General features: G+C 44.5%; 4 protein-coding genes, 1 long non-coding RNA gene, 1 other non-coding gene and 1 pseudogene across 6 annotated transcripts; 6 read left to right on the forward strand and 1 right to left on the reverse strand.

Moving 5' to 3' along the window:
* The first annotated feature begins 20,231 nt into the window (after positions 1–20,231).
* On the forward strand, positions 20,232–21,474 carry LOC124671571 (annotated as a pseudogene).
* A 355-nt stretch (positions 21,475–21,829) lies between these two features.
* Positions 21,830–21,903, forward strand: TRNAI-AAU. Its single transcript has one exon. It is a non-coding gene; the product is annotated as a tRNA-Ile (tRNA).
* A 1,681-nt stretch (positions 21,904–23,584) lies between these two features.
* Positions 23,585–26,242, forward strand: LOC124679108. The gene is made up of 4 exons (XM_047214931.1): positions 23,585–23,818; positions 24,376–24,604; positions 24,897–25,049; positions 25,426–26,242. Exons 1-4 carry the CDS (start codon positions 23,585–23,587, stop codon positions 26,094–26,096), a joined length of 1,287 nt encoding a protein of 428 aa, XP_047070887.1. The 3' UTR covers positions 26,097–26,242.
* A 930-nt stretch (positions 26,243–27,172) lies between these two features.
* LOC124678028 lies at positions 27,173–28,899 on the forward strand. Its single transcript, XM_047213966.1, has 3 exons — positions 27,173–27,752; positions 28,266–28,438; positions 28,532–28,899. Exons 1-3 carry the CDS (start codon positions 27,252–27,254, stop codon positions 28,665–28,667), a joined length of 810 nt encoding a protein of 269 aa, XP_047069922.1. The 5' UTR covers positions 27,173–27,251; the 3' UTR covers positions 28,668–28,899.
* Positions 28,900–32,683: 3,784 nt separating this feature from the next.
* Positions 32,684–37,989, reverse strand: LOC124674952 (nuclear transport factor 2-like). Its single transcript, XM_047211004.1, has 9 exons — positions 37,933–37,989; positions 37,693–37,833; positions 36,459–36,771; positions 35,656–35,948; positions 35,419–35,575; positions 34,353–34,474; positions 34,213–34,278; positions 33,669–33,750; positions 32,684–33,080 (listed from the first exon to the last, which is right to left on the reverse strand). Exons 1-9 carry the CDS (start codon positions 37,987–37,989, stop codon positions 32,947–32,949), a joined length of 1,365 nt encoding a protein of 454 aa, XP_047066960.1. The 3' UTR covers positions 32,684–32,946.
* Positions 37,990–44,967: 6,978 nt separating this feature from the next.
* On the forward strand, positions 44,968–47,313 carry LOC124669232. The gene is made up of 4 exons (XR_006992078.1): positions 44,968–45,224; positions 45,310–45,429; positions 46,173–46,258; positions 46,961–47,313. It is a non-coding gene; the product is annotated as an uncharacterized LOC124669232 (long non-coding RNA).
* A 4,995-nt stretch (positions 47,314–52,308) lies between these two features.
* Positions 52,309–58,559, forward strand: LOC124677206 (DEAD-box ATP-dependent RNA helicase 13-like). Its single transcript, XM_047213205.1, has 15 exons — positions 52,309–52,510; positions 52,590–53,081; positions 53,246–53,436; positions 53,773–53,967; positions 54,221–54,397; positions 54,924–55,312; positions 55,430–55,610; positions 56,126–56,248; positions 56,343–56,459; positions 56,628–56,732; positions 57,081–57,221; positions 57,366–57,431; positions 57,530–57,685; positions 57,822–57,903; positions 58,224–58,559. The coding sequence occupies exons 1-15, from the start codon at positions 52,309–52,311 to the stop codon at positions 58,274–58,276; spliced, it is 2,670 nt and encodes an 889-aa protein (XP_047069161.1). The 3' UTR covers positions 58,277–58,559.
* The last annotated feature ends 45,382 nt before the right edge of the window (positions 58,560–103,941 follow it).

Consider the following 103,941-nt stretch of genomic DNA (forward strand, 5'->3'; position numbering starts at 1 on the left):
GGGGGGTGTGTGTGTGTGCAGGTAACATATAAATGTTGCCAGGCTCAAACCCCCCCCCCCCCCCTAATACACACCATGGGGGGGCCCCCCCCCCCCCCCCCCCCCCCCCCCCCGAATAATAATAATGGGAACCACACATGGTAATAATAATGGTGGTGGCAAGAAAAAAAAATTGTTTTAATATAAATGAAGAGAAACAATACTTTCTTTAGATTTATTCAACTAGACATCCAAAATGGATAAAATATAGACAACAGAGTAGCGGACTCCCTCTTTGGACAAGCTTAAAGCATTCAACAGTCATAATATTCTCATAAGAGATTGAGGATTTGTGTCCAACCTGAAACTTCCACCATGATTCATGGCTTTAGTTAGCGGCCCAATGTTCTTCTCTAACAATATGCATACTCAAACCATTTGATCATGAAAATCGCCCTTACTTCAGACAAGACGAACATGCATAGCAACCCACATGATATCCAACAAAGGTGTAAAAGTTGATGGCGTCCCCAGAAACATGGTTACCGCTCAACAAGCAACTTATAAGAAATAAGGTACATAGCAACATATTCAATACCACAATAGTTTTTAAGGCTATTTCTCATGAGCTATATATTGCAAAGACAAAGAATAGAATTTTAAAGGTAGCACTCAAGTAATGTACTTTGGAATGGCGGAGAAATACCATGTAGTAGGTAGGTATGGTGGACACAAATGGCATAGTTTTTGGCTCAAGGATTTGGATGCACGAGAAGTAATCCCTCTCAATACAAGGCTTAGGCTAGCAAGGTTGTTTGAAGCAAACTCAAGTATAAACCGGCACATCAAAACTTACATAAAAACATACTGCAAGCATTATAAGACTCTACACTGTCTTCCTTGTTGTTCAAACACCTTAACCAGAAAATATCTAGACTTAGAGAGACCAATCATGCAAACCAGATTTTAACAAGCTCTATGTAATTCTTCATTAATAGGTGCAAAGTACATGATGCAAGAGCTTAAACATGATATATATGAGCACAACAATTGCCAAGTATCAAATTATTCAAGACATTATACCAATTACCACATGAAGCATTTTCCGTTTCCAACCATATAACAATGAATGAAGCAGTTTTCAACCTTCGCCATGAACATTAAAAGTAGCACTAAGAACACATGTGTTCATATGCAACAGCGGAGCGTGTCTCTCTCCCATACAAAGAATGCTAAGATCCGATTTTATTCAAACAAAAACAAAAACAAAAGCAAACAGACGCTCCAAGTAAAGCACATAAGATGTGACTGAATAAAAATATAGTTTCACTAGAGGTGACCTGATAAGTTATCGATGAAGAAGGGTATGCCTTGGGCATCCCCAAGCTTAGATGCTTGAGTCTTCTTGAAATATGCAGGGATGAACCACGGGGGCATCCCAAGCTCAGACTTTTCACTCTTCTTGATCATATTGTATCATCCTCCTCTCTTGACCCTTGAAAACTTCCTCCACACCAAACTCGAAACAAACTCATTAGAGGGTTAGTGCATAATTGAAAATTCATATATTCAGAGGTGACATAATCATTCTTAACACTTCTGGACATTGCACAAAGCTACTGAAAGTTAATGGAACAAAGAAATCCAACAAACATAGCAAAACAGGCAATGCGAAATAAAAGGCAGAATCTGTCAAAACAGAACAGTCCGTAAAGACGAATTTTTCTGGGGCACTTAAGTTGCTCAGATGAAAAAGCTCAAATTGAATGAAAGTTGCGTACATATCTGTGGATCACGCACGTAAATTGGCAGAATTTTCTAAGTTACCTACAGACGAGGCTGCTAAATTTCGTGACAGTAAGAAATCTGTTTCTGCGCAGTAATCCAAATCTAGTATCAACATTACTATCAAAGACTTTACTTGGCACAACAATGCAATAAAATAAAGATAAGGAGAGGTTGCTACAGTAGTAACAACTTCCAAGACTCAAATATAAAACAAAAGTGTTGTAGTAAAATAATGGGTTGTCTCCCATAAGCGCTTTTCTTTAACGCCTTTCAGCTAGGCGCAGAAAGTGTGAATCAAGTAACATCAAGAGATGAAGCATTGACATCATAATTTGTTCTAATAATAGAATCATAAGGTAACTTCATTCTCTTTCTAGGGAAGTGTTCCATACCTTTCTTGAGAGGAAATTGATACTTAATATTACCTTCCTTCATATCAATAATAGCACCAACGGTTCGAAGAAAAGGTCTTCCCAATATAATGGGACAAGATGCATTGCATTCAATATCCAAGACAACAAAATCAACGGGGACAAGGTTATTGTTAACCATAATTCGAACATTATCAATCCTCCCCAAAGGTTTCTTTATAGCATTATCATCAAGATTAACATCCAAATAACAATTTTTCAATGGTGGCAAGTCAAGCATATCATAGATTTTCTTAGGCATAACAGAAATACTTGCACCAAGATCACATAAAGCATTACAATCAAAATCATTGACCCTCATTTTAATGATGGGCTCCCAACCATCTTCTAACTTCCTAGGAATAGAAGTTTCAAGTTTTAGTTTATCTTCTCTAGCTTTTATGAGAGCATTTGTAATATGTTTTGTGAAGGCCAAATTTATAGCACTAGCATTAGGACTTCTAGCAAGCTTTTGTAAGAACTTTATAACTTCAGAGATGTGACAATCATCAAAATCTAAACCATTATGATCTACAGCAATGGGATCATTGTCCCCAATATTTTGAAAAATTTCAGCAGTTTTATCACAAATGGTTTCGAGCAGCTTTCAAGCGGTTTTGTACGCTTTGCACTAGGAGTAGAAACATTGCCAACACCAATTATTTTACCATTGATAGTAGGAGGTTTAGCAACATGTGAAGCATCAACATTACTAGTGGTGGTAATAGTCCAAACTTTAGCTACATTACTCTCTTTAGCAAGTTTTTCGTTTTCTTCTCTTTCCCACCTAGCATGCAGTTCAGCCATAAATCTAATATTTTCATCAATACGAAATTGTATGGCGTTTGATGTAGCAAATGACTTAGTATCTTTATCTTCATTAGGCATAACTTTCAATTTTAAAAGATCAACATCAGCAGCAAGACTATCAACCTTAGAAGCAAGAATATCAATTTTACCAAGCTTTTCCTCAACGGATTTGTTAAAAGCAGTTTGTGTACTAATAAATTCTTTAAGCATGGCTTCAAGACCAGAGGGTATACTCCTATTATTGTTGTAAGAATTACCATAAGAATTACCATAACCATTACCATTATTAGAAGAATATGACCTATAGTTGTTACCAGAATTATTCCTATAAGCGTTGTTGTTGAAATTATTATTTTTAGTGAAGTTCACATCAACATGTTCTTCTTGGGCAATCAATGAATCTAAAGGAACATTATTAGGATCAACATTAGATCTACCATTCACAAGCATAGACATAATCACATTAATCTTATCACTCAAGGAGGAGGTTTCTTCAACAGAATTTACCTTCTTACCTTGCGGAGCCCTTTCAGTGTGCCATTCAGAGTAGTTGATCATCATATTATCAAGAAGATTTGTTGCCGCCCCCAAAGTGATGGACATAAAAGTACCTCCAGCAGCTGAATCCAATAGGTTTCGCGAAGAAAATTTTAATCCTGCATAGAAGGTTTGGATGATCATCCAAGTAGTTAGTCCATGGGTTGGGCAATTCTTTACCAAAGATTTCATTCTTTCCCATGCTTGGGCAACATGTTCATTATCCAATTGCTTAAAATTCATTATGCTACTTCTCAAAGATATAATTTTAGCAGGAGGATAATATCTACCAATGAAAGCATCTTTACATTTAGTCAATGAATCAATACTATTCTTAGGCAAAGATAGCAACCAATCTTTAGCTCTTCCTCTTAAGGAGAAAGGAAACAATTTCAATTTTATAATGTCACCATATACATCCATATACTTTTGCATTTCACAAAGTTCAACAAAATTATTAAGATGGGCAGCAGCATCATCAGAACTAACACCGTAAAATTGCTCTCTCATAACAAGATTTAGTAAAGCAGGTTTAATTTCAAAAAATTCTGTTGTAGTAGCAGGTGGAGCAATAGGTGTGCATGGGAAATCATTATTATTTGTGCTAGTGAAGTCACACAACTTAGTGTTTTCAGGAGTATTCATTTTAACAGTACTAAATAAAGTAAATGCAAGTAACTAATTTTTTTGTGTTTTTAATATTGAGAACGCAAACAAGACAGTAAATAAAGTAAAACTAGTAACTAATTTTTTTTTGTATTTTTGATATAGAGAACAAACAAAGCAGTAAATAAAGTAAAGTAAAGCAAGACAAAAACAAAGTAAAGAGATTGGATGTGGGAGACTCCCCTGCAGCCGTGTCTTGATCTCCCGGCAACAGCGCCTTAAAAAATCCTTGATGCGTGCGGTTAACACACGTTCGTTGGGAACCCCAAGAGGAAGGTGTGATGCGTACAACGGAAAGTTTTCCCTCGCATGAAACCAAGGTTATCGAACCAGTAGGGAGTCAAGGAACACGTGAAGGTTGTTGGTGACGAAGTGTAGTGCGGCGCAACACCAGGGATTCCGGCACCAACGTGGAACCTGCACAACACAATCAAAGTACTTTGCCCCAACGAAACAGTGAGGTTGTCAATCTCACCGGCTTGCTGTAAACAAAGGATTAACCGTATGGTGTGGAAAATGATGTTTGTTTGCGAAGAACAAGTAAAGAACAAGTATTGCAGTAGATTGTATTTCAGATGTAAAAGAATGGACCGGGGTCCACAGTTCACTAGTGGTGTCTCTCCCATAAGATAAATAGCATGTTGGGTGAACAAATTACGGTTAGGCAATTGACAAATAGAGAGGGCATAACAATGCACATACATGTCACGATGAATACTATGAGATTTAATCGTGGCATTACGACAAAGAACATAGACCGCTATCCAGCATGCATCTATGCCTAAAAAGTCCACCTTCGGGTTAGCATCCGCACCCCTTCCAGTATTAAGTTGCAAACAACAGACAATTGCATTAACTATGGTGCGTAATGTAATCAACACAAATATCCTTAGACAAAGCATTGATGTTTTATCCCTAGTGGCAACAGCACATCCACAACCTTAGAACTTTCTGGTCACTATCCCGCATTCAATGGAGGCATGAACCCACTATCGAGCATAAATACTCCCTCTTGGAGTTACAAGTATCAACTTGGCCAGAGCCTCTACTAGCAACGGAGAGCATGCAAGAACATAAACAACATACATGATAGATTGATAATCAACTTGACATAGTATTCCATATTCATCGGATCCCAACAAACACAACATGTAGCATTACAAATAGATGATCTTGATCATGATAGGCAGCTCACAATCTAACATGATAGCACAATGAGGAGAAGACAACCATCTAGCTACTGCTATGGACACATAGTCCAGGGGTGAACTACTCACACATCAATCCGGAGGCGATCATGGCGATGAAGAGTCCTCCGGGAGATGATTCCCCTCTCCGGCAGGGTGCCGGAGGCGATCTCCTGAATCCCCCGAGATGGGATTGACGGCGGCTGCGTCTCTGGAAGGTTTTCCGTAACATGGCTCTCGGTACAGGGGGTTTCGTGACAAAGGCTTTAAGTAGGCGGAAGGGTAGGGTTGGAGGCGGCGCGAGGGGCCCACACCATAGGGCGGCGCGGGCCCCCCTCTGGCCGCGCGGCCCTATGGTGGCGGCGCCTCGTCGCCCCACTTCGTAACCCTTTCGGTCTTCTGGAAGCTTCGTGGAAAAATAAGACCCTGGGTGTTGATTTCGTCCAATTCCGAGAATATTTTCTTTGTAGGATTTCTGATACCAAAAATAGCAGAAAACAACAACTGGCTCTTCGGCATCTCGTCAATAGGTTAGTGCCGGAAAATGCATAATAATGATATAAAGTGTGTATAAAACATGTGAGTATCATCATAAAAGTAGCATGGAACATAAGAAATTATAGATACGTTTGAGACATATCAGTCTACCACCTAATGACGAGATAGAACTCCGCTTGGAGATGTTGCATGATGACATGCCATTCAACACGCTGAAGGGCTGCCGTCCATTTCCCCTAAGCATACAACCTGATCCTACGATGGGAACTCTTTTGCTTAAGCTTGAACGATATGTCCATGAACTTCTGTACTGTAATTGCTATATATTCCGGCCCGATCGATTTGTCACTTTTATTTAGTTTGTATGGATGTGCATGTGAACCTGCGTCTATAATTCCATTTACTTTGCTATATATTTCTATATTATGGCATGTTTACCTTAATCATTTGCATTTACTCGACCCTTACTTGGCTCGTATTTGGAGTTCGCCGATGATTAGAATGTTCGGTCACTCATACACTCAGGGGTGGAGCCAGTGAGCCTTGGTGTGATGGCCACAAATATCAATCTATTGTGCATCCTACCTAGCCTCACTGACTACATCCCTGGATGTTAATATTTGTTTCGGAGAGGGGATTTGGTGACTAGGTGTATACGTGAGCACCCTCTAGATGCCACACGATCTGCGCTGAGATCCAGTTCTCGTCAATTGGATCTATTGCCTTGACGTTGTCTTATCCATCGCTAAGCGCACTTGCCGTGAGTCCTACGTGATTTGAAAGTGCATCTGGCCCACTATTTGAATTCGAAAAGGTGGGTCCTACGTGATTTGGAAGTGTTGTTAGTGATGATGTGGTTTGCTAACCCAACAATGATGGTAACAGTGGGTTGCTAGATGTGACACGTGTCAACCAATGGATGTGTGCTCACGTATACACCCGGACACCAGGCTTCTTTCGATTTGTTTCGACCAACAAAGTATGAGGCACACTATTTATTTCATACTACTTATCTTTTATTTGAGTTGACACTTCTTAATTACATTGGCTGATGATTAGAATGTTCGGTCACTACACTCTGGGTTGGGGTGAGTGAACCTAGTGTGCTGGCACTCATATCAATCTATTGTGCATCCTACTTGGCTTCACTTGCCCCATTCCTGAATGTTAATATTTGTTTCGACCGATAAAGTATGAGGCACATGCTATTTAGTTCATACTACTTGTCTCTTATTTGAGTTGGCACTTGTTAATTGCATTCGTACTCACGTTTTATTTGTCTTGTGCATGGAGATGACGAAGACATATGTCGTGTACAAGGGGAGGGTTCTTGGAGTCTACGACGACTGTGAGGACTGTTGGAGACAGGTGCACCGCTTCAGCGGCAACAGCTACAAGGGATACCTCACTAGGGTGGAGGAGGAAGGAAGATACGCGCGTTATCTAGTGGGAGAGATGAGGGACATGAGGAGGAACCGAATGAATACCATGGCCTTCGTGATGATGCTCATCGTGACCATGCTCATGTTTTATGTGATTGTAGTTTAGGTTAGTAGCTATATTGTGAGGTGTATGACGACACTTGTGACGACTATGTACCGAGACTTCTAACTTTGTGAAACTTCATCGTTCGGTGTTGCATGTGTGTTGTATGAATCAACATTTTGAAACGAGACTTGCCTATTTGTGTATTGATACCGAAATGAGACTTGGCTCTCTATGTGCTTTTCATATTGCATGTACTGCTTTATAAATATGTACTGTATTGGATGATATATATATATAGTGTTGTACAAATATATATTGTTGTATAAATATGCATTGTAATACGCTGGAAAAAGCTGTAAAAATTGGATTTTCGAATGGTACCACCGGCGCACATCCATGCCCTACTGCCGGCGCACATAACATGCGCCACTGCTGGCAGCCCTACTGCCGGCGTAGCACCACGTGCGCCATCGGTAAACAACTATCGTCGGCGAAGCTGGCTCGGTGCACCGGCAGTAAATGAACTACCGCCGGAGCATTGGTCGGTGCGCCGGCAGTAGCCAGTTACCACCGGCCCGTTTGCACCTGCGGGCTCTGGTGCGACGGCAGTAGCCCAAAATGGTGCGCCGGCAGTAGTGCTTTTCCTAGTAGTGTTACCATGTAATCTAAATTATTGACTCTAGTGCAAGTGGGAGACCATTGGAGATATGCCCAAGAGGCAATAATAAAGTGGTTATTATTATATCTTTGTGTTTATGATAAATATTTGCATACCATGCTATAATTGTATTAACCGGAAACATTAATACTTGTGTGTTATGTAAACATAAAAGAGTCCCTAGTAAGCCTCTTGTTAAGCTAGCTTGTTGATTAATAGATGATCATGGTTTCCTGATCATGAACATTGGATGTTGTTAATAACAAGGTTATGTCATTGGGAGAATGATATAATCGACACACACCCATAATAAGTTTATCATAAGATCAAGTCATTAAGTTCGTCTTGCTATAAGCTTTCGATACATACTAACCTAATCATTCGACCATGAGATCATGTAAATCACTTACACCGGATGGGTACTTTGATTACATCAAACTCCACTTCGTAAATGGGTGGTTATAAAGATGGGATTAAGTATTCGGAAAGTATGAGTTGAGGCATATGGATCAATAGTGGGATTTTTCCATCCTAATGACGGATAGATATGCTCTGGGCCTTCTCGGTGGAATGTCATTCAATTAGCCTGCAAGCATGTGACTAGGTCACAAGGGATGACATACTACGGTACGAGTAAAGAGTACTTATCAATAACGGGGTTGAACTAGGTATAGAGATACCGATGATCGAACCTCACATAAGTAAAGTATCACGCAACAAAGGGAATCGGTATCGTATGTTAATGGTTCATTCGATCACAAAGTCGTCGTTGAATATGTGGGAGCCATTATGGATCTCCAGGTCCCGCTATTGGTTATTGATCGGAGAGGGGTATCGATCATCTCTGCATAGTTCACGAACCGTTGGGTGACACGCTTAACGTTCAATGTTGTTTAGTAGATACAGAATATGAGTTGGAGACCGAATATTGTTCGGAGTCTCGGATGGGATCCATGACATCACGAGGAGGTCCGGAATGGTCCAGAGGCAAGTTGTGTTTTGGAATTGTTCTGGATGTATGGTGGACACAATTGGCACTTTCGTTTTTAGTAGTTGGATGCACAAGTAGAGCTCATACTCAGTACAAGTGAAGGCTAGCAATAGACTGAGAAGCGACAATCAAGAAAGCAGTAACTGTCATAATCATGCTTGCGATAGATAAAATTAACGGAAGCATAAAAGTAATACAAGTACTCTGAGGCAAGATAAATCATCAAGTCTTAAATGACTTTTGTTTAGTCTTATGCATGCATGCATGTGCCAAATTGATTCAAATGAAACATTCATAGGAGGATACCAAAATATCATACCGTTATATGAACATATCAATGCAAGCAAACATCTATATGACATGTTACCTAATATTAGTAAATTGGAACTAATCATGAGAGAGCATAATCTACTAAGAATCATTAAGTAGCATACACCTTACACAAGCAAACTAAGCATCTATACATAAATGAGCATATGTACAAAAACGAAAACAAGAAGAGTTCATACCAGCCTCTCACCACATCTCGAATTGTCGTGACCGTCATTATTGCTCTTTACTTGTGTGGACTGAATAATATGAAATGATAACCAAGCTCCAATAAAGTCACGGAAGACCGTTGAACCCTGCATCAACTTTACAAAATCAAAGAAGAAGAACAAATATTTTTGGGTTTTCGATTTTTAATCAACACACAAAGTAATATCTTTTTGGATTTTCGAGTGGCAAATCATAAAGAGAAAATGGAACAAACTAAGAAGCAAATGAAGAGAAACAACAGAAATATTTTTGGTCTTTTTATGTTTACGAAAGTAGAAACAAAAGTAAGAACAACAAAAAGAAAGAAAACTAACATAGCACGCAAATACAATTAGTGGCAGAAATCTGCCAACTCAGAACAGCAGGCAAAGATCGACTTTTTTGAAAATGTTCTGTACCTCAGGTCGAAAAGTGCTAAACTAACGAAAGTTAGATAACAACCTGGGGCATATGCTCAAAATTTGGCAGATCAAAACTCCGTTCTGGCTAGGAGTACGAATTTCTTTGGTGACAACACAAAATCTGTTTTTGGACAGCAACTTCTCCAATTCTTACCTCCTTCCTATTAGAGGCTATCCTTGGTATAATAACAAAATAAATAGAATAAGCAGAGGCTATTACAGTAGTAACAACTTCCAAGATTCAATAAAAGAGAAACTACATAAATAAACTAAACAAGAACAAAAAGAAGGCGAAACATGGATATACAAATTAAGTTCCGACAGAATATGATATATAGATGAGCGAGATATCGGTATACCTTCCCCCAAGATTTGGAGATCAATCCCAGGCATGCCAAGAAGTGGTACCTCCATAATACGACGAAGAAGCACCTTCGTCCCAGTATGAACTTGAGGACGCCCCGGCGTAATGCACGGCGTAGTCATCAGTGGCCGCCAACTCCTCCTGGTACTGCCCGTGGAATTCAAGCAGTTGCACCTGCTCGTCCAACTCCTCCTTTGAGCTAGACCACGGCATCTTGTAAACACTAAATAAACCGATTGTGGCAGGGAAACCTCCCTTTCATCTCCATCAGTAAATAACATTCTATAGACTAAACCTCCGGAGAGCAAATGCTTCGAATTTCAGCATGAAACATGGGCTGAGCAAGGAGATCGAAAATCCGCGAGCAAGAATAGCAAGAACACGGGTTTGAGCAGTGCTGAGGTGTTTTTTCGGGAGAGAGTGGAATGTCATAGAGAGAGCAAGTGGAGGGCCAGGGGCCACACCTGGCCTTGGCGCGGCCAGGGTGCCACCCGCGCCACCACATGGTGTGGTCGGCTGGTGGGTCCCCCTGCGCTGCCCCAGGTGCCTCTCTGCCCCTTTTCATGCGTAATTTTTTTGTAGATGTTTTCTAGAATTTTTCGAGAAACTTTATTTTTGGGAAATTTTCATAATTTGAATAATGATTCTAATACAGGAAAATAATTATGGAATGATGAATAAAAAATTGAAAACCAAATCTACAGCAACTCTAAGACATTCTAATATAAATTCAATCAATGGTACATAGGTGAAAACATAGTTTCATTCATTGCAAATTACTTTGTTAACAATGTTGATCAAGTCTTGTTATCAAAACAATTGTATATGAATCAAAACTTTGTATTTCACTATAATGATTATGTTACCTCAATCTTGACGAGAATAGTTCCAATCATGACAATATCATTCTCTTTCTTTAGCTTGGACAAAGGCAAATGAAATTTCCCAATTTGGATGGTATCAATATTAATAATCGAATTTAGACCATATTTCCTATAAATCTACTTGGGAAAAGAAACTGTGTGCTCTTTGTCATCAACATTGAAAGTTACTTTTCCTTGGTTGCAATCAATAACAGCCTCTGCAGTGTTAAGAAAATGTCTCCCAACAATAATAGACATATTATCATCTTCAGGCATTTCCAGCACAACAAAGTCAGTTAATATCATACAATTATGAGCAACTTGAACAGGGACATCCTCACATATACCAACAGGAATAGTAGTAGATTTATCAGCCATTTGCAAGGATATATCAGTATTATTTTTTCTAGATCAAGTCTTCTATAGAGAGAATAGGGCATAACACTTACTCCTGCTCCCAAGTCACATAGAGCAGTTCTAACATAATTATTTTTGATGGAGCACGGAATAGTGGGTATACCTGGATCATTAAACTTCTTTGGAACCCTGCCATTAAAAGAATAGTTAGCGAGCATAGTGGAGATTTCCTCATTTGGAATCTTCCTTTTATTAGAGATAATATATTTCATATACTTCGAATAAGGAGGCAATTTAATAGCATTAGTCAAAGGAATTTGCAAAAATAAAGGTTTCATCCATTCACAGAACTTGTTATAATGTTCTTCTTCCTTCGATTTGTGTTTCTTATCAGGAAAAGACATTTGTTTTTGCACCCAAGGTTATCTCTCATTACCATGTTTAGTAGCAATGAAATCTTCCTTAGTGTATTTTATATTCTTAGTATGCTTTTCAGGTTCATTTTCAATTTCTTATTTATCAGAAGCATCATTTTTATCATTACCACTTTCAGTTTCAGCATTAGAAATAGATATACTATTAGGATCCTTAACAGGTTCAGAGGATTCAACACTTTTATGTTTCTTCTTCTTTTTCTTAGACTTAATCCTAGCATCATTAGCTTTCAATTCTCTTTGGATGTCCTTCAGGATATAAAGGATCCTGAGTAGAAACACAACTTCTAGTTCTTATTTCATAAGCATGTTTTTTCCTACAAGCATTAACTAGCAAATCTTTTTGCACTTTAGTGAGCTGAGCAATTTGAGTTTGAACCATATGGAAATGTTTAACAAGCATTTTAACATCATTAGAGGTTCTTTCCACAATATCATGCAAATTATTGATAGCTCTAGAGTTTTCCATTAGGTGATGTTCCACTCTCTTATTAAAGTTATCTTGCTTAACATGTAATTATCAAATTTATCTAAGCATTGATCAGGAGGTTTGGAGTAGGGAATATCTCTACTATCAAAGCATTGGAGAGAGTGTACCTCAATAGTGGAAGAACGAGGGATTTGCTTACATAATTCTTCTATAGGTGGTAGATTCTTCACATCTTTAGATTTAATACCCTTCTCCTTAAGAGATTTCTTGGCTTCCCTCATCACTTCATCATTTAATTCAATCATTCCCCTTTTCTTCGGTGTTGGTGTCGGCTCAGGTGTAGTCCAATCATCATAATTTTTGCTTATCTTGGCCAATAATTCCTCAGCTTTAGCAGGAGTTCTTTTCCTGAAAACACAACCAGCATAACTACCCAGGTATGTCCTAGATTCAATGGTTAGTCCATTATAGATTATATCAAGGAGTTCATTTTTAGCTAATGGATGTTTAGGTAGTGCTCTAATTAAAGAACAAACTCTTGCCCAAGATTCGGGCAATTTCTCTCCTTCTACCTGCACAAAGTCAAAGATTTTCAGCAAAGCAGCATGTTGAGCACTAGCAGAGAAATATTTCTGAAAGAAGGCATTAACCAAATCAATAGGATTATCAATAGATCCAGGAAACAAATTATCATACCAAATTTTAGTTGCACCTTCCAGAGAGAAAGGGAAAATTTTAGTGACAAAGTAAGTGTGTATCTTAATATCATCGGAGAATAAATTGCTCAAAGTAGAGAGTTCATTCATATGTTTCATAGCACTTTTATTTTCAGTACCACAGAAAGGTTCTTTCTCAATAATAGATATGTAAGATAAATCCAGAGAGAAATCATAATCCTTATCTCTAATATTTATGGGAGATGTGGCAAACTTAGAATCAGGAGACAGATTATATCTAATAGCTCGTCTTGCAAGAATACTTTTCATAGCACTTGCATCTCTAGTAGCATGACATTCTTCAATGAAGTCATCATCAAGTTCAATATAATTTTCATCAAGATCATCACTAGGATTCCCCCTACCTTGAGGTGAACTAACAGGTGTAATAGTATTTTCAGCATTTTCAATTTGCTTAGCTCTAGCAATTGTAGTATCTAGGAAAGGACCTAACGAACCACTCTTATCAAGCACAGTAGAAGCATCATCAAAATCATCAAGAGCATTATCAGATTCAGCAGAAATAGCAGCATGTGGTGGAGTAATAAGCTTACTCATAACAGACGACGAATCAAGAGCGACAGAGGTGTTCAGAGTTGTACCTCTAGTGGATGGCAATATAGGGAACTACGATTCAGGAGCTTTCCCTATAATGAATAAATTGCAGTGAACAATATCACCTTCAAGTGGGCTTGTAAATAAAGCTATGCTCCCTGGCAACGGCGCCAGAAAATAGTCTTGATGACCCACAAGTATAAGGGATCGCAACAGTCTCGAGGGAAGTAAAACACAAATTTATTGATTCGACACAAGGGGAGCCAAAGAATATTTATAAGCTTTGACAGATGAGTTATCAATTCACGTGCACCTGGAAATAGACTTGCTCGCAACAGTTTATCAGTAGTAACAATTTTATAGCAGTGGCAGTAGTGAAGTAATAGAAGTAATAAAATGAAAACAAGAGTAGCGATGATTGCAGTAGATAACAGGATTAAAATACTGTAGGCACAAGGATGGATGAACGGGCATTGCACGAATGAGGCAGTTCATATAATAGCAAGACTTAGGAATTTGCAGGTATAATTATAAAAGCATCCTAGTATAAGATAACCATAGGCGTGTGTTCCTATTTAGTCGTGCGTGCTCGCAATGAGAAACTTACACGACATCTTTTGTCCTACCAGCCCGTTGCAGCGGGGACTCAAGGGAACTACTGGTAATTAAGGTACTCCTTTTAATAGAGTACTGGAGCAAAGCATTAACACTCTGTGAACACACGTGATCCTCACATCATAGCCATCCCCTCCGGTTATCCCAATTTCTGTCACTTCGGGGCCTCGGGTTCCAGAAAACAATATGTGTACACAATTTGCAGGTATGATCAAAAACAATAATTATTATCATGAATCAATAACATGTTCAGATATGAGATAATGGCACTCGGGCCCAAAGTGACAAGCATTACGCATAGCAAGTTGCAACAATGTCAAAAATACTAACAACGGATACTAGGCACTATGCCCATAACAATCTTATAGCTATTACATGACCAATCTCATCCAATCCCTACCATCCCCTATAGTCTACAACGGGGAATTACTCACACATGGTTGGGGGTCATGGATGGTTGATGGAGAGGCGTCGGTGATGGCGATGGCGGTGATCTCCTCAAAATCCCTATCCCTGCAGGGTGCCAGAACGGAGTTTCTGGTCCCGGATTGGAGTTTATCGTGGCGGCGGAGCAGCGGAACTCTTTCTTGAAAAACGTCGAACCCCCGGTGTTTTTAGGTCAGGGGCTTCTTATAGTGTGAAGGAGAGGTCGAGGGGGTGGCTGAGGCGACCAGACCACCCCTAGGCGCGGCCAAGCCTGGCCTACGCCTAGCACAGGTGTGGGCCCCTCGTGGCCCCTCCGTCTCGTATTCTGGCTCTGTGAGTCTTCGGGTGGAATATGGATTTTGCGATATTTTCCGGGAATTTTCCTAAAACTTGGATTTCTGCACAAAAACGAGACACCAGAGCAATTCTGCTGAAAATAGTCCGCGTTAGTTGTATTTAAAATACAGAAGATAGAGGGCAAACAACAGCAAAAGTGTTTGGGAAAGTAGATATATTTTGGACGTATCAACTACCAACGTCGTGGATGGCGGTACTCGATGTGTTTCTGCGAACCGAAAACAAACGCCTCCATAAGACCTAGTGTGGGTCGATACCCAAGAAACACTCGCATAGAGTTATAAAAAGTGATATGAAGGATAGAATTGGGCGTTAGCTGATGCAGCTGCATGCCATAGATAAAGAGAATCCCACGAAGAATTCCGTGGGCAGGAAGAAAAAGACCGTGAAGCATGAAGGCAAAAACATTACCCACCAGCCTTCCTCGGTTCGAGGCACGGGCTCGTCGCGGGAAAGCTTGACCTCCGTCTTCGCGGAGAGTAGCCCATACTTGTGGAGCTTTCAAAGGTCGTTGTTGGTTGCCTTCGATCTGCCCCATCCGGACACACCCGTGTCTTCCCCGAGGTGGTGGCGCCGGCAGTGGCACGCGCCCTTAGCCTTTTTGCCCATGGCGATGGCGGAAGAACTTGGTTGTGTAAAAGCAAGAAGGAGACATTGATTGAGCTCTAGAGCGCAGGAGTGATGTCGTGAGGAAGAAGATGAAGGTGGCGGCGCAAGGGGAGAATGAGAAGGAAAAATAGCACATCAACCTTTTATCCACCGAGTTGACAAACGAGAGTTGTCAGATGCAATGTGACTGTTCCTGCGGTGTTGATCTAAAGAAACCACGTGGCACGCGGGAGGTGAAACCGCTCGGCCATTTACTTCACTTTGCGGGAATAAAGGAAGTTACCACACACCAGACTGATGGTCGCTTATGTTTTCATGCGATCGTGCGGTCAAATCAATCATCGTGGGAAATAGCACGCGTTCTTCACACTGCGCATGTGGCCCATGTCTGATGCATCAAATCAGTATTTTCAGCCGAACTGCAGCACGCCACCGTTGGCGTCATTGGCGTCATGAGCAAAGGAAGAAGTCTTCGGGTTCATAAAATTAAACTCGATGAAAATAAGCTGGAGTTGAGAAAATCATTATAAAGATACTTGATCTTATGATCAGATGAAGGCACCCGACCATTGCCTCGGGGTTACTCCCATCGAGAGCGCTGGTCGGGCACCTGATAGAAAGGGTCAATTTTTTCTTCAAGGGTAAGTATTTCAAGGTAAATATATGGTTTTCACCTCTAGCCTACCCCAATTTGTTTGGGAATAAAGGCTTTGTTATTGTTGTTGTAAGTATATCAAGGTAAATATATTTATTTTTAATGATTATTCGAGTCACATGGACATTCGAATGCATAAGGGTTTTTTAGCCTATACTTGGCTACAAGTACCTAAACATAGCCTCGGGGCTACTCCCATCGGAAGCGCTGGTCGCGCATCCAAAGGAAACAAAGAAAGAAGAATTTAACAAAGATGAATGGGAAATTTTTCGAGTCTATTTTCGGTGGTAAACAGCATAAGCATAGATTCTTCATTAATCCCATCAGGACCGTTGACTCCGCACCCGAAGAAAAAAAGTAAGCTTTGGGTAAGAAAGCAACTCCACAGTTTCAGCCAGTGCATCAGCCAAATAACGCAGTCGATAAAAACTTCATATCCTCATACCGCGTTCGCCGCGATAAAATGTCTATATCTCGTGTTTGCAAATAAAAATGTGACGATAAGACCCTAGGATCCGTCCTATGTGGTCTGGCACTCGCACAAGCTGCATTTTGCTAGATAATTTCCATATCGATGATATGATGAAAAATCTCAATGGACGTGTTGGGTACCCATAACACAAAACCTGGAATTCATACTTCGATAAGACCTCCAAGGCCCAAGTTGAATTACGCCAGTATACCGGATTCGAGTCCGGGGACTCGACTTCGAAGTAGGTTCATGTTTTTTTTCAAAGGCAATTAATTGGTTGCTGATCCATCCTAAGCGCCAGACTCATTTACCAAAATCCCCATGATAAAGTATAAATTGAAAACATAAAGCACTCGAATATTCAAGTTCACTTATAAACAAATGTGTCATGATTTGGAGATTCGACTCGAGTCTACGACTCGAATAGAATCTCGGTGGCTACTGACAAGGTTATGCATTATTGGGCATGCGGCTTGTGTAACCCTGGTACGTATTCGAGAGAATCCTATGGGACCAGAAGATGAAGATAGCTAAAGCCCAGAAGCCGAACAGTGTCAAATAGGGAAGAGCCCATTGGAGGAGCCGGCATAAGTATAGTTCTGTATGAAATAATTGTAAACCGACCTGGACTTGACTCTGAGACCTAGCCTCCTATATAAAGGCAGCAGGAGCTAGCGGGAAGACACTCGAACAATCTTTATGGTAACCCTAGATAGATCTACTCCAGTTTTACGGTGACTTTGCCTCATAATCAATATACTGTCGGATAGCCTTGTTTATCTGACCAGTCAACGAACCACTAGCGCACCTCTTTTCCTCGAAACCCTAAATCCATCATCCATGGATATTGCCGAGGTTTCCCCTTGTCACATACGCCATAGCCTACCCCTTCAGAATACCAGAGAACACCTTTATGACTACCATGTTACGGTGTGATGGTTGATGCAGTCAAGGCAGCCTCCGGTGACAGTGATTAGATAGGATCTCACAGTTTAAGGATTAGGTTACTACGTTTTCGTAATTATGGCAACGATAAACTTTGTGATTTCATCGTGTTGCAATACTAATATTGGGTATGTCCATCATATCATTCACCTAATGATATGATCCCATTGTCAATTGACATAAATGTCCATGATCGGGAAACCTCGACCATTGTCAATTTACATACCACATGTGTATCAGTATTTCTGATTAATACAATTATAACATGGCATAAAATTTATTATGAACTATTGAGATTTAATAATAATAATAATAATAATAGTAATAAATACTCTTTATTATTTGCCTTTAGGGCACTATCTTCACCATTCTCTCACTAGCATTAGAGTACAAATAATGTTGATTTAAAAGCCGGTGCGTCCAATGCAACTTCCATGTCTAACCGACTTAAGGATTTTATTAGTGCGAGATTTCTAAACTTCTAGGTTAGCATCACAACTTGTACCATAATAACATCGTACGGTCAAGTTTACTATCCTTTACATATCAGAAGCGTATTCTCATTCCTCACTAGATACTAAAGAATAAAGTTACCTCAGGTTCAGTGATTAATTCAGAAATTATTTTGGAACCTGTTCTTCTAAATAAGAACTTGGATCAAATGATATCGTAGCATTTTGCAGCACTAATACAATAATGATTTTCAAATAATATGATTACGTGGTAGATTACCATGTTCTTCTCCTCTCCATTGTTCGAACTCTGAACAATTTTATTAACAAAAAAACAAAAAAAAACTTGGTCAACCATTCAATTTATCATGGGTTGCCTCCTAAGAAGTGCTTCGTTTTAGGTCGTCGAGCTTAACCTAAATGAAGATCAACTCTTCTTGCTAAGGAGAATTCCAACCCCGAAGTAGTTCGCTTTTAAGGTGATAATTTTATCTCAGTTAGCCTTCTTGCTCTTTTTTCTAGAAAAATGGACAATAAAAGATGCACGCGTGGGTAATTTAAATATCACAGTCTCTCCATGAATATTAATCAAGGCTTTGACGGTTCTCAAGAACGGTCTACCAAGAATGCTATGAGCAATAGGGTATTCAGTCATATCAACTATGACAAGATCAATAAGTGTGGGGCAATTTTTTTACTTGAAGAACCATAGTTTCTTTAATTTCCACATCTTGTTTGTAGGCGGAATCAGATAAATGTAACTTCAGTTTAGGAAACACTAAGTCACCGTTGTTGAAGAGACACTTGCTTTATCACTTTATGCGTGATGTTCTAACAAATTGGTATCCCAATAACTCTGCTAGGATCAGCGGGCAGGATGGCGAGTGAGGCGGCATGCGGCTCCTGGCACCACCGGGCGAGTAGCTGAGAAGATCTCGCATTCTATGTGAATTTAGAGCTTCTTTGATTCATAGAATATGTATAAAAATTGTGTAGGATTTAGATTTTAAGAAAAAAAATCTATATTTATTATTTGATTCATATGAACATATGCTATAGGAATTAATCCTATATACATATAGAAAGAAAATATTAGATCATACCTCATGAAAAAAATAGTACAGTCAAACATAACTCATCTAGCTCTGAAAACTAATCATGATGTCAGAATCTATGCTTTTTTCTATTCGTGCTTTTCCTATTCCTACGATTTTTCTATTTTATAAATTAAAACGATTGATTTTTCTTTATAATGAAATCCTTTTTCGTCCGAAAAGTGTATTTGGCACATGAGCACCAGTGCTCCTGATTTCGAAAAATCATATTTTTTGGATTTCAAAAAATATGAAATTAAATACCCACATACATACAAACATTCTGAAGCTACGGTAAAAAATTTGGAGAAAAATATATTATATTTTAAGCTATACAAAAAAGATAAATTTCTGACAAATATATACCTCTATACGTAGCCACAAATTTGTTTTTTTTCTGTAGCTCAAAATACAATGTAATTTTTACCGAAACTTTGCTTGAATATTCAGAGCATGTGTATGTATTCATGGAATAAATGTGATAATTTTTTGGAAAGTAGAAATACAATTTTTAAATATTTTTTTGTCCACCTACTCTTCTTCTTTTCGGTGCCCATGCCAGCAGAGCCCAAAGCAACTGGCTGGCCGAGCACACAACAAAGCGAACGAGCGAGAGAGAAGAAACAATTGCTGCAATCGCAGTACTCACTCGAACCTCCGGACACGACGAGACGGAGTGTGTAGCAGTGCAGGTGCAGGGCGTCCAGTGACACGTTACGGGCGAGCAGGGCTGAGCCCCATGCACGCACACACGTCATGCTGATGTGCCCTCCGCCGCCGCCACGTCCCCACGGCTCCTTGCCGGCTTTATATATATGCCTGACCGGCGCTCCCTACACTGCAACTCTGCGGAAGGAGTAGTACCCAGTTACCGCCTCTACGAGGGATTACATCGACATCAGCCCTCACAGTGCTAGACCGCGGTAGCAGTGAGATGGACACCACCAGGACGGAAGGCAAGGGCGACGCCGGCGGCAGGACGGAGGGGGCGGGCGACGTCGCCGGCAGCAAGGACTCCCTGAAGATGGTGGCGCTGCAGGCGCCGGTCACCGTCGAGCGCCCCGTCCGCGGCGACCTCGAGGAGCACGTCCCCAAGCCATGTGAGTATAGACGCTGCTTCAGTCGGGCTAGCTGGCTAGCTAAAACGTGTTCACCATTTGGCTGAGCAGATTTGGCGAGAGCTCTGGCGGCTCCGGACCTCTACCATCCGGAGGGGACGACGGACGATCACCGCCACCACCACAACATGAGCGTGCTGCAGCCTGCAGCAGCACGCCGCCTTCTTCGACCGCGACGACGACGGCATCATCTATCCATGGGAGACTTACAGCGGTATGTGTATATGTCGTGAGCGGTTCCTCTTCATCTGCATATTCCAGCTCCCCTCGCGCCCGTAATGCTGACGAACGTTTAACATATTAATTTGCCTGGTGTGCCAAATAAACATCTAGGATGCCGCGCGGTTGGGTTCAACGTGCTCATGGCTGCCATCATCGCGCTGCTCGTGAACCTGGTCATGAGCTATCCCACCCTGCCTGTGAGTGAACCACCCGACATTTTTCCACTTCAGCAATCGCATGTCTTTGTATGCACGTACCTGGCTGCAATCGAGCTCTGATTTCAGGGTTGGCTGCCGTCCCCGCTGTTGCCAATTTACGTCCGCAACATCCACAAGTGCAAGCGCGCGAGTGACACGGGGACCTACGACAAAGAGGGCCGGTAACTAGCTGACCTTCTCTTGTCAGTCATGTTCGTCGCATCGCATGTGAAGCCTCTGCGTGGTTCAGGTTCATGCCGGTGAATTTCGAGAACATCTTCAGCAAGTACGCCCGCACGTACCCCGACAGGCTCAGCTACGGGGAGCTGTGGCGGATGACCGAGGGGTGCTGGGAGGCATTCGACTTCTTCGGCTGGTAAATTAACCAGGCACCGATCGATTCAGCATGAAGCTTCGAATTTTTGCTTGAGTCGGCTATATTACAACTAGTTTGAGCTCGATGTGTTCAATTATTATCAGGGTTGCGATGAAGCTGGAGTGGTCGATCCTGTACGTGCTGGCGAGGGACGAGGAAGGGTACCTGTCGAGGGAGGCCATCCGGCGCATGTACGACGGCAGCCTCTTCGAGTACCTGGAGAAGCAGCGCCATGCCCAGCAGGAGCACGTCAAGATGTCCTAGATCATCATCATATCGCCGTTCATGGACATGGTGGTGTCAGTGTTAAACTGCTGTGGACTGTAATGAGACCGTGGGTATCGGAGGATCAGTGCTAGGCTTGCGACCCTGTGTATATAGAACGGACCCTGATCCGTGTGGAGCATAAATAATGTGATGTGCCGCTGGTTGTACACAGACGGGGCTTTGTGTGTGATGATGGGGATCGTGATACTGTCCGCCTCCGACCCGCCGGTGTGCCTCGGCTTGATTCGGTCGACAGGGAGGCTGCGTTGTCCAGTCGTGTGTGCGCCGTGGAGAGCAGGCTACCGATCGCACATTTAAATAATATGTATAGGCTGAATATATAAACATACAAGGCCTATTAGCTCAGCTGGTTAGAGCGTCGTGCTAATAACGCGAAGGTCACAGGTTCGAGACCTGTATGGGCCAATCTTTTTTTCTTTATTTTTATGTTTTACGTGGTGCAATGTATAGTCGCTAAAACCATGAGTTTTTTTTCAACGGGAGATTGGACTTACAGGTTCTCACTTTTTGCACAATAGACCCTAGATTAAAGTAGAAAACGTCGGTAGAAGAATCAGTGCTGTTGTAGATGCACCTCCCATAGAGCTCCATGTCTCCCCTACTCCAGACTAGCGTTGGTCATAGGTTTGAGACCTATATAAGCTATTCTTTTTGTGTTTATCCAATGTATTGTACTAGCTAAATCATGAGATTTTTTTTCAAATCAGTGGACGTACAAAGTACATATAGGACAAAAAGAACGTGAATAACTATTAAACAGTTCCTCACATTTTGCGCAACAGATTCTAGAATTGAACTGGAAAATGCAATCACATCTAGCTCCACGAGAGCCTCCTTGGTTTGTTGATGACCATCCGCCGTCGGCTACGGTGCGTAGTGGTCGCCCTCGGTCATCAAGAACGGTAGTAGAACCAACACGGTCGTGGATGCACTTCCCAGAGAAGCTCCACGGCTCCCGTACTGCAAGCTGGCGCCAACATCATCACCTCAACATCACAATGATGAGAGGGAGGGAGCCGCATATCGTGACCACCACCAGTGGCTTGCAGAAGACAGGCTTTATTAACAGAGGCGCCAACAAGACCTTTAACCATTGCCTTCGACTCCAACCATAGGAGCACCGTGCCGAGTAGAAGCATCCACTACTACAAAAATCATTGCCACAGGTTATCTCTGACGGGCCCCAATTCGTGAGAGATGACTTTTTTGGCCACCCAAAAATTGCCCGGAGGTGTTATCCTGATTTGGTGGGGCCAGTGGGACTACAAGTACCCGTCAGATAAGAGGCCAGTCGGGGTGGGGGAGTTGTATGTCCTCTCTGATGGGCATATTATCTTGACTTGTCACCTTGTGTGGGTCATCTCCGATGAGTCTTTGTACTGATGGGCGATTATTAATAACTCCTAGAGACTCCCGACTCCCATCAGAGGTGACTCGGCTCTCTGACTCTTTGTTTTTCTGATGTTTATTTTATCTGTCAGAGGCGTTCGGACCCGTATTATGTATGCCGGAGGTGCCGGACCTTTCGACCGAGTACGACGACAGTGTTATCACCTTGGTCAAAAATTCATGCAGATCCACCATTTTCCCAGTCCTAGGTCTTAGTTGCTTGTAACTTTCGCCCTCCTTTCCCCACTCCGCCGTCGCTATTGCAGTCTTGATTCCTGATGCTTTCCAAACCGACTGCGGTCGTTGGCTCCCTCGACCGTCGTCGTTAGCACCATTGATGCTAGGGGGCGGGATGTGTGGCAGATTCTTTTGTGAACCTGGTCCAATTGTCTAACTCCTTTGGCTCTGATTTTTCTTTTGCGGGATGGAATGTGGTCGCCGCCTGCAACCGTAGCGAGGTGGTTGGGGTGCATGAGCCAATGTACTTTTTTTTTCTTGAGAATTACCTGAGCCAATGTACCCTATCGCCAAAACAAACACACCCTAAACTGCTATTTGGGCCGAAATAATATAACTACGAGTGTGTTCTGGCCTTCTGGGCTTATGCCCTTGGCATCTTGTAGGCTTTTCGTCCTGCTCACCGCCGCCACCCAAAGCCCACGAAACACACCTGCGGACTCAGCGGTAACGAGGGACCATGTTGCGGGCGGCGGCGTCAAAGTGCGCCGGCGGCGCCATCCGGCGACTGTCGGCAGCAGCCTCAGTAGGCGCGAGGAGGAAGCCTCCCCAGGACGAGGGGGACTGGTCCTACTACAAGGAGTGGTGGGGCGACGACGACGGCCCCGGCGACGGGGCACAAACCGTCTTCCGCCGCCACTCCGAGCACGGCAATGGCGTCGTCTCCGTCGTGGCGTACCCAGCCTCCCAGCCGGTAGCTTCCGCTTCCTTTCTCCCTAGTTCACATCTTGGTCTATTTCTGGCTTGAAGAAATGGAGATTCGGAGCTCCTCGTCTGCTGCCTATGCTAGAGAAGCTAACGAACTGAACACCTTTTTCCTCATAGATCACTACGAGTGCGGTCCTCCAAATGTTAGACCTTAAACATCAAATTTCTGTATGAATTGATTGATTCATGCTGGTTGCTGACAAAAAAAAAAGTTTTCATTGTGGTTGAAGAACATGGGGGTAAAATGGTACTACCTCCGGCCCAAATTAATTGTTGCAGGCCATTACTATGTCCAGTTTTGATTCTAGTACCATGTGCATCAATTAACCTGTGCTGGAGGGGGTACCTTTTGTTTTGTCTAACTTGAATATTTCATATGCTACTTATCATGATGAATTGATGACAACTTTGGTTATGCGTTATTACAATCATTTTGAATCTACTCATGTATCCATACTGTACAATATACTATTGATTTTTTAAGAGCTTAGACCAATCTGTTCTGGATTCATACAGAAATGCATTTTCTTTTTTTCATGGCAGGCCAGCGATCAGTGGCCGGTAATGGAGAGATGGCTTCAAGAGAGAAATTCAGCACTATACCCAGAATCAACTGTAGCTGACCAGTTTAAGATACTAGGCTACCAGTGGAGAGTAATGCGCTTTAATGACCATACACGGCAAACTGCTGCAAAAGTAATGGCGTGTTACAGGTCCGGCGGTGATAGAGCATTTTACTCGATGCAACAACCAAATTGTGTAGCTGTTCCTTGTGAGTTCACTTGTACTATGTTTAACCAATCGTAATGATGAATTGAGGATAATATGTCCATGCTGGTTTGTTGTATATCTTCTAGGTCAACAGACATCAGTAACATTATTCCCCTGATTGTTTCTTAGCTGCAAGTGTTATGTGTCGTCAAGATACGATGCAGGTTTTCTGTAGATGAGCATGTAGGTGTTAAATTATATGCAAAACTAAAACATTTTCATTTTTCACATGTTTTTAAGTTTTGATTCTATACCTCATACACATCTGAGTATCTGACAGCCGTTATTTACAGATGCCAAGAGTATGGTATCAGCTGGATTGACAGCACTATCTTGCTGTTCTTTTGATGTCCCTCGAGCAGTTTCTGAGCACGGCACTATGAAAATTCTTTGTATAGGCCATGGTGGCGGCAGCATACCATTATTTTTGGCTAGTAAATTCAAAGGTATGCTACCACTGACTTCACTAATGTTTATTACCCCATATAAATTGTTACTAGATTTTTGTTTGGGTAATTTTGTTTCCTGCACAGCACAAACTGAATTGAAGTTATTACCTTCAGGTCTTTGTTGGCTGGTTAGAAACGATACACCCGGCTTGTGTAACTGCAAAAGTGCACCAGTAATGTGTATAATAACTAGCATCTGAATGCATAAAAAAGTGTAGAAGGATAGGGCCAGCCGGCCAGCTCCGTGCACTAAACTGCTGAAGGCAAATCATTTGATTGATTTTTGGGCTAACACAGCCCTACTGTAGTTGTACCTGTAATTCCTTGGTTCTGCAGTTCTCCACTTAATAGAAACACTTATCATCTGTTTCAGGTGCTGCCGTCCACATTGTGGAAATCGATCCAGTTGTCGTTTCAGCCTCGGTTGAATCCATGGGTTTCCCTGCATCACCTGCGAAAGGGTTATCATCTCACTCCATGCAGCCTGCTGACGCAGACAAGCTGCTGTGGGGAGGCATCCATGACCGTATCTTCCTCCACATAACAGATGCAGAAGATTTCATTGCTACCGATAACAACGTTTACGACTTGGTCTTCATCGACGCTTATGATGGAAACGACATATTTCCCCGCAAGCTCTGGGACATCGACGGGGCATTCCTGAAGAACCTAGATGAGAAAGTACACCCTGTCCATGGCACTGTAGTTGTGAACTTGCATTCTGATTCAGAGCTATGCCCAGATGTTGAAGACGAAGCCCCTTTCGAGAGCACGCTTTCTATGGGCAAGTACGTTTCCCAGGTCTGCAGCGCGTACAAGCAGCACTTCGGGCTGGCCTTCATGGCGGCCGCCCCATGGCTCTGCAACGTCACCCTGGTCGCCTGCCGCGATAAGACGATACTGCGTGGTGCGCCTGTAGGACGTAGTGGTAGAGACTTTGTTCTTAGCAAGCTCCTGTCGAGGTCGAGCATGGTCGAGCAGGCGTTGGACCTGCCGTTTCCTTGCCTGCAGTACGTCAAGAATGGTTTCACGCTGGTTGAATGATCTTTTGATCTTTTATGAACACAAAATCGTCTCTTTTCTTTTTGCGCCATTTGTTCTTGCGGATTGATGAGTTATCTTGAACTCGTGACGTGGTTTCCTGCAACCTTTTCGCCGGCAGTTTGCACGAGGTTGGCGAGATTTCTGTGAAGAAATTGATCACAGAAATTGATTGACTGCTCCGCTTAATTCATGAATGATGGCTGTTTGATTCTCGCTTTTTTTCAGTCCGGAGAGTGTAATTGGTTGGTTAGCGATTTCCCTAAGCACTAGGGCCGGGAGCTCGAGAGTGCATGGCGCATTGTTTGGCGAGAGGCTCGGTGTCTAGAGGTTTGGGCTGGCATGTCTGGTTTATGGGACCGCTAGAGGGTCTTAGGAGTAATATTCTTGCTGATTGTAATGAACCTGTTATCACTGAGCAGCGAGTTTCTGACGCACTATTTTCTTTATCAGGGTATCGAAGGAGACTGGAAGGTTTTTAATGAGGCGGCTCGCGTGCTTTAATGAAGTGTTGTTTTATTGCTAAAAAAATGAACGTTGAATTTGACTTGTGAGGACATATTGCCACAAAGTCAGAGGACGGACACGTGAGATACATGAAACCGGACGCGGATGGCTTAGTTTAGCTGGGTGGATGCATGAATGCCCAAGAGCTTCCTGCGCTTCAGCGCTTGGGAAGTGACCCGCGATCGTCTTGAAGCAAAGTTCAGCTGGCAGATGGCTTAATCTAGCATCCTCTTGTCCTAGAAAAGGGAGAAGTTTGAACTTTGAACTCTGAGCAGGCCTTGTTTTTCCTTCATGAATTGCACTTGCACTAGAGTACAGATGCACACGCATGTAGCATTCCAAGTAAGCTTGGGATCAAACCCCATGACACGTCCTCACTGCCGGTGAAAAGTCAGGAGTCTGCCGGTTGATACATGTAGAATCCAGAGCTCGTTTCTTGTAAACTGGATAATGATTCACGTGCATGCACCCACCGCCATCACCATGAACAGACGCTTTAGATAGAAAAAAAAAGTATATATTAAACTGCCGACATGGACGCAAGTACAAAACACGCCGCGGTTCATGTGATACAAATCAAGCCACGGGAGGCGAGATCTCGAGGAAACCTCACCTTTCCTGCCAGCAAGAAGACGCCCATAGAGAGCACCGATGCTGCTACGGAGCTCCTCCACGCCATACCTGCACGCCTTCCTCTCCTCCTCCTCCCCATCCTCCCATTCCTCTCTCCACCTCCGGCGAGCCTTCTCCGACAGCCACCTCCCGTCCCTCAACCCCAACGACGACAACAAGACCACCGGCCTCCACACCGAGCTCTCCTTCTCCATCTACAACACCTTCAGCACCAAGGCACCGCCCGTCCAGATGGAACCGCACCACGAGCAAGAGCTGGAGGACGATCAGGAGGACCAGGCGGTGGTGCAGCCGGAACTGCCGGAGCTGCCGCTGTTCCTGGCGAGAGGCGTGGGGATCGACCGCATCGCCTCCGGCCTCTTCACCGCCGGCATGGACTCCCAGGCCGCCGCGGCCAGGATGATGAGCGGCGTGGACGAGCAGGTCGTGATGGCGCTGGACGCCCAGTACAAGGAGATGGTGGACGAGCAGCCCGGCAACGCGCTGTTCCTCCGCAACTACGCGCAGTTCCTCCACGAGGTACTGTATGATCTTTCTCACTGCTATATCTTGTCATGATTCATGAACTGTTTAGTCTGAAACCGTGTGCATGACCTTTTCCGATCAAGAGTTGGATGCCTAACAGTCTACTAGCTAGTTCAGTTCGCATAGATGTTCTTGGCATTAGTTCAGCTCCGCAAAAACAAGGGATCGGTTGGTGGTACGTGTAATCTACGGTCAGCACAAATTTAAGCGAGCTTTGGATCTATATGCATCTGCCATTCTGCCAACCACTCGAACCGTGTTAAATAGAACAAATTAAACTTGAAAAGATTCATTTGTTTTTGTGCTTTGGCACTGTGAACATTGTAACTTACTCAAAAAAGCACAGCTGGGAGCCTAGGACCTGAATTCAGCATGGTGGAAAAAGGATGTCAGACAGACTCCTACACTGTTTCTCAGTGATCAAGGCCATTGTCTTCAGAATTCTTATTGACCATTTTAGATCAAGTAGTTGTCCTTGATCTGCTGTGCTGCCAACTGATGAATCAGGTGAAGGGCGACCCCAGGAGGGCCGAGGAGTACTACTCGCGCGCCATGCTCGCCGACCCGAGCGACGGCGAGATCATGTCGCAGTACGCCAAGCTGGTGTGGGCGGTGCACCGTGACCACGAGAGGTCCCTCGCCTATTTCCAGAAGTCGGTGCAGGCAGCCCCGCGCGACAGGTACGCACGTTGCCGTCCACCATACAAAAGTACACTGAATCTAAGCTCCCTCAAGCTGGCCGGTAGCTAACCGTGGTTTGGCCGTCATGGCAGCCACGTCCTCGCGGCGTACGCCAGCTTCCTGTGGGAGCAGGACGACGACGACGATCTCGATGTCGGAGAAGGCGAGCAAGGAGCGCCGGAGCCTCCCGCTGCGCAGCCGATGCAGCTGGCTTCTGCGGCTGTTTGACCATGGTGGCCAGGACAGCCCGAGGCGTGCGTGCTAACGACGTACTTGTACTAATGGTCATGGTCATGCTAGCTTGTATGGTGTTTCTGTGTGATCCGCGAATGATCTAGGTGTGTGTCAAGAATAAATCCCGGAATTGTTGGAGGGGCAAAGGGCTTGGTGACTTCATCTGCAAATGCCAGCAACGTTTTTTTAACAATGCAAAAAATGCAGCCTAATGTTTCTTGGTTCAGAATAAGATCCTGCAGGTTATGCATTGTATTACCCCGTAGTAACTTCCCCATGCTGGCGCGCCTTGATGGCTGGCACATGCCTTCATGCTTCCCTGCAACTGCATCAGGAAGGTAGGCTGAACTCTAGTCGCAGAGAGATTCATACTAATAATGACAGCAGACACTACTACGTCCCAGTAGCAACGCTCAGCTCCTCGATCAAGCCGGCACTTCCTCAATGCATTTCATGATTAAACACCCATTGATCCTCGAGTCGGTGATCCCTTGTATGTGTCAGCTACCACACGAGCATCTCACCGTGCCTTCTGAGTTGTGCAACGGTCTTCACCTACGATGTTTTTTTTTCAAACGAGGGCAAAAGCTTTGCCCATTTCATTGATTAAGATAGGAGTTTTACAAGAAAGTAAAAGGATTGTTACAAATTACAACATTACTCTCCCGGCATCCAATGGCCCAAATTTTTCGCATCGGCTAAGACCCATAGCTAGCCTCCTTTCGAACCCTATCGAAGACGATTTGCAAAGGGCTTGCTTGTTCTTGAAAATCCTATCGTTTCTCTCATTCCATATCTCCCAAATGATGAGCATGGAGAGCGAGGCCAACCCTTTGCGGTTTTGGCCCGTGGTCATCGAATTCCACCACTCCGGGAAAGAGAGCACCGCCCAATTGTTTGTGTGTAGAGGAAGGAGACCCAACCAATCTTTAGCCTTGTCCCAAAGTCTCAAGGTGAAACGGCAATGCACAAAAATATGGTCGATGGACTCCGTGCAACGCTTGCAAAGAGGGCAAAGATCACAATTTGGCCATCCCCGCTTAGCCAACTGGTCGGCGGTCCGTATCCTATTTTGATTAACAAGCCAAGCGAAGAACTTGATCTTCGGTGGAGCCCAAACCTTCCAAACCGACTTGTAAAGTGTTGACATAGTAGACCCTAAGAATTGCACCTCATAAGCGGACTTTGTAGTGTATTGCCCATTATCCGTGAGCCTCCAAGAGATATCATCCTCAATGTTGTCGTTAAGTTGGAAGTTGTCTATGTGGCTCCAAAGGTCAACAAATTGGGAAAGGTGCTCCAAGGAGAAATCTTGGTCGCAGTCAATTTTTTGCACCCATGCATTGTCATGCAAAGCTCGCGCCACCTTCCAATTTTTCCGCTTGGAGGAGGCAAAGATCAACGGTGCAATGTCGATAGGTCTTTTCCCCTCAATCCATGGGGCATGCCGAAAAGGGGTCTTCCTTCCATTTCCAACCGTGATGATGGTGGTGGTATAGAATAACTCCATGTCTTGCTCCGTGCAAGGGTTCCCGGATCCCACCCAAATTTTATTAGGGTCCTTCCACTCCAACCAAGGCCAACGAAGGCGTAGAGCCGTCGCAAATTTATCAATATGTAAGATGCCAAGGCCCCCAAGCTTCTTCGGTCGACAAACCAAATCCCAATTTACTTTGCACTTTGCACCGTAGTATGTTCCTTTGCGGACAAAAGGAAAGCACGTTCGATCTTGTTAATGAAGGTGATGGTGCTCGCGGGGATAGAGAGCGCGGTTAGATAGTAGATCGCTTGGGAGGCAATGACGGACTTCACATGAGCGGCACGGCCGGTCGTCGTGATGTATTTCCCATTCCAAGTGGGTAGCTTTCCGGCGCATTTGTCCTCAAGATGTTGAATGTCTCTCCTCTTAAGGCACCTAACCGTAAGCGGAAGTCCAAGGTAGCGAAGCGGGAAAGATTCCCTCATCACCGGGATCCCTTGTAGGATGTTATCAAGGTCAAGGTTGCCGCATCCAATAGGCACAACGGAGGTTTTGAGGAAGTTCGTGGAGAGCCCAGTGACCTTCCCGAAGTCATGGAGAATGCAAGCGAGGTTTTGAATATCCTCTTTGATCGGAGCCACAAAGATCGCCGCATCATCCGCATAAAGCGAGGTGCGAAGAATATTTTCCCTCCCCTTCAATTTGTGGAGCATATTATGGCTAGTCGCTCTCACAAGGATTTGGGCAAGCGTGTCAATGGCCAAGACAAAAAGAAGTGGCGAGAGAGGGTCCCCTTGCCAAAGCTCGCGGCCGTGTCTAATGGGGAGGCTGGCCACACCATTAAGGAGCACCCACGAGGAGGCGGTGACGAGGAGCGAGACAATCCAATTCCGGAAACGAGCCGGGAAGCCCCTTTTTCAAGAAGGTCAACAAGGTATCCTCAACGAACGGAGTCGAACGCTTTACAGATGTCAAGCTTGAAGAGGAGAGTCGGGGTCTTATTTTTATGGTATCTTGTAGCAAGGTTCTTGACATAGAGGAAATTGTCGTGAATGCTTTGTTTTTTTATGAAAGCACTTTGGGCATTGGAGACAAGCTCATCCATGAACGGTCCCAATCGGTTTGCAAGCGTCTTGGAGAAAATCTTGGCGATGGCATGTATTAAGCTAATGGGTCGATAGTCGGAGATTTCCTCGGCACCCTCCTTCTTTGGCAACAACGCAATATTTGCAGAGTTGAGCCAATGAAAGTTCTCCACATGAAGGTTCCCAAATAATTGGACCACGGCCATGACATCCACTTTTATAATCTCCCAACACCGCTTGAAGAAGAGGCCGGTGAAACCATCCGCCCCCGGTGCCTTATCCCCGGGCATTTGAGCAATAGCCACTTTGACCTCCTCCGTGAAGGGCTCCCCAAGTGAATGCAAGTCCGGTGAAGAAAAATTTAGCTCGGCCGAATTGAAGTCATGGGAGCTAGGATCTCCTCTCCCCATAACCGATTTGAAGTGATCAAAGATGATTTTCTCTTTTTCCTCATGTCCGGTGATCCACCCATTGTTATGCTTTAAGCGGTGTATGTGGTTCTTTCTCCTTCTAGCATTTACCCTCAAATGGAAAAAAAATTGTATTAGCATCCCCCTCCTTTATATTGGTAAACCTCGAAGATTGCTTCTTTCTAGCCCTCTTTACCACGGCAAGAGCGATGACTTTCCTCTTTAACCGAGCACGGAACTCCAACTCCGTGGGAAAAAGTTGCCTCACATCTTGTGCCATGTCAAAATGGAGAATGACGAGAAGGGCCGCGTGCAACAACACCTTCGTGTTGGAGTAGATACTCTTTCCCCACTTTTGAAGGCATTTGCCCATTTCTTGCATCTTATGGTAGAGGATTTGACAAGGCTCGGTATGGATGGAAGGTGTGTTCCAAGCCCTCATCACCACATCATTGAATCCCGGAAGCTTGAGCCAAAAAAAAAAAATCAAACTTGAAAGATCTAGGCCTCCTAGGGCCACTATCATCGACAAGGAGAAGACGGCAATGGTCCGAGAGCGATGAGGAAAGGGCGTAAAGGACATGCGTGCCAAAGCAAAGGTCCCACTCCTCATTGCAATAGAAAGCATTAAGCTTGCATAAAGTTGGGCTCGTCCTCTCATTTGACCACATGAACCAACGGTTTTGCAAGTGGATCTCATTGAGTTCGCAACTTTGGAGGGCATCCCGAAAGCGAAGCATGCGGCTCCGATTGACAAGGACTAGCCACCGAATCCCTTGCGGAGGTTCGAGGGATATGAGCTCGGAAAAGAATCACCTACGATGTTATGCTTCATAGAAACTAAAGGGTTTCGCAGGCTAGCGTCTACAAATTATAAGCTCTGAAGCATGACCTTCGCAAACATGAATAGCTTCAACGGCTGTAATGCCGTACGCTACATGTGCCTGCGGCACAGCTCAGGCAAACATTGCAGCTGTACACATTGCGACATGCTAGGAAGATAAAATTATTACTAAAACTATTGATGGACACAGATCAAATGATAACACTGACCCTTCTTTTTCATGTCTCGGCAGCAGCTCAGGTTTCATTCATACCAGATATGCAGCAGAAATTACTATCATGCAGCAATTGATATATAACTCCCATCTAGAGACGAGGCATGAAATAACGGCTAAGCGATACTCAAAGTTTCCCCAGATAACCGCCCTTTGTTGTGACAAAATTGTGGCCAGGGCCGCACCAGGTAGAGAGCACCAAATAGGATACGACCATTCGCCAGCAGAGAAAATGTGAAACTACTCGTAATCGTCATATTGACGTCCACCCCTCCTTTGGTACCCATTTCCCTTTGACCGAGTAGAGTAATCCGTTTCATAGCGCCCACCATATTGACCCCTTGAGAAATCTGAAGTTCTTCCCCGTCCTCGTCCTGCAAATTGGGAAGCAATAGTTAACACTTAACAGTCCTAAGAAAGGACATGAATTCAAAAACCACAGCCATGTTCTATTGAACTCAAATTGGATAAAAATACATTCTAGGGGAAGCAATAGTTAACACTTAACAGTCCTAAGAAAGGGCATGAATTCAAAACCCACAGCCCTGTTCTATTGAACTCAAATTGGATAAAAATACATTCTAGGGGAAGCAATAGTAGGACATGAATTCAAGAACCACAGCCCTGTTCTATTGAACTCAAATTGGATAAAGATGCATTCAGGGGGAAGCAATAGTTAAAACTTAACGGTCCTAAGAAAGGACATGAATTCAAAAACCACAGCCCTGTTCTATTGAACTCAAATTGGATAAAGATGCTTTCAGGTGGAAGCAAATAGTTAACACTTAACAGTCCTAAGAAAGGACATGAATTCAAAAACCACAGCCCTGTTCTATTTAAGTAAAATTGGATTAAAATACATTCTAGGGGTATTTTTCTCGTCCTTTGAAAGTAGGGATTTCTAATTATGATGAAATTTTATCATGGGGCCATGCTCTATAGGGTACGTGACAGATACTTACTTCCGCCACCACGGAAGATTATACTGCTAGGCCTCCTCTCCTCAACAAATACTTGACGCCCATTCAGCTCAATTGGAGATGCCTGATGTACAAAAGATCACCATAAAAAGTTAAATTCAGGTATAATGACATCATATAGTGGGCATTCAGCCATTCACGGACCACTCTGTCTCGTACATTTCTATGGACATCAACTACTGACTAACACCTGAATACAAAAAATCTAGATGTAACAGTGAAGTCTACTGCTAGTAGTTTGATGTGGTGGATAAAAGATCTTCAACATGTTTTTTGATCATGCATAAAACAGAAGTCCGTGGGCTATGTCCTGTGTACTAGCCTTCAAGAAAAATATTTGCTTTTTTTCTTTCATTTGTTACAGCAGAATTTGCAAAAACATGTTAAGCACTTGGGCATGGCTACTGGGGATAGGAAGAGGATGCAGAAAACAAGTTCGCAATGTAGATGATGTACAAATAATGCAGGAGCATGCCAGACTAAGAAAACTCAAATCAATGACAGCCTAAGAAATTCAAAAACACACCTCCAACGCATTCTGGATGCCCCTCATGCTTTCATACTCAACAAAGCCAAAGAAAACTCCAGCCTCCTGCATATTAGTAAATGAATCAGGAAAGCCAACAGCAAGAACAAAATCTAGATAGAATCACAGAAGAAACAAACCTTGCGACTCCGTATAGCAACTCCATCGGGTTTAATTCTTCCAAAAGCCTGAAAGGCCTTTTCAAGATCAAAGACTGAAGTCGCCGGAGAAAGATTACCAACATACACCGATAGGAACTCTTCTGCCAGAAAATAAAATCCATCATTTAGTCAATAGATAACCAAAAAGATTATGTCCACAGAAATTTTTAGACATACACAAATACCATACACAATGGCACATAAAAGTTAGTGTTTTTCTTTTGCAAGGATGACAAAACAGGATCAAATGGCTGTGGATAAGAGACCAAAAGTAAACTCAAATGTATACGGTTCAGTTTTCTGCACTTCACATGCACATACATCCAAACACAACTTCAATTAACGACCAGGTCAGAAAATTTACACTTGAAGGTCACATACATAAATCATTAGCATACTCATGAATCTAAAATAATGTGCAGCTCTCCCTCGAAAAGAAATTTGAATGTGCAGCTTTTAAGTACCCAATAAGCTATTCCAGCAAGAAAACACAGCATGACCGGTTTTCGTATTCTTAAACGCGTCAGTTAATCAGTGGCAGAAAGACAACTAGCATGCATGAGTAACGATGATTGCAGGGAAAATATCGTCAAGCAAATCAACAAGCTAGAGATAGCATTAACTGCCATAATTCAGGATAATGTAGCATCTCTTGAAATATTGAAATAAATAACATAGGAGTGACTACAATCCAAAAGTAACAAAAAAGACAGTGGTGTGTGTGTGTGTGTGTCAAACGAGAGCTTCCCCACTTAGGATTTCACCTAACCGATGAATTGGGCAATAAAAGGGAGATTTGGTGACATGCAATAATATGACTTCAAACCACCTAACACAGAGGATGGGCTTAAAACAGGAAAGTTTGAAACAAAAAACAAGTTGAAATCCATTCTCGGTGCTAAAGGGCAAAGGGTGTCAACATAGAACAGTCAATCATTAATGGATAACTGAAATTTGCCAAATGTTAGAAAATGGCAAAACATTCACAAGGTAGATCCGAAAAGATTGAGAAGCGGGAGAAGGTGAGTATACAACAGAAAGAAACCTTCATCCTCGGGGACACTGGCATCCCGACGAGTGTCCAAGTTGGATTTCTCTTGCACTGCCTGTCGAACTAGCTGTGACTCTGCAGTCCCCACCATAGCCTTGTTGACAGGATTGGAGTGGATAACCTGATGGCCAGCGGGTCCTTTTGTTCGCAGCTGACAAATTTGCAACCAATCACCATAAAGTTGAAACTAAGAATTTGGCATGATTAAAAATGCACTACATGTTTGCTTACCACTGAAGCATATGTTTGCTTAGGTGGTTCTCCCACAGGTTCTTCTTCAGGGGCAGGTGGGGAAGGAGAGTGGGGAGGAGCAAGAGATGCATCCTGTTTAATGTCTGCTGTACTGGGGAAAGAGGGAGTAGGATATTCAATATGAGTTTCTTCGTTGATTGGAGCCTCATACTCCAAAGGATCTTGCTGCTGCATTTCATAGTTCTCATATATAATACCACTCTCCCTTTCCTCAACATCAACAGGAGCTTCAAACCCATTTGCTTCAAGTTCTTCAGCCACATAATCAGATGCTGAGAATCAACCATAAAAGAAACTCTTATCACTACAACTATGGCTACAACTGAAGATACTATTCCTCAAGAAGAATGCAGAAGAATACACAAATGATATGTAAAAATAACAGAAGCTGGGAATTTGTCTAGAACGGAGTACTACCTAAAACTAGGACCATAGTTATATTACTTAGAATGGGAAGGGGTAAATTAATCACTAAAGTTGGCAAAATGAAACATGATAAGGGGATTCAACAGTCTTCAGGGGGGAAATCAAAAGAGATGCTCCAGGCGAGAATTTGTGATGACTATATCTAAATAACACATAACAATAAAACCTATATGCGAAATAGAACTAGCATCAAGATGTACTTGATACATAGACAATATATGTCATAGAACAGCTATCATCAGCTATGATGTAATTCAAATTATAAAAGCACTAAACAGAAGTAGCTCAACCACAGGCAACAGCGAGTGACAGTTATTTCGATGCACAATTCACTTGAACACTGTCAGGAGCAATACCTGTTTCAGTCAAGGTATTAGGAGCAGCCATATGGGGTATACTGTCAGCAAAACCGTAATCAGCAACTTGGTAATGAGTATCGTACTCATCACAGATGAACTTAAAGATGTCACTGTACACAAAAAATCCATCTGGTTCGACCTGAGGAGCAAGAACGAAACTCTGGGAGAATCTCTTGCGTGAAGGGTAGCCCTTGAGTTGCACTAGACCAGTGACCAACCCAGAGATGGATCCACCCCATGACTCCAAGAAATTAGCCGTTCTAACCTCAACCTTGTGAACATTCATGCACATCAATATATCATTGATTTCCTGCATAATTTAAGAAGAACAAAGGTAAGGCAAATATACTAGATAATGAAACTGGGACAGTAGGTTGCCATACTACAAGTTTGCAAGCTGAAACGAACAACAAAAAAGCTATCTATAAAATAATGATTCCGCTAGTTCAATGACAGGGTTTTCGATATTTGAAATATGAAGCATGAAAAATCACAACAAGAACAAAGAAGTATAGTCATCAGGCATTTAGCATTAACCAGGTGTTCAGAGAAAGCCTTGTAACCATACCAACCAACTTATCATGAAGCATAGGTAACAAAATATAAAGGGTGCCCGGTAAAAACTAAGGTAATAAAACGATACTTGTGCATTTCAATTGCACAGAATGAGAGACCAACTTTAAATAAGAGATCAAACCACAACCCGCGAACTCTGCCCTGTTTACTCTTGAACACTAATCTTTTACTTCCAGTGATCTAATATAACAGCAGGAAATGGATGGAAACAAAATGGAGAATACGAAAGTTCACATCAACTGATATACACATCCACACCACTAGGAGACTGTTTGAGCACCAGATCCTGAATCATAAAAACTTGTGAACCTGGTAATTCTAGTGTTTTTCCTAATACAAATTACATGAAACCACTTGCATAATAATCGTTCCAAAAGGCCCTAAGTTTCTTCATCCCCAGCAACACAGAAAATCCCATCACAAAACAAGGCACTGAAAACTAAGACAGTAGGCACATTCAGTCGGGTGCATACTCACCAGCCATCTATCAGAACAGAACAGAAGAGAACAGGACAGGACAGGCATGAGGATGCATTGCACACCACCCACATGTACTTGGTAATTAACACGGCATGGGTCACGACTATCGGCATCAGTGGGAGTAAACACAGCAGAAACATGACTACTACTAGATTGGGTGTAGAACTTTAGATACCTCGACCGTCTCCCCAAAGGCGGAGTCGAGGGTCTGGCAGTCGAGCCTGACGACGGTGCTCCCGGCCGTGTAGAACTGCCTGGCCAGCTCCGGGGTGTTGGCGAGGACGCTGTAGTAGCCGCGCAGGAAGAAGGACCCCACCTGCCAGAACCCAAAACCAAAACCCTACGCGTCAGCCCAAAAACCTCCGCCCGCCCAAAGGGGTGTAGCGTTTTGGCCCGGCGGGCGGGCGGCGCTCACCTCGAAGGCGTAGGGGTGGCCGGCGATGCGGTGCTGCTCCCGCCGCAGCTCGTCCATGGCCGCCACCGAAAAACCCTAGCGCGGGGTGCGAGGGTACGGGGGAGGGGGACGAACCGGGTCCACGGCGCGCGCGCGCGCGCGGCGAGAGGAAGGGCGCGGCGGCGGAGGCGGCTAGGGTTTCCGGGGCTCGCCGCGTCGGGCTGTACGGGGAACGGAGGCGGAATGGGGAGGATGGAACGGGGAGGGAGAGGAGGAAGGTTTTAAAATGGACTCGCTGCTGGTCGCCGCTGCCTGGCTGGCCTTTATTACTGCCTGCCTTCCTTTCGCCGTCCCGTTTCCTTTGCGGGAGCCGCGTGGTCGGTCGGTCAAACCGATGGAGGGCTTCGGTGGCGCGCCTAGCGCCCGATGGAGGGCTCGTGGAGTTCTGTGTCCGGAGGATCTTCTCGGATCCAACCTGTCTTCGTGTTCGTATGTGTAGTTATAGGTTTGGATATTCTAATCTACGGTTCTCATATTTTGTGTTGGTTGATGCTCTATTGCGTTGGTATTTTGCGGTCTTAGCATGACGACTTCCCGTCCGTCTACTGCAACAAACTAAACTTCGACAAGCTTGTAGTCTTCGGCTTCGGTGATGGAAGGGTGAGGACGACGGCGTGCCTTCGGCTCGCTCCAGCGCTCGTAGTCTTCACTATGGGGTCCAAACACCTATTTGTAATTTTTATTAACTTTGGTGTTCTTTATACTGTTGTTGATGATCGGTGGTCCTTTTCGCAAAAGAAAACCCAACATAGAAAAATTTACATAAGAATCCTAATACTACAAAAAAAAAATCCTAGGAAGTTCTTTTCGTCAAATAAGCACTTGTGGTTAGAATATGTACTTCCTCCGTCCCAAAATATCCAAAATATAAAGTGTATAAGCTAAGTTAAAAGTTAAACCCTACTAAATTTTACCAAATATGTACGAAAAATATAAACATCTACAATATAGAATATACATATTGAGGAAATATACTTTATGGTGAATCTATTAATACTGATTTAGTATTTTAGATGTTCATATTTTTTTTGTATAAACTTGGGCAAACTTAGAAGATATTGACTTAACTTTTGACTGAACTTATATGTCTTAGGCTGGTGCCAATGCATAGCCTCACTCTCACCCGCCACGTCAGCTTTTTCCCTCACTCTCACCCCACTCTCACCCCACCTTGCCAATGCATGGGCTATAGTGAGAGCTCTCACTTCTCTCTCCTCCACATCAGCTTTTCTCTCTCCTCGACATTAGCTTTTCTTTTTCAGATTACAACATTAAAAATAATGGAAGGAATTTATTTTATTGAACTAAAATTGTTACCGATTACATCATAAAAAGAAATTACATAAAAATTTGAAAAAATTACATAATCTAGGCATTATGAGCCCACACATGCTCAATCAAATCTTGCTGGAGCTGTGTATACACCGGTGAGTCCCTCATTTCGTTGTCCATCCGAATCTCGGCCGCTAGGCTTGGTGGTGCATGGTGGTGTATTGCGGGGCCGACATTGGACTCAACGGTCTCATAGTCGTGCTCCAAATTTGTACCACGCTCATCGTCGATGATCATGTTGTGCAGAATGACACATGCACGCATGATCAACCCAAGAGTACGCCTCGAGTAGGAGCGTCCCGGAACTGCTAGAATGTTGAACCTAGCCTTCAACACTCCAGGCACACTCGACATCTTTGCGCCAAGCTGCTTGAGCAGCAGTGAACATTCGCTGCTTTTCACTTTGTGGAAGAGTAACACCTTTCATGAACACCGGCCAGGAGGGGTAGATGCTTTTCGCTTGCACCCAGACGATCACGTCTGATGAACTCTCGGCGCCGTCGCGGCCGTCTTGGCTCCTCCTCCTCGTTCAGCATCTCCTCCTCGTACTCCGCCTGGAATGCATCGATCAGATCACCCTCTATTCCGTTGCTCGAACTGCTGGACGAAGACATGGCGTTGAGAGGAGTGGAAATGGAGAGTGGAGGAGATGAAATGGGTGTGGAGTGAGTGAAACCATATGGTGGTATTTATAGGGGGGGGGATGAAATTTTAGGGTTTTTTTGAAGTACCAACGGCTACCCCAACGGCTAGCTGAGGTGGACGAATCAGATCGCGCCACCTCAGCTACTACCGCCCCACTCCCGCCCCTCTCTCGCCCGCTCTCGCCCGCCTATCGCCCGCCTACCGCCCGCTCTCGCCCGCCCCTCTCTCGCCCCGCCCCGCCACCGCGCCGCCCCGCCTATCGCCCCGCTGTCGCCTCGCTGTCCTCTGCGTGGTTTTGTACCGTAAGCCATTGAACGGTATATGGGTCAATGAACCCAGTGTCACAAATTTTCCATCTTTTGCATTCTTGAATCTTCATTCTGCATAATAGCGTACAAAAAAATATAGTGAGGATAATTACACGCAATGAACGAGCTGGGCTACAGACTCACTTACAGAGATAAATCACATACAGAAAATAGCGGGGTGAACGATTGTATGTCCTTGTATTTTTCTGCTAGTATCTTATTGTAAAACACGTTGAGCGGGGGCAATGATTGGTTTTTATGTTCTTCCCGCTTGCATTACTTTTCGTCCGGTGCCTTTCGATATATGACTTCTTAAGAGAGCGATCATAGTCTGATGGCGCATTAGCCACATGTGCTGGTAGTCGCTCAAGCAAGTCCACAACGTGCTTTCTGACTTTCGGATCTACTATCTCCTTTGGCTGCGGATTTTTTCGGTGCTAATTGTCTTTTCATGTCGGCCTCCACGGCGTTTATGGTTTCATCATCGGTCAGATCATAAGGTAACTTGGCAGGAGCCTCCTTGGCTTTCTTCCGAGTAGTACTACTAGTCGACGAAGCTATGATCTTCCGCTTTTTGCACCCGGGCTTAGTGCGCGGATCAGTCGGTTGAGGCGACAGAGTTAGCTGACGTGCTAGAGTCGGCTGAAGCACCGAAGTAGGATGAGGTGGTGGATTTCGAACCGTGTTCCCCCTCCTAGCTCTCGTTGCGCTACAGTTCTTGAGCCTTCCTCTCCTTGCTCCCTCCGCCGGCCTCTCTCCCCCTCGCCGCCGCCGGCCATGGTGGCCGACGGTGGGTGGGAGAGAGGTTTGGCTTCTTCTAGTTTTAGTTCTTTTAGTTCTTAGCCTTCCCCCGGCGAATAAGGAGGTGGTTAGATCCGGATCTGCTGATGCTTCTCCTCTTGTTCTTCGATCTGTTCTTGGAACGAAGAAGAGCATCGGTGGATCTCATGCTACCACCTTGATGCCGCATCCATGGTGGGATCCTGCCTCGGCTGATCTTGCCCCTTCCATACTGTAATAAAGTGGAGGCTCTTGATGCTGCTCTAGCGAGTGCTCAGATCCGTCGACATCGACCTCATCTCTGCTTACCTCCCAGATCCGTGGCAGTAATCTTGGGTCTGATGGTTGGCTGCCTTCCCTGCAGTCGTGGTGCCGTGTTTCGAGTGCTTTTCTGAAGCAGCGATGGGGTTCAAGATCCTTTTCTTCATGGAGCTTTTCTGCAATGTCTATGATCTGGGCGCTGATTTCATTGACCAAGATGGTCTCTTCAACACCGGTATGCTCCGGCAAGTCTTCAACCTCCTTTTGGAGGCCCTTCATCAACGCAGTCGCTGGGAGCTTTGCCAGGCCAAAGGCAAGTGGTCCTATCCCCGCCGCCGTCTATGGATGTAGCGAGCTGCGTTTGTTGCTCCGCAGTGGAGAAGAGGAGGAACTAGATTGTGATCTCAGATCTTTTAGCAAGGTCTTTCCTACAAAAGCTAGGGACCTATGTGTGTTTTTCTCATTCTCTGGGGTCCTTTGTAATATATATGTACCTCCTCTGTTGTTTTAATGAAAGGTTCGAGGCCCTTCTAGGGCGCTCCTCTGTTCAAAAAAGAGAGGATGCGGTGGTGGAGTTGGCTGAGGCACCGGAGTCGGGTGACTGCTACTATGAGGAGTCGGTGAGGTAGAAACATGATGTTTTCTTTTGATAGTACGAATGACTTCTCCCAGTGTCATCCCCCCTTCGCCTGCAGGGAAGTCAAGCTCCATGCCCTCGTATCCCTTAAGAACTTCATCCGCCCCTACTCAATGCAGGACAAGATGTACACCCATAGTATATGTACCACTTGCATCTATGCATGCATTCCATATATACTTTGCAAATGACACATGTATCATATGGTTAAAAGGTCTCACTTTGGTCCTAAACTAAATGAACCAATGATTGACACCTGCTTATATCTCCGTTAATTGCACATAAATAAAGAGCACCTGAAGCATAAAAAAATAGTTGGTACTAAAATAATAATGAATCTATACTTGAAAAATCCAGATAATGATATGGTTTTTAAAAAATGATTTCTTCCAAACTCAAGTACTGGTGGAGAAGGGAAGCCTGACTCATTTTCACTTCTAAACCAATTGTAGCAATATTTCGAATTGCAATTAAGAATTGATTAGACGTCGAATGGGCCAGGCAGCTGAAACTATCATTTGTACTGTAGCAAACATTAATATGCAATTCAGATAATTATCCTACAAGCTGGAGCATTATATCACTTTGGTCCTGCATATACTAGGATTTTCTTCTCGTGACATTTTCTTCGGCAAGCTGCAAACAGTAACCCTAGGCTCCTATCTTTAGAGCATCTCCAACAGGCGCGCTAAATCGCGGCGCGCTAAACCACCGATTCTGTGCGCTGTAAACAGCTACCGCGCGCTGGGCCGTATTTCCCCCCGCCGGACGCGCTACTATGCAGCGCGTGCGCGGGCGGAAAAAATCGTCCTCCGCCGGGCGCGCCAAAATACAGCGCGCGCGGGCGCGGAAAACAGTTTTGTGGACTATTTTGCAATCACAAAGATCAAATAATCACACATAATTCATGAAACAAATGATGTACCATAATTTAAATAGACACAAAGTGCAACATACATCACATAGTTCAAGAACGACACACAAAATGACGTAGTTCAACAATGACACACGACATATGGTTCAAATGGACAAAGTGGAACACATATCACAAATGCATATCACACTTCCGCATTTTCCAAGTCAACACCTTCTTCTTCTTCTTCCTCGTCATCTTGGGTTGAAGGAGGAATAGTAGCATTCATGGAAGACACGAAGCCTCCCGGTGGTGCTCCCATACTCCCATACACACCACTCACCGAGCCTCCCATGGTCCCTCCAAAGACTCCTCCATAGCTTGGTCCTCCCATGCCGGCCATGCCCATGCTTCCCATGCCTCCCATGGTGGGCATGGGCATGCTTCCCATGCCGGCCATGCCTCCCATGCCTCCTCCAAACGTCGGCATGGCTCCTCCAAACATGCCTCCTCCAAACATGCCGGTAGTGGAAGTGTTCATGTTGGCTACCAACAATCTCTTTTTGGCCAACACTTCATCGCGAAGAAGGTTGATGTACTCCTTTTGCCTCTCATCCATATGGGAAGTATCCATCAAGAAAAGCTTCCTCTCCTCCTCCGCTAGGCGTGCATGCTCCTCGGTGGCTTGCCTCTTCTCCTCCAAAGCCAACTTCCTCTCCTCGTTGGCGGCAATCCTCTCCTCCAAAGCGGCTCTCCTAGCTTCAATAGCATCCATAGCCTCTTTCTCCAAGTTTCGTTGCATCTTTCTATCTTCATTTGCTTGCAACCTTGCATTTGCAATCCTTTCCATAGCCATGGCAATGTCATCATCTCCGGCCTTCTTTTCCTTCATTTCCTTGGCGGTCTTCCTACCATGCACATTCCTCCGCTCATTGTTGACGGAGTGAGGAGTGGAGCTTCTCTTCTTCCCTTCATCACTTGAATCATCATCATCGATGATTGTTGCATCACCGGTAGCATGGGCCGCCATAGTTGCCGCGCGTCTTCCACTTCTCTTCATTCCCTAGCACGTCATAGCAATGATGCAAGGTGAATGGCTTGCCAAGAATCTTGTTGCCTTTCTTGTTCTTCTTTCCCACATCCCTAAACAATCCTTGAGCCATGGAGTTCTACACATATGCGGAAAAGAAAATTGATGAGCTATATGAAGTAGAACCGTATTCTTCTCATATGAGCCATATGGTGAACATAGTAGAATTACTTACCCTATCATTCTCATTAGTGCCACTTGGATTGAGAACATCGATGTTGGCTTGCACGCCCGCCCATTTTTTGCAATCGGTGTTGATGCCGGACCAACGGGACCGAAGTGACACTACTAGGAAAAGGCTTATAGCCGCACTTCTTACCGCCGGCGAGTCCAATTTAAAGATGCCGGCGGTAAGTTACCACCGGCGAGTTGAAATGGGGTTGCCAGGGGTAGTGCAGTTACCGCTGGCGAATTGGAGTTGAAAATGCCGGCGGTAAGGTGGTCCGAGAGCCCCTGGATGGATCTTGCTTTACCGCCGGCGAGTTTGGTCCGAAAGTGCCGGGGGTAAAATTCGTACCACCGGCGAAATAGATTGGATCGCGCTGGGATTAAAGTGAGTTGGAATGGACCAACCAGGCCGAATTTACCGCCGGCCTCCCAGAATCCTTTTCGCCAGCGATGGAGAAAATAGCCCCGCCGCCCGCCAGCAAATTCGCCAGCGTTATTTGGCCCTATACCACGCACCCAGTCCTATCCTCTCAAGCCCCTCTCCCATCTTATCCGCTCGGCCACCAAATTCCCCACTCATCCCCTTTTCTTCCACGTTGAAATCAAGCACCGCCGCTCCGCTCCATGGTGGTTCTCGCCGGCCGCCCCTGCCACCAGATTCCCTCGACGACGCCCCCTTCCCCCACCACTCAATCCCTTCTCCCCCAATCCCCGAAACCCTAGATGAGTCCGACGACCTCCGCCTACTGCAGGCCCTCCTCCGTTGAGTCCGTTCAACCCCGCCGCCCCTCCTCCGCCTTCCTGGCTCGATGCGCCAGCCATTGGCTTCGCCGCTCACAAGCGGCGCTCCTGGCCGTCCGCTGTCACCATCTCCTTCAAGGCCCATCGCCGGACTGCGTCGCGCGCATGGACGAAGGCGTTGGGTGCGGCTGCTGCTTCACGACGCATCGCGCCATCGCGCCATCTCGCCGTCGCCCATCCTTGCCCTGCGCCACCATTATACTTGGCGTCGGACGCGTCCTCGCGATGCTTCTGCTCGATCCCGGCGAGTGGGAGCCCTTCTTCCCCGTACTGTCCGTGAGGCCGCTCCGCAACTGCAGGCCCGCGCAGCGCCTGGGCTCCATCCTGGCCGTCTCCTAAGACGAGCTCAGCGGGGACAAGGCCGTCGCCGCACAGACGGTGAGATGTACCATCTCTCCCGAATCTTGGAGTGTGCTGCGCTGGATTCTGCTGCCCTGGGTCTTAAAAAGGTTTGATCTTGCAGGGCCACTGATCTTGGCAAAGTCTTTGTTCGTGGGGAACCTAGACTATGACACCAGCCACTCTTAGCTCGACCTCCTCTTCCAGCATGACGGCCTGATCAATCGCATCGACATCAAGTCAGGTTGCCCTCTACTCTCTTCCTTACGCCTGATCTGTGTGCATGCTTATCTGATAATCACATGGAGCAGAACAGCTCAAGGTTTATTGGGTACAAGGTGGAGGGACGATTTGGGCTGGACATGTAATGTTTTTGGATATGCTATTGTCTTGCGCTAGATTTTGTACTTAGGCTTTTATAGTTTGGAGAATAATCCTGGAAGTAACTTGACTCCTAAGATTCTTATTTGTCCGTGTATCTCACTACCTCGCATCAGGCATAGTAATCTCTATAGCTGGTCATTTGTGTTAACCTGTGATGCAAATAATGCTAGTGTTTTGCACTTCTCCTTGAAGCAATGCCTCAAGAGCTTGTCATTTTTCTGGATGCTATCCACCGTCTGTGCCTAGAGTTTTTAATGAGTTTTCATTCATTGGAGAATATAATCATTGAAATAGCTTAACCTTTTTTACGTGCATGTTTCCTGGCACATCAAACCACCAAGTATAATAATACCTATAGAGGATCTGATTGTATGGCATATTAATATGTCATGAAGTACTTGTTTTTTACTGTAATTTTTTTACTGCCTTATGTATTTACCCACAAAGTTCTTTGTTGGCTTTATAGGATACAGGGATACTTGCTGTGGCAAGTGGAATTGCAGTATACAGATGCTTGTCTACTAGTATACTTGCTTTGCCTGCTGTTCTGTAGATTGATATGAACTAGTAACTGCTAGTATACATAATTGTGAACCAATGCAGTGCTTGATGCTGTGGAGGACTAGATGATAGGCACCATGCCTCCGTCTCGCCATCTACTGAACTGCTTCTCCCTTTTTGCTGCAATGGTAAGCTTCGTGTAGCTTATGAAAAGTTTCAGGTACCCTCTGTTCTTAATAAATGTAAAACACTCAAAGGATCTAAAATATAACATTGATGCAGAGTAACACTAAATACCACTCATATGTACCAAGTGTTTCAGAAAGTTAATGGGGTAATGGCAGAGGTTCTCACAAATTTCAGAAGTAGAAATAATGTAGCTGATTGGTGTCAAGGATTCATCTGTATCCCTAGTATCCTATAAGAAAGTTCACAATAATTTATGCCTATTGATCTGTAATATAAAAATGAAGGTGCTTTTGCATCGTTGTTTGATACAAGCATATTGTTGGCTATGGTAAACTGCACTAGATGCCATAACTCATTTTTTGTAAAGTTGTTTCACTGTTCCAAATAAACTACATGACTTACGTATTACTAGCTGATTAGTCAAGTACCGATTTTATCATTTTCTGTTTTGAGAGATGTTCACTGAATCCTAGAGTGCCAATTCTATCATTTTCTGTTTTGAGAGATGTTCACTGAATCCTAAAGTACCAATTCTATCATTTTCTTGCATTATTTCAGTCACTGATAATTGAAATGAAATTGCCCATTTCATACTGCTCATGTTTTTCTCATTAACACTAGTTCTAACTCATGGATTTTCTTTCATGTTATTTTTTTCTTCGGTTGAACTAAACAAACAATAATGATACTTCCATGTGTAGGGAGCTCGGCTTCGGAGTCCGAGCACGCAGGAGGTGGAGCTGGCCGGCGGCGTTTCAGCGAGTAGGCTGGCCGGCGTCGATTGAGCGAGTAGGCTGCCCGGCAGCCAGCGGAGGTGCGAGAAGCCTGGTGGGCAGCTAGAAGCTAGCTAGCCGCTGGATGGAGATTTTGTATTCACATGTGCAAGCCACCCTAATAAGCTGAGATTGCCGGGAAAACTAGGAGAACTTGTATCTATTTGTGTAATATTTGCTATTTGGAGACTTTCTATATCTGTTGTGTCATTGATGCATGCACGTTATGAATATTTGGATACTTTCTATATCTGTTGTGTTATTAATGTATATCTTGCTGTCATTCTGGTATTTCCCTCTATATTATGTGTATATACTATGTATTCTGGTGTATATACAGTGTAATTTGAGATTTTTTTGGCTCCTGTTATTATTACCCCTGGCGAATTTTTAGCTTTACCACTGGCAAGAACGTAAGTGCCGGCGATGCACACGGTTACCCCGGCGAATAGGCTAGGTGCCGGCGGTAACCAATACCGCTGGCGAATTGGAGAAGGTGCCGGCGGTAAGTTGGAGTTACCACCGGCGAATCCGAGGATGCCGGCGGTAAGCGCTTACCACCGGCGAGGTGATTGCCGGCGAATCCAAAAACGCCGGCGGTAAGCCTTTTTCAGGTCGCCGGCGGTAAGCCTTTTCCTAGTAGTGTGAGCGCATGGTTCGCTCGTTCCCACTTGTGGTGTGTGTGTTGAAGTAGTTCGTCATCCTCATCCAATATGTTTCTCTTGTTTGATCGGTACCGGTTGTTGGATCCATTCCAATTGTCAACCATGTCTTGCAAAGCAACTTGTCCTCCGCTATTGTGTAGTTGGCGGACCGACCGGGAGGGCGAGGTTCAATCAACCCTTCTCCTTCCTCATCTACATCCTCGTATTCCTCCTCTCCATCAGCGGCTTCATGATGCATGAACGAGGATCCAACATTCATTGTCTCCATGAATGCCGCATCATCGACTCTACATTGCAATGAAATTCATCACTTCCCGGCTAGGTATGCATCTAAACTACAATTTGGACGAAAAGTAGAGTTTTTTTACCCCTCGGGCATTTCATCATGCACCATATGTGCGCCCGCGCGGTTGCCGAACGGAGGCGCCGGCTGGTTCGACGTCGGAGGAGGAGGAGGAGGCGCCTGGTTCGTCGGAGGAGGAGGAGCCTGCGGCCGGCGGGGGACGGGCGCCTTCGCTTTCTTCGGCGGCACGACGGAGGCGGGACCGATGTGCGGCCGTTTGTTCGACGGCGCCTTTCCCCTCCTCGGCGCGGGCCGCGCGGTGCCGGCGCCTCGCGCGGCCATCTGCGCGGCGGCAGCGCCTGCGTGCAGTGCCCCGCGCGGCGGGATGAAGAGCGCGCGCGCAGCAACCGTTGCGTTGCCGCCGTCGGCGCCGCCGCTAGGGTTTGGCGGTGGTGCGGCGGAAGTGGCGGCGGCGGAGGGTGGGACAGAGTAGGGATGGGTCGTCGGGTTGCCGAAGGTGTCGTCCATCGTCGGGATTTCACCGGCGGCGCGCGAAGACGACGGATTGGACGCTCGGGCGGCGACGCGGAGGAGGAAGTTTCAGCGTGGGGGATTTTTCGCTCTTGGACGAGCTTTGCCGCGCGCTGTAGCCGACGCGCCAGATATGCCGCTCCGGTTTGTGCAAAACGCCGCGCGCACTAAATTTTTTACAGCGCCGCGCCGTATACCGCGCCTGCTGGAGCGCCACAATCCCTCCTGCGCGCGCTATATCGGACGTTTTTATGCCGCGTGGTCTATATAGCGCGACTGATGCTCTTAGAACAATATCTTCCCAATCTCTCCCTCCTCCACGCACGCGAGCATCACGGCCGCCTCCCTCTGCCCCGAGCGTTTCCTCGCATCCCCCGACTTCCACTTCGTCGGCGTGCAGGAGGACGCCCGCCTCAGGGACGACCACGACCTCGAGGTGGCCAGAGAAGCCCCCCGCCTCCTCCCAGTCCCAGGTGCGCCGCCCTCTCCCCTTTCCAGGCGCGCCGCCCCCTGTCTCCTCCTGCGCCAGCGTACAGGCAACCTCTCGGGATTTTTTGAGAACGTTTCACCCAAATTTGGTTTAGACAACCGTATACACGATCCAATAGAGATCTCAAACCCGGCCCATTTCATCAGACAAGCCGCCAAGCCGTCGGTAGTTATTACCACAAAGCCCAAGCCCAAGTCCAAAACCAAAACCCTTCCATTGTCTCATCTTTCTCCCCCCTCCCCTCCCCTCCCGGCGGGTGCGCCTATTCAGCGCTTTAAGCGGGAGCGAGCATCAGCTCCGCTCGAACGAACGGCCAGTGGGCCAGGCCCATTTAGTCTATCTTTATTTTCTTTTTCCTCTACATGACAACCCAGCGTGACTTATCTACTTTGGTTTAAAATCAGAACAAAATCGAAAACGGAACAAAATTCAAACCGATTTTTTTTCGAAATTGAACGATTTCTAAAAACGAACAATTTTCAAATTATAAGAACAAATTTGAAAAATGAGCGATTTTTAAGAACGTACCATTTAAAATTGAACAAATTTCAAATTCAAAAAAGTCCGAACTAAAAAATAATCAAAAATTTAAAAGTTCATATTAAAAATTTTCAAACTTTTCATAAAAAAAGTTCAAAACAAAAAAGTTCAAATTCGAAAAAAGCAAACTTGAATTTTTTTGTTCAAAACAAAAAAATGTTCAAATGAAAAAATTATTGAAATTCAAAAAAAGCAGACTTGAAAAAAATTGTTCAAATTCGAAAATGTTTTATTTCTTTAAAAAGTTCAGAAAAATTTGACATCTAAAACCAAGGAAAACCGAAATAAAAAACAACCAAAAACCGAGAAAAACATAGGCGAAAACCTGAACAAAATCGATTGCCGTGCTAATGGGCCGGCCCAAACTTCACCGCCCTGTGCGGAGCGTCAGTTAGCTCCCGCAATAAGCGGCGAATAGGTATCGCCCCCGGAGACGGCGGGTATCAGGCAAGCTCGCATTCCACTTCCACCTTCTCCCTCCTCTCCAAAGCTCCCCAAACCTTCCACTCCAACCAAACCTCCATCTCCATGGCGGCGAACGGATCGGAATCGTGAATTCTCAAGCGAATACTGGGGCTTGAGCCATTGGGAGAAGCCGCCAGCGCGAACCATGTGTCGCCTCCACCGCCGCTACATTCTACGCCGTCGAACCCGATGGGGTGCCCCTATTCTCCGCTTTAAGCGGAGCTTTCGATCAGCTCCGCATACTCCCGTTAGCAAATGGGCTCGGCCCAGTAGTGGTTTCCGCGAGGACGCGAGTCCGCAGTGTTGGTTCGATCGTTAATCCTGCTTTGCTCTTTCTTTTCACGTTATTTTCTTTCGTCCGCTTCAGTTTTTTCCGCGTGCTTTTTTACTCGGCTGGTTCGCCGTTCTTTTCTCTCGCCTGGTTCCTCGCTAGAAAGTAAATCTTCCCAAAGAAACATTGTAATAGATCTTCACGTCACATATATTTGAAATGGACCAAACTAAAAAAAAAACAGTACTACTATGTGTTGAAGTTCATAAGTTCAGAACCTGAACAACTGTGTTGATCTTCAAAAATTTGAACAAACCACGTGAACAATATTTGAATATGTGAACATATTATTTTTATGCAACGATTTGTTCATTTACGGTGAACGATTTCTAATGACAACATTCATCTTATTCTAACGATTTTTATGAAAAAATAATTTATCAGTTAAAGGCCATGAACCAATTTGCAAAGAACAAAAATAAACTAGAAGAAATAAAAAGTTCGTGAACTGAAAAAAGTCCATGAACAGAAAAATGCCATGAACAAAAAAAGCCATGAACTAATTTATGAATAACATAAAAAGGGTCGTGACTAGAAAAAGGCGCTAAACAAATTTGCGAAGAACAAAAAAGAATCCATGAACAAAAAAAGATCATGAATTGAAAAAAAGGCTGTGAACAGAAAAATTTCCTAAACAGAAAAAGGCGTGAACTAACTTATGTAGAACAGAAAAGGAAGGTGCCCAGAAAAATGCCATGAACACATTTGCGAAGAAAAAACAATTGTGAAAAAGAAAAAGTTGTGAACAGAAAAATATCGTGAACGGAACGGAATAGAAAAAAGGTCGTGACCAGAAATATGTCGTGAACGGAAATATGTCGTGAACGGAAAAATTTCGAATTTGAACAATTTTAAGTTTGAACGATTTACGAATTTGAACATTTTTAAATTTGAAAGATTTTCTAATTTGAACTTTTTTAATTTGAACGATTCTTGAATTTAAACAATTTTAAAAACTACACAATTTTCAAATTTTAACGATTTTCCAAAAGGAACATTTCTTTAACCTGAACAATTTTAAAAATATTAATGTTTTTGAAATCAAAACAATTTTTAAATCTAAACTTCTTCAAATTTCGGAAATGTTCAAACTAAAAAAATTCAAATATGAAAAAGTTCCAAATTAAAAAGTACGCAAATTTAAGAAAAAATGATATCTAAAAATTTTTCAAACGCGAAAAATGTTCATATCTAAAAGTGTTTGAAATAAAAATTGTTCAAATTTTTTTAAAAATCAAATCTAAAAATGTTGAAACTTAAAAAACATTCAAATTAAAAAAAAATCAAATTTTCGAAAGTTCAGAAAAACCAATCGCAAAATAAAAAGAAAACTGGAGGAGAAAAACCAACAGAACCAAATGAAAAACCAACTGTAAATGAGAAAACTGAGAAAAAAACGAAGGAAATCCAATTCCATCGTTAATGGGCCGGCCCAGCTCGATCCCGCTCTGAGCGGAGCGATCGCTCTCCCTCCCGCGTTGAGCGGAGAATAGGGATTGCGCCTCCCGGCGCCACCGCCTCCTCCTATAGATGCAACAGGTCCGGTTCGTCCCGTCGGCCCGCTGGACCGAACCTCCCTTTTGATACCAATAGGAATAGGGTAACGGTGCGGCCCGAAAAATGCTAGGTCCACTTAGGGTATACCCGTCCGACCCCAGGGTCAAACCGCACCTCAGTCCCTTGCAGAGTGTACGCCGCCGCCGAAACCAAGCAATCCGCCGGCCGCTGGGACGCGCTCGCAGACGTGGGGCGCCTGAGCTCGTCGGAGTAGAGCCTCGCCTCCTCACCGCTGGGACGCCCTCGCATCTCCTCCACCCTCTGCCGCTACCGTCCCCGCCCATCTACAGGTCGTCCCTGACGTTGGAGCAGGATAAGACGTCGGTCGCCGGAAGGCCCTTCCGGGATGCGCAGGTACCGCTCGCAACTGGAAGCGCACAAAGCTTGTCGGTGATTGGCCGCCCTCTGTCTCCGATGGCCGAAGCACCGGAGCAGCAGATGCCGGACCCTCCCACTCCGCCCCAGGAGACGAAGCAAAGGCCCAAGAAAAACAAGCGAGGCCGCTCGAAGAAACCCAAGCGAGCCCCCGCCGCCGCCGACGCTGCCGCCCCCTCCTCCACCGGCGCCACCATGGTCGACGACCCCTTCCTCGTCCTCGCCGGCGGCAAGGAAGGAGGTAACGACCTCAACTTCTCCTACTGTTATTTCCACTTTGGTTGGGTTTACTTACTGACTTGGCTTGGGGTTCGGCGCAGGGTTCCTGGAGCTGGAGGAAATCGACGGGGCCGACTACGGGATCTTCGGGACCATCGTGGAGGACGTGGGAGCAAGTGCGAGGAAGGTGGGGAATGACCAGAAGAGGAAGACCAAGAGGGGGAAACGGAAGCGAGGGGATGGTGCCAAGCGCTTGGATGCCGATGACGATGCTGATTGTGCAGACGGTTTGGTAGCTGAGAGCAAGGAGGAGGAGGAGGGTGAGAAGGCTGAGGAGAAGGGGAAGAGGAAGAAGAGGAACAGGAAGAAGAGGAAGGTGAGTGATAAGGAGACGGATTCAGAGAGCAAGGAGGATGGCGCCGATGACAGTGTGGAGGAAGGTAAGAAGGATGTTACCGATGACAATGCGGAGGAGGGTAAGACGGGCGAGAAAAAGGGAAAGAAGAAGAAGAGGAACAGGAAGAAGAGGAAGGTGAATGACGAGGACAAGGATTCGGAGAGCAAGGAGGATGTTGCCGATGACATCATGGAAGGTGCTTAGTTTTTTGTTTTCAGCTTGTTGCTTTATGTATTTGTAGATTAATATACTTCGGTATTCCTTTACTTTGGATTTCTTTAGTTGCTCTTCCAAAATTTGGTAGCTTCGCGGTGCAGGTTTACTTGAGAATAGCTAACGATACTGTTCTGTGCCTCCCAGATGCGCAAGACGTCGATGAAAATATGGAACAAGATAACGAGGATGAGCTGAAATTGGGCGAGGATGAACTTTATGCGTGGCTGGAGTTAAGATTGCATCCCCTTCTTATCAAGGCAATGCACAGGCTTGGGTTTAGAGAACCAACGCCCATACAAAAGGCTTGCATTCCTGCAGGGGCTCATCAAGGCAAGGTTTGTTATATGTTAACCGGTCGGGAACTGGCCATTAGCTTAATCTCCATGAATATGCTGAATTTATTTTGTTTTATTGTCCTGCTGTTATTTGTTGTTAACTTATTTTAGCTTCATACCCTATTCATCGAGTGAAAATATTGTATTCTTTCTTATGGTCGTAGCTTTTTAAGTTGCCTAATGGAGTTATGGATATGCTTACTTTTTATTTTTGAAACTAGTATTGCTATTTTGGTTCCTCTTAGTAGTTCACATATCATTAATGGAAGACTTTCTTGATGCTCCATAGCAAATCTTTGGTCTTTTAACTTTGCCCATGATTATCCACTGCTACAGGATGTTATTGGTGCAGCAGAGACAGGATCTGGAAAGACACTTGCCTTTGGTCTTCCTATTTTGCAGCGTCTTCTCGAAGAACGAGAGAAGGCTGAAAGAGTACATGTAGAAGATGAAAAATTGACTGAGGAAAGTTCTTCGGGAGGCCCACTCCGCGCACTTATTTTGACACCCACAAGAGAACTTGCCAAACAGGTATAAGGATGATCGATCACAGTGCGATTTACATTTGGCATGGAACTTCAATTCTTGATAATGCTGTAGCTATAAATCTACGCTGTCCATCCTATTCCCCTTGGTGCATTCTGGTTATTTGAGTTCAACTTTTTCCCTAGCTTATTCAGTTAGAGTTCTGAACATCATTGCTCTTGAAATTTCTTCTTTCAAGTTGTTACCTCTATTTGAATATGAGGTAGTGTGTCATGCATGTTATGATTCTTATTTGCAGGTCTGCGATCATCTAAAAGACGCAGCAAAGTTCTTAGGAATTCACGTTGTTCCTATTGTTGGTGGTTTATCCATGGATAAGCAAGAACGACTTTTAAAAAAGAAGCCTGAAATTGTTGTTGGAACTCCAGGAAGATTATGGGAGCTAATGTCCTCAGGCAATCAGCACCTAGTTGAGGTTTGTATGTGAACGTCTGAAAGTATATGTCAAGTAGTCATTTTGCATTTTGGTATAATCATTAATCATAAGTATATCCGAACCTTGTAACAAAATGGCCAACTTTGTGAATAAACTTTTGTTACTGCATTGTGGTCTGAAGATTTTCATAACTGCAAACTGCAGGGAAATGACACACTTAATCACCTTTTTTTTTCTGGTGTGCAAACTGCATACTGAAAGCAAGTCTTGGAAGAATCCTGGTTTTACCCTCATAATAGAAATACTTCTAGGTGATGGAAGCCAGGGAACTAAGCCTGGTGATCTCTAGTTAACGTAACTTGTATCTACTATAACTATAGTTATCACTGCTATTCTTTCTTCTAGATGATTGCGCCTAATAGTAAACTGAACTTTTCTTTATTTCAAATGACAGATTGAAGTATATAAATGCGGCTTGTTCTATTTATTGCAATTGTCTTGTCGTTATTTATTGTTGAAGACATGGTGCTAACTGTCACAATGCTTCCATTTATTTATCACTCAGCTGCATTCACTGTCATTCTTCGTGTTGGATGAGGCTGATAGAATGATAGAGCGGGGTCATTTCAAAGAAGTGCAATCTATCATTGAGATGCTTCCTCTATCTAATAGTTCTGATGAGCCAACTGTGAAAGCCACGTCAAGCTGTGAAACTGTGCTAAATTTGCAAGTAAAAAAGCGGCAAACCTTTGTCTTCTCAGCGACACTTGCACTCTCAGCTAATTTTCGCAAGAAGTTAAAGCGTGGACTTTCTACTTCAAAGGCATCAACAGCTGATGATTTGAGCTCCATCGAAGCACTTTCGAAGCAGGCTGGTATGAAACCTAATGCAGAAATAATTGATTTAACAAATGCTTCGATCTTGCCTGCGAAACTTGAAGAATCATTCATCGAGTATGCCTTTTTCCCTTGTACTTTCATTGTAATAGCTGTTTTTCTTTGGCTTGTAATTTTTTATGCAAACACTGTAGTAGTTTGACACTGATAACTTACTTTTTGCTTTTTTTGCAGGTGTAGCGATGATGATAAGGATGCCAACCTGTACTATATATTAAGTGTTCATGGGCAAGGCCGCACAATAATATTTTGCACATCGATTGCTGCATTGCGTCACATTTCTTCTTTATTGCGCATACTTGGAATCAATGTCTTGACAAATCACGCTCAAATGCAACAAAGGGCTCGCATGAAGGTGGCTCTTCCATAAACTTTACACTGTACCTATATGTAACTTTTTCTAAGCTCTTGGAATCGTGTTCCACTTTACATATTATCTACCCCCTCTGTTCCATGTCGCTAATTTAGTAAAACTTTGTACTAAATCAGCGGCAACTATGGAACGGAGGGAGTATTATACACTTAATGACTTAAATGGTTTATGGTTGGAATCATTGTAACCAGTTGACACATATATAAGTTATGCCTTTTTATTGCTGGATGTTGCTAACATATTAATGTACTAATGTTTTCCTAAAAATACCGCTTAATAACTGGTTCTAGGATCAGCAGGTGCTTTACTTTTGTTTTCCAATTGTTTTGTGATGTATGACCTTCTTCACTGTAGTTTTTTTTCTTCTTGCTTATTTTAAATTGGAACCCTATCTCTGCCTTGTCATAGTCAAGCAAAGCTAACAACTTCTAAGCTTAGTAATGTTTAGCTTTGCCTTTTGTAAGATAAATCATTGAGACTTTCTTGTGTTCATTCAGGCTGTCGATCGTTTCCGTGAAAGTGAGAATTCCATTTTGGTCGCGACTGATGGTTTTGCAAGGGGCATGGACTTTGATAATGTCCGAACTGTTATCCATTATCAACTGCCACATTCCAGTGATGTAGGTGCACTGTTTATTTCTTGAACCTACACTTATCTTACATTGAGACCAAAATCACTAACTAGATTTTTGCAATCTTGTTTGCCCCTCTTAGGTTTATGTCCACAGGAGTGGAAGGACAGCGCGTAAATCATTGGCAGGATGCAGTATTGCGTTGATCTCTCCTGATGACAAAGCCAAGTTTTACTCTCTCTGCAAGTCATTTTCAAAGGTGATTTCCGTTCATATGTATTCATATGTTGCATGTTACCCACATACACAGTCTATTAAATCTCTCATGACAAGTGCATTTTCACCCTTCTCAACCACTGAAGATGGTGCAATTTAATTATGGTTCTTTCTCAGATTAAGCTTACTAACTATTGCTTGAAAACCACAGGAGAACCTCCAGCAGTTTCCTGTTGATCAGGCGTACATGCCTCAAGTAATGAATAGGCTCTCCCTTGCTCGGCGGATCGACAAGATATCGCGTAAAAATTCACAGGTAAGTGGTTTGTTAGATTTTCTTTGATCATTTTTAACATGTACTACCTCCGTTTCAAGGAATAAGGTGCCCTCGTTTTACGTGCTTTTTGTTTGACTAAGAATTACTTCAAATAGATAAACATTGTTTGTATGAAATTAGTATCATTAAAAAGTTCTTTTCAAGGAATACGATACTAATTACATATTAATATAATCAAGATTTTGTTGATCAATTTTTATGGTCAAAGTTTGTCTTGAAATACGCGTGCGCCTTATTCCTTGAAATGGAGGTAGTATGGATTAAGCACTGATCTCTGATTAGTTTTAGTTATAGTTGTCCATGCTCTGACTGCTGTCTGCTTTTCAGGAAAATGCTAACAAATCCTGGCTTCAGAGGAATGCTGAATCCATGGGACTTATATTGGATGCTAGTGACAGCGAGGAAGAACGTGTACAAGGCCACAAGCAACGAAAGGCAACATCTGCAAAGCTCCAGAAACTTCAGCAGGTTTGAATGATTTAATAATACTATATTAGGGTTAATAGCATTAGTATTTTTTTGGTAAGCTAAGCTTTGTTATTAGGTGGTCATGTCTTGACAATGTTCCTCTATCTATCTGGCCCATAATTAAGCACATTTTTCTTTGTGTAGGATTTGAACGAACTCTTGCAACACCCCTTGCAACCTAAGACTTTCTCACGGCGCTATTTGGCTGGGGTTAGTTTTCTGTCATGCAGTAAATATTATGGATCACTTCTGGCACCTTAACCTGACAAGATTTTGTGTTGACTGACATCAACCGTCAATTCATCCAGGCTGGTATTTCACCATTACTCCAGAAGCAACTAGAAGATTTGGCCAAAAGGAATGTAAATGGTAATACTAGTAATAACGAGAATAAAGGGTCTCAATTTGTTATTGGCCAGGATCGTGTGGAACCCTTGCAAGCTCTTCAAGATTCTGGGCAAGAGGTGAGCTTTTCAATCGATTTATGTCACTCATAACCAGAACCAAGTTTCTAATTTGTGTGTAGTTCATACATCAGTTGCTTTTGCTTGTATATTCTTCTGCCCCTTCTCTTATCTATTACTAATTTTATGCTGTCAGATTTGTGTGAATATGGACAAGCAAAGAGAGAAGAGAAGACTTGCTGAAAATTGGAGGCGGAAGAAACATGAAGAGAAGAAGAGTAATTTTCTTTCATCATTCTTTTCTAATTCGCCCCACTTGCACTCATGCATTGCCATTGGTCTTGACGCTGCAACTATCATTTCTGAATATTTAAAAGAAATGCAAGAAGCATGCATTCTACTTTTATCCCATACACATGCTATTCTTATAATAATGCTGATGAACATTGGATGTTTTTTTGAGAATTCATGAACATTGGATGTTATCTGGCTCAGTCCGAGCGTTCATATTTTGAAAATACCCCTAGTTATAATTAAAAATGGTACAAACTTTGTTTAGACACCCACCGACGTCTTAATTTCTTCCTTGCATTTTCAGGTACACGAGAACAGAAGAGAAATGACAGGAGACAAGCTAAAGAGAGGGACTGAATAGTTGATGAATAACTGAAGGAGGAGCCCATTTATCTCGGCTATGTTTGTTTTGACGTTGTTTATCTCTTGGTTTAGGAGGGTAAATGTGCCAGGCAACTTATGTCGTCAGGGGCACTTGAGTTCCCATGATTACTTCCAGGAACACCTTCACTGATGTTTTGGACGTGATATATCATTGGAGGCACTAAATTTATGAGTTGGTGTAAACAAGATTGAGTTGATCAGGCGATGGATATCATCATTTGCAGTTAAGCTAGAACCGAGCCTCAGCAAAGAATGATGAAACATAAGCAATTTGGTTGGCAGTGTTGTAACAATTTGCTTGGTGTTAGCAATTTGCTTGGTAGTTTATGGATTTGGATCCAGGCTGCAAACAAATTCAGATCAATAGATTCCGGGTCTGCCAATCCATCATACTCAAACAACGTTCTATCCTAAGAGCCATGGGCCTCCTTTCTCAACTTTCAACCAATCACCTAAATAAAAGCATTGTATCGGTTGCCCTCCAGATGTTCAAACTTTACCTCTCTTGCTGGACTCCAAGCAACACACATATGTTGTTCGAACGTCTGCGAACTGAAGAAATTAGATGTATGAACCCTAGAAAGGGCCATCCACTTGATCCCTTCTTTCGGCGCCGCTTCTTCTTCCTAAAAAATTAGGTCATCTATTTCATCCTCTTCAATCCCTAGGTGATTCAGCATGTCAAGAGCCTTCGCGTTTTTACTTCCCGATCCAGAACTTTGGTTTGTTGTGCTTGCCGCCGGGCACACCATCGCGAACGAAAACATCAAAACCCTGAACAGCTGTAGAGATCACCCGGCTGTGGAGAACCGGTACCGTCCACCTCCCTTATGAGCAAACAGGACGAGGGAGATCGATCCAGAAACGGAGTAAACTCCGGCACCGAGGTAGAGTCAGCGTCGGAGGAACGAAACCCCTAGTCGCCTGGCAGCCGCCAGAGCGCTAGGTCATGCACAAGAGTTGCTGCTTCGTTCATTTCCCAGATGCTGATAACAGTCGCTCACATTCCCTTTTTTTTGGGTACGCGTGACAGTGCCCGGAGGCCGGCACATTCCCTTTTTTTTGGGTACGCGTGACAGTGCCCGGAGGCCGGATCGGTCTGTTAGCGTACAGTGCCCATCTCACGTATTTTTAGATCAACCGGCCCCATCCCACTTTATCCATTGACGTCTAAAAATACAAAAAAATAGCCCAAGCTAGCCAAAGATAAAAGGCCCAAGCTAACTAAAGGAAAAAAGACCCATATTCCTCGCCGTCTTCCTAATCCGTATGTGTGAAGAACCTCGACCTGAACTGGATTCCTAATCCGACTCTCACCACAACACACGCACAGGCCTCAACGGCTCAGCCTATATTAACAGCCACAAGGCTTTCTTGATCTGTGCGGTGCCACACTTCTGTTTCCTTGATTCTTGTGGCCAATCCAGACACGAGAATCGAGAGAGAACACGCACTCTTCCGCAAGCTCTTAGAGGCCGTCGACGCGATGGCATCGGCGCAGGACGCCGGCAACGATCAGTCTGTCGCGGAGTCTGGCTTGACCACTTACTTCCGAAACCTCGGAGAGGCCATTGACGGGATCGGGGCGGACGAGACCGACGAAGACGTCCTAGACGCCCTGGGCGAGCTCAGAGAGGCCCTCGGTAAGGTGGTAGCAGCGCCCTTGGCGACAGCCGAAGATGTCCTGCACCAGGACAAGATAGCCATGAGCGACTTGGCACTCGAGATCGACGAGGCCATCGACATGATCGCTGCGGCGGCCGCTGCCGGCGAAGTTGACTGGGAGGTGGAGTGCGCGCGCAAGGCCACAGAGACCATCGTTGACTTCACCCGCACCCGCCAGCTCAATGAGGTCGTCGAGGAGATGGCAGCGATGGGCATGGACAACGGAACTTTCTTGCCGACCGGCGAGGTTGAAGAAGAGGCCGTGGATGAGGAGGTTTTCTTGGACGATCAGGTTCAGCAAGAGATTTACGAGGAGGCCTTCTTGGAAGAGCTGGACTACCACGAGATGGTATTTGCCATCGACGAGGCTTTGGATGAGCTGCGTGAGGAAGCGGCTGGGTGCAGCCCCGATCCTCCGCGAACAGGGTATCTTGGACGATATGGATTTATAACACCGCAAGATCTTTTTGGATGACGCTTTGTAAGAGGATCAGCTCGCATCGAGTCCAACATACGGAAGCTAGCCACGGAAGAGATGTAGACATCTGGAGTAGTGCCAGAAATGCTAGACTTACAGTTCCCATGTCTATGCCAGAGCGCGAAAAACTCACCGTAGTAAATTTTGATCAAATCATGGACATTTCTTGATATCCTTTGATGTGAAATGTTCATCGGTTCCTTTAGATTGAAGTGCATTCAGTTATTTGCATAAAGAAGCTATCTTGGACAAGACCTATGTACTAGTATGATATACTGATAATCTGGACAGTGTTTAACTTCAGTGCCGTATTTGAGTTACCACATGTTGCCGAGTGTGCTGTGTGGCAGCGTTTGATTTTTATTTTTCAATTGCGAAGAAGACACACTTTTTACATTCGCAAAAAAAGAAGAAGACACATTCTTAGACATGAATAGAAATGCACACATTGTTGCAAAATACCAGATAAATGGGCCAACCTCGACCAAAGAAAAATCCATTATCTAGCAGTGAAATAAAAGGAAAGACCTCTGACATCATTTATAACCCTTAGTGCAACAAAATAATAAAAACAGGAGAATGCACATGAATCTTTCGTGTCTCACCAAGACAGATTATTCTTTGGTCGGAACACAAGGTTTTAATTAACATCAAGACACGCGTGATGACTTCGCCAATTTTGGAGCTCCAATGCTCCAAGGAGACCTTTTAGAGCATTTACTAAACTTAGTGCGACAAAATTAAAACCCGTGTAACGTGTATGTCTTGCATAGTCGCAATATTCTTAGATGGGAAGACAATGTTTTAGTCAATACTGAGACGGGTGTGATAACCTCACCAATTTCGGAGCTCTGCAACTCTAGTGTGCCTATCTGTGTGCGATAAAAATACAACTGCGTAGTTGAAAAATCAGTTCACCGTAACTAGCTAAAAACCAAATGTGCAACCATTCAGTATTACTGAAAATACAAAATATATTGAAACAACAAATTGGTTAGTGTATGGTGGAACAATGAAACTAGTTATCTAGAACAAATGCTTCTTTAGCGAGCACAATAAGCATGTTTGTTTGAAACATTCAATGGAACCAAAATATTAACCAACGCAGTCCAGCAAAGCTGCCTTGATGGGAAGTGTTTGCACATTGTAGAACACTTTCTTACATATAACAAAAAGTCAAATAAACAAAAGAAACATCAGGTCTACTGAATGATCATTAATCTAGAACTTCAAAACATTTATGAAACACTTTAAAAACTAATACGATGAATAGAATCAAACCAAATTGGTACCATAGATGTTGATATTTTTTATAAACTTGGCCAAAATTCAAATAATTTGATTTAGTACAAAGGGAGTGACTATTTCTCTGTCGACCAAGAATTAGGTATTCTCGGTCGACTGAGAATTAACTTAATTCTCAATCAGGTTACACCATTAAATCCCCGTTGTAACTTAAGTTGCAACTCATTACTAGCATGAATCATGAAGTAATATCTAAGAGTGTAAGGCACATTCTCACTTGCAACCCATATTGTAACTCACGACTAGATTTAGCATAAATCACGAACCAGTTCAATGGCCATGTGACATTTTTTCTGTTGCAACACCACATGCAATTGGAAATATCATAGTTGCAACTCATGGCTAGCATGAGTCATGACATAATCAAACTATTTAGGAATCAAGCTAATTGTCAGTTGATTAACAATTAACAGAATTGTAGGACAAAACTTAGAACTTCATTTATTTTGGAACGAGAGAGTAGTATGTAGCAACAGTCATACCAATAGGTAGTGCGCTTGAGAAAAATTATAGTAAGTGGTTATCAAGTTATCACGTGTTTATATTAATTTGTTTTACTTCGTTGTAAACAATTTTCCAACCTTAATTATTAACTAGTAGATCTGTATTATACAAAATTAATCACATGCTAGAAGAGGTATATTATTAGTATTTCAAGTTTTACTATTTTATCACAGATTGTTGAAATTGTATTAAATAGGTGTATATGCTATTACTAGTAGATGTTGACACAATCTGCAGTATTGGGCTGTCCACCGCGAACCTTTAGGAAAGGAGGAACGACCACCCCACCATTGGAAGGGGGGGAGGGGGTGTCAGGCCCCCTCTTATCTTATAGCATGGGGGGCATGATCACCTATAGCTACAAAGTGCGCCACGGCTTCCGTCATACATTTGTCTTCATCTCTCCACGGTACACCTTGTGGAGAGGTCACGTGTAGCATCACCTAGAGCCTGGCTCGAACTCCTCGCGCGATGGGGAGCCTCGCGAGGGCTTCGGCTCTTCTGGTGTCATCAGGTCTTGAATTCATCGCGAGGGGTTCCTCGCTAGGGGCTTCTTCTCACGAAGCCATGGAGCTTCAAAGAGGGAGAGATCCTTTGCTGCTTGTAGATGGGACGCCGCAGGGGCCCAACATCAGGTGGACCGTGCCCCTAGTCCCTAGTAAAATGGACCATTGATTAATAGATGATCAAGGTTTACTAATCATGGACATCATCGTCAATTAATAATAGAGTCATGTTGTTGGATGAATGACATGATGGACTCACACCCATATAAAGTATTGCAATGTGATCCAGTCACAAAGTTCAGCATTGCGATAGTAAAGAAATACTGTAACCTAATTCTTAGACCGTGAGACCATATGTAATCACTATCACCATCGACTGCTTTGACATTATCATCAGGGCAGACATAAATGTACTGCTCATGTATTCCAAAGGGATGGGTTGAGACGTATGTGTCAATACTGGGATTTGTCCATCTACGTGACAAATAGATGCTCAAGGCCCACTCGTGATATTATCGACGAAGCTTGCAAGTGTGTGATTAGGTCATGAGGATATGATATCACGAGAATGAGTTGAATATGCTTGTCGGTAACGAGATCGAACTAGGTATACATGATACCGAAGATCAAGTCTCGGACAGACTAGGTATCGTATGACAAAGGGAATATGACTCAAGGTTGAGGTTCAATCGATGAAGTTAATTTGTGGAAAGCATAGGGACCGCTATGGTTTTCCAGAACCCTCTGGTAGCCATTGACCAGAGAGATGTTTCGATCATGTCTGCGCATTCCCGAATCCATAGGGTGGCACACTTAAGGGTATACAACGCTTTGGGATTGATTCAAGATCGTTGGAAAAATAAGAGAGAACACATGAATTGTTTTGGAGAGGTATCAGAATAAGTTCCGAAGTCTATGAATTGCTCGGAGACTTAATAATATATTTTATTATTTAGTTAATTGAATTAAGTATTAAAAGTTGAATAAAAAAGATACCCCTAAATGGGCCACCATTGGGCAGGCCATGAAGACGTCCGTCCAAATCTGTAAGGGAAAGGGTGTGCCGGCAGCCCATGATGGGCCGGCTGACCCCAAACCCTAACCCTAGGGGCGGCGGCTTGAGGGGGCAGCGGCCCATGGTGGCCCCACCTCCTCTCCCCTTCCCCCTATATAAAGAGAGGCAACCCCCTCCATCTTATTGACCCCCTTGGATGTTGCCTTCTCGCCATCTCTCTCACTCACGCGTGTGTTCCCAAGTTTGGGACGTGCATACGGGGTGAGATCTCTCCACTATACACGCATCGTCGTGCTGCTGGAATCTCGGTCTGAATCTCCTTCTTCTGCTGCTTCGCTGGACCAGAGCCAGGGGAACGTCTATACACCATACTTGTGCAGAATATTGGAGGTGCGACACTTGGAGCACTTCCATCGCCGATACTTCTACTCAGTATCGAGATCGGCGTCGCTGTACATCTTCACCAACAACGTTCGTTCGGAACGCAATGCTTTCGGTCTTCAAGGGCATGAACACCGAATTCCTCCGTTACTTTACATCTTTACATATGCATAGATTAGATCTTGGCTACGTTATATTCTATCGTAGAAAAAAATTGTTTTCTCCTACCGAACCCTACAATCACCACAATATCCAAAAAAGCACTTGCCATTTTTTTTTTACAATTACCACATATACATCGAGCTAGCTAATTTCCATTGGTACCGCTAACAAAATTAACTGGTAACACTTATAAGGTTGATACTACCACTGAATCTATCGAAACTCCATAAAGAATTCCAATGCACAAAAATCCTCTCAAAAAAGGAAGAAGTATAAGCAGGGAAATCGACCAATCCATGGGCATCGCCATCGGTCCACTATTTGGTGACTATGTGGTGGATAAACTTCTTGTAGCGGATTGTACCGTCTACAGCGATGTCAACCTGATGGATCCACTTGTCAAACTCGTGCGGCTCGAGCTTCTCACCAGTAGAGGTGAGGACGTGGCAGAGGTTGGCAACATAGACGGTGCCCGATGCGTCCTTGTTGAGGACGGTCGAGGGACACGTATGAGGTCGAGGATGTTGGATATGTGCCCTAGAGGAAATGAATAAATATGTTTTATTTTCATATCTGTAATGTTCATAATAAATTTTATGCCATGCTGTAACTGTATTAAACAAAAACATTAGTACTGTCGGGGTTTCGCGTCTCGAGAGGAACACGGCTACCTCGGTAACACGCTTAAGAGCATCTCCAGTTGCGTCACCCAAACCGTCCCCCAAACGGCGCCGGATCGAGTGTTTGGGGGACGTGTTTTGCTCGTGTCGTGTTTGGTGGATGTCGCTCCCCAGCCGCGTCCCCCAAACGTCCACCCCAAATAAATATTAGTGCACGAAAATAAAGGTTTTCATTCAAATTTGATTATATATTATAAAGTTTGAATGAAAACGGCTAGATTTCATCTAAACCCTAGCCTACTGGCCGCCCGGTGGTGCGTTCGACGGCCCCGCCCCGTCGTCGCCTCCTCTCCGCTGCAGCTCCTGCTGCGCGCGCCGACTCTCCATGCGTAGGGCGGAGGCCAGACTCCGCTGCTCCAGCAGCGCGTCGTCGCCTGCCCTCCCCTGCTGCGCTGCCTGGAGGGAGAGCTCAGATACGGGTCGTTGGCCCAATCTTTCACAGTGCACCTCCTTGATCCATTGGATCCGATAACTCTCCCAATCACATGTGCGATACATGTAACCTGAAGATGGAGAACGCCAATCCGGCGAGCAACTCGACGAAAAACGCCGAACCTCAAGCAGAATAGACACGCCAAGCTCGATAACCCTCGACAGTTCGAGGACCTTCTTGCACGCAACTATCACGCCTTTATTGATGGATAACCGGACGAATGTCCAAGACGCCGTCACACATGCCGATCCCATAGGGACGGTGATAGTATGAACTCAAAGTTATACATAATTCTGATTTCAATCTAATCTAGCCAAACCCTAGCCGCACCATCTCCTTATATGAGGGGGATGGTGTCCGGCCAGCCCCTATTGGGCCTAACCTAGCTTGACTCGGACATGCCCAAGTCAAACAGACACTTGAAACCCTAATTTGGCCCACCACATGACCTGACTACATTATTCCCTAATAATAATACTACGATACAATACTGGTACAACCTTAGACTTAATCATCGTATCACGGGTTGTCCTAGTGTACCAAGCTGTCTGGATGTCCTCATCAAGCTCGACGGTGCGGCGAATCTGCGCCTCTTCGCGGGCACGGGCATCATCCTGGAGCTTCTTCTCCGAGTCGAAGGACTCGACGAGCGCTCGTTGCTGATCTGCCGTCTCGTCCGGGTGCGACCCGTCATCGTCGGACCACTCGAAGTCGTCGTCGTCCTCCTGCTCCGCCTCGTCCTCGTCCTCCTCCATTTGCGCCTCCGGCTGCGCCACCAACGCGTCAGCCTCCGCCGCCAATGCATCCGCCCGCGCCCCCAGGATGCCTCCGTTGCCGCCAGCGTCGCCTCCGGCTGCTGACGCTCCTCGCCGCCTGCCGCTGCTCGATCACCTCGGTACTGGAGCTCCCGCTCCATGCGCTGGCGCTGCCGCTCTGCACACCACCGCTTGGCCATCTCCTCCGTCCGGCGCCGCCGCGCCTCTTCCGCCGTGGCGGCGTCGAACGCCACAATGGTTTCCGCCAGCGCTGCCTCCTCCCACGCCGCGTTCTCCTCAGTTGCGGGGGCTCCCGCTGTTGACGCTCCCGCTGTAGCCTCCCGCCGATGCCGCCGCTCTGCACGCACATGCTGCGCCCGGCGCCGTCGCGACTCTTCCTCCGCGGCGGCAGCGATGTTGAACTGCGGTGCTTCCGGTGGTGGAGGTGGTGGTGGAGACGGTGGTGGAGGGAACTGGCCGGCGCCGGGGCGGTTCATCATTGCGCAGTGGTGTTTGAGCGACGAGGGCTGTGCTTGCGGCGGAGAAAGGGTGCCGGTGGCTGTGGTGGCTGTCGTTGAGCCAGGGGGCCTTTTATAGACGCCGGCGGGAAGAGGCTAGAAGGGGCAGGAAGAAAGCGCGGGAACAGGCGGTGGCGTGCGAACGCCGACAACACGTGGAGGCTGCGCAACACCGACGAGACGTCTCGCCTGCCCCCTCCGTCGCCATTAAGGCAAAGCTGCGACGCTTCGGTCGTGTGTCACTGCGCGCCAATAACTTCCGTCGCTTGGTAGGCGACGTTTAGGTCCAAACTTGAATATGCCGCTGACGCGTCGGGCCCGCGTCTCTTCCCCTCGCTTTCCGTTGTGTCTGGTGTGCCCGGAGCGTCCCCTGTGTAGCGGGGACGGACTCGGGATGCCGGACATCGTATCGGCCCGCGCCGGACAAAAAGAGGCTTTAGAGCATGCGGCTAGGAATTTTTTTTATCCGGCGCACCAAAATCTTTTTGAGGAACGGTTTGAGAATGCGGCTGAAAATTCTGTAAAGTTAGGGGCGAAATCCAAGCTTCCCGAAGCCATGTGGACGACCGAGCGATGCAGACTTTGCCGTCCGTGTCGCAGAGGGAGAAGGCCTACCGATGGTGGTGCGCAAGGATGGCTAGGAAACTGGAATCCTAAAACGCCACACGTGCCATTAATTAATTATAAATAATTTCTAGGAAGGACGACAAGTAGTATGCACTATACAGCTTGGCGTTGGCAACGAGTAGAGAAGTCAACATGTCGAATCGCAAAAAAAAAAGTCCACTGCCACACTCACATTGCCTTGTTTTTTTGGGTACGCGGTGCTCGGATCGGTTTGTTAGAGCATTTCCAGTCGCGTCTCCCAAAACGTCCCCCAAAGCTTCCCGAAGCCATGTGTACCACCGAGCAATGCAGACTTTGCCGTCCGTGTCGCAGAGGGAGAAGGCCTCCCGCCTGGTGTTTGTGGCTACATTGACAGAGAAAGGATAATGCGAGGCCCACCGATGGTGGTGCGGGAAGGATCGCTAGGAAACTGGAATTCTAAAACGCCGCACGTGCCATTAATAAAATTGCCATTAATTAATTCTCAATAATTTTTAGGAAGGACGACAAGTAGTATGCACTATACAGCTTGGCGTTGGCAATGAGTAGATAAATCTCGCGTTGGCAACGGGTAGAGAAGTCAACATGTAGAATCGCAAAAAAAAAAAGAAAAGTCCACTGTCGTACAAATCTCCGATCTTTTCCTAGCGCCTAGGGCTAGCGTCCGTCGCTCGTCAATCCACCTTGTGCATGTGCATGAAAAAAGGCGAGCGCTGACCGTCGATCGCCTGAAAAAGGGGGAGAAATCGGTCGTCCTCCGCTCCGTCAGATCTTGGTCCGACGTCTAAAATCAACCGTAATGCAACTTTTATGTTTTGCCCCCTAGTTTTTGGAAACTCAACCCGCAGTCCTTCTCTTCCCCAGTTTACAACAAAATCCTCACCCCGCTTACAAAAAAAATATACTATTACAACAAAATATTCACAACAAAAATTCAAAATATAAATGTTATAAAAAATGGATAATTAACAACTATTTTTCTACATGTTGGTTTACAACAAATATTGACAACAATTACAATAAAAAATCAAAAGCTATAACAACAAAAAACATGTGTTCGTGACTATGAAAAATTGATTAAACAATAACACATTTTTTATATATTTAATTACAATAAAAATCACCAAGTATTTTACCAAAAATTATAGGCGATTACAACAAAAAAAATTATGGCAAACGCCCAGGTAAACATTACAACATCTCTTACATGCTTTCTTTATAAATTTTATACGCAATAGTTACAAAACTAACAAACGTATACAACATCTCTACGAAAAAAAGTGTCCATGACTAAAACAATTACACCAAAAATCACAAATAATTATAGCAAAAAAGTCATCTGTTTACAACATATCAAGAAACACGCATTTTCGTAACATATCACTTAGAAAAAACTTACAAATTATGTCGTGTGAGTTTACAATAATTTTTTTATCTAATTGTTACAAATCTGGAAACAACACTGCACATTTCTTAAAAAAAAAGCAACACTCCAGTTTTGGGCCAAAAAGCAACACTCCAGTTTTGGGCCGAAAAACCAGGCCTATGTGGGCCGCGCGGAAGCGAGCGACGACGACCGATCGACTGGCCGCCGGATGGGAAGCATTTTCCATGAAAAAAAGGCTTAGCGCCCGACGCATCTTCTCGCGTCGACGCAAGCCAAAATCCCGAGATCAACTGGGAATTGGACGTAACAGACGGGAAACGAATCCTACCGCCTCGCTTTAGCGCCCGCGTTGTAGATGCCGAAATCGTGAAAAAAAGGCCAACCTTCGCGAAGGGAAGGCAACTCGTTCCGTACGCGACAAGTGGCGCGCTGTGGTGCCAGAAAATCCCTGGGAAGTGGTCTCCCTGCTCGCCACGTGTCCCAAGGGAAAGCAAGGTGGAGATGGGGGAGGAGAGAGAAGACTGGGTTCTGTCAGTTTTTCCCTTTTTTTGTAGATTCTTTTTTTCAAAATGAAATATCTTGAGAACCGTAAGTCCAAATTGCGAACCGTTTTCACTTTTGAGATCGTCGCCGTCGAGATCTTCAAAACTAGATCCCATGTTGATAAGTTTGGAGATACTTTTTTCGTACTTCCAATAATATTATGATTGTACCTGTGGTGTGTATCTAACTGTACTCGTGTTTCAACTGATAAGTATTTATGTTTTTAGTGTATTTGGTGCAATTTTTCCCTTTACTTGTGTGCGCGACTGTAATGTACTCGTTCGTGTGCGCGACTGTACTTACTGATATCCGCGACTGTACCTGTCTCGTGTGCGTCACTGTAATTACTCGTGTGTGTAACTGTACCTACCCGTGTAGCCGACTGTACCTACCATGTACGCGACTGTATCTACCCATGTGTGCGACTGTACTTGTACTCGTTCATGTTCGCCACTGTACTTACTCGTGTGCGGCACTGTACCTGTCCGTGTGCGCGACTGTACCTGTCCGTGTTCACGACTGTACTTACTCGTGTGCGCGAACTGTACCTGCCCGTGTACGCGACTGTGCCTACCCGTGTGAACTGTACTCGTGTGTTGACTGAGTTTTTTTTTGAAGATAACTGCATTCACCAGGTATTCATACAGACGCGATACAAACGCAGAAATCTCGAGAAAGCTCGAGAAGATACAGGTGCACCAGAACACAAGCAGAGAGACCCCTGAAAAAAGGAAAAAGTACAAACAGGTCCCTGCGGAATCTCCGTGTCACCAAAACCAGGCCCGCAACCAACCGCCGCCGCCACAGGACGCCGGAGGAGGACAGGAGCCACCGCCATTCCCAAAAGCCGAGGTCGCACCATCGCCATACGCTGGCTTTGTGAGTCGATTGAGGTCTCCGCCGAAACCAGCGAGGCACATCCGTTGTGGCACGTCGACCGGGGAACTCCCCGTGCTTGCTCGGCTACAGAACCAGTGACCTCAGTCGACGTCGTCGACGAAGCACCACCGGATCCGCCACCTCCAGCCGCAAACCTTGCATCAGGGCACCAGATTGCTCGAGCGCCGACGCCGGCGAGTCCAACGTCGACCACGAAGCTCCTGCGAAGGCTCCCGGATCCACGGGCAGAGTTGGAGAGAGCTCTGCCGTGACGACGACGGATCCGAAGCACAAAAGGCCAGGGCTTGGACGGCACCGTCGTTTCGCCGGCCAAACCCGACCAAACCTTGTCCTCTCTGGACCGCATCCAGCAGAGGCACACAGATCTTGCCATCGCGCACGCGCGGCAAGAAGACCAGGCCACCGGCTTCGTCACGCCGCCCCGAGGGACGCCATGGTGGGGGAGAAGCCTCAGCACCTTATTCCGACGCGGCGTTGACTCCTCCACTCCGACAACGCCTCTAGAAAACCTAACCCTACCCCTATCTACAAGCCGGACATAGAGGACCGGGGTTCCCCCACCCTCCCGCTGCCGTGGCAGCAAGGGAAGGGGGAGGGAACCGCCGGCCTCGCCGGCGCTCGACGGGAGGGATGCGGTCGCCTCTCTCAGTTACTGTAGAAAGAGATAGGGACGAGAGGGGAAGAGTAGTGAGCGGTTGGTGGGTCCTTCACTATAGTCAGATTATGTAGCTGTACTCGTATGTAACACTGTACAAAAAATAATCATCGATGCTACCTCCTTAGAGCCAGAGCTAGCTGGTTAATCCTTGATGCATGTTAGGATGGAGCGAGCTAGCTAGCGAATGGATTGGCTACACGCGGGTACTCGCGCGGGAGACGTGGGTTGTACACTTGTACTCGTGCGGGAATAGGCGTGGGATGGTGAGTCCGCTCGCGCGCCTCCGGATGCCACGTGTCGATAGGTTGTACACCGCGGGCTAATAATTCCATTCGCGAAGGTCGGTCTTCATGTAATGATACCCGATGCCGAACCATGCGACCCAAATGAACGCGCTGGACTGTTCGTTTTGGGCCGTTTGGGTGGCAGCGCGGACACCCGGACAGCGGCCCACGTCCGCGTGTCCGTTTGGGTCGCACGCAGCGCCCAATGCGCGGACGCAGCGCAAATGTAACAAAATAAAAAAAAAAATGAAAAAGGAAAACAACAAAAAATAAATTGAAACTAGTGGTTCATTAAACTTAGCCCTATTTTGGGCAATTTTTACACAAAAGAAAGCCCTATATGGGCTTTAAACTAAAAAAAAACCCCTAGCCAGGGTTTGCGAGCACAGCGGCGACAGTACTACTCCCAGTAGTACTCGTCGTCGTCGTCGTCGATGAGGACGACGCCCCCCGGCGGCGACGCGCTGTTCCGGCTGGACACGCCGGAGGGCGCCGGGGACTCCGGCCAGGACGACCACTACGCCCTTTCCTAGGCGGAGTGCGGGTCCGGAGGGCTCGCCGGCCTGCGCATCCGTGCCCTCCGCGCGGACTCCTTCCGGAGCTGCTCCGCCTCCTGCCGGAGCGCGGCCCGGCGCTCCTCCTCCTCCCGGAGCGCCACCTGGCGCGTGGCCTCCTCCTCCCGGCGAGCCATCTCAAGGAAGGCCCACGCTTCCGCCTGGGCGGCCTCCTGGGCCTTCCTGGCCATCTCCTCCAACGCGGAGGCGCGCATCGTCTCGGCGAGGTGCGGCCATTTGGCCAGCTCCTCGAGGTCGCTTTGCTCGCGGGACGCCGCGAGCGCCGCCTGCAGCTCGGGGTCGTCCTCCTCCTGGGGCTGGGGCTGCGGCTGGGGCTGAGGCTGGGCCTGCGGCGCCGCCGCGGCCTCGTCGATGTAGAGGCCGCCGGGGCGGCGGCCAGCCCGCCTAGCAGGCGTGCACGGCTGCGCGCGAGGCCGTGCCATCGCGGACGTGAAGCATGTGTGCCGACGCGCATCGTGCTCCACCTCGAACCACAAGTCCCAGTTGGGACTTGTGTCGCCGTATGCGGGATGCTCGCGGAGGTCCGCCGGCAGCTGCGCGCGGCGCCTCCGGATCTCCACGATGCGGGCGCGGCCGGAGCCCGGGATGGGCAGCACCGGAACCCGATCTAGGCTCAGGTGCCAGCCGTGCGGGAGGTGCACGTCCCCCCACGGCATTGGGACACCGACGTCCCAGAACATATGCGCCACCGCTACGGTGACGTAGATCCGGTCGTGGCTGGGAGGAGCCGGCGGCCCCATGTCGAACACCGCCGGCGCGATTCGCCGGCTGCTGCCGGCCTCGTGGTCGTTCACGGACGGGAGAAACTCCCGCTTCGGGACCATGGCGGCGCGGAAGCTCGAGGTCGTGCGTGCGTGTGGCCGGAGTGGAGAGTGAGGACTGGATAGGGACAGTCCCCCTCCCCCATTCCACATTTAATAGGACTGGGGCACCGACAGCTGGGCCAGCCACGCGGACCAGGCGGACATGCGAGGACGCCGCGTGCCATCCGCGGCCACGCAAACCCCGCCCAGATTTGGACCGGGTTTTTGTCGTTCCGGAGGCCGCGGCCATCCGTATTTGCGGTGCGTCGCCGCGTTGGGTCATGTTTTTGTCCGGCTGGACCCACCCGGACGCGCGGGTGCGGGATGGGTCGCCGCGTTGAGATGCCCTTAGCCCTACAGTGCGCATCTCACGTATTTTTAGATCAACCGGGCTCCACCCCACTTTGTCCCTTCATATCTAAAAATACAAGAAAATAGCCCAAACTAACTAACGGGAAAAAGACCCAATTTCTAGCTCACTGGGAGTCAACATATTCCTCGCCGTCTTCCTAATCCGTACGTGAGGAGAACCGCGACCTAAACTGGATTCCTAATCCGACTCTCACCACACCACACGCACAGCCCTCAGCGGCTCAGCCTATATTAACAGCCATAAGCCTTTCTTGATCTCTGTCACGCTTCCGTTCCCTTGATTCTTGTGGCCAATCCAGGCACGAGAATCGAGAGAGAACACGCGCTCTTCCGCAAGCTCTTAGCTAGCCGTCAACGCGATGGAATCGGCGCAGGACGCCAGCAACGATCAGTCTGTCGCGGAGTCTGGCTTGACCACTTACTTCCGAAACCTCGGAGAGGCCATTGACGGGATCGCGGCGGACGAGACCGACGAAGACGTCCTAGACGCCCTGGGCGAGCTCAGAGAGGCCCTCGGTAAGGTGGTAGCAGCACCCTTGGCGACAGCCGAAGATGCCCTGCACCAAGACAAGATAGCCATGAGCGACTTGGCACTCGAGATCGACGAGGCCATCGACATGATCGCGGCGGCGGCTGCTGCCGGCAAAGTTGACTTGGAGATGGACTGGGCGCGCAAGGCCAGAGAGGCAATCGAGGACTTCACCCGCACCCGCCAGATCAATGAGGTCGTCGAGGAGATGGCAGCGATGAGCATGGACGACGGAACTTTCTTGCCGACCGGCGAGGTTGAAGAAGAGGTCGTGAATGACGAGGTTTTCTTGGACGATCAGGTTCAGCAAGAGATTTACGAGGAGGCCTTCTTGGACGATCAGGTTCAGCACGAGATGGTCTTTGCCATGGACGAGGCTTTGGATGAGTTGCGCGAGGAAGCGGCTGGGTGCAAGCTCTCGGAGACCGTCGATGCGATGGCATCGGCACAGGACGCCAGCAATTATCAATCTGTCGGGGATGGGGAGTCTGGCTTTGCCGCTTTCATTCGAAAGCTCGGAAACACCGTTGACGAGATCGGGACGGACGGGAGTCACGGGACCGACGAAGACGTTCTGAGCGCCCTGGACGAGCTCAGCGAGGCCCTCCGTAAGATGTTAGCAACGCCCGCGACAGAAGAAGTTGTCCTTCATCGCCTATACGAGATAGCCAGGGGCCACTTCGAGCTCGAGATCGACGAGACCATCTACATGATCACGAGGGCGGCCGCTACCGGCGACGCTGACTGGGAATTGAGTGCCGCGCGCAAGGCCATCAAGGCCACCGAGGACTTCACCCGCACCCGCCAGCTCACTCAGCTCGACATCGAGGAGATGGTAGCGATGAGCGCGGCCAATGAAGTTGTCTTGGCGACCGGCGAGATTGAAGAAGAGGCCCGGGATGGGCAGGTTTTCTTGGACGACCAGGCGCATCAAGAGATGTACGAGGAGGCCTTCTTGGACGAGCTGGACTACCAGGAGATGGTCTTGGCCATTGACGAGGCTTTGGATGAGCTGCGCCTGGAAGCGGCCGGGTGCAGCCCCGACCCTCCGCGAACAGGGTATCTTGGACGATATGGATTTATAATATCGGAAGATCTTTTTCGATGACGCTTTGTAAGAGATGCAGATCGCATCGGGTCCAACATACGGAAGCTAGCCACGGAAGAGATGTAGGCATCTAGTAGTTTTATTGATTCATTAACGGTTCCCACGTCCTTGCCAGAGCGCGAGAAACTCATCGTTGTAAATTTCGATCAAATCATGCACATTTCTTGATATCTTTTGATGTGAAATGTTCATCGGTTCCTTTAGATTGAAGAGCATTCAGTTATTTGCATAAAGAAGCTGTTTGGACAAGACCTATGTACTAGTATATATGATATACTGATAATCTGGACAGTGTTTAACTTCAGTGCCGTATTTGAGTTACCACATGTTGCCGAGTGTGCTGTGTGGCAGCGTTTGATTTTTATTTTTCAATTGCGAAGAAGACACACTTTTTACATTCGCAAAAAAAGAAGAAGACACATTTTTAGACAAAAATAGAAATCACAGAATACCAGATAAATGGGCCAACCTCGACCAAAGAAAAATCCATTATCTTAGCAGTGAAATAAAAGGAAAGACTTCTGGCATCATTTTTAACCCTTAGTGCAACAAAATAATAAAAACAAGAGAATGCACATGAACTTTTCCTGTCTCACCAAGACAGATTATTCTTTTGTCGGAACACAAGGTTTCAGTTAATTAACATCGAGACACGTGTGATGACTTCGCCAATTTTGGAGCTTCAAGGCTCCAATAAGACCTTTTAAAGCATTTACTAAACTTAGTTTAACAAAATTAAAACCCATGTAACGTGTATGTCTTGCAGATTCGGATTATTCTTGGATAGGAAGTCAATGTTTGAGTCAGAGAGATGTGTGTGATAACTTCACCAATTTTGGAGCTCCGCAGCTCTAGTGTATCTGTCAGTTGCGATGAAAATACAATTGTGTAAAAAATCAGTTCACCGTAACTAGTTAAAAAACCAAATGTGCAGCAATTTAGTAAAATTTGTTAGTGTATAGTGGAACAATAAAACTGGTTATCTGGAACAAATGATTCTTTAGAGCGCACAATAAGCATGTTTATTTGAAACATTCAATGGAACCAAAATATTAACCAACGCAGCAAAGCTATCTTGGTGGAAAGTGATTGCACATTATAGAACACTTTCTTACTAACAAAAAGTCAACTCAACAAAAGAAACATCAGGTCTACTGAATCATCATTAATCTAGGACTTTAAAACATTTATGAAACACTTTCAAAACTAATACGATGAATATAATCAAACCAAATTGGTACCGTAGATGATGATATTTTTTTTACAAAAACTTGGTCAAAGTTCAAATAATTTGATTTAGTACGAAGGGAGTGACTATTTCTCAGTCGACCGAGAATTAGGTATTCTCGACCGACTTAGAATTAACTTAATTCTCAATCAGGTTACACCATTCAATCCTACTTGTAACTTAAGTTGCAACTCATTACTAGCATGAATCATGAAGTAATCTAACACGGCAAGGCACTTTCTCACTTGCAGCCCATGTTGGAACTCACAACTAGCATAAATCGCGAACCAATCCAATGATCACGGGGCCTTTTTTCTGTTGCAACACCATATGAAATTGGAAATATCATAGTTGGAACTCATGGCTAGCACGAATCACGACATAATCAAACTATTTAGGCGTCAAGCTAATTTTCAATCGATTGAGAAATAATAAAAATGTAGGGAAAAACCTAGAACTTCATTTATTTTTGGAACGAGAGAGTAGTATTAGGTTTGTGACAAATTATAATAAGTGGTTATCAAGTTATCATATGTTTATATTAACGTTTTTACTTCTTTGTAAACAATTTTCCAACCTTAAGTATTAACTAGTAGATCTGTATTATACAAAATTAATTACATGCTAGAAGAGGTATATCATCAGTATTTCATGTTTTACTATTTTGTCACATATTGTTGAAGTTGTATCAAATAGGTGTATATGCTAGGGAGTGGCGTTTTGGCACCCGGGAGCATATGCACCCGGTTTTTAAACTTCATTTTAAATGCACTTTTAAAATGTTGAAAAATTTGAACACAAAATTTAGTAGATACATCTCGAAATTCTACACGTTCACAAAGTGGTTCCACAGAAAACCGACATTTTAAGTGTCATCTGTAAAAAAGACAAATTTTTCTGTAAAAAATGGTTGTGTATGAGACGTTTTGTTTATCTTTTTCGCACAAGTCACAAAAAATGTCGGTTTTTCGCAAGACTTGGTCTGCGCACGTAAAATGTTGATACGTAAGCAAGAAATTTTTTGTTCGAATTTTTTGAACATTTCAAAATATTTTTCCGGTGGCAGGAGCATATGCTCCCATGTTCCAAATTGAATTTCCGTATATGCTACCACTATTAGATGTCGACACCCTTTTCAGTACTGCACCGTCCACCGCGAACCTTTGGGAAAGGAGAAATGACCACCCTACCTTTGGCAAAGGGGGTGTCAGGCCTCCTCTGTTATCTTCCAGCATGGGGGGCATGATCACCTCCAGCTACAACGTGTGTCACGGATTCCGTCATCACCCTTGTCTTCATATCTCCATGGTACACCTTGTGGAGAGGTCCTACATAGCATCTCCTAGAGCTTGGCGCGGACTCCTCGCAAGGGCTTCAGCTCTTCTGGTGTCGTCAGGTCTTGAATTCACCGCGATGGGTTCCTTACGAGGGGCTTCTTCTCGTGAAGTGATACGTCTCCGACGTATCGATAATTTCTTATGTTCCATGCTACATTATTGATGATATCTACATGTTTTATACACATTATATGTCGTATTTATGCATTTTCCGGCACTAACCTATTAACAAGATGCCGAAGAGCCGATTCTTGTTTTCTGCTGTTTTTGGTTTCAGAAATCTTAGTAAGGAAATATTCTCGGAATTGGACGAAATCAACGCCCAGGGTCCTATTTTTGCACGAAGCTTCCAGAAGACCGAAGGGGAAAGGAAGTGGGGCCACGAGGCGCCGCCACACTAGGGCGGCGCGGCCTGGCCTTGGCCCGCGCGGCCCTGGTGTGTGGGGCCCTCGTGTGGCCCCCCGCGTTGCCCTTCCGCCTACTTAAAGCCTCCGTCGCTAAACCCCCTGTACCGAGAGCCACGATACGGAAAACCTTACAGAGACGCCGCCGCCGCGAATCCCATCTCGGGGGATTCAGGAGATCGCCTCCGGCACCCTGCCGGAGAGGGGAATCATCTCCCGGAGGACTCTTCATCGCCATGATCGCCTCCGGAGTGATGAGTGAGTAGTTCACCCCTGGACTATGGGTCCATAGCAGTAGCTAGATGGTCGTCTTCTCCTTATGTGCTTCATTGTTGGATCTTGTGAGCTGCCTAACATGATCAAGATCATCTATCCGTAATACTATATGTTGTGTTTGTCGGGATCCGATGGATAGAGAATACTATGTTATGGTGATTATCAATCTATTACTTATGTGTTGTTTATGATCTTGCATGCTCTCCGTTATTAGTAGAGGCTCTGGCCAAGTTTTTGCTCTTAACTCCAAGAGGGAGTATTTATGCTCGATAGTGGGTTCATGCCTCCATTGATATATGGGACAGTGTGATGAAAGTTCTAAGGTTGTGGATGTGCTTGTTGCCACTAGGGATAAAACATTGATGCTATGTCTAAGGATGTAGTTGTTGATTACATTACGCACCATTCTTAATGCAATTGTCTGTTGCTTGCAACTTAATACTGGAAGGGGTTCGGATGATAACCCGAAGGTGGACTTTTTAGGCATAGATGCATGCTGGATGGCGGTCTATGTACTTTGTCGTAATGCCCAATTAAATCTCACTATATTTATCATATCATGTATATGCATTGTTATGCCCTTTTCTATTTGTCAATTGCCCGACTGTAATTTGTTCACCCAACATGCTTTTATCTTATGGGAGAGACACCTCTAGTGAACTGTGGACCCCGGTCCTATTCTTTACATCGCATACAATCTCATCGCAATACTTGTTTTACTCGTTTTCTTCGCAAACAATCATCTTCCACACAATACGGTTAATCCTTTGTTACAGCAAGCCGGTGAGATTGACAACCTCACCGTTTCGTTGGGGCAAAGTACTTTGGTTGTGTTGTGCAGGTTCCACGTTGGCGCCGGAATCCCCGGTGTTGCGCCGCATCACATTTCGCCACCATCAACCTTCAACGTGCTTCTTGGCTCCTCCCGGTTCGATTAAACCTTGGTTTCTTTCTGAGGGAAAACTTGCCATTGTGCGCATCATACCTTCCTCTTGGGGTTCCCAACGGACGTGTACATCTACGCGCATCAAGCCTGTTTTCTGGCGCCGTTGCCGGGGAGATCAAGACACGCTGCAAGGGGAGTCTCCACTTCCCAATCTCTTTACTTTGTTTTTGTCTTGCTTTATTTTATTTACTACTTTGTTTGCTGCACCTAAATAAAACACAAAAAAATTAGTTGCTAGCTTAACTTTACTTACTGTCTTATTTACTAGTTTTATATCAAAAACACAAAAAATCAGTTACTTGCATTTAATTTATTTTGTTATCATGTCTAGCCCTATACTTGTTTTTATTTTCACTAGTTAGGCTTAATGAAAAACAACAAAAAAATTGGAGATCTTTATGAACTTTATCTTGAATTAGGACATGATGTGTTTGAAGAGAAAATTAAAAAACCCATGGAACTTTGTTTGCAAAATAGTTGTAGCAATGTTATTAGCATGAACTCTTTGAACACTATTATTGCTAAAGCTATGGAAGAATTTAAGCTTGGGGAAGCTGGTTTTGAGGAGCATGATATTTTTAGTCACCCAAGCATGGAGGAGAAAATTTACTTTGATTATACTTTACCTCCTATATATGATGCTTGCAATGATGAATATGATATTTTCAGTCCACCTACTACTGAGGAGAAAATTAATTATGATTACAATATTCCTCCTGTATATGATGATTATGGTGATGAGAATAATAATGATAGCTATTTTATTGAATTTGCTCCCACTACAACTAATAAAATTGATTATGCTTATGTGGAGAGTAATAATTTTATGCATGTAGCTCATGACAAGAATGTTTTATGTGATAGTTATATTGTTGAGTTTGTTCATGATGCTACTGAAAGTTATTATGAGAGAGGGAAACATGATTATATGCATCTTAATAATATTAAGTTTCCCCTCTTTATGTTGAGAATCTTGAAATTGCGCTTATGTTGCTTTTCTATGCTTGCCACTTTGTTCTTCATGAATTTATTTGTGTACAAGATTCCTTTTCATAGGAAGTGGTTTAGGCTTAAATTTGTTTCATACTTGCTTTTTGATGCTTCTACTCTTGATGTTACTTGATATGCACTTTCTGCCTAGCTGAAAGGCGTTAAAGAAAAGCACTTCTTGGGAGATAACCCATGTGTTTATTTTACTACAGCAATTTTTGTTTTGTTGAGTCTTGGAAGTTGTTTACTACTGTAGCAACCTCTCCTTATCATGTTTTTGTGCCAAGTAAAGTTTCTATGCTAAAGTTGATGTTATATTTGGGATCGCTGCGCGAAACAGCATTGTCTGTCCGTCACGAATTTTGGCATAAGTCTCCGTAGAAAATTCAAAAAAATCTGCAAAATTACGAGCTTGATCCTCGGATATGTACGCAACTTTCATTAGTTTTGAGTTTTTCCATTTGAGCAAGTCTAGTGCCCCTTTCAGGTTCGTCTTTACGGACTGTTCTGTTTTTGACAGATTCTGCCTTTTATTTCGCATTGCCGTATTTGCTATGTTGGATGAATTCCTTTGATCCATTAATGTCCAGTAGCTTTGTGCAATGTCCAGAAGTGTTAAGAATGATTGTGTCACCTCTGAATATGTGAATTTTAATTGTGCACTAACCCTCTAATGAGTTTGCTTGAAGTTTGGTGTGAAGGAAGTTTTCAAGGGTCAAGAGAGGAGTATGATATACTATGATCAAGAGGAGTGAAAGCTCTAAGCTTGGGGATGCCCCCGTGGTTCATCCCTGCATATTTTAAGAAGACTCAAGCGTCTAAGCTTGGGGATGCCCAAGGCATCCCCTTCTTCATCGACAACATCATCAGGTTCCTCCCCTGAAACTATATTTTTATTCAGTCACATCTTATGTTCTTTACTTGGAGCGTCGGTTTATTTTGCTTTTGTTTTTGTTTGAATAAAATGGATCCTGGCATTCACTGTGTGGGAGAGAGACACGCTCCGCTGTTGCATATGGACAAATATGTCCTTAGGCTTTACTCATAATATTCAAGGCGAAGGTTGAAACTTCTTCGTTAAATTGTTATATGGTTGGAATTGGGAAATGCTACATGTAGTAATTCTAAAATGTCTTGGATAATGTGATACTTGGCAATTGTTGTGCTCATGTTTAAGCTCTTGCATCATATACTTTGCACCCATTAATGAAGAAATACATAGAGCTTGCTAAAATTTGGTTTGCATATTTGGTCTCTCTAAGGTCTAGATAATTTCTAGTATTGAGTTTTGAACAACAAGGAAGACGGTGTAGAGTCTTATAATGTTTACAATATGTCTTTTATGTGAGTTTTGCTGCACCGGTTCATCCTTGAGTTTGCTTCAAATAACCTTGCTAGCCTAAACCTTGTATCGAGAGGGAATACTTCTCATGCATCCAAAATCCTTGAGCCAACCACTATGCCATTTGTGTCCACCATACCTACCTACTACATGGTCTTTTCCGCCATTCCAAAGTAAATTGCTTGAGTGCTACCTTTAAAATTCCATCATTCGCCTTTGCAATATATAGCTCATGGGACAAAATAGCCTTAAAAACTATTGTGGTATTGAATATGTACTTATGCACTTTATCTCTTATTAAGTTGCTTGTTGTGCGATAACCATGCTTCTGGGGACGCCATCAACTGTTCTTTGTTGAATATCATGTGAGTTGCTATGCATGTCCGTCTTGTCTGAAGTAAGAGAGATCTACCACCTTAATGGTTGGAGCATGCATATTGTTAGAGAAGAACATTGGGCCGCTAACTAAAGCCATGAATCATGGTGGAAGTTTCAGTTTTGGACATATATCCTCAATCTCATATGAGAATAATAATTGTTGCCACATGCTTATGCATTAAAGAGGAGTCCATTATCATGTTGTCCATGTTGTCCCGGTATGGATGTCTAAGTTGAGAATAATCAAAAGCGAGAAATCCAAAATGCGAGCTTTCTCCTTAGACCTTTGTACAGGCGGCATGGAGGTACCCCTTTGTGACACTTGGTTGAAACATGTGTAATGCGATGATCCGGTAGTCCAAGCTGATTAGGACAAGGTGCGTGCACTATTAGTATACTATGCATGAGGCTTGCAACTTGTAAGATATAATTTACATAACTCATATACTTTATTACTACCGTTGACAAAATTGTTTCATGTTTTCAAAATAAAAGCTCTAGCACAAATATAGCAATCGATGCATTCCTCTTTGAAGGACCTTTCTTTTACTTTTATGTTGAGTCAGTTTACCTATCTCTCTCTACCTCAAGAAGCAAACACTTGTGTGAACTGTGCATTGATTCCTACATACTTGCATATTGCACTTGTTATATTACTTTACATTGACAATATCCATGAGATATACATGTTATAAGTTGAAAGCAACCGCTGAAACTTAATCTTCCTTTGTGTTGCTTCAATACCTTTACTTTGATTTATTGCTTTATGAGTTAACTCTTATGCAAGACTTATTGATGCTTGTCTTAAAGTACTATTCATGAAAAGTCTTTGCTTTATGATTCATTTGTTTACTCATGTCATTACCATTGTTTTGATCGCTGCATTCATTAGATATGTTTACAATAGTATGATCAAGATTATGATGGCATGTCACTCCAGAAATTATCCTTGTTATCGTTTGCACCGCTCGGGACGAGCGAAACTAAGCTTGGGGATGCTGATACGTCTCCGACGTATCGATAATTTCTTATGTTCCATGCTACATTATTGATGATATCTACATGTTTTATACACATTATATGTCGTATTTATGTATTTTCCGGCACTAACCTATTAACAAGATGCCGAAGAGCCGATTCTTTGTTTTATCGCTGTTTTTGGTTTCAGAAATCCTAGTAACGAAATATTCTCGGAATTGGACAAAATCAACGCCCAGGGTCCTATTTTTGCACGAAGCTTCCAGAAGACCGAAGGGGAAAGGAAGTGGGGCCACGAGGCGCCGCCACACTAGGGCGGCGCGGTGTAGCCTTGGCCCGCGTGGCCCTGGTGTGTGGGGCCCTCGTGTGGCCCCCCGCATTGCCCTTCCGCCTACTTAAAGCCTCCGTCGCGAAACCCCCTGTACCGAGAGCCACGATACGGAAAACCTTACAGAGCCGCCGCCGCCGCGAATCCCATCTCGGGGGATTCAGGAGATCGCCTCCGGCAACCTGCCGGAGAGGGGAATCATCTCCCGGAGGACTCTTCATCGCCATGATCGCCTCCGGAGTGATGAGTGAGTAGTTCACCCCTGGACTATGGGTCCATAGCAGTAGCTAGATGGTCGTCTTCTCCTTATGTGCTTCATTGTTGGATCTTGTGAGCTGCCTAACATGATCAAGATCATCTATCTGTAATACTATATGTTGTGTTTGTCGGGATCCGATGGATAGAGAATACTATGTTATGGTGATTATCAATCTATTACTTATGTGTTGTTTATGATCTTGCATGCTCTCCGTTATTAGTAGAGGCTCGGCTAAGTTTTTGCTCTTAACTCCAAGAGGGAGTATTTATGCTCGATAGTGGGTTCATGCCTCCATTGATATCTGGGACGATGTGACAGAAAGTTCTAAGGTTGTGGATGTGCTGTTGCCACTAGGGATAAAACATTGATGCTATGTCTAAGGATGTAGTTATTGATTACATTACGCACCATACTTAATGCAATTGTCTGTTGCTTGCAACGTAATACTGGAAGGGGTTCGGATGATAACCTGAAGGTGGACTTTTTAGGCATAGATGCATGCTGGATGGCGGTCCATGTACTTTGTCGTAATGCCCAATTAAATCTCACTATATTTATCATATCATGTATATGCATTGTTATGCCCTTTTCTATTTGTCAATTGCCCGACTGTAATTTGTTCACCCAACATGCTTTTATCTTATGGGAGAGACACCTCTAGTGAACTGTGGACCCCGGTCCTATTCTTTACATCGCATACAATCTATCGCAATACTTGTTTTACTTGTTTTCTTCGCAAACAATCATCTTCCACACAATACGGTTAATCCTTTGTTACAGCAAGCCGATGAGATTGACAACCTCACTGTTTCGTTGGGGCAAAGTACTTTGGTTGTGTTGTGCAGGTTCCACGTTGACGCGGAATCCCTGGTGTTGCGCCGCATCACATTTCGCCACCATCAACCTTCAACGTGCTTCTTGGCTCCTCCTGGTTCGATTAAACCTTGGTTTCTTTCTGAGGGAAAACTTGCCACTGTGCGCATCATACCTTCCTCTTGGGGTTCCCAACGGACGTGTACATCTACGCGCATCATGAAGCCATGGAGCTTCAAAGAGCGAGAGATCCCTTGCTGCTTGTAGATGGGCCGCTGCACGGGCACAACAACAGGTGGACCATGGTACCCCTGTGCAAGTACACCGACAAATATACATGTGGTATGTAAACAAAACCTTGTCCCTAGTAAAATAATCCATTAATTAATAGATGATCAAGGTTTCCTAATCATATGTACAACATTGTCAATTAATAATAGAGTCATGTTGTTGGATGAATGACGGGTGATGGACTCACACCCATATAAAGTATTGCAATGTGATCTAGTCACAAAGTTCAGCATTGTGATACTAAAGAAATGTTGTAACCTAATTCTTACACCGTGAGGTCATATGTAATCACTATCATCATCGGATACTTTGACAGTATCAACCGCTACACAGTAATAGGAAACTCATAAAGGTACTGCTCAGGTATTACAAAGGGATGGGTTGAGGCGTATGTGTCAATACTGAGATTTTTGTCCATCCGTGTGACGGATAGATACTCAGGGCCCACTCGGTGGTATTATCGGCGAAGCTTGCAAGCGTGTGACTAGGTCACCATGATATGATATCACGAGAAAGAGTTGAATATGTTTGTCGGTAACACGATCGAACTATGTATACATGATACCTAAGATCAAGTCTCGGACAAACTATTTACCATATGACAAAGGGAATATGACTCGATGTTGCGATAAAGTTAATTCATGGAAAGCGTAGAGACCATTATGGTTTTCACGAAACCCCTAGTGGTCATTGATCGGAGAGATGTTTCGATCATGTCTGCGCATTCCCGAACCCGTATGGTGGCACACTTAAGGGTATACAACACTTTGGGATTGATCCGAGATCGTTGGAGAAATAAGAGAGAACACATGAATTGTTCTGGAGAGGTATCGAAATAAGTTTCAGAATCTATGAATTGTTCGGAGACTTAATAATATGTTTTATTATTTAATCAATTGAATTAAATATTAAAAAATCAATAAAAAATAGGATACCCTTAAATGGGCCACCAGTGGGCAGCCCATGAAGGCGGTCGGCCAAACCCATAAGGGAAAGGGTGGCTGGCGGCCCATGGTGGGCTGGCGGCCTATGGTGGGCCGGCCGACCCCAAACCCTAACCCTAGTGGGCGGCGGCTTGAAGGGGCAGCGGCCCATGGTGGCCCCACCTCCTCTCCCACCCCCCTATATAAAGAGAGGCAACCCCTCCACCTCATTCACCCTTGGCTTTTGCCTTCTCTCCATCACTCCCCCTCAACGTGTGTGTTCCCAAGTTTGGGACATGCATACGGGGTGAGATCTCTCCACTATACGCACGCCGTCGTCCTGCTTCGCTGGACTAGAGCCCAGGGGACGTTATAGATCGTACATGTGTGGAACTGCGGAGGTGCGACACTTCGAGCACTTCAATCGCCGGTACTTCTACTCGATCTCGAGATCAGCATCGCTGTACATCTTCATCAAGAATGTTTGTTCGGAACGTAACGCTTTCGGTTTTCAAGGGTATAAACACGGAATTTCTCCGTTACTTTGAATATGCATAGAATAGATCTTGGCTATGTTATTCTATCATAGGAAAAAAAATGTTTGTTGCTACCGAACCCTACAATCACCACAATATCCAAAAAAATCACTTGCCATTTTTTTACAATTACCACATATACATCGAGCTAGCTAATTTCCATTGGTACCGCTAAAAAAATTAACTGGTAACACTTATAAGGTTGACACTACCATTAAATATATCAAAACCCCATACAAATTCCAACGCACAAAAATCCTCTCAAAAAAGGAAGAAGTCTAAGCAGGGAAATCGACCAATCCATGGGCATCGGTCCACTATTTGGTGACTGTGTGGTGGATGAGGTTGTTGTAGCGGATTGTGCCATCTACAGCAATGTCGACCTCATGGATCCACTCGTGCGGCTAGAGCTTCTAACCAGTGAAGGTGAGGACGTGGCAGAGGTTGGTAGTGGAGACGGTGCCCAATGCGACCTTGTTGAGGACACGGAAGACGTCGTGGAACGGGCGGTCAAAGGGCACACGTATGAGGTCAAGGATGTTGGATATGTGTGCTCAAGATATTTTATTATCATATCTGTAATGTTTATAATAAATTTTATGCCATGCTATAATGGTATTAAGCGAAAACATTAGTACTGTCGAGGTTTTGTGTCTCGAGAGAAACACGGGTACCTCGACAACACCTTTGAGGTTATCGAACGTAGGGGCTAGATGCAACACTCCAAACTTTCCAAAACCATGTCAACGACGGAGCGATACATACTTCACCGTCCGTGTCGGAGAGGGAGAAGGCCTCCTGCATCGACACCACCCGCTCATCGCTCGGCTACTTGCCGACCATCACAGCCAGTGAGATCGGATAGTGGAGGAGATCGGAGATCTTGCGACTCAATCACACTACATGGTGTTTGTGGCTACCACGACCGAGAAAGGATAATGCGAGAGGATAAGGCCCACCGATGGTGGTGCGTTAGGATACCTAGGAAACTCGAATCCTAAAACGTCGTACGTCGCACATGCCATTAATAAATTGCTATTAATTAATTCTCAATAATTGTTAGGAATAACGAAAAGTAGTATGTACTGTACAACTTCGCGTTGGCAATGAGTAGAGAAATCTAGCGTCTGCAACGAGTAGAGAGTTCAACATGTCGAATGAAAAAAGAAAACCACATATCCACTGTCACATTGCCTTTTTTTTTGAGGGCCAGATCGGTATGTTGGCCTACAGTGCCCATCTCACGTATTTTTAGATCAACCGACCGCAAGAACCAACGTGCGGTGAATAATTAGGGAGGTCAGTGGCACCCCAGCCCACCAAAATTTAAATCTCAGATTTGACACTTTGATGTCTCATTAAAAGACAAAATATTTTTCAGTGGGAGGCGACGTTTCCGTTGACAGCGAGGCGTCAATGGTGACTTCTTTAATTTCAATACCCACCAAATTAGTTTCTTGAACTCGGTCTCTCGAAGGTGCTCATAAGGATAGGATGTGCGTGCGTGTGTAGGAGTGAGTGTATGTATGTATATGTGAGCGTCTGTGTCCGTACCGTGTTTCAAAAAAGAATCAACCGGCCGCATCCCACTTTATCCCTTCATGTCTAAAAATACAAGAAAATAGCCCAAGCTAGCCAAAGATAAAAAGCCCAATCTAACTAAAGGAAAAAAAGAACCAATTTCCAGCCTACTAGGAGTCAGCATATTCCTCGCCGTCTTCCTAATCCGTATGTGTGAAGAACCGCGACCTGAACTGGATTCCTAATCCGACTCTCACCACACCACACCACACGCACATGCCTCAGCCTATATTAACAGCCACAAGCCTTTCTTGCTCTCTGTCACGCTTCCGTTTTCTTGATTCTTGTGGCCAATCCAGACACGAGAATCGAGAGAGAACACGCGCTCTTCCGCAAGCTCTTAGAGGCCGTCGACGCGATGGCATCGGCGCAGGACGCCGGCAACGATCAGTCTGTCGCGGAGTCTGGCTTGACCACTTACTTCCGAAACTTCGGAGAGACCATTGACGGGATCGCGGCGGACGAGACCGACGAAGACGTCCTAGACGCCCTGGACGAGCTCAGAGAGGCCCTCGGTAAGGTGGTAGCAGCGCCCTTGGCGACAGCCGAAGATGTCCTGCACCAGGACAAGATAGCCATGAGCGACTTCGCTCTCGAGATCGACGAGGCCATCGACATGATCGCGGCGGCTGCTGCTGCCGGCAAAGTTGACTTGGAGGTGGAGTGCGCGCGCAAGGCCAGAGAGGCCATCGTTGACTTCACCCGCACCCGCCAGCTCAATGAGGTCGTCGAGGAGATGGCAGCGATGGGCATGGACAACGAAACTTTCTTGCCGACCGGCGAGGTTGAAGAAGAGGCCGTGGATGAGGAGGTTTTCTTGGACGATCAGGTTCAGCAAGAGATTTACGAGGAGGCCTTCTTCGAAGAGCTGGACTACCACGAGATGGTCTTTGCCATGGACGAGGCTTTGGATGAGCTGCGTGAGGAAGCGGCTGGGTGCAAGCTCTCGGAGACCGTCGACGCGATGGCATCGGCTCAGGACGCCAGCAATTATCAATCTGTCGGGGACGGGGAGTTTGAAGAAGAGGTTGAAGAAGAGGCCGTGGATGAGAAAGTTTTCTTGGACGACCAGGTTGAGCAACAGGCATATGAGGAGGCCTTTTTTGACGAGCTGGACTACGAGCGTTTGGATGTGTTGGGGCAGGAAGCGGCCGGGTGCAAGCTCTCGGATGCCGCCGACGCGGTGGCATCGGCACAGGACGGCAGCAGTGATCAATCTGTCGGGGAGTTCGGCTTCGCCGATTTCATTCGAAAGCTCGGAAGGATCGTTGACGAGATCGCGGCGGACGGGACCGACGAAGACGTCCTGAGCGCTCTGGGCGAGCTCAGCGAGGCCCTCCTTAAGATGTTAGCAACGCCCGCGACATACGAAGTCGTCCTTCATCGCCTATACGAGATAGCCAGGGGCCACTTCGAGATCGAGATCGACGAGGCCATCTATATAATAACGAGGGCGGCCGCTACCGGCGATACTGACTGGGAATTGAGTGCCGCGCGCAAGGCCATCGAGGCCACCGAGGACTTCACCCGCACCCGCCAGCTCACTCAGCTCGACGTCGAGGAGATGGTAGCGATGAGCGCGGCCAATGAAACTGTCTTGGCGACCGGCGAGATTGAAGAAGAAGCCGGGGATGGCGAGGTTTGCTTGGACGACCAGGCGCAGCAAGATATGTACGAGGAGGCCTTCTTGGACGAGCTGGACTACCAGGAGATGGTCTTGGCCATTGACGAGGCTTTGGATGAGTTGCGCCAGGAAGCGGCCGGGTGCAGCCCCGACCCTCCGCGAACAGGGTATCTTGGACGATATGGATTTATAACACCGCAAGATCTTTTTGGATGACGCTTTGTAAGAGATGCAGCTCGCATCGAGTCCAACATACGGAAGCTAGCCACGGAAGAGATGTAGACAGGCTGGAGTTGTATCAGAAATGCTAGACTTACAGTTCCCATGTCTATGCCAGAGCGCGAAAAACTCACCGTAGTAAATTTCGATCAAATCATGCACATTTCTTGATATCCTTTGATGTGAAATGTTCATCGGTTCCTTTAGATTGAAGTGCATTCAGTTATTTGCATAAAGAAGCTATATTGGACAAGACCTATGTACTAGTATGATATACTGATAATCTGGACAGTGTTTAACTTCAGTGCCGTATTTGAGTTACCACATGTTGTCGAGTGTGCTGTGTGGCAGCATTTGATTTTTATTTTTCAATTGCGAAGAAGACACACTTTTTACATTCGCAAAAAAAGAAGAAGACACATTATTAGACATGAATAGAAATGCACACATTGTTGCAAAATAGCAGATAAATGGGCCAACCTCGACCAAAGAAAAATCCATTATCTAGCAGTGAAATAAAAGGAAAGACCTCTGACATCATTTATAACCTTTAGTGCAACAAAATAATAAAAACAGGAGAATGCACATGAATCTTTCGTGTCTCACCAAGACAGATTATTCTTTGGTCGGAACACAAGGTTTTAATTAACATCGAGACACGCATGATGACTTTGCTGATTTTGGAGCTCCAATGCTCCAAGGAGACCTTTTAGAGCATTTACTAAACTTAGTGCGACAAAATTAAAACCCATGTAACGTGTATGTCTTGCATAGTCGCAATATTCTTAGATGGGAAGACAATGTTTTAGTCAATACTGAGACGGGTGTGATAACCTCACCAATTTCGGAGCTCCTCAACTCTAATGTGCCTATCTGTGTGCGATAAAAATACAACTGCGTAGTTGAAAAATCAGTTCACCGTAACTAGCTAAAAACCAAATGTGCAACCATTCAGTATTACTGAAAATACAAAATATATTGAAATAACAAATTGGTTAGTGTATGGTGGAACAATGAAACTAGTTATCTAGAACAAATGATTCTTTAGAGAGCACAATATGCATGTTTATTTGAAACATTCAATGCAACCAAAATATTAACCAACGCAGTCCAGCAAAGCTGCCTTGATGGGAAGTGTTTGCACATTGTAGAACACTTTCTTACATATAACAAAAAGTCAAATAAACAAAAGAAACATCAGGTCTACTGAATGATCATTAATCTAGAACTTTAAAACATTTATGAAACACTTTCAAAACTAATACTATGAATAGAATCAAACCAAATTGGTACCGTGGATGTTGATATTTTTTTATAAACTTGGCCAAAATTCAAATAATTTGATTTAGTACAAAGGGAGTGACTATTTCTCAGTCGACCAAGAATTAGGTATTCTCGGTCGACTGAGAATTATCTTAATTCTCAATCAGGTTACACCATTAAATCCCCGTTGTAACTTAAGTTGCAACTCATTATTAGCATGAATCATGAAGTAATCTAACAGTGCTAGGCACATTCTCACTTGCAACCCATATTGTAACTCACGACTAGATTTAGCATAAATCACGAACCAGTTCAATGGCCATGTGCCATTTTTTCTGTTGCAACACCACATGCAATTGGAAATATCATAGTTGCAACTCATGGCTAGCATGAGTCATGACATAATCAAACTATTTAGGAATCAAGCTAATTGTCAGTTGATTAAGAATTAACAGAACTGTAGGACAAAACTTAGAACTTCATTTATTTTGGAACGAGAGAGTAGAATGTAGCAACAGTCATACCAATAGGTAGTGGGCTTGAGACAAATTATAGTAAGTGGTTATCAAGTTATCACGTGTTTATATTAATTTGTTTTACTTCGTTGTAAACAATTTTCCAACCTTAATTGTTAACTAGTATATCTGTATTATACAAAACTAATCACATGCTAGAAGAGGTATATTATTAGTATTTCATGTTTTACTATTTTATCACAGATTGTTGAAATTGTATGAAATAGGTGTATATGCTATTACTAGTAGATGTTGGCACCCTCTGCAATACTGGGCTGTCCAACGCAAACCTTTAGGAAAGGAGGAACGACCACCCCACCTTTGAAAAGGGGGGAGGGGGTGTCAGGCCTCCTCTTATCTTATAGCATGGGGGGCATGATCACCTATAACTACAAAGTGCGCCACGGCTTCCATCATACATTTGTCTTCATCTCTCCACGGTACGCCTTGTGGAGAGGTCACGTGTAGCATCACCTAGAGCCTGACACGAACTCCTCGCGATGGGGAGCCTCGCGAGGGCTTCGGCTCTTCTGGTGTCGTCAGGTCTTGAATTCATCGCGAGGGGTTCCTCGCGAGGGGCTTTTTCTCACGAAGCCATGGAGCTTCAAAGAGGGAGAGATCCTTTGCTGCTTGTAGATGGGACGCCGCACGGCCCAACATCGGGTGGACCGTGCCCCTTGATGCCACTACACCGGCACGTACACATGTGGTATGTAAACAAAACCTTGTCCCTAGTAAAATGGTCCATTGATTAATAGATGATCAAGGTTTCCTAATCATGGACATCACCGTCAATTAATAATGGAGTCATGTTGTTGGATGAATGACATGATGGACTCACACCCATATAAAGTATTTCAATGTGATCCAGTCACAAAGTTCAGCATTGCTATACTAAAGAAATACTGTAACCTAATTCATAGACCGTGAGGTGAGATCATATGTAATCACTATCACCATCAACTGCTTTGACATTATCATCAGGGCAGTCATAAAGGTACTGCTCAAGTATTCCAAAGGGATTGGTTGAGACGTATGTGTCAATACTGGGATTTGTCCATCTACGTGACAAATAGATGCTCAAGGCCAACTCGTGATATTATCGACGAAGCTTGCAAGTGTGTGATTAGGTCATGATGATATGATATCACGAGAATGAGTTGAATATGCTTGTCGGTAACGAGATCGAACTAGGTATACATGATACCGAAGATCAAGTCTCGGACAGACTAGGTATCGTATGACAAAGGGAATATGACTCGAGGTTGAGGTTCAATCGATGAAGTTAATATGTGGAAAGCGTAGGGACCGCTATGGTTTCTAGAACCCTCTGGTAGTCATTGACCTGAGAGATGTTTCGATCATGTCTGCGCATTCCCGAATCCATAGGGTGGCACACTTAAGGGTATACAACGCTTTGGGATTGATTCAAGATCATTGAAAAAATAAGAGAGAACACATGAATTGTTTTGGAGAGGTATCGGAATAAGTTCTGAAGTCTATGAATTGCTCGGAGACTTAATAATATATTTTATTATTTAGTTAATTGAATTAAGTATTAGAAGTTGAATAAAAAAGATACCCCTAAATGGGCCACCATTGGGCAGCTCATGAAGATGTCCGGCCAAATCTGTAAGGGAAAGGGTGTGCCGGCAGCCCATGATGGGCCGGCCGAACCCAAACCCCAACCCTAGGGGCGGCGGCTTGAGGGGGCAGCGGCCCATGGTGGCCCCACCTCGTCTCCCCTCCCCCCTAAATAAAGAGAGGCAACCCCCTCCATCTTATTCACCCCCTTGGATTTTGCCTGCTCGCCATCTCTCTCACTCACGCGTGTGTTCCCAAGTTTGGGATGTGCATACGGGGTGAGATCTCTCCACTATACGCGCATCGTCGTGCTGCTGGAATCTCGGTCTGAATCTTCTTCTTATGCTGCTTCGCTGGACCAGAGCCAGGGGAACGTCTATACACCGTACTTGTGTAGAATTGTGGAGGTGCGACACTTGGAGCACTTCTATCGCCGATACTTCTACTCAGTATCGAGATCGGCGTCGCTGTACATCTTCATCAACAACGTTCGTTCGGAACGCAACGCTTTCGGTCTTCAAGGGCATGAACACCGAATTCCTCTGTTACTTTACATCTTTACATATGCATAGATTAGATCTGGGCTACGTTATTCTATCGTAGAAAAAAATTGTTTTCTCCTACCGAACCCTACAATCACCACAATATCCAAAAAAGCACTTGCCATTTTTTTTACAATTACCACATATACATCGAGCTAGCTAATTTCCATTGGTACCGCTAACAAAATTAACTGGTAACACTTATAAGGTTGATACTACCACTGAATCTATCGAAACTCCATAAAGAATTCTAATGCACAAAAATCCTCTCAAAAAAGGAAGAAGTATAAGCAGGGAAATCGACCAATCCATGGGCACCGCCATCGGTCCACTATTTGGTGACTATGTGGTGGATAAAGTTGTTGCAAAAGAAGCTCGCAAAGTTGTTGTAGCGGATTGTACCGTCTACAGCGATGTCAACCTGATGGATCCACTCGTCAAACTCGTGCAACTCGAGCTTCTCACCAATGGAGGTGAGGACGTGGCAGAGGTTGGCAACATAGACGGTGCCCGATGCATCCTTGTTGAGGACATGAAAGATGTCGTGGAACGGATGGTCGAAGGACACGTATGAGGTCGAGGATGTTGGATATGTGCCCTAGAGGCAATGGATAAAGATGTTTTATTGTCATATCTGTAATATTCATAATAAATTGTATGCCATGCTATAACTGTATTAAACAAAAATATTAGTACTGTCGGGGTTTCGCGTCTCGAGAGGAACACGGCTACCTCGGTAACACGCTTAAGAGCATCTCCAGTTGCGTCACCCAAACCGTCCCCCAAACTGATGGGATTCGTAGCATAGAAAACAAAAACTTTCCTACCGCAAGAACGAATAACAAGCCAAGATGCAATCTAGAAGATGGTAGCAACGAGGTGGAAATCAACATACCCTTGAAGATCGCTAAGCGTTAACGAGATTAGATCTCGTGGTGGATGTAGTCGATCACTTGCCGCTTGCAAAAGCGCGTAGAAGATCTTGACGGTGCCACAGTCGGGCAGCGGAAGTAGTAGATCCTCCTCGGAATCCCGAAAGCACGACGACGTGGTGGCGGTGGTGGTGGAGAACTCCGGCAGGGCTTCGCCTAAGCACTACTAGAGGTGTATGAGGAGGAGGGGCGGCTAGGGTTTTGTGGAGAAGGGGCGCCGGCCTTGGTGCCTCTATGGGGTGCGGCCAAGGTGGTGTTGGTGTGGCCGGCCCCCTCCCCTTATCCCTCATTATATAGGTGGAACCACCAAGGATTTGCCCAAAGTCTTCGAATAAGACCCCAATTCAAAAACTGCCATATGGACGAATCCTACTTGGGGTGGGACTCCTCCCTTTCCTTGGTGGGGTGGCCGGCCCCCTTAGGTGGAGTCCACCTGGGACTCCTCCTCCCTTTGGCTGGCCGGCCAAGCTTGGTGGAGTCCTTCCGGGACTCCACCTTCCATGGTGATTTCTTCCGGACTTTTCTAGAACCTTCTGGAACCTTCCATAAATACACCAGATCATTTTCAAACTTAGAAAATGACTTTCTATATATGAATCTTATTCTCCGGACCATTCTGGACCTCCTCGTGATGTCCTGGATCCCATTCGAGACTCCGAGCAAACATTCGAACTCCATTCCATATTCCATATCTACTTAAAACGACATCAAACCTTAAGTGTGTCACCCTACGGTTCGTGAACTATGCAGATATGGTTGAGACTTCTCTCCGACCAATAACCAATAGCGGGATCTGGAGATCCATAATGGCTCCCACATATTCAACGATAACTTAGTGATCGATTGAACCATTTACATACGATACCGACTCCCTTTGTCACGCGATATTTTACTTGTCCGAGGTTTGATCATCGGTATCTCTATACCTTGTTCAACCTCGTCTCCAACAAGTACTCTTTACTCGTACCGTGGCATATCATCTCTTGTGAACCATTCACATCCTTGCAAGCTAATCAGACGACATTCCACCGAGAGGGCCCGGAGTATATCTATCCGTCATCGGGATGGACAATATCCCACTCTTGATCCATGTGCCTCAACTCATACTTTCCAAATACTTCATCCCATCTTTATAACCACCCATTTTCGCAGTGGCGTTTGATGTAATCAAAGTACCTTTCCAATATAAGTGATTTACATGATCTCATGGTCGAAGGACTAGGTAACTATGTATCGAAAGCTTATAGCAAATAGAACTTAATGACGTGATCTTATGCTACGCTTAATTGGGTGTGTCCATTACATCATTCATCTAATGATATAACCTTGTTATTAATAACATCCAATGTTCATGATCATGAAACTATGATCATCTATTAATCAACAAGCTAGTTATACAAGAGGCTTACTAGGGACTCCTTGTTGTTTACATAACACACATGTATCAATGTTTCGGTTAATACAATTATAACATGGTATGCAAACATTTATTATAAACATAAAGATATATAATAACCACTTTATTATTGCCTCTTGGGCATATCTCCAACAGTCTCCCACTTGCACTAGAGTCAATAATCTAGATTACATTGTAAGGTACCTAACACCCATGGCATTCTGGTGTTGGTCATGCTTTGCCCTAGGGAGAGATTTAGTCAACGGATCTGCTACATTCAGATCTCTGTGTACTTTGCAAATCTTTACTTCTCCATCTTCGATGTACTCGCGAATCGAATGAAAACGCAGCTTGATATGCTTTAGCTTCTTGTGTGACCTTGGTTCTTGTGCATTGGCGATGGCACCCATGTTGTCACAATTGATGACTAGTGGGTCCAATGCACTAGGAACCACACCAAGCTCAACAATGAACCTCTTCATCCATACCGCTTCTGATGAAGCCTCCGAAGCCGCTATGTATTCCGATTCAGTTGAAGATTTCGCCACCGTGCACTGCTTGGAGCTACACCAGCTTACTGCAACACCATTCAATATAAACACGTACCCAGACTGAGACTTACGGTCATCAGGATCAGTGTTCCAACTTGCATCGGTGTAACTGGTTACAACCAGCTCTTGGTCACCGCCATAACAAAGAAACATATCCGCCTTAGTCCTTTTCAAGTACTTCAGGATATTCTTGACCGCTGTCAGTGTTCCATTCCTGGATCACTTTGATATCTGCTGGTCAAACTAACAACATGTTTGATATCCGGTCTGGTACACAACATGGCATACATGATAGAGCCTACTGCCGAGGCATAGGGGATTTTGTTTATCCTCTCTCTTTCTTCTGCCGTAGCTGGACCTTGAGTCTTACTCAAGACCTTACCTGGCAACATAGGTAAGAACCCTTTCTTATTTTCATCCATTCTAAACTTCTTTAGAATCTTGTCCAGGTATGTACTCTGTGAAAGCCCTATTAGGAGTCTTGATCTATCTCTATAAATCTTGATGCCCAAACTGTACGCTGCTTCACCAAGGTCTTTCATTGAAAAACACTTATTCAAATAACCTTTTACACTGCTTAATAGTTCTATATCATTTCCAATCAATAATATGTCATCTACATATAATATCAGGAATGCTACAGAGCTCCCACTCACTTTCTTGTAAATACAGGCCTCTCCATGACACTGTATAAACCCGAAGTCTTTGATCACCTTATCAAAGTGTCGGTTCCAACTCCGGGATGCTTGCTTCAGTCCATAAATGGAACGCTGAAGTTTGCATACCTTGTCAGCATTTTTAGGATCGACAAAACCTTTGGGTTGTACCATATACAACTCTTCCTCAATGTCACCATTAAGGAACGCCGTTTTGACATCCATCCGCCAAATCTCATAATCGAAAAATGCAGCTATTGCTAACAAAATCCTCATAGACTTTAGCTTTGCTACAGGTGAGAAGGTCTCATCATAGTCAACTCCTTGAATTTGTCGGAAACCGTTTGCGACAAGTCGAGCTTTATAGACAGTAATATTACCATCAGCATCTGTTTTTTCTTTTGAAGATCCATTTATTCTCGACAGCCTTGTGGCTATCAGGTAAGTCTACCAAAGTCCATACTTTGTTATCATACATGGATCCCATTTCAGATTTCATGGCTTCTTGCCATTTGTTGGAATCTGGGCTCATCATCGCTTCTTCATACGTCGCAGGGTCTTCATCATTGTTGTCCACAATCATAACATTTAGACAAGGATCATACCAATCAAGAGTGGTACGCTCCTTTGTCGATCTGCGAGGTTCAGTAGCTACCTCGTTCGATGTTTCATGATCATTATCATTTGCTTCCTCTATTATCGGTGTAGGATGTACAGGAACATCTTCCAGCACTGCGCTACTCTGATCTACGAGAGAAGGTTCAATAACCTCGTCGAGTTCTACTTTCCTTCCAGTCACTTCTTTAGTGAGAAACTCCTTCTCAAGAAAGGTTCCGTTCTTAGCAACAAAGATTTTGCCTTCGGATCTGTGATAGAAAGTGTACCCAATAGTTTCTTTAGGGTATCCTATGAAGACGCATTTCTCCGCTTTGGGTTCTAGCTTGTCAGGTTGTAACCTTTTTACATAAGCTTCGCAACCCCAAACTTTAAGGAACGACGACTTAGGTTTCTTCTGAAACCATAATTCATACGGTGTCGTTTCAACGGATTTAGATGGTGCCCTATTTAAAGTGAATGCAGCTGTCTCTAATGCATAACCCCAAAATGATAACGGCAAATCAGTAAGAGACATCATTGAACGAACCATATCTAAGAGAGTTCGATTACGACGTTCAGACAGACCATTGCGCTGTGGTGTTCCCGGCGGTGTCAACTGTGAAAGTATTCCACATTTCTTTAAATGCATGGCAAACTCATAACTCAGATATTCACCTCCGCGATCAGAACACATAAACTTAATATTCTTGTTACACTGATTTTCTAAACACTTTGGAACTCCTTAAACTTCTCGAAAGTTTCGTACTTATGTTTCATGAAATAGATATACCCATATCTACTAGGATCATCTGTGAAGGTTAGAACATAACGATAACCACCGCGCGAGGCTACACTCATTGGTCCGCACACATCGGTATGTATGATTCCAATAAGTCTGTAGCTCGCTCCATTGTACCAGAGAATGGAGTCTTAGTCATTTTTCCCATTAGACATGCTTCACATCTATCAAGTGACTCAAAGTCATGTGATTCAAGAAGTCCATCGGAATAGAGTTTCTTCATGCATTTCACTCCAATATGACCAAGACGACAGTGCCACATATAAGTAGAATTATCATTCAATTTAATTCGCTTAGCATCAATGTTATGAACATGTGTATCACTACTATCGAGATTTAACAAGAATAAACCATTCATCTCGAGGCGCATGACCATAAAAGATATTATTCATAAAAATAGAACAACCATTATTCTCTGACTTAAATGAATAACCGTCTTGCATTAAACAAGATCCAGATATAATGTTCATGCTCAACGCAGGCACCAAATAACAATTATTGAGGTTTAAAACTAATCCCGAAGGTAGATGTAGAGGGAGCGTGCCAACATCGATCACATCGACCTTGGATCCATTTCCAACACGCATCGTCACCTCGTCCCTCGCTAGGCTTCGTTTATTCCATAGTTCCTGTTTCGAGTTACAAATGTGAGCAACCGAACCAGTATCAAATACCCAGGCACTAGTACGAGAACCAGTAAGATAGACATCTATAACATGTATATAAAATATACCTTTCTTCTTCTTGACAAGGCCGCTTGATGTCTACGTGTGCTTCTATTCTTGTAGACACTGTTGGGCCTCCAAGAGCAGAGGTTTGTAGAACAGCAGCAAGTTTCCCTTAAGTGAATCACCCAAGGTTTATCGAACTCAGGGAGGTAGAGGTCAAAGATAGTCCTCTCAAGCAACCCCGCAATTAAGATACAAGAAGTCTCTTGTGTCCCCAACACACCTAATACACTTGTCAGATGTATAGGCGCACTAGTTCGGCGAAGAGATAGTAAAACACAGGTGGTATAGATGAATATGAGTGGTAATAACAATCTGAAATAAATATGACAGCGAGTAAACATGCAGTAGAACGAGTAAGTAAGCGGTGTTTGCAGTATTGGAAACAAGGCCTAGGGATCATACTTTCACTAGTGGACACTCTCAACATTGATCACATAATAAATAAATAACTTCTCTCATTTGTGCTACATACACTCTTTTGTTGGATGACAAACATCATTCGTTGTGTAGGGCTACAAGAGCTCCCTCAAGACGGAGTTAACAAGCGCCACAACATTCAGCATTCATATTTAAGTAACCTTAGAGCATAATAGATCTTTGCAAAATAAACCGAGAACTAACATAGCATACACACTGTCATCATTACACTATGAAAGGGGGATTAGATCACATCAGTACTATCATAGTGATAATTAACTCCATAACCTACAAGAGATTATGATCATAACCTACGACAAGAACTACACGGTGCACACACTGTCGCCTTTACACCATGCAGGAGGAATAGACTACTTCAATAACATCACATGAGTAGCACATAGACTAGTAGCGATACAAAGCTCATCATATGGATCTCAATTATGCAAAGCAATTCATGAGATCATTGTATTGGAGTACAGAGAGAGAGATTAACCACATAGCTACCGGTACAGCCCTTAGCCTCGAGGGAAAACTACTCACTCCTCATCATGGGAGCAGCAGCATTGATGGAGATGGCGGTGGTGTCGATGGAGATGCCTTCCGGGGGCACTTCCCAGTCCTGGCAGGGTGCCGGAACAGAGACTTCTGTCCCCCGAAACGGAGTTTCGTGATGGCGGCTGCGCCCCTGGAGTCTTTCTGGAGTTTCGTCAATCCGTGTCGGGTTTTTAGGTCGCGAGGGACTTTATAGGCGAAGAGGCGGCGTCGGAGGGGCACGGGGCGCCCTCCCCACTAGGCCGGCGCGGCCGGGCGCTGCCCGCGCGGCCACCGTGGTGTGGGGGCCCTGGGCCTCCTCTCCGTCTCCCCTTCGGTGTTCTGCTCCGTCTCGGTGAATTAAGATATTTGGTCTTTGTTTCGTCGAATTCCGAGAATATTGCCCGAACAGCCTTTCTGGCACCAAAAACAGCAGAAAACGAGACCGGCACTTCGGCATCTTGTTAATAGGTTAGTTCCGGAAAATGCATAAAAACGATACAAAGTGTGAACAAAACATGTAAGTATTGTCATAAAACAAGCATGGAACATCAGAAATTATAGATACGTTTGGGACGTATCAAGTATCCCCAAGCTTAGTTCCTACTCGCCCTCGAGTAGGTAAACGATAACAATAAATAATTTCTGAAGTGACATGCTACCAACATAACCTTGATCAATATTATTGTAAAGCATATGAGATGGATGGAGTGATCTGAAGCAAAAGATTGCTAACAAAAGATAATGACTAAACAAATGAATCATATAGCAAAACTTTTCATGAATAGTACTTTCAAGACAAGCATCAACAAGACTTGCATAAGAGCTAACTCATAAGCAATAAATTCAAAGTAGAATGCATTGAAGCAACACAAAGGATGATTAAGTTTCAGCAATTGCTTTCAACTTGTAACATGTATATCTCATGGATAATTGTCAACATAGAGCAATATAACAAGTGCAATAAGTAAACATGTAAGAATCAATGCACACAGTTAACACAAGTGTTTGCTTCTAAGATAGAAATAAGTAGGTAAACTGAATCAACATAAAGTAAAAGAATGGCCCTTCGCAGAGGGAAGCATGGATTACTATTTTTGTGCTAGAGCTTTTGTTTTGAAAACATAGAAACAATTTTGTCAACGGTAGTAATAATTCATATGTGCTACGCATAATACTTCCTACAAGTTGCAAGCCTCATGCATAGAGTACTAATAGTGCTCGCATCTTGTCCTAATTAGCTTGGATTAACACGGATTATCATTGCATGACATATGTTTCAACCAAGTGTCACAAAGGGGTACCTCTATGCCGCCTGTACAAAGGTCCTAGAAGACCAATTGCATTTGATTTCTCGTTTTTAACAGATCTCAACTTAGGACATCCATACCGGGACAACATAGACAACAGATAATGGACTCCTCTTTTAATGCATAAGCATTCAACAACAGATAATATTCTCATAAGAGATTGAGGTTGTATGTCCAAACTAAAAACTTCCACCATGATACATGGCTTTGGTTAGCGGCCCAATGTTCTTCTCTAACAATATGCATACTCAAACCATTTGATCATGAAAATCACCCTTACTTCAGACAAGACGAACATGCATAACATCTCACATGATATCCAACAAAGGTAAAAAGTTGATGGCGTCCCCAGAAACATGGTTACCGCTCAACAAGCAACTTATAAGAAATAAGACACATAACTACATATTCATCACCACAATAGTTTTTAAGCTATTTGTCCCATGAGCTATATATTGCAAAGATAAAGGAATGAAATTTTAAAGGTAGCACTCAAGTAATTTACTTTGGAATGGCAGAAAAAGACCACATAGTAGGTAGATATGGTGGACACAAATGACATGGGTTTTGGCTCAAGGTGTTTGGATGCACGAGAAGCATTTCCTCTCAGTACAAGCCTTAGTCTAGCAAGGTTGTTTGAAGCAAGCACATGTATGAACAGGTACAACAAAACTTACACAAGAACATATTGCAAGCATTATAAGACTCTACACTGTCTTTCTTGTTGTTCAAACACTTTACTAGAAAATATCTAGACTTAGAGAGACCAATCATGCAAACCAAATTTTAACAAGATCTACGGTAGTTCTCCACTAATAGATTAAACTACATGATGCAAGAGCTTAAACATGATCTATGAGAGCTCAAAACAATTGCCAAGTATCAAATTATTCCAATCCATATGAAGCATTTTCTGATTCCAACCAAATAGCAATCAACGAAGCAGTTTTCAGCCTTCGCCATGAATATTAAAGCACAACTAAGAACACAAGTGTTCCATATGAAAAAACGGAGCGTGTCTCTCTCCCACATGAGCATGAATTTATTCAGAGAATGAAAATAACAAAACAAAAATAAAAGCACACAGACGCTCCAAGTAAAGTACATAAGATGTGACAGAATAAAAATATAGTTTCACTAGAAGTGACCTGATAAGTTGTCGATGAAGAAGGGGATGCCTTGGGCATCCCCAAGCTTAGATGCTTGAGTCTTCTTAAAATATGCATGGATGAACCACCGGGGCATCCCCAAGCTTAGACCTTTCACTCTTCTTGATCATAGTATATCATCCTCTTCTCTTGACCCTTGAAAACTTCCTCCACACCAAACTTAAAGCAAACTCATTAGAGGGTTAGTGCATAATAAAAATTCACATCTTCAGAGGTGACACAATCATTCTTAACACTTCTGGACATTTCACAAAGCTTCTGAAAGTTAATGGAACAAAGAAACCCATTCAACATAGCAAAAGCGACAATGCGAAATAAAAGGAAGAATCTGTCAAAACAGAACAATCCGTAAAGACGAATTTTATAGAGGCACTTAACTTGCTCAAACGGAAAAACTCAAAACTAATGACAGTTGCATACATATCTGAGGATCACGCACGTAAATTGGCAGATTTTTTTGATTTTTCTACAGAGAGTTCTACGCAAATTCGTGACAGACAGCAATTCTGTTTCTGCGCAGCAATCCAAATCTAGCATCAACTTTACCATAGAGACTTTACTTGGCACAGAAACATGATAAGGAGAGGTTGCTACAGTAGTAACAACTTCCAAGACACAACAAAACAGTAGCAAAATAAAAACATGGGTTATCTCCCAAGAAGTGCTTTCTTTATAGCCATTAAGATGGGCTCAGCAATTTTAATGATGAAGCTCTCATAAGGATGAGAGTTGAAGCAAAGAGAGCATCAAAAAGCAAGTATGAAACAAATTTAAGCCTAACCCTCTTCCTATGAAAAGGAATCTTGTACACAAATAAATTCATGAAGAACAAAGTGACAAGCATAAGAGGATAAGGCACGAGTAACTTTAAGATTCTCAACATAAAGAGGGGAAACTTAATATTATTAAGATGCATGTAACCATGTTTCCCTCTCTCAGAATAACTTTCAGTAGCATCGTTGATGAAATCCACAATATAACCATCACTTAAAACATTCTTATCATGGTTCATATGCATAAAAGTATCATTATCATGAATTTGAACATGGTAAACAAGTTGCATACTAAGGGAATGGTTTTTGGCAATCCCATCATAACTATGACAAGTTTCATAAGGATAATTATAACATGTGTCATATCCATCTCTATAACGATTATCTAAACCAGAATATGTAATATCATCATTTTCACTAAAAGTAAAGGTCTCAAATATAGGATCTTCAAGCACAACATCCCCAAGCTTAGAGCTTTCAATATCATCGTTTGAGGGAACATGAATAGTGCTAACATCATTACTTTCAGAATTGATACCAAAGAGATTTCCAAAATCAAAGGTAGTCTGCTCTTCCAAATCATGATCACTAATATGGGTAAAGGGCATAGGAAGATCATTGTACTTAGATTCATTATCATAATAATCATTAGGAGCAACATACTTACGGTTACCTATTGTTACCTCATACACGCGGGGCTATGCCGTTACCTCCTTCTTCTCCTCCTTCTTCTTCTTCTTCTTCTTCTTCTTCTTCTTCTTCTTCTTCTTCTTCTTCTTCTCCTTCTTCTTCTCCTTCTTCTTCTCCTTCTTCTTCTCCTTCTTCTTTCTTCTTCTTCTTCTTCTTCTTCTTCTTCTTCTTCTTCTTCTTCTTCTTCTTCTTCTTCTTCTTCTTCTTCTTCTTCTTCTTCTTCTTCTTCTTCTTCTTCTTCTTCTTCTTCTTCTTCTTCTTCTTCTTCTTCTTCTTCTTCACTACAAGAAAAGTTGCCATGGCCGACGAAGTTGAAGTCGCGCCGTGGTTGCTGGTGTACCATGGCCGACGATTTTTGGTCCCTCCGTGGTGCATGTCAAAACTTTTTTTTCTCATTTTTGAGGCCACCTAGCCCGACGAAAGCGGCCAAAACGTCGCGTATGGTGGCCCGGGACGTGGTGCATCTCGAAATCTCGGGTTCGCGCGGCCGAGTCAACGCAAATCCGCACCGCCGAGGGATGTAGGGCCCGGATGGCAGCCTCTACGGCATTGTTTTTTT

Source organism: Lolium rigidum, chromosome 7 (genome assembly GCF_022539505.1).
Source record: "Lolium rigidum isolate FL_2022 chromosome 7, APGP_CSIRO_Lrig_0.1, whole genome shotgun sequence".
Classification (NCBI taxonomy): Eukaryota; Viridiplantae; Streptophyta; class Magnoliopsida; order Poales; family Poaceae; genus Lolium; species Lolium rigidum.

Excerpts from the sequence above, each read along its gene's own strand:
- LOC124678028 (XM_047213966.1), top strand. The coding sequence starts at position 27,252 with ATGCTGCTACGGAGCTCCTCCACGCCATACCTGCACGCCTTCCTCTCC. Across the intron at positions 27,753-28,265 it reads ACGCGCAGTTCCTCCACGAG|GTGAAGGGCGACCCCAGGAG; the intron begins GTACTGTATGAT and ends CTGATGAATCAG. Across the intron at positions 28,439-28,531 it reads CAGGCAGCCCCGCGCGACAG|CCACGTCCTCGCGGCGTACG; the intron begins GTACGCACGTTG and ends CCGTCATGGCAG.
- LOC124674952 (XM_047211004.1), bottom strand. The coding sequence starts at position 37,989 with ATGGACGAGCTGCGGCGGGAGCAGCACCGCATCGCCGGCCACCCCTAC. Across the intron at positions 34,475-35,418 it reads CAGTGTCCCCGAGGATGAAG|AAGAGTTCCTATCGGTGTAT; the intron begins GTTTCTTTCTGT and ends ATTTTCTGGCAG. Across the intron at positions 33,751-34,212 it reads GCATCCAGAATGCGTTGGAG|GCATCTCCAATTGAGCTGAA; the intron begins GTGTGTTTTTGA and ends TTTGTACATCAG.
- LOC124677206 (XM_047213205.1), top strand. The coding sequence starts at position 52,309 with ATGGCCGAAGCACCGGAGCAGCAGATGCCGGACCCTCCCACTCCGCCC. Across the intron at positions 57,222-57,365 it reads AGCTCCAGAAACTTCAGCAG|GATTTGAACGAACTCTTGCA; the intron begins GTTTGAATGATT and ends TTCTTTGTGTAG. Across the intron at positions 57,686-57,821 it reads TTCAAGATTCTGGGCAAGAG|ATTTGTGTGAATATGGACAA; the intron begins GTGAGCTTTTCA and ends TTATGCTGTCAG.
- LOC124679108 (XM_047214931.1), top strand. The coding sequence starts at position 23,585 with ATGTTGCGGGCGGCGGCGTCAAAGTGCGCCGGCGGCGCCATCCGGCGA. Across the intron at positions 24,605-24,896 it reads AAATTGTGTAGCTGTTCCTT|ATGCCAAGAGTATGGTATCA; the intron begins GTGAGTTCACTT and ends CGTTATTTACAG. Across the intron at positions 25,050-25,425 it reads TTTGGCTAGTAAATTCAAAG|GTGCTGCCGTCCACATTGTG; the intron begins GTATGCTACCAC and ends CATCTGTTTCAG.